General features: G+C 47.5%; 1 protein-coding gene and 1 pseudogene across 1 annotated transcript; one reads left to right on the forward strand and one right to left on the reverse strand.

The window, feature by feature from the left end:
* The first annotated feature begins 13,743 nt into the window (after positions 1-13,743).
* LOC8050525 (calcium-activated chloride channel regulator 2-like) lies at positions 13,744-73,390 on the forward strand. The gene is made up of 4 exons (XM_040212454.1): positions 13,744-13,835; positions 20,741-20,914; positions 50,786-50,901; positions 73,310-73,390. Exons 2-4 carry the CDS (start codon positions 20,741-20,743, stop codon positions 73,365-73,367), a joined length of 348 nt encoding a protein of 115 aa, XP_040068388.1. The 5' UTR covers positions 13,744-13,835; the 3' UTR covers positions 73,368-73,390.
* A 7,592-nt stretch (positions 73,391-80,982) lies between these two features.
* Positions 80,983-84,248, reverse strand: LOC115311495 (annotated as a pseudogene).
* Between the last annotated feature and the right edge of the window lie 59,931 nt (positions 84,249-144,179).

Genomic DNA, 144,179 nt, shown 5'->3' on the forward strand with positions numbered 1-144,179 from the left:
TATACAGTGTAAAAAATTCAGTTCCCTTTTACGGAGAAATTCTTTGGCGAAAGTGAACCCAGAAAATTCATCCGTAATTTAATTTAGTGAGGGGTCTGCTAAAATACATAGAGCTTATTCACATAATGTCAGACTGCCTTTGCATTTGAGTTACCACAGGCAAACATGGCCGCTAAAGGTACAAAAGGCAATGAGTAACTCTCCTTGTACAAGTGGCTATAGTTCACTTTGTCTTCCTTCAGTTATCACAAGGTTTCTGAGTAAATGTTTAGATTTACCTATTGGCACTTAGGTTTGTAGGTGATGAGTCAGCCTGTAGATCAGCGGCAATGCGGAATCCATGGATTAATTTGAAATCGCGATGTACTAAGAATGTATGGATAATGTAAAAGGTTTTCTGGGCAACATGCTGCAATGTTTTGGAGTATGAATATTTAACAATCTGCGTATAAAATATTACCCCCTTTCCCTTCCCTCTCCCCAAAAATAATGTCAGTTTTGCCCCCCTCCAAGAGAAAGTCGTGCTGACACTCACGGGCATGTCAGACCAGGCTTACTCTTACAGGCGTGATAAATATATTAGAACTGAAGCAATCACTTACCGCAAGTAAAACCAGTCCTGCCAACTATTTTTTTGATCCAACATATCAGAAAGTTGAGGCATTTCCCTAAATATTTGACTATAAAACATTGCTTAATGTTTTAAAGACAACAAAGACCAGTATGCCACACGCTCTACTAATGACCTAGAAAGACATAGTAAATATGAACACACCTAGTGAACAGATGAGAGTCGTAGTATCAATGGACATCCAGAAAGCGTTAGACACCGTACCACACCAAATTTGAATTTTTTTTACTGGCTACCAACGCTCAGAAGCCTACTAAATTCCGTGACCGAGCGTTGCTTTTTGGGCCCTGCGCGCGGCATTATCCCCCCCCCCCCCCGCCCCCCCCCCCCCCCCTCTTTAACAGTGCATCGTCCCGATGCAGCACAGACCGAAAAGACAGATCCAGAACAAAAGGACAGCAGAATCGCGAGCCACAGTTCACAGTTCACACTTTGACGAGAGTCCAAGGTTCTATCGTTCGTAATACGGCTTGAGGCGCACGACGTGGACTACTTCGTGTCGCGGCTGGCGTCGTCTTGATAGTCAAGTTCCGTCGGGAAGCACCTCGTAGTTTAAGTTTCCAAGACAGCACCTTGTAGGGTCCAAAGTTGCGCTTGAGAAGCTTCTTGCTGAGCCCACGTCGCCGAATCGGTGTCCACACCCATACTCTGTCCCCGGAATGAAAGTGGACGTCACGCCGGCGAAGATTGTTGCGGCCGTCGTCGACATGTTGCTGGTCTTGAATCCGTAGTCTGGCTAAGTGGCGGACCTCTTCTGCCCCGTTGAGCAACCACCTGGGCGTCGTCGCTCTCGTCGTCGACTGGCTCGTATGGCAACATGGAGTCTAGCATAGTCGTCACCGTCCTGCCATTGACCACCTGGAAGGGCGTCACTCCTGTCGTCTCTTGCACTGCCGTGTTGTATGCAAACGTGACGTAGGGCAGCACTTCCTCCCAGGCCTTGTGCTCCACGTCGACGTACATAGAGCCCATGTCGGCGATTGCTCTGTTGAACCGCTCCGTCAACGCGTTGGTCTGCGGATGGTATGCAGTTGTTGTACGGTGGTCCGTGTGGCTTAGACGAAGGATCTTTTGGGTCAACTGTGTCATAAACGATGACCCTCTGTCTGTGATCAGGACTTTAGGAGCGCCATGCCGGAGGACGATGGACTCGGTGAAAAACTTGGCGACTTCGACAGCAGTCCCCGACGGAAGGGTCTTCGTCTTGGCGTAACGAGTAAGATAATCTGTGGTGACGATTATCTAGCGGTTCCCCATCGTCGATAGTAGAAAAGGTCCCAGCAAATCCATTCCAATTTGCTGGAAAGGTACACCATTCATTTGTCCAGCAGAAGGTGCACCTTTTGCTGGACAAAGGAATGGTATATATTTCTGTGACGATTGGTAAGACGTTTGGCCAGCGACCTGCATTTTCGGTATTTCTCTCGTGCATTGCCTGCGTGAGACCCCCTAGACAACCTGTGTACATGCAGTTTCCTACGTAGGGCTCGTTTAAAGGGACACTGACACCCCCCAAAATTTTTTTTTAATTTTTTGCCAGGCGCTTCATTATGGTGTCGGAGGACTACCCAATTAATATTTTGAAACAGAGTAGCATATTTTTTAATAAAGTCAAAAGACGCAACTGCTCGAAACCGAAACCGAAACCCGACGGAGGTCGGAGAAGTGGAGAGAAGAGAGTGAGTGGCGGAAGTCACGTGGCTACACCCGACCATGTGTTTTTTTTTTTTTTTTTCCTTCCCGGTAGCAGACGACATGCGGCGTATGGGAACTGTTCGCCGTAGGATTCTTTTGCAGTTATGTATGTTCCGCTCGTTGTTCTGTACTCCAAGATGAGTTGTTTTGTACATTGAGGAGTTGGAGATGAGTAGTGAGTGCCCATGGTGAATTTTGATCGGCTCCGAAAAGAATACACCCAAGATGTTGCGTGAAGAGCTGGCTCACATGTCCCGCGTCCGAAACAGAAGTGGCATTGTGCGACAGAGTTTCCGAAAGATCAACGGGATCGGGACCAATGGCTGGCTGCGATTCCTGTAGAACATACACGGGCACCTCGGAAAGCGGACGCTACCTGATTTATATGCTCCTTGCATTTTGTGGAAAGTGATTACATTGAGTTCGCAGGTGTCAAAAAGGAAATCCCATACCATTTAATTCAGCGACGTGTCGTCCACAACATTTATTTCGTATATATTTTTTTATTTTTGTTTCATCAGTAATAATTTAAAAAAATGTAGACATCAGAAAATATTTGAGAAAAAAAGAAAAAAGGTTTCAAGGGGGATCGAACTCGGTCCTACCGCGCGTGAAGGGGACGTCTTTCCCACTGAGCTACTGGGGCATATCAAAACTGGGAGATCTCTTTCCTTAGTAATAATTCAGCCGATAAACTGTAAGTTGAAAAGTTTGCTGCCGATTTTCTTGTAGCAAAAGCACTCCCGGGTCGAAGTCGGGATGCACCACGCATTGGCGACATTCTCACCTAGTAAAGAAACCGTACGCGTGCATATTCAACTCGAAGTAGACACGTCGCGCTTGACGTTTGCGCGATCGAGCGATGTCTTCAGCCACAAGAAGGGAGCGACGGCTCGGCGACGTCTTCGTGCAAAGCGGCTTGGTGGTCGGGCGTGTCGTACGGGATGAATACCAATTCTTTTGACCAGTCTCAAATTTCTCTTTTAAAGGCAGACAAAATTCGCCGGTACCGCGAACGACAGTTCTGAAATAGAGGTCCCTCGCCCGTCGTCCGCTGCCATCGCCGTCCCTGCGAGTCCCACGATACGCGAAACGACGAACGCACAGAATGCTTCCGGTTGTCTGTGGAACGTTTTTTTCAATCAACGTATTTGCAGCTTTTTAGAAGCCACAAAAAATGGGTTTCATATTTTTTTTCTATTTTTAATATTGAGTGTGGGCTTTCAGTGACCCACGACTTTGATTAAATTTGGTGGTCGCATCGATACCTTAGAAAACGGCCCGTGACCGCGGAAAAGAGAGTGAGCGAGACTCGAACCGGCCAGTCCTTAATCGGCGGTTTTCGGGCGGAAAGAAACCGAATTTCGAGCCGCAAATTCTGTTCTGGGTAGTTGAGCTCTCATATGTCACGTGCAACTAAAAACCTCGGCGAGCATAAATACCCTGTCAGTGTCCCTTTAAGTTTAAAGGAAAACCATACATGATACTTACGACAGCGACAAACCTTCCTCGGTATGTAGCGTGTCACGTCTTCGATTACAATATCGGTTAATTGAGAAACTGCTATGTCAGCAGAGGCAGCGCAATAAACATTTTCCCACCTGCCAGTCTCAAGAAATCGATAAAGACCAAGATAATCGCCTTTGCAGTAATCGGATATGTCAACTGAATTATGCCACACATCAGTTTTAGAAATATATAGATTAACACTAGATGGGACGTGCCAAATATCTATGGGAACTGGCGATTCGGTGAGTGACGCAATTGAACGTTCGTCCATCTTGCTAAAAATACGTCTAATGCATTACCGCACGCATTTGCCGGTGAAAGAGATGAAGGAACAAGGCTTCACAGAAAAACGACCAGACTTCTTAAAATGTCTACCTGAAAGTAAGGAAATACCGAATCCAAGCTGGTTACGAAAAAGAAGCCAAAGAAGGCAAAACGATAGAAAACAACATAGGAGTACCGCAAGGAGCTGTACTATAACCGACATTATTTATCACCGTAATCGCGCCACTACTCTGGAAACTTCACGACATACACAAACTAAGAGCAACAGCGTATGCGGACAACTTAATAATCTGGACTTGTGTCGGTGAACTGAAGCAACAGAAATGAGCAATACAAGCGGGCTTGGACACTGTAGCCGAATTTCTCGAATAAGTAGGAATGCCCCTCTCACCGGATAATTTAAAGCACATGGTCCTCACAAAAGGTAATGAAAAAACAGACTTTCAGCTCATATTTGCGAGAGACCCGATACAAGCGGACTCCACATTCAAAATACTATGAGTTACCTTTTGACTCAAGGAAGACGAAGTATATATTTGACTATCAAAATCGGGAACCAAAAGGAAGCGAGGACCGAACCTATTAAGGCCACGGTCCCACTGAATGTGGCAGTTTAGGTACTTTTTGGCAGATCATTACTCATCTCCTTTTAAATACTGTTTTGTGGGATTGATGTCATTCGAAAGGCAATGCAATCCTCTTTCATTTGATATTATGTATGTGTTGGTTTTTACTGTACATGCGCATTTGTAGCGTTGCGAATATGATGGCGCGGACCCTCACTTGCTCCGCTAGTTCATGTTTTATGAATAATTCATTAAAGGTAACACGGTTCCAATATAGCAGTTTTGTAAAGATGATGTCGGAGCAGAATGTAACGATACACTTTTTTGGTATTTGCACTACTTTGTGTTTTTCATCCCTCCAAATATTGCCCTAAAATTGACATTTTACAGCACAAATATGTTTTTAATGACAACCGCTAGGGTAATGAAATCAGCTACAGATGTAGTGCTTATGATTGGTAATATGCAAAAAAAAAAAAATTTAATGTTGTGTAAAATTTTTTTGTTTAGATATTTTATATCAAACGTAGCGCTTTTTTGTGCTTCGAGTCATGGTAGTTCAAATGCCGCTGAGGAAATAATTAAACTATGATAAAATCTTTTATAACATTTAGAGCTACAATGGTTGCCCAAGAGGTGGGCGATGGCTTTTTTTTTCATTTTCAAAGTCATAACGCTCCAGGAGCGTTTCAAACTTACCTGTTTTGACGCATATCTTTTTTGGACATCAAACAGATTTATTGGCATCTAATAACATTTATTGGTTGGAATAGATATGCATTGCGATGTATTACATTTTGACAATGATCTTGCTTTGGTTTTTTAATAGGTGTAGAGCTTAGCTAAATTTAAAAACAATTATAAACTGTTTGGGTGTTTTGTGGCGCTACCTGGCGGATGGCAGACAAACTGCTGATTTCTAATGTTCAAAAAATTTCCGAGGGCGGCGTTGGCGTCTGTATCATCATCAATCTCCGTGTCTTTTTACCTTGACATTTAAAAAATATATTGAAAAATTTACTATCGATAAATGAATGGTTACTGGGTCAGGTTAATAAATCTCAGACAAATAATTACACAAGCGTGGAGTGATATAATGTGTTCATTATTGGATGTGGTTGAAATCAATAAACAATAAAGACGAAGAGGAAAAGAATGCACCCGAGTTCACTTCATGCCTAGAGTCACTAAATGCGCTTTAAAGTATCGGCACTCCGTTCCCCAAAATTGTTTTGGGCGCCGCCATTTTGGGTCTTGTTCAGAGCAAACGCAACTGCCGATCGTCATGATCCAAAAGTACGACTTCCTCTGCATTAGATGCGGTACTAGGAAGCTGATGCACCATTGCAATGCTCTGTCGCGGGTTGTTTAAAGGAGCTATGCAACAATTTTTGTACTTTGCGCAAATACCGCTTAAAACGGATCCCTATACGTTAATGACCTGTGAAACACCCGTTCGTTCTTCACCCCACGCAATAGGAGTCCCAGAAAGAAATTTAAGAAAAACGAGCAGCGTTCACCCCCTCAACTCACAGCCAGAACAAGCGGCCACGTGATCTGGAGCCGATTATATGCCGCCAGTGTTGATCATAGCCACGCGCTGGTGTTGGCAAAGCGCAGGACACGCGCTGAGTTCCAGACATTGTTATGGCTCGGCTGTTGTCGTCGCTGCAGCGATTGGACACGGGTCACAACCCGAATGCTTCTCGAGCTAGCTATTGTCACGAGCCCAAGTCGAGTGCCCACGCAATGCTCGGGCCCAATCTATGAACCGCATTCAAACATCGTCACTTGGGTGTACTGCGATCCCCGAGTTACGCCATAAATTTTGCAAAGGAGAGATTGAATGAAAATGATCGCTTTTGTCCTTGAAATTACACCGCAACAAAGGAGTTTCTTGGCCAATGGCGTTGCGTGTGAGTATCCTTGAGTCCCAGGTGTGCCAGTAAGCTCGTGTAGAGAGAAAAGCATTCCAATTGAATATCGTTGCACAGCTCCTTTAAAGGGATGGTGAACCGAAATTTGGATTTCAGAAAAAACAATGCAGGAAATGTAGGCGGGACGCTACAATCCCTACAACACGACTCGTAAGGCGATATCTCGAATGGATGGCCGTATTTTTGGAAAAAGAGTTCGAGATTGAACCAGGCCGACGAGGCGCGTGACGTCAATATACCAAGTTTCCTCCTTTTCACTTCGCTCCCTCAAGGCCGCGAGGCGGAGAAGACGCGAGGCCGTTCACTCTCCTTCTCGGAGAAACATGACGACATCATCTCTGTCAAATGCGCCTCCTTTTCTTGAAAAATCGGGTCATCCGTTCAAGATATCGCTGTATGAGTGATGTTTTGGTGTTTGTAGCATCCCGTTGCACGCTTTTGCCACGTGTTTTTGGGAATCCAGATTTCGGTTCAGCATCCCTTTAAACATTTGTGGAGAACGGAAAAGCGTTTCCTGTAATTTTAGATAAAGCTTCAGATAACTGGAAACCATGATTTTAAGCTACAATATGGCCAAGTGTCGTTACTCTGAACCGTAGTTAATTTACTGGCACAAGCGGGAACAATGAGGAAGAGGCAGGTGTCAAAAGGTAGTGGCTTGTGGAATCCACGGGGCTTACGTCACGGCCCCTAAGGGTATTACAAGCCTCTTGAACAAGAGCATGAATAGAGTCATTAAATAAGCTAAGCTTCAGAGTAGCAACACTTGGCCATATTGTGGCTTAAAATCATGATTGCCAGTTATTTGAAGCTTTATCTGAAATCACAAGAAACGCTTTTCCGTCCTCCGCTTTAAACAGTTTGGGACAAAGCAAAGCAACATTACATGAGCTTCCTAACACCGAATCTAATGCTGAGGATGCCGTACTATTGAATCCTGACGATCGGCAGTTGCGCCTGCTCTGCACAAGCACCAATATGGCGGCGTTCACAACACTGTCGGGGAAGAGAGCGCCGATACTCTAAGCGCAGCTCATTTATTGGCTCTAGTTCCCGCGAAACGCCTTTTCCCTGACTGAAACTGAAAGTAAATATGAATAATACACCATTATTATAGCTTATTTGGTTATAACCAACTACACATAATGAGAGGAGAAGCGGCCCGGTAGGAGAAACGCGGGTTTTATGCGCGACCGTTCTAACCGTCTCAAAAGAAAGAACGCGCGAGCTTGCGCTGGTTTAAAAGAAGGCATCCAAAGAAAAGAGGCGGCACGCTGTGCTCTTTGTTATTATGCGTCTAATTGCGAATTGTTGTGTGTATGTTTATACAGCCGGAAGTTAGTCCGCCTTAGTGGGCGTCTGACTCTCAGCTGTAGATGAGCAATTTAGCCAGTGCGGTACAACCGCAAACCTGGGGTCTTTATCGTGCACCCCGCAGCAGTGATACACGACCGCACGCCGGTACGATGCTCTTCCAGATCGAAACGGGCAGGGGCGGGGTGGGTTCTGCAGTGCGAGCTTTCGCTCCACGTGCTCGAAGCTGGTGTGCGCTAGACCATGCACGCGGCCACCGACCCCCCCCCCCCCCCCCCCCCCCCCCCCCTTGTGCGCCTAATTTATATACAGGTATAAGTATTTGAAGATCGACGATGGACGTCGATCGTCTCGAGGTAATGTAACGTAATAACATTATATAAATAATAAACTTGTTGAAGGACTGAACGACTCAATTTTTCAATTCTTGGATTGTAATATGGCGGTAGCCTATTGTACTTACTGTTGATGAAGAGCAATGTAAGGATTAAATGACGAGGCTCTATAAGGACGACGACATTAGTGGGTGTTGAACCACAACGTACAGTGCCAGACTTGTTATAAGTATCGTGAAACCAAAGACTTTTCTTACCCGCAACAGAATACGGTAGGATCAATGAGTATGCTGCTTTACAACTGTACGTGGAACAGGAACTTATAAATTCCCGAACGCTCATAACTTGCCGTCGCTAAACGCCGTCCATTCATAGCGTCTTCATTGCAAATAAACGTCTTCCTACTTCTTTGATGGTTTTCATCATATTCCTCCTAAGCTGTACTTACAACATTATGTGTGTCGGTACTTCCGAAAATATTGCAACGACGTTTTTTTTTTTTGTGGGAACTATACACTCCGTGCGACGCGACTGGCGCGCCGCCGCGCGGCCGGTAGCGAAGGTAGGCAGTGAGAACCCCGGAGAAAACGAAACCGAAACCACGCCGCGTACGTTGGTACGCATATTGAAGTCGGAGTGGTGCGTTTGCGCTGGGTTCACAGCATGAAGGGCTGCCTGTGCTGCGTCATTAAGTGCTTCAATAGTTATGCGTCGTGTCTCGTGGAGACAAAGTTTCACAGTTTTTCACCTCGCCGATGTTTTCTGGGACAGCGACAACGATGGAGCCGTGCCGTACGACGCGAGAAATTTGGTCTCCCGATCATGTCTGCCACTGTGTCATCACGACTGACATATTCTACACTGCTGCTTTGCGCTCTGCGTTTGTTTTCGTACCAGTAACGCCTACATGTGTAAGCGCCGATAGAACGAACTGAAATGCCATCCCACACTCGCGGTTATGAAATGCCAATTTCGTTGGAGGAATGCCCTCCAAAGAAGTTTCGTCCCCATCGTACGTGTCATTGATATTTCCGGACAAGTATGGCGTGCAATCTGTACTTCATGAAGAAAGATTTGAACGGTAAAAAAAGTGACAAATATAAATCTAAAGAAAACAACAATGAAACTCGGATTCACTGGAGAATCGACGATTGAGTATGGAAGTTTATGTGGTGTGCTTTCTTTCTGGATCAGCCTCCTTTTGGATGTGAAAACGCTGACACCCTGAGTTCTGTAGACAACAATTTTTTTCTCGACTTTGGAGCCACCTATCGCAAAGTGGTTCGAACTGGAAGTACTGTCCACTGGTCCCTTCCAACCTGTAAAGTGTGCACCTCCCACGATGAGTGGTATTATCTTGACAGCCTTTGACGGTCAAAACTTGTTCCCATTTAGTTACGCCGCCCAAACTAAATGTCCACCTGGTTTCGCTATTCCAACTCTTTTTGTTATAATAATGTTGTGCCAATTGACGGTCATGTCAAAGTACCCGTGCGCCGAAAATCAGCACCTCGTACAACAGGTTATTACACAACAGCTGACCGCAAAAGCCCTTGGCGGCCAAACCGTGTGTTGGCCGACAGATTTGCTTTCTCGGCTTTGGAAGCACCTTTCGTAAAGTTGTTTCAATTGGAAGTACAGTCCACCAGTCCCTTCCTACCTGTAAAGTCTCCACCTCCCACAATCAGTGGTGTTCTCTTGACAGCCTTTTCATGGTCAAAACCGGTTCCCATTGAGTTACGCCGCCCAAACCAAATTTTCACCTGGTTTCCCTATGCTACCTTTTTCTTTTTGTATAATAAGTGCTGTGTCATGTTACTGTCAAGTCCAAGCGCCTGTCTGCCCAAATCTGCACTTTGCACAGCCCGCTATAACACAACATTTTGGGTCCAATATTGGATATCCCTTACAGCTTTATTTCTTTATTCGTTAGAAACATAACTTTCATACCTGCTGTCTTAAAGAAACTTGGCACTCTTCGTGCACAAACTTAGTGAACATCTCACTCGCCTCCAAATATCATCGTTCCAGCAGTCCCAGGTTTACAGCGACGAGCGAAATAAATTTCCCACTCAGAGCAATTATGGTGGCGGCCGTCTTGTTTTTCGGAAAATTGCTCCAACTCCTTTTTCGGCCGCAACTAGAGAAATTACCCCTAATAACGACTCAAACTCAATATATAAGAAGTGGAGAAAAGCTAAATGCCCTTCTGCCCCAGCACTCATGCAACGTCACCCTCAACTTATCGGCTCAAAAAGCAAAAGTTTCGTCCGCGCGCGCTTCCGCCGCCACAGTTTGGCATGCGAAAAGGCGCCGCAGGCTGCTGAACGCGCCTCACAGTCGAACGCCAGCTCCTCCGCTAGCGGCGCTGCGCGCGTTTTTCAAAGCGCCCCCTATAGTTCCCGCACGGAGTGTATAGTGTAACAACCTTTACACATCTTCCGGACCCTGTGAAACACAATATTTCGTGACGTTATTTTAGTCGTCATTAAAATGGTGAGGTAAGTACCGTAAATCGCGAAGCAGTTTACTTGACGTCCGTTTCCACTGGTGTCTTGGAAGATAGAGTCTACTGAGCGTGCATTCCTGCAGAGGAAATTTTCATTGATAGATTATTGACACGTCAATCAACATTTGTTTCCTTCTTGGTAAGATTTATTGCGAAAGCCCGTTACAACCGCCGAACCGCATCTCCCTATAGCAGAGAACAATTTATACCCAGCCTGACATACATCCGTTTGCTGGGCCACGCTAGGCTGCCTTCATGTGGCCACGCTACTTGAGCTAGCTGAGCACAGCTGGCAGCGGCGCGAGCAAGGCCACGAGAAGAACGTGATGGTGCTCGAGCCATCCCACTGTGAACCAATGTTTCGGCCACCCCACTAAATACACCCCACGGGTGCGTGTCGCCATCTATTGGTTGAACTAACGCCTTGTTCAAGATGGCTGCCGTGGGACCGCAGCCTTAAAGGGAATCTCCAACAGGCTCCGAGGAGCCGGAAAAAAAACGACGAAGAAGCCGGTTAGCGCGCCGCTGGCCTTCTAAATCACGTGCGCAGCCCGTTTCTGGTGGAAAACCTCTTTATTTGTCCTGCGAAAACCCCTACCCCTCCGTCACCCCTTCACCAACACACCTACGCACAGTCTGCCGGTGAAGCAAGCGCCGGGTTCGCTGGACGAAACCCCTTTGTCCCTCCAAGTCCACACACATCACACCATCCTTGAAGTCCTCCGGCCAGTCCTGGGTCCCCGATGCCTCATGCCCCCGTTGTTCACAGTCCCACACAATATGCTGCAGCGTTGCCCGACTGTCCTTACATACCCTGCACCACACGAAGGAGACATTACACAAAATTCGAAACCATGCTCACCAAAACAAGAACCACACTACGACTAAAGAGACATAAAGAGGGCGGTATTAAAGAAATGTATCTTCCACTCCGAGATAGAAGACCTAATGACACAACAGGAGGAAACCCACAAGAGGAGACAGCAACACACCGGGAAAGGAAGACGGGTATCCATATGCCTAAGAATACTAACAGGCAAAGAACGCCTCATTCGTCGACAAAAAAATCCATGCGATCTAAGAGATCTCACGCACTATACCAAATGCTTTTTGAAAAACATAGACGCGTTAAGACACAAAAATTGAAGGAAAAACTAAGTAAGAAAACACAAAAAAGTGGCGAAACAAAAGAGTAGCGAAACAACATATAACACGCGAAATAATGAACCTTGGAAAATAGACACATGAAGAACAAAGTACGGTTTAAAAATGCTACAAAACAATCTGCCAAGATTATTAAACAACTTTTGACACAGGTGTTCTGCCAGAACATATTACTTTTAAGGAACTACGTAGCTTTTTCAGGATGCCTTAAACTTTTTTCTTTGTATAAAATCACGTATCTTCTCCTCTGAAACCTCTGTTTCAGAGGTTTAAGAGGAGAAACCTCCTTTGAAACCTCAGAATAAAAAGTTTGCGGTCGACCTCATATCGCTTCCTTATCCATAGTCTTTTTTTTTCATGTGTCCATGGGTTATAGTTTTCTTAGTCATCATGTGATTGTTCTTATGCAATATTTTTTACCGCCAATATCTTGACTATATTTGCTTGTTTTCGTTATTATGTGTCATTCATGCTGTGAATCTGTTAGTGTGAGGGCCTTCGGCTTTGTCAAGCTGTCAATGTTACAGCTTTTTTTCTGCAGGCTCCCAGCATCGTTATTTGTTTATGCAAATAAACCTAATATTATACACGGATGCTACAACCGGACCCAAAGGCTGGACAGCGTCGGCCGTCTTCTACATAAACTACCATAGGAAGCGAACAGAACCCTGCGATCTAGGCAGGATCGGGACACGAATCTAGAAACGCAGTAGATCTGGCAGAGAAAAGAGGACTATTTGTAGCTCTCCGAACATTTGAAAATATGGAAAAGAGGACGAAAAACCTAATGGTATATGCGGAGTAACAAACCACCTTAATTGAACTCAAACGGCACAAACCCACCGCGAGCCTTACTACGAAATACTAATACGAACGAAACCGTAGCGTTTAGGTTTCTGAATGTATGATGTATTTTATATAATCGAATGCCTTTGTCAAATCGACGAACACTTTAAAGGAGCTCTTCCAACGATATTCAGTTGGAATGTTTTTCACTATACACGAGCTTACTGGCACTAGTGAGACTCAAGGATACTCGCACGCAACTCCGCTGGCCAAGAAACTCCTTTGTTGCGGTGTAATTTCAAGGACAAAAGCGATCATTTTCATTCAATCTCTCCTTTGCAAAATTTCATGACGTAACGTGGGTATCACAGTACACCCATATGACGATATTTAAATGCTGTTCATAGATTGGACCCGAGCATTGCGTGGGCACTCGATTTGGGCTCGTGATAATTACTAGCTCGAGAAGCATTCGGGTGGTGGCCCGTGTCTAATCGCTGCAACGACGACAATAGCCGAGCCATAAAAATATCTGGAACTCAGCGCGTGCCCTGTGCTTTGCCAACCCCAGCGCGTGGATATGTGATCTACATTGGCGGCATATAATCGTCTCCAGGTCACGTGGCCACTTGTTCTGGCTGCGAGTTGAGGGAGTGAACGCTGCTCGTTTTTCCTTAATTTTTTGTGGGACTTCTTCTTGCGTGGGGTGAAAAACGAACGCGTGTTTCATAGGTCTTTAATGTCAGGGATCCGTTCTAAGCGGTATTTGTGCAAAGTACAAAAATTGTTGCATCGCCCCTTTAAGGACCAGTTTTTGTTTTTCGCCAGCATCAGTTCTATCTGCGTGACCAGAGCAGATATTGTGCCTAGTTCTCTAAGAAACCCGAATTGGAATTCACTTACTTCATGCCGAAATATAAGTTAATTAAAACACAACTTTTGCTGGTTGCGACGTTCATTCTTGTGTTATTTGAAAGTTATTTGCATTGCTTTCTTTTTACCTCAGAATACCACCTGATACACCACTGGGCCAACCACCGCTATGGGGTCTTCCCAGAGCACGCCTCTACTCCTGACAAAGAGGTTTACTGCAGTCGGGGCAAAGTGAGTACGCAACATACCGGAATCTTCTCAAGGCAACATACCGGATTCTTCATATACGCAGGACGCGTATATGAAGGAGGCTTAATATGCACGGGACGGGTTTTTGTACATAAAGTCATTTGTGGAGCCTCGATTTCAACTGCTGAGAGAATAACATTTGAAGGTGTTTAAGCGGACAAGTACCACTCTGGCTGTAGAGGTTTCTCATTAAAGTCAAACTAGCAGTGAGCTAATGATGTATAAGGAGCAAAAACTAACTAGAAAGACGCCTAACGCTATGGTCCCATGCGAGCCAATATGAGCATCGAATAGTAAGGAGGAGGTGACTGCTCCTTACTGGAAATCCCTCGTGTGGTGCTTCGTTGTGTGCCTCACTCCCCCGCTTGTGTTGGCTCAAATAGGACACGCAGCTTCTCACGTTTGGCATTTAGTTATGTTGAACGGTGATCAACGTGATTCGACGCCATGGCGCCCGCCAAGACAGGAACCGTGAGACCTCTGCAGTCAACTGGGGCCCTAATCTGGACACTTGGCAAAAACACCGGTGAGAAATCCGGCTGCTCCGATTGGCCGGCGCCAAGGTCAAGTGCGGCGTTGTCCAATCACGGCCGCCAGGTTTCTCGCGACTTTCTCGCCAACTGTCCAGATTAGGGCCCCTGGACATCACTCCGCGGCCACTCCGACCAATGCTCCCTGTGGGTCGGACGTCGGAACGGCGTGAACGATGTCTGATCGTGCGGAAATTCGCGTTTTAGGCGCTTCAAATTGTGGGAATTCGCATACCGCCGCCGATTCGCCGTTTCCCACGTGGTCCGTCAACAACCCGAGTCCAGCCTGGTTCTTTCATGGGAGCATAATTCCGCTCCCAGTTTATTGGTACAATAAAACACAACACTACAAAACACTCAATCTAAACTACAAATACAAGCTACATTACACAATTATTTACAAATGCACGTTAAGGCTAAAGCTAAACACAAAGGAGGCCCTTAGGCCTCGCGTCCCGCGATATCCTAGATCCGGTCGCCACCCACTTGCCTGCCAGTCCCTGCGTCTCGGTCGCGTCCGGAGTTCTTAGAGGCCTCTCGCCCCCTGCCCCACCGAGTATATCTATCGATGGGCGAGGAGGTTTCTCCTCGCCTGCCATGGATGGATGAATACGGCTGAGCCCTTTGGATCGGGCGGTAGCTTTCGCCACCTAGCTCCCGACGCGCCGCTTTCTCTCCTAGCCACGGGGGCGCCTGCAGCGCCCTCCAGTGGCTAGGAGAGAAAGCGGCGCGTCGGGAGCCGAATTCGAGATCCCGATCGACCCCGCGGCAACACGACCATGTGATCGTGTCGCGGCCAAGATTGGCCGAATGGTTTGATGGGCGCCCTCGTGAATAGACCCCTTTCGGAATTTTGGCAACACTGAAAAAAATTTAGCGGGAATAGTAAAACATCTAGCAACATTGGGTGATCGCCGCCATTACGCAGGGTTCGACCGGTCGGCGTGCAGCGTAGCCGCTGTAGCGTTTTGAGCTATGGCTTGTGCGGGTGTTTTCCCGATCACCTGTTGATCTAATGATCTATCGATACTGCCACATATAAGTGACAGAGAGGTGGAGCAGTCCTAAAGGAGCCGGTCAGGCACAAACCGGTGCATGGAAAGAAGCTACAACTTCTTCATCGAAGCATACGTGGTCCCCGCATCGATAAGGGCTAACTACTCACGGAACAGGCAAGTTCTTTTTTGTTTTGTAGTGATTTTTTTAGTAACATTCCATAATTTTAATACAGTTAATTATAGTGATCGCGCTTTTAGCGTGCCCACTCCGAACGACCCGGTACGCTGCCCCCGTCGTGAGCTTGTCGTTCGGTGACAGCCGAGAACTCGCTCGTTTTGTTTTTCATACTCCCCCAATAAACTTACGACCGCGTACCAGTAACTGCAAAAGGTGCCTCACGAGTCACAACCTTGAGTGTTGAAGAAATCGCAATCGAAAATCGTACAGAAGAGCAGAAAAGGCTGTATGGGTTGTTGGAGCAGCATTTTAAATTCCTTCCTCGGTCAACTTTCAAAGACTAAGAAATTAAGCGGTTTATGGCATTGCTCACAAAGCTACAGAGTAGACTTTCCAGAACCACTGATGTATTGGGTTTATTTCACGGCGTTTGTAAACGTACCATGTTTGCTTGAACCCACCCAAAATGCGAGATTGCAAAAAAAAAAAGTGTGCTGGAATTGATTTTTAATTGCACAGAAAATATGCACAGCTGTTTGAGTGTCAAACCGGTGTATAATTTTTTTTTTATCCCATTCAGTGCAGGAAGTTTCTTTATCAAGGGTTCCTGCTACCGAAGCAAGAAGAAGACCGAAGAACAAGATACAATGTGTTCAGGAATAAAAACCGTTGAACAGAATAACAATTGTTGAACATGCTCTAGACATCAACTCTTTGGCTGCATTCTCACAAATTTCCAAACTGATTAGTAGCGTAACGTCCCTAAACGTCTAGCGGTACGGCCTTGGCACTCTGTCCAGGCCACCACCCCAAAAGTTCCCACGATCGCAAGGCGGGTTCGAGTGATCTTCAGATTCGGTGTAGTACACTGCATTTAGTCTGTACACCCCCTCCACCCGACGTCTGTTTTCTGGAAAACTCTTTACCGGCGTGAGTAAAGGAAACGAACATGCGGAAGAAGTAATCATGCATCTACACGCCGAACAAGTACCTAAAATGACTTCGGTTGCAGTGAAGAAGCACTGAAGGAGGGAGCCGCTCGCGCGTGCGAGCCGCGCACTGAACCGCGGCCGTACCTCTCTTGTTAAAGACGGGGCGCGACACACGGCCACACTAATACAACATATAATCGTTTGCGATGCTTCCGCTTACGGATGATAAGAGCGTTTTCTTGTCTAACCCGCGAAAGTTTTGTAAACAACACGAGGACTCGGTTTTTCTTTTTGAACAATTAAGAACTTGTTTGACACGTACCTTTTTTCCGTCTCCGTCAACGTATCCATCCTGCGTACACAAAGGTACGCAGCAATGCGATGGCATATTGATGCGGCGCGCGCAGACTGGGACTCAAAGTGTAAGCAGCACCGTTGTAGGCGGTAAGATGCAGGCGGTTCTGGCGGGACCCCTGCGTGATGGCGGCGGACCTAGTTGCAGTTGCGTGCAACAGGTGGCGCTCTACTCCGAAAGGGGTCCCTCGACCCCTTTCGGAGTAGAGCGCCACCTCTCGACTGAGTTGCGGTGAGCGGACGTGTTTCCTGGTTCTCCTCGAGCATCCGAAGCTAAGTGCCAGTTTTTCTTCTTTTCTCTCTCTGTTTTTGAGAGTTGATTGGAAGTGACTATGCGGTAGCAGTATTAGGTTTGAACAGCAGCAGTTAACGTTAGTTTCGCAAAGTAGGCTCTGTTTGAATTTTTGGCGGGAAGGGACGGTTTGTTCCCGGTCTAGACATGGGTCTAGATTTGGGTCGGCATGACAAGGGTGGGGACGAGTTGGTGCAGTGCGAGGGGTGTGGGAGGTGGTTCGGGAGCCTGGAGGTGGCGGCGGAGGTGAGTTTCGAGTGTCGGCTTTGTGTGAAGCTTCAGCAGGTAACTGGGGAATGGGAGGGTAGAGTTCGGGAGATTGAGGCCCAGCTTAAGGCAGAAGGAGAGAAGCGGGTGGGTCTCGAGGCCCAGGTAGAGGAGCTGACTAGGCAGCTTAATCATGAGAGGGAGCAGCGGGTCGGCCTCGAGAAGCAGGCGGAAGAGCTGGGGGAAGTATGGAAGGCGGGTTTAGAGGAGCGTAAGAGGGAGTGTGACAGTAGGGTAGAGCGCCTGGAAGGGGTAATTCGAGCGAGTGAGAGTAGCGAGGGAAGAAAGGAGGAAGTGTCAGTTCTAGCGGGACGAACCACCAGTCTGCAGGCTGGGGTCCCTGGTGGTCGGGAGTCCGGCCTGTTGGCAGGCGGGCTCGACGACGCTGGAGAGCTGATTGAACCTCAGCTCAATGGCGCCTTCGAGCAGCAGACGTCGGGCAGTCAGGTGACAGGAGATAAGTCGCAGGACAAAGGCGCGCAGGCACCAGGGGGATCTAGGGTACTGGTAGTGGGGAGCTCTAACGTAGCACGGGTTAGGAGGGGTGTACATAACAGGGTGAAGGGAGACCAGAGGGTAACCGTAGAGGTCCAGCCAGGGAAGTGTATGGTGGATGCTATGACCGCAGCACGTGAGGGGGTGTGGGATAACCGGGAGGGAAGGAACCTAGTAATAGTTCATGCGGGGCTTAATGATGTGCTGAAGGGTAGGAGCCAGAACCTCGGAAAGCAGCTAAACGTGGGAATACGTAAGCTGAGGGACGTGTCTGAGAATGTGCATGTGGTTGTGTGCACCATTCCAGAAGTTCGGGGGCAGTCCGGGTTAACGGAGAGGAGGGTTGTCGAAGCCAACGGAGTAATTAAGGGTATGAGTCGACAGCTTCGGTACGACGTAATGGAAGTAAACAGAGAAGTGTACGAGGCTGGCTCCCGCCCTTTTGCAGATGGCATTCACTACAGTGAGGCCACGGGTTACAGGGTGGGGGATAGGATGGGCCGCACGGTGACTGCTTTTTTGGGGGGACCGAGGGCCCTGGGGGCACTGAAGTAACTAAAAACCCAACAAAGTCAGGAGAGGCACCCAGGGTTAAAAAGAGGAGAAAACGTAAGAACAGGTATAAAAAATCAGCACAATCAGACATTGGATATATTAACATGCAGGGTGGTAGAAATAGGTTAAAATGAGAAGAGGTAGAGGAGCAACTAAGAAAGGAGGATTTAATGGTGTATGGGTTTGTGGAAACACATCTCAGAGACATGGAGCAGCCACCTTGCAACCCTGACTATGTGTGGGAAGAATGCAACAGAACGGATGGATGGATGACCAGGCCGGTAGCTTGCGGTGGAAGAAACGCACTGACCATAAACGCTCTTCGTTTTCTTTTCCTTTTTCGCAACGCCTTGACCCCCTCCTATGTTCTAAAATTATCTAAAGAAGAAACACCCCAAGAACAGCGTGACTACGCTTGGCACAGACTGCAAGTGTCCCTCAGTTCCTGTTAGATAGCACTTCTAAAAACTTGTCACTCCCATACTAAACAGTTATTGCTCACGAAATACATTTTAGAATAAAATATTGACATAAAATTAAGTGACGCGTAAGAACAATAAGACTGGCTGTTTAGTTCACAGCTTGCTGAACTTGTAGAAAGTCTAAAAACCTGTCACCTTGCATAGTTTACTTTCAAGTATAAAATGAAATATACAGTTTTTATCGTGTCTAACGTTAAATATAAAGTAATGATTCAAACATTCTACTAAAATAAAAATCGAACGTTTAGGGTAAAATTGTTTTCAGTGCAAAGTTGGAACATTTTCTAACGTTCTAGCTGTTTACGAACAAGCCCCCGCGAGGCGTGGGCCGGCGGGCGCAGAACACCCAAACGAGGTGTGAATGTACTCCGCGTGCAGAGAAACCAGGGTTGTGTGAAGCGTACGCCTATGCGCCCTGCCACTGCGGAACGCAGGTTCGTCTTCTTGCACGGAGGTTGCGACGATGTCAGAACGCCGAGCTCTTATTGGCTGATCGAAAAAAATGAGTGTCGCTTACAACCCCCTATAACACCGAATTAGAGCGCAGCTCTTGAGGAGGAGGAAGGAAAGGTACTGAGGGAGCGTATACCCCTTCTCCCTCCTCCTCACCTCCTCATCCTGCCTGCTACTCCCCCCTCGAGCGGCGTCGGCGTGGGCGTCGCCGTCGGCGTAACGGTCAGGTCAAGTGACCCTCGGGACGTCACGTGACCCTCGTGACCTCACGGGGGTCACGTGGCGCCTGTGAGGTCACGTGACGTCATCGTGATGACGTCACGACGATGACGTCATTAGTGATGACGTCATCAGTGACGTTGTCGTGATGATGACGATGACAATGGGATGACGTCATCGCGATGGCGTCACTAATGACGTCATCAGTGACGTCACTGGTGATGACGTCATCAGTGACGTAATACTGATGTTGACGATGACGTCATCGTGATGACGTCACTGATGACATCATCAATGACGTCATCAGGGACGTCACGCGTCCCATAATGCACCGTGCGGTTACGCCGGCGCCGACGGCGACGGTGACACCGCTCCAGCCGGAAACGGGCGCCTAAGAGCTGCGCTCTAGAAGGGGGTAGATTCCTGAAGGTATCTAGCATTGATGTCTACTCACTATCCTTCCAATCAAATCCAATCAGAACCCAGCGCCGTTCTGACGTCACCGCAGCCCCTGTGCAAGAAGCAGACAACGTGCTCTCCACAAAGCGGCGCCACCACAGTCGTCTGACGTCATGGCCGCGTGTTGGTGTACACGCCACTTGCACCTGACGTCAGTTCGCCATCTTTTCTGGAGGCCGGAAGGCCTCATTAAGCGCAACAGAACCTACACTCTCGAGCACCTTTTTTTCTAGCTATTATGTCCAACAGAGTGACGTTGCAAGCTATGTATAAGTAATCAAGAGTACTTAAAAGCTCGTTTAACGACACCATACACAAATTACACAAAACAAAAATGTTGATTGCTTTTCGCTGATACAGTTCGCGAACGAAGTTGATTCAAATATGTCATCGACGACCACTATCGAAATCCTGCCGTCCCTCCCCGCTCTATCGTAATTAAACAAAAAGAAAAAAACAAACTATATGTCACTCTTAAACTTTTAAGAGAAGCGTTGATTTCCGTAAAGTGTTTGCACAAGATATCAATATAAAGGAGAGAAAAATATGCTAGCTTTTTTACTGTAGACGACAAAGCCGTCATTACAATCTAAGTCCGGCTGGATTTCTTTACATATTCGGTAGTCTTGAAAATAGATTTTTTTTTTTTTTTGTATTTCGCAATGCTTTTTAGATGCAAGCCACAAGATGCAGTGAGGAGATTGAGTTTAAGAGAAGCGAAATCCCTGACAGATTTTGTCCAAGCTTCGACACCTGCATGAACCAGGAGTACGAATGCAACATCACCTTCCACCGGGGCGATGGAGCAGCTAAAACATCCATCATGTTTCTACCGTACATTGCCGGGGTAAGTGCTACTCATTGAATGCTGTCTTCTTGGGCGACGGCTTCCATATCCCAGAGTGCCTTATTTTCGGTTTCTCGTTTCGAATAGGTCTTACCCTTCAAAAAGGACCCCCCAAATGTTTTCCCTTGTTCGCTTAAAGAAACAAAATAATAGTTGGTGTGTGGGTTTGTTCATACAGCCCCAACCTAGTCTACCTCAATGGCACGTGTCTCTCAGCTGTTGATGAGCAATTTAGTCAGTGCATGTAGTACAACCGCTAGCCGGGGGTCTTTAACGTGCTCCATGCTGTAGTGATACACGACCGCACGCCGGAACGATGCTCATCCAGATCGAAACGGGCAGGGGTAGGAATTGAACCCAGGATCCCTGGGTTTCTGTGCGAGCTTTCGCTCCACGCGCTCCGAGCAGGTGTGCGCTAACGCGCTCGGTCACCGATTACCGCTCATAATACGATAGGCTGACTGTCTCGTGTGTTTTGGGACATGTAATATTGTTCAATGGCGTGATTGTTTGATGCCTGTCCTACCGAAAAACCCAGTATAACTTTCGACCTTTGGAGAGGAGGGTTGTGGTGTATATATAAGAGCGGAGGTGTTCAAATAAACTAGAAGCTGTGTTTGAGACTTGTTGTTGTTTTGTCCGTTTTTTTATTTTTCCGTGTCTCCGGTTTACGATGGAAATAACTTTCCGCTTTCTGGTTTATGCAACTAAAAATCAATCTGGATTGTGTCTAGATTGCAGGTTTTCAGAAAGTATTTCCTTGCCTTCAATCTGGATTTCATGTTTCCAGATAGAATTCCAGTTTCGATTTCCAGTTTCATACTTCAGATAGTGAAAAGTTATTCTGGGTTTTTTGGTAGGGTGATGCTTTGTCGTATTTTTAAACATTCATGTTCCGATGGTTTGATGGTCTGCTTGTTTGATACCGTGATAGTTGTAACACTTCTTCGGTCCGTCGCCTTCAATAAAAACAACGGCCTTGTCTGGCACTAAAAGCCTGACGGCAGGCAAATTTATAAGATAACGTTTTGACATAAGAGAGGAGTCGGTCGCATCATTTATTCCATCCTCAACATCGCACGCGCTACAAATCGGTAACCAAGACTTGATGATGAACTCCGAGCACCTGCCACCCAGAGGAACGTTTTCCGCGGCCCAGATCACAGCAACGACTCGGGTTTGAGGACGAGTGCACAGAAAGCGAATCTGCAGCCTCCTCCACCACCCCTGCCCCGTCTGGTATACTTTTGGCATCTTTCACCTACGGTCTGCAACTGCCTCGCTCGCACCGCCGGTTCAACAAGTAAACTTGGCTCCTCTACCCCCCCCCCCCCCCCCCCCCCCCCCCTGTCTCTTTCCCTGGTGGTGCCACGATTGCCGTGTCGACCTGTGTAGTGTTTTGCTAACCTGGATCGATCGCATGCTGCCACAGCGTGTGGGGCGTGCTACACCGCACCACTCTGGGGCATGTGAAGTCCGCTCTTATCAACAAGACACGTCGGTGACCGTCCAAGGCCTTATCACTGCTACGTCAGGCTTCACATTGCCGCTAATCGCTCCGCACCTCCGGGGAGGACATCGGTCTCGCAGCTGATCGCTCCCATCGAGCCTGAGGTTATTCACTTTTGAGCTCCAATGGAGCCCGCTTCACTCCTAAGCCACGTGACAACCGGATTGGTATGCACTTTGTCTGCTCCCTCATGACTGCACTGCTCATAGCCTCAATGTCAACCGCCTTGAGTGGCTTCCGAGTGCTGCCTTTCACTGTTCACTGCCCTATCTTCTCTCAATGCCAGAGCACGGCAAAAACACCGCTCTTGGGAGCCGCCGCAACCACAGCTGCAACAAAACTGCTTTGTCCACCGCCGCCCGGAGACACGCAGGCGATGGCACTAGAGGAGAATCTTAGAAGTTCATCGGTCCGTCAGCTCCAAAAAAAAACACGGTCGTAACTAAAACCCGACAATACAAGTAAAACACAACACCTGAAGGACGTTTTTACTTACGCACTTTTGGAGTCGGTCGCATTATCTATTTCATCCGCAACATCAAATCCGCTACAATAGGTGGTTTGATTACGTGCCATATTGTGGGCTCCTCGGTACGGGCCTTTGGCCTTTCCAGCACACCCCAGCTTTCCTAAGTTGAAATAAAGTATTGTTATTGTTATTGCTTGAAGCCTTGATGGTCTGTTGAGCTTTTTAAAAAGGGAGTTGCCAAGTTTTTGTTGAATTTTCTTCAAAAGCCTGTAGATTCAAGTCTTGATGTCCCTGCTGACATGCTCACATTGAATGAAACACGAACAAGCATAGCCATTTCGTTTAAGGAAATCTCAATATTAGAATCCCGACTGCGAGAGACATATCAAGCATTATTATGGAATATAACGGCTATGGTTTCAGATCGCAACCATCCCGGCGAAGACAATTGTATCGAAGAATTCGCCCCGTAAGTAGAGCGGCCTGGAAAGGACTGTCGCCGCTGCTTTCCGTTTCAGACCTCCTTTTTTTGTTCGACGATGGTAAAACATACCTGATAAAGATGAGACCACGATTGTGGCTCGATCTCTGATACAAAAAATTGACTGCACCATTGATGGTTGTCTGAACTGCGATAGCATTCGTCATGTTTACCTCCTTCTTTTCTTCCGAGGCCACTGCAGACGTCAAGAACGGCGTCTGGAATGACGTTGAGGACGACATCCTAAAGGACGGCGTTAAGAACAACGTCTATGACGACCTCAAGATGGACGTCAAGGGCGACGTCTGGGACGACGTCAAGAACGACATCTAGGACAATCTTTAGGGCGTACTCAAGGACGACCTTTAAGATAACCTCTAGGACGGCGTCAAGGACGACGCCTAGGACAATGTCGAGGACGACGTCCTGGTGGACGATGTCAAATATGACATCTGGAACGACCTCTAAGACGACCGCTAGGCGACCTCGAGGACGGCCTTTAGGACAACCTCTAGGACAAGGTCGAGAACGACCTCTATAGCGATGTCGAGGACGACGTCAAGGTCGTCAGGTCCTTCGAAAATTGTGCGAATGTGAAGGAGTGAGTACTTTCGTTTCACATACGCGCGGCGCAATGGGGTGCAAGCACACTGCAAGTGAGCTGATATATTCTACTGCGCAAACCTGCTGCGCATTCGGAGGAAAGAAGGGTCTACGAAATCGGGGTGTGGGGAGGGGGCCGGGGGGGGGGGGGGGGGGGGCGGGGTTAGCTAAGAAATGCTATTGTATTATACAAATAACAGGAGGAGGCTTAAGTTTCGCTTTAAGAGTTGAACGCGATAGCTAAAATCTCTCGCTAGTTCCCAAGCCATGCTTGAGTGTCTGAGTGGCCTAGGCAGTGAATTCGGTTGCGTGCCTGGCTCGCAACCGAAGAGTTATGGGATCAAGTCCCGGCATAAAATTCTTCGAATTTTTTTCTTTAAGGGTGATGTCCTGTCGCGGAGTTGAGTGAGACGCAGACGTATCGGGTTCCAGTCGGCAAGTGAAGTGACTTATTCAGGCCGCCGATAATATAGGCTAGCAACGGAGGAGCAAAAAAGTGAGGGGGCGCCACTTGCGACCTCTACATCTCCCCTTCAGGGAAAAGACACAAACTTGTTGTCTTCATAAATTAAGTCTCTCGGGCGTCTTGATGCGTCGCCCGAAGCGAGAAACTCTGCCCTGTTGCTGAGGGCACACTGGTGACTGCGGCGAGGGCACTGACGCTGTGCCCAGCGCCGGGGATTCCGCCAGAGACCGCGGAGACCCAGTGGAGTATGTAGGGGTTGCGGGGGCGGCGAAGTAGCATGACGAGGCACTGGAGGTAGGGTCGATGCAACTGGAGTGTCGGAGACCGGCGAACTAGCAGACTCCACTGCAGGCTGAGATGGTGTAAATGGAACGAGATGACGACGGTTCCGCCCAAGTATGCCTGTGGGCGTCTGCACAACGTACGAGCGAGGTCGTCTTGCTGGCCCCAGGACAGGCACAGCTCCAGGTACATCTGCGAGCCAAACATCTTCGCCCGGAGACAGCGGACGGAGTGGACGAGCGGCGTGGCGCCTGTTGTAGTCCTGCGCCTGTCGGCGTCGAGCACACGTGTCTCGCTGGTGGAAGAGCGTCCTTGGAGGTGTTCGAGGGATCAGGGCCTCCTCAGGCTTCGGCACGGTGGTTTGCAGTCTTCTCCCCATCAAAGTTGCGCTGGGCTCTATCCACTTACTCCCGGGGTGTCGCGATAAACGAGCAGGGCCAGGTAGGGATACTTTTTCTTGGCCAGCAGGTCCTTCACTGTCCGCACCATGCGTTCAGCCTCTCCATTGGCCTGCGGGTACCGGGGGCTGCTGGTTAGGTGATGGAAGCCCTAACAAGCAGCGAAGGAGGCGAAGTTCCTTGAGGAGAATTGTGGCCCATTGTCGGAGACGACGACAGTGGGAATGCCAAAGCGTGCAAAAATGCTCTTCATTGCTGCAATAACAGCCGAGGAAGACGTCGATGACAGGGTAATTACCTCTGGGTAGCGCGAATAGTAATCTACCGTGAGGAGGTAGTGGCGTCCACCTTGTTCAAACAAATCGGCCCCCACCCGGAACCAGGCCTGCTCGGCGTCTGGGAGCCCATGAGTGGCTCGTGGCGCTGTACCCGTGTCTGAGCGCAGGTCTCACAGCCGGCCACCAGCTGTTCTAATTCAGAATTCAGTGTCGGCCACCACACGGACTTGCGCGCCCATGCCTTGCAACGGCCAATCCCCTGGTCAGCATGTCACGTCGGAGCACCGCAGGAACCAGGATCTGGTTGTTGTAGAGCAGCAGCCCCTCGCAGACTGTGATGTTGCTCCTCGTGCTCCAGAAGCAGCGTAGATGGGCAGGAACTTGCGACGCTCGCCGCGGCCACCCACGTTCGCAGAGACGAGCCAGATCCATGCAGGTTCCGTCTTCCTCCTGGTGTTTGCGCAGTTGCTCAAGACCCGAAGCAGTGAGGTCTTGCCATCCCCTCACAATGTTGTTTACGAAGCGCTCCAGATCGAGGGAGTCGACTTCCAGACTGGCAACCTGCGTAGTAGCTGGAGCCCGAGAGAGGGTATCGGCATAGCGATAAGCTTCCCAGGGATGTAGAGTGCCCGGAACTGGAAGCGAAGGAGCCTCATCCGCAGCCGATGAATTCTGGGAGGGACGAGGTCTAACTCGGCGTTGCCCAGAAGTGTGACTAGAGGCCTGTGTTCAGTCTGGACGTCGAACTGGATACCCCGCTCGAACTGTTCGAATCGTTCAACTGCCCAAGCCACGGCGAGTGCCTCCTTTTCGGTTTGGCTGTATCTGGACTCCGTCGGAGTAAGTGAACGACTTGCAAACGCCACTGCACGATGCCCTCCGGAAGGTTGCTGCTGCAGGAGAACTGCTCCGAGGCCGTAGGAGCTGGCGTCAGCGGACACAGTCGTGGGGTAGGTAGGGTCGTACCGGGCCATGCAGGCGTTTGAGCTGAGCAGCCCTTTCAGTTTCTGGAACGCTTGCTGCTGTGCAGGACCCCAAATCCATGTACACTGTTAGCAAGTGCCGTGTATTTGGTGAATATTTGGGGTGAAAAACACGCTATTTACACAAATTACCATAAATTTACACGATGAGTAACGGATAATACGTTCAGATATCATGCGAGGTTGTAAAAAACGTGTTTTGGTTCGGTCATACACGCATAACCGTGTAGCCGACCTCGATAACACGCATCGCCTCCGGCGACGACCGCGGCATTGCCGGCTATCGAAGCACCGGAATGCTTGGGGACACACTTAGAAAGGACCGTCGAGACAAATGCCGCGGAAAGAAACATGTCTCGGAAACAGATATGCACCAAAAGCAATTACGCCATGCCGCGGGACGTTGGCGAAACCCGCGCTTACCGTGGCTCGCCGCCATTTTCTGGTCGATGGCAATGCGGCTTCCCTCATGTCGCCCATGTTTGCATTTAGTTTAGGGCTCTTGATAATAGTTTCTTACACACCACAAATAAGGTCATGGGTCCAATTATTCGTTCAAAACAGTTAAAATGGATATAAAAAGCGTGTCTTCGATGTGAACACGTGACATTGCAGTTGGTTTCGTTTTTGCTTCAACCTTCAACTGCTTCAACTGCAAGCGATCTGGCCGATCTGGCCATGGCGCAAGCGCAACGTCGATGTACGGTGGAAGCAAGAGCCGGTTGGCTTTCGTTCTTTTTGTTTGACCGGAGAAATTTCTGGCAGCCGCTATTGTTTTGGTTTGACGGGACGCGAGAAGCTTCGCATAGAGCTTCGCAGTTTGCGAGCACATAGTGAAGACGTGACCGGAGAAGTGCCCCTGTGATGTTCCCGGAAGACGGAAAGTACCATTCGTCGTGTGTGCTTTGAAAGCGAGGGGAGTCACAGGGTCCACGAGTGCGCAACCACAAGCCAAGGTTCACGACAGCGCCGCGTTCTTCGGCGATCTCGTTCTGTTTGGGGCAACACGGCGATGCGAGAAAGGGCCGAAACGTTCGTGGTGTGTGGTGCGGTGCTTGTAGGTAGAAACCCGCACTAACGCGGAGCTCATATTGGTTGTTGTGGGGTTGCGTTTGACGGGTTTAGTCCCGTCGTCGTCAGCTGATCCGGTCCAGCTGGTCGGGGAGGACGCAGCGAGCGTTCTTAATAGTAAATCTTCCTTCGTTCCGTTTCAAAATGTGGAAGATTCCCGACGCATACCGTGAGTAAAATGCTGCGGACGTTTTCAACAAAATTACGTCGTTTTAATAGAACAAGGGACTTCGGATAGTTTCCCTAAATCTGCCGTTTCTATGCTTCGTGTCGTTAGACTGCATTTGCACAGCGACGTGTTCGCACAGCGACGCACACCGCTCGAGTAGATGATTCGGTCCCGCAAACGACCGGTTATACAGAATTTCAGGGAAACTTAAGTCACCACCGATGTTTTCCTGTAAATCTCTTGTGACTCGTGTGAGTTTGTTGCGCTCATCATGCGGTGTGAATAAACTAGGGCAAGATTTTCTACCTGCCCACAGATGCATGAACTGAGACCAATTTTTTACGTAGAGAACATAGTGGTTTTTCTTTACATTAGGAAGAGGCCCGAATTTGTCTCTTTTCCCTCTGGCACTGCCCCAAGTTTCAAGTTGCAGTTTCAGTAGACATACCTACTAACAGGCATACCTCGGCAAACCTCACTCATGAGGGCCCTCACTCCTCACTCACCCTCATCTTCACAGGTGAGGTGAGGGTGAGTGAGTTTCTGAACCAGGAAAATTCATGAATGTGAGGGTGAGTGAGGTCCGTGAGGGCTGTGAGGGCGGTGAGGGCCGTGAGGGCCGTGAGGGCGGTGAGGGCCGTGAGGGCCGTGAGGGCGGTGAGGGCCGTGAGGGCGGTGAGGGCCGTGAGGGCCGTGAGGGCCATGAGTGTGTGAGTGGTGTGAGGGCGGTGAATGCGTGAGGGGTGTGAGGGCCATGAGTGCGTGAGGGCAGTGAGTGGCATGAGAGGCGTGAGAGCCGTGAGGGCGGTGAGTGCATGAGGTGTGTGAGGGCCATGAGTGCGTGAGGCCACCTTCAGATCGAACATCTTTCTCAGCAATTTTGGTGTTAATGGCGGGTTGTTCTCTAGCTTTCCCTACATCGACATGAATCGCTGAGATCGGGTCCGGCTCGAAATAAGCAAGCAACTCGGAGCAATTCGAATACGTTTGAAGCGACTGCATCCAATCAGGGACGCAAAATTTTCACGTGATACCTCGTGCCGGTGATGATGACACCGAAAGACTTGGTTCTGGTTTGAAATCGATCGTTTTTTGGAAATAAACTGTTTCAGAAAGGTGCATTAGTATTCTTAACGAGATTTAAATGCATAAAAACACGTTTATAACGCGTAATTTTGTCTAAATAGTGCAAGAAAAATAAAATTTTATGATGACGATGGCAAATTGCAGCAATTGGTTGCTGCGTGTGATCGCGGGCGGCCCGTGTTGCTGGTGTTGCGACGTAAAGTTTCTGGGCGAAATTGCCCCATCTGAAGCTGACCTGAGTGGCGTGAGGGCCATCAGTGCGTGAGGGGCGTGAGGGGTGTGAGGGCCGCAAGGGGCGGTGAGGGGCGTGAGGGCGGTGAGTGGCGTGAGGGCGCTGAGTGGCGTGAGGGCGGTGAGTGGCGTGAGGGCCGTGAGGGCGGTGAGGGCCGTGAGGGCGGTGAGTGGCGTGAGGGCTATGAGTGCGTGAGGGCCGTGAGGGCGGTGAGGGCTGTGAGGGCCGTTAGGGCGGTGAGGGCGGTGAGGGCCGTGAGGGCGGTGAGTGGCGTGAGGGCAGTGAGTCGCGTGAGGGCCATGAGTCAGTGAGGGGCGTGAGGGCCGTGAGGGCGGTGAGGGGCGTGAGGGCCGTGAGGGGCATGAGGGCCGTGAGGGGCATGAGGGCCGTGAGGGCGGTCAGTGCGTGAGGGCCGTGAGGTTCAGTGAGGGTGAGTGAAGGGCTAAAGGTGAGTGTGACTGTGAGGGTGAGGGTGAGTGAGGGGCTTAGGTGAGTGTGGCTGTGAGGGTGAGGGTGAGTGAGGGCGACCTGAAATGCCGACCTCTGCTAACAGGTACAAACTGCTCTAAAGCGGGTAAAAGACTGGGAAGTCAGGACGGTGCGGACACCGTGTTTTGCGCTTCTCGCAAGGTGACTGATGCTTTTGCGAGGTATGCGGAATATGCAAACGATTTTGTTATGCCCTTCGTTTGCGTCTCCAGAAAAAAGAATAAGATTATTTACAAATTTAGGCGCAATCACAAGCCAAGATTTACGATAACAGTGCGTTCGCTTCGGTGGTCCGTGTAGTGGTATTATACGCTGCTTTCTGCAACACCGCGTCATGACGAAGAGCTGGAACGGTCACGGTCCGTGCTGGGCTAGCGGTTGACAGAAACCCGCATCGCCCGCATCGGCACCGAGTGCACCTGGGCTGTTGATGCTCGAGCCTTTCATACGCGGCTTGTCGCCAGCTGATCGTGCTGCTCGACGGTGAGGAAGCGGCGAGAGTGACCTCTGAAGTAAATGTAAATCCTCGTTCATACAGTTATCCAGTGTCAAAGTGTGGAAGATGTCCAACGTGTACTGAGGGCGGGAACTACGAGCGTTTTGCCTTGCTTTTATAACCGAAACCAGAGCAGCGAGATAATTGCCTTGCGTACTCCAAAATGACGCAAGCAATACGTTTCAACAGGTCGAGTACGTCACCGCGGATGTAGGCGAGACTGTGCGCTGTTTAAACGCTTGCAGTATCCACGAGTGCTACCAGAAAAACGACGTCAACAGAGAAGGAGCTCGCGATTTTAGCATAATGCAGTGCCACGGGCTCGTGAATTTTCAATGTGGCTATATAGAAATATTTAAAAAAAAAAAAAAAAAAAAAAAAACACATCAGCGCTACATTAATGATCACGAATAACACCGGTCACAAACTCCCAAGCCTCACCGCTTCGCTCGACACCAACACGACATACGACAACAATCTGCATCAAAACGCCCCAAAAGTGAAGGCGTCTGCTCCCGTACGCGTACTACAACTAGCGGAAGTGAAGTGTTGGGCGGATGTCCTTCACAATAATATATATAAAAAATGCCTTGCGCAAGTATAATTTCCATTGATTATTGAATACGTACTGATAAAATCCCAATCATTTGTTTTTCTATCTGATTCAAGCGAGTCGGACTGCTCATAACACTGGTCGAGCATGAAAATAACAAAAATTTGAACTTTTTCATGGCCGGTTTAAGACTTATTGTTAGTACATCGCTGTTTTTCGCAAAGGACTAATTTTACAGATTTTGCCTCCATACTTTTTAAATGCAGACAGTTCTTACATACGGCTGTCCATTGTGCCGTGTTTTGTGTCTTCTATAAATCGGTAACGATCAGCGACCAAAGAGCTCACCCGTACATGTCAAGCATATATACGCCGCGGGGAGAGTCCGTTGTTAGTAGGAAGTGTCGGGCGTAGTGTCGGTGTTGTGTTTGTGTATGTGTCGCTGCTGTGTCCTACGTGGTGCTCGTGTTGTCTGTGATGTATGTAGAGTAGCAGTCTACTCGTGATAGTTCCCAGCTTATTAACCGACTCCTGCTTTTTTTTTCTTTGGTTGCTAGAAATCGCACTAGGTGGCGCAAGTTACCGCCCAATTACAAGAGTTTGCTTGAGCTATTTATCCATGTAAGTTCAATATTCGTTCTTTTTTTTTTGTTTTTGTCTAGAGGTTTTGTCGTAGCTGCCGACGCCACCGACCGCCGACGATGCACGTAGCTACGTCCGCCGCTCGGAGGCTGTTTACTGTGCATAAAAGACATCGAACGAGAACGAACGCGTCCTGTATGCTTTCAGTTCGGCTGAAAGGCGCGGCTGGCTGGGCTCGTCCCTCGCCTGTTCTCGGCTGCTGGCCGCCATGTTTCGTAAGGAACACGTTGAACCGTGCTTCTCGGAAGGCAAACACGGAGTAGCGTGTTAACTTTACACAGCACCTCATATTTAGACGAAAAACACAGATGGCTCCGTGTAAAACGAACACGTTTCGACGTGTCCACTATGGGACAAGAGTTTACACGTCTGGGCGTGTTATTTTTGCTAACAGTGTACTAGACTTCTGAAGAACAGTCCGGAGGGGTGCTGCCGTGTCCGACGAGTGGGGTAGAAAACGTCCCAAGTGGTTGGCCATCCCCCGCAGTCGTCGCACTCCACTGACGTCGGAGGGAGCCTCGAGATCTGCGAGCGCTTTGATCTTCTCCGGATCGGGAGTGATGCCTCTGTCGCTGACCATGACGCCCAGGAACTTGACATCACGCGCCGAAAAGACGCACATGGAGCGGTTGAGCTTGACCCCGGCTGCCTGGAGACGCTGCAAGACGTTGTTCAGGCCAAGGTCGTGTTCAGCCTGAGTGCTGCCGAAGACCAAGATGTCGTCGATCATATTTACCACACCCTCGAGGCCTTCCAGAACGCGGCTCATCTGTCGCTGGAAGTATTTCGGCGCCGAGCAGATGCCGAAGGGGAGGCATCGGAAGCAGAATTGCCCGAAAGGGGAGATGAATGTAGTCAGTTCATGGCAGCTTTCAGCAAGTTTCACCTGATAAAAGCTCGCCGTTGCGTCGAGTTTGGAGAAGACCTGGGCTTGTCCAAGTTGTTCCAAAGTGTGCTCGACGGAGGTGAGGATGTGTCGCTCTCGTAGGACGACCTGGTTGAGGCGGGTCAGGTCGACGCCTATTCGGTAGTCGCCAGACTGCTTCGGAACGACGACGATGCCGGAGCACCACTCTGTGGGGCCGTCAACGCGGCGAATGACCCCGTCGGCTTCAAGTTTCGCGAGTTCGCGCCGGACAGCGTCATGGAGTGGAAGGGGAACCCTTCTTGGCGTGCTCAACGAAAAGGATGGCGTCCCGGGCTGGAGACGGATGACGTACTCCTCTCGCAGTTCGCCCAACCCGTCGAAGATGTCTCGGGAAAGAGGCGTGTGCTGCTGTGGCCCTTCGGAGCTTGAGACGGCATCTGCGAACTGGACGACTATCAGGGCCTGGATTGCGGGGATGGCAAGTAATGGGGTGGTCGATGCTGGCAGCACGTAGATACGCTAGACTGTGGTTGTTCCCTTCCACGTGAGAGTGGCGTCGAACGTGCCCAAAACGGTCAATACGTGGTTTGCAGGTCTCGTGAGCTGGCCTTCTGCCGGTTGAAGTTGTGGAGGGAGGCCTGGAAAAGTCTCGGGTACGGCAGTGACTTCGGCGCCGGTGTCGATCTTGAAGTTCACGGAGTGACCGTCGACGGAGACTTGCGTGAGCTTGGCTAAGGGGCGTGGCGTCACCGCGTGCAGCTGAAGAGAGCCAAGTCGGTCCCGCTGTTCGCAAACGGCTGCGTAGTGACCTCTACGCTTGCAGCGGCTGCATATGGCGTCCTGTGCCGGGCAGTTCGCACGGGGGTGAGGGGTGCGGCCGCAGTAATGGCAGGGGTTGTCGCCGTCGTGCTTGTCGCGGGCCGCGTGCTTGCCAGTACGTGTGTTTTTGCGCTGTTGGTTTTTCCCGGAGCGTTGTCGACCCTCGGAGTCGTGCTTGCGTGTCTCGGCGACCACGTGGCCGGGAACAGACTCTGCGAAGAGCGTGTCACGTGCACGCCCGGCGTCCTCGTGGACACGAGCCTGGAGGCGGGCTTCGTCCAGCGATAGCTTGGGACTTCGGCAGAGTTTGTCGACGAGTGCCTTGTCGCGAAGCCCCACGACGAAGCGCTCCCTTACGAGTCGGTCTTCAACTGCCGTCGACGCGCAACCGCATTTCTTGACGAGCGACCGGAGTCCCGTGAAAAACGCGTCCACGCTTTCGCCAGGTTCTTGGATGCGACGATGAAACACGACGCTTGCGTATACCTCGTTGGTAGGATGCACGAAGTGGCGTGTGAAGGCTTTTTTGACGGCGTCGAAGGACAGTGGTGCTTCCAAAGACAGGCCGAATGTCTCGAGTACGCGCCGAGCCTCGTGGGAGCCCATCAGGTAGAGAAGAGTCCGTACCTGAACCTCGTCGGCGGCGTGGTGTAGTCCCGAAGCGAAGCGGAAGTCTTCGAAGACTGTAATCCATTGTTCCCAAGTGCTGGGGTTGGCAAAGTCGAAAGTAGGCGGCGACGGGAGGGACGTGTGGGAACTGTCGAGCGGCTGTCCGCTAAGCCTTGTCCCCTGCTGCGTAGTTGGCGTAGCCATGCCGGGCGTGTCGAGCGAGCGGGCGGGCGAGCGTTACGCCGCTGCTGTCGTGACCGCTTCTGACACCATGTCGCGGAGTTGAGTGAGACGCAGACGTATCGGGTTCCAGTCGGCAAGTGAAGTGACTTTATTCAGACCGCCGATAATATAGGCTAGCAACGGAGGAGCAAAAAAGTGAGGGGGCGCCACTTGGGACCTGTACAATGTCCCACGGTGACCATCTTGAAGAAGCTTAAAATTTGAAGCCTAGATCGCAAAACCAATCCATGTGGCGAAGAAACTGGTACGGCTCGTGGCACCAATGTTCCTCTGTGCGCATTGCACGTCCCCCGACGTGCTCTCGCCCGCATCACGCGGTGCCAGCACTGCTTAGTTTGCTCGGCTGCTAAGTAAAAAAAGCTAGCCCAGCCAGCTCACCTGTCGGAGGACACCAAACTGGCTGGCTTTTATTTTCTGATATGGGCTTCTGACCCACAGTGCAGTAATTTATACACGCTTTTGTGCAAGGCATCACAAAGTGAGAAAAGGGTCTTGCGGCTTGATTTCTTACTTTTTTTTATCAATAAAAGCAAGAAAAGAATTGCTCGCATAAACGTTTAGCAGGCCCTCTCTTTTAAATATACAGGTTGACGAAGACGTCTGCTAGAAAGGTAGCGACGCTTGGTGAAACACTTATTTGATCAATACGGTAACAATTGAAAAGCGGCTGGATGGTAAAAAATACAGCTTCAATAAACGAAAACTAGAGCTCAAACTAGGTGAAGATGGTTGCACATATTTTAAAATATGATGTCCTATTGGTGCGCGCCCAAGTAGCATCAGCCGATAGCGTCTACGCAGCCCAGACGGCGGGACTGAGGAATGAATGAATGAATAAATCTTTATTTAGCGAGCATAAGGTGCAGATGTTAGGGTACCCGCCCGGTGGAGGGCATCCTTAGTCCGCGATACCCTGGCTGCGGCTGGTTATCCGGGCTCTTTTCCCCAGGTCTTGCTGGATCCCAGGATCCGGACTGGTCAGGCAGGCCATCCACTGCACGTAGGATGGGGTGGGTTTGGGATTGAGATCCGGGTCTTTTCGGCATTCCTATACGTCATGGTAAACGTTGCCGGGAAAAGGGCAGAAATTACAGGTGGCGGGGTATTGAGCGGGATAGATGGCGTGATGAAGGGTGTTGTGGGGATATGTGTTGGTCGGAGGGTGGTGGCTTCATTTCTAATTAGTTTTGGGTGTGGTGCCGGATATTTTGTTCGGTCGTGACGGTAGCGGGCTAGTATGCCGGCATACGTGATGAGCAGGTCGGTCATAGAAGCAATAAGTGAGATTGTTCGCTCTTGGGTAATGACCCGGTGTGTATGCGCGCGGGCAGCGGAATGTGCAGCCCCATTACCTTCGAGGTATTCGTGTCCGGGTACCCAGACGAGGTGTAGGGAGCCGGGGGATTGTCTTGAGGATGCGAAGCGCTGTTTTGGAGATGCGCCCCCGTGGGTAATTGCGGCAGGCTGCCTGGGAGTCTGTGAGCACTGTGATTGTTTCGTCGCCTGTCCTTGCGGTTAGGGCAATGGCAATTTCCTCGGCGGCTTCTGTAGATGTTGTGCGGTCTGCGAGGGTGGTCATTTTTTGCCCTGCTACATTGGTTACACTTACAGCATGGGCTGGCTGATGCGGATACAGGGACGCGTCGGTGTTTCTTGCAGTTGGACTATCGCCGTATTTAGTGCTCATGGATCGGGCTCTAGTGATGCGCCGAGCCTTATTGTAAACCAGATGCATGTTCTTCGGGATCTGGGCTACACGAATGGCTTTTTTTAGGTGCAGAGGTATTCGTTCTTTGTGTTCTTGCAAGGGGGGTGTCGCTGCAACGGAGAAAAACAAAGGTGTCTCGTTTCTATGGCAGCCGTCTGCGCGTTTTTTTCGCTCGGCGTCTGCTTTGACCTTAAAGAACGCTGGCTTAAACACCTCGCTAGAGAGTTTCACACTTTCACACTTAAACATGTTCATAAAACTGTTATTGCCGCCGTTGAAGCAAGAGGTGTGGCCGTAAAGTAGTGAAATTGATATTATTTTAACCATACAAATATTTTGGCAGATCAAGGTTATCCATTCAATGTAGTTTCCTTGGACAGCTACACACCGACGGAGGCGCTGTCTTAATTTTTCGGAGCAGTGCTGGAAGGCTTCTGCTGGAATTCCTTTCAGCTCGTAGGTTAGGTTCTTCTGGATATTATCCAAAGTACCGAAAGGATGCCAGTGGTCGTTGAGGCGGGGGAATAAGAAGAAGCCACAAGGACTGAGATCCGGCAAAGAGGGGGCTGGGAAACCACAGAAATGTCTTTTTCGCCCAAAAATGCAGTAATGGAGATTGCCGTATGACTTGGGGCGCTGTCGTGGTGGGTTATCCAAGTGCGTGCAGTGCTTGACACACGTGCCAGCCTCTTCTTGAGCCTTTCAATGACTTGCCGAGAAAAACTTCAAATGACAGTTTCTTTTGGAGGCACGAAGTCTTTGTTAACAGACCCCTGACTGTCAAAAAAAGAAAACAACAACGACAACCACAACAAAGGAATGAGCATTGTTTGATTTATAATTTGACGGCATAACACTGCCCAAAATTGTGCCGCCTCATTTTCGTAATGCACCTCAAAAGCACAACTTCACTTGACACACTCTCAACAATCGCGTAGTGAGTGTAGCAAGTTCAAAGTTATACTAACTCTAGGGCAGGAGTTAACCTAACTGCCACGTGAAAGCGAAAATAGCAAAGTTTTCGGTTCGTGCACAGCGTTGTCAGTCTTGTTACGTTTCTGCCGCACTTTAACTAGGGACAATGACAAAGGCGTGTCCAAGCAACACCCGTAGTGCAAGTGCCAAGATCAGCATAATGTGGCGCACCCAGAAAACGACTTTAGAAACAAGCTTGTCTCCCATAGAGAATCATGGGAATCCGGAAATTTGCGACAGGCTACCATTAGCCACGTATCCAGGAGACATCTGGCAGCGCCTCTTGCAACCAAGGCGAGGAGAGGACTTTATTTGGTAGCTGCTACGCGCGCTGAGCCTACAGCCATATAAACCTTATACAGTGGCCTGGCACTAAAAGCGCTAGTCTGGCAGCTGGTCGACGTTAGGTGTATCATTTGCTTGCTACTTTGCTCTTGTCCACTTTTTGTGGCAGGAGGGCTCTTGAAAAATTGATCAGAGGGGTCTCCCACCATATTGAACCTTGTCCTTGAATTACGACTGTCTATCAGGAGAGCAGATTTCTGTCAGTAGTTGCATGTGGTGTGCAGCGGTAGACCCAGAGTTACTTTGGGGATTGAGTCCTTGAGAGGACGCTGTTTCCGCATGCATACTTGAATGAACTCTGTTAGCGTACGGTTGAACTGTTCGACGTATCCTTCCGCTTGCGGATGATAAACAGGAGAAAATGTATGCTTTATACCTCAGTCAGAAACTTTTTGAGTTCGCTAGCAGTGAATTGGAGACCGTGGCCACTAACTAGCTTTTAGGTGTAGCCTTTCATGACTAAACGCGCTGCACAAGGGGCAGGCAACTTTACCAGCATTGACAGTTGGTGTGAAACAAATTTGAGGCATTTTACTGAAGCGATCTATCCGCGCGATGGCAAACGACAATTGAGAAGCGCATTGGCAACGGGGTCCACCACATTAAAACTTACTTTTTTCCAAGAACCAGCGGGGACGTCTACAGCTTGCAAGGGTGGTACGAACAGTTTAGCCGACTTGTCCACGCATTGGCAGACTACGTGAGACTGAATCAGCTGCTCCCCTTGCCTGCTCATGGCGAGCCACTAATACTGCTCACGGAGCCATTACTTCGTTTGGGTGTTACCTGGGGGCGACTTATAAGATGTTTCCAGGAGTCGGTCAGTCGGCGAGTCAGGCACCACGAACTACTCCCCACGCAGCAGCAAGTCTCCGGTGAGACACCATTCGTCCCGCACGTGGCGAGAAGAAACCGCTTCGGCCGGCAAGGTCTTGGCTGTTGGTCACGTTGGTGTAATCGTCTTTATAACCTGTTGAAGCGAAAGGGTCGCGCAGAGTCTGAATTACAAACTCTTGGTGGGTGACAGATAATGAAATGACACAGACAGTCTGTCCAACCTCTGTATAAACGACGTGTTGTTGCTGAGGCCTTCTTAACAGGGAATCTGCAACGACGTTGTTTTCGCACTTCTTGAACTGGATTATGTAGTTATATGCCAGCAACCAGGCGTGCCACCTCGTAATTATGAAGGGATAATGATCCATTCTTGACCAGTGAGTAATATGAAGTGATGTTCCCAAAGGTACATCCTCCAATGTTCACAACCTCACATGCATGCTAGGACCTCGCGCATGCCTACGGAATATCTCTGTTCCTGTGCTGTCAACTTTCTAGATGCAAAGGCCCGAGTAACAAAGTCCCGGCCCTTCGGTTGTTGATGTTCTGTCCCAAGGCCAACCATAGATGCTTCGGTAATGACGAAAAATATCCAGGACAGGGTCAAACAGCTACAGAAACTTACTTGACAACAAGCATTTTACCTTCTTGAAGCAGGCTTGTCCTCCCCAGGTTCAACGAAAAGAAGTGTTCCGTCGCAGTATTTCACGGATGGACTCAACCGCATCGGCATAACGGGGTATATACCTGAAGAGGGAAACCTAAAAATGGCGTTCCGACGTTTCACTAGGAGACCTAGATCCTTCACGTATAGGTCTCTAGTCTCTAGGAGACTTAGCTTCTAGGTAAAATAGTGAAACATCGGTACGCCGTTCTGATGTTTACCAGAAGCTCGCTTTTCACGTTCTTCTGCCATGTAGCTCCTCTTGGTGTTTTTTTTGGGGTATAATCCTGGCATAGTTGCACCATGCAGAGAAAGATCAGTGTGCCAATGTCTATTTGTGCCAGCGCAGTTTTCATAGCAGCTAAATTGCTCTAAAACGCGCGTACTTTCTGGTCACTGACTGTGTGCCAAGAAATGTCAGTTAGCATTGAAAACACACTTGTAGTTTAGCTTCAACCTAGCTTTTTCCACGCAGAGCAACATTTGCGACAAGTTCAAGCGATGCTGATAGAGGGTGCAACCAAACGCAGTGACATTGTCAATGTAGCATAGCAGTATTGTAGCCATCATCTTCTGAAATGCAGAAGCCGGCTTAGGCATGGTCAAACAGATGCACCTGCATCTGTAAAGGCGCTTCCGTCATAAGAGTTGTAAGGTAACGTCTTTCTAAGTTGAGAGCAGCCGGACGGTAAGTGGCTGCCAAATCAATTTTCGAAAATTACTTTGAACCGTGACGTTTGTGCAATAGTTCATCGGTGTGTGGCAGAGGAAGCTTGTCCACAACCACTGCTTTGTCTTGCGTTTGCAAGTCAACGCAGTGGCTAAACTTCTTTTTTTTTTTTCTTTTTTGGGGCGACAGAAATTGTGTAGACCTATTCAGAGCTGTCAATTTTCTCAATGACGTCTTCGTGTTTTAGACGCTGTAGCTCTTCCGCGACCTGATCCCTGGCCGAGAAGGGTAGTAGATGTAGCTGCGCGACAGGCTTAATGTCCTCGCGTACCCTGACTTTATGTACGAAGTGCTTTGTGAAGCCCAACTTGCGTTCAAAGAACTCAGAAAAATTCAAAATCGGCACTACAAATCAGGCGCTAGTCCCTCAGGCGTCCGCGTAGTTTGAAATCAGTGCAAGGACGTACCGTTGATTTGTAGGTGCACCGCAGCGACAGCATCTAGACCCAAGATATCTGTTCCTCCCGGAACAATGTAGGAGTATGTCAGCATGGTGGTCCCGGAAGAAAACAGGAGCGACGAAGCTACCCTGGACGGGAATCTTGCGCTGGAAGAAGTAGTAGAGCGACGTTGGTTAGCGGAGCCGAGGACTTGAGCTTCGAGTAGGGTAGCAACAGACATATAAAAACTGCCGACCCGGTACCTGTACTAGAACTGTTAAGCCGACGGACTTCACTTTTATTGAATCGCCACGAAAAATAGTGCAAATAATCAACTAGCGGTCCCACCAAAAAGTTGTCCTAAATATTTTAAATAGCACCAATTGTAAAACCTCTTGCATTAATAGCTGGTCTTACTTTCTACACCTACCTATATTAAAAAAATCATCAATTACTTGAACTCCACATTGGGACGATATTTAGTAAAAGTAACTTTTAAATGCGTAGTATTTATATGGCCAGCTCTTATTGTTTTTGCCCAGGAACCTGGAATTTGTCCTCAATAGACCCGGCACTGAACAATGTCTGGTCTCTAATTGCACTCACCGCGTGAAATCAGTGTCTTGGCCCAGAAAATTTCGTCAGTGTGAGCTCGACGGCAGCAAAGAAGACTAAGGAATTATAAAGGCTCTTGGTTACTTACTTTGGGAACCACTAAAGGGACACAGGAACGACAACGGCTGGCGCAGCAAGCTAAGAAAGGAGCGACCGGAACTCAGTCATTATTACGGAGCGGCCGACATGCAGTCAATCCACGAGTTGACGATAATCCGTTCGGTGCGGCGTGTAATGCGTGCGACATGTGGGTTTGGGGGGATGTGAACTAAAAGGAAATACCAAGTGTCAGGCACGGCGCCATTACCAACACGAGCAGCTTCAAACTTGTCATGTTTTTTATACAGACCCTTGTTCACCATTTGCAAGTGCCACTTCATCATGAAAGCAAAAGAGTAGTGGATGACAGTTAATTCCCAGTCACTAACTCCAACTGTCTGTCACGTGCCGACGCACTGCCCGGTCTACAGTACCTCAGCAATTTGTTCGGCCGCGCTGCAAGAACCACGAATTTGATTGAGCCTTCAGCATCGACAGCGCCATGTGGCATTCACTTTATAAAAGCGCACTCTGATACTCACCGCAGCATCGGGTACGCCAGCATTACCGACATGAGAAGCTTCAGACCTGTCGCCGTCTTTAAACAGATCCATCTTGGCCTTCTGGAAATGCCACTACATTATAGAAACCGCTACAGCAGCTCGACGACAGGAAGTGCACATTCACTATTCCCAACTGGCAGCCACATGCTGGCGCCACTACCTCAACAATCTGGGGAGCCGCACTGCGAGAAGCGCGGATTAAATCAAGCATATCGACGAAGTCATCTGGCATCCACCCTAAAGTAGTTTTACTCACGGGCCAGATTACACATGGCATAGCTGACCTTCTCTTTTCTTAACAAGATACCGAGGCACTAAAACGGGCTTTGACGAGCCTCCACAAAGGCCAGTGCTGGGGAGGACACAGAATATTCTAAAATGGAAATAACCTGGCCTGCTGTGGTAATGACGAAGTTGAGTAAACAAGAGGAAGCAAAACCTGAATGTCGGTTATGGCTGCTTCCATCCACAGTTGCTTCGAAGCGCCTACAAAAGCGGACACGCATCTTCACTCCGGCGTTGGGAACAGCGGCATTACCAGCATGAGCAGTTCAGACAGTTTGTCTTCTTTATGCAGATGAAAAGGAACTATGGTAAATCTATTCGGAGTGCCAATATTCGCCTGTTTGTGCTGCCGTGCGATCATGCTGTCCATTGCTTTGTGATGCATTTTCGTCTCTTGTGACTTTTGTTTGTGTTGGAAGGAGACGTTGAAACCAACCCCAAGCGTACTATGGATCTAATTCTAGATCACCTTAAACCAGTGTTGAGCTCAATATTCAACAAATGTATTTAAGAGGAGATAAGAGGAGAACCCATTCGAAAATGTATGAAGATTAGTATTTAAGGTATTTCACTACGAACTATTTCGAGTAAAGTACAAATACTTTGAAGAAGTAATTAATTTACATTCGAGGATACTTGGCAAGTATGTTGCAAAAAGGTAATGCAATATTAAAAAGTCAAAAGGGCCTCTCTAGTTGTGATGACTGCGCTGAAACTCAGATTCTGCTGTTATCTTTATGACTTTCCATAAACGACTTAGCTGCTGCGATCGAAGTTTATTTTGAAATAATTCAAGATAGGCAACATAATGGGTATCGAAAGATTTTAGGAACAAGGGAGACTGAACTAGCGTATTCAGGGCCACTGGCGTGCTTTAGTTTGCCGGTAGGCTCTGCTCATGACGCATTCCGCCATTAGTTCGTAATATACCTTGACGCGATTGGGCGGACTTGACACATAGTCTGTCATCTCATATCCCCCACAGGCGAACTAGAAGTTGATCAGGCAGCCAGACGGAATAATGATTACGCGAGTAAACGAGAAACATACACGCACATGAGAAACATCGGCTAGAGGACAGTAGCCTCTGTCACTGATCAACAACCAAGAGCGAGTAGGTTGCCTCCCCAGCCATGGCGAGGAGGATCGCCTGTTGCTTCAAACTGCGAAAAAAATATCTTAGGAAGGTCAAGAGGGAAACACAAGTAACTCAAGAGAGTGTCCACGAAACCACTTTTCATCCCTGGCTTCACCTGGTGAAAAACAGGGTTGGAGGATTCTGAGAATGAAACAACGTGCGCATTCGCAAGGAGATAAAAGAAACACTTTTGAACGAGCTTGGGATTCAAAGTTAAGCCACTGTAAGCACCCAATGGGCTTTGGGAAAGCCCTGTCTAAGTCACTGCAGCTCAATAAAACCAGCAGGATCTAGCGTCCTTAGCCGAGAGAGTGTTCGCTCTCACTTGAAAATGTGCCCGCGTATTTTCATACGAGAACCACCAGCGATTTCCGATAATGGTCCATTGTGACCGTAACAAGCGTCGGCGTCACAATCTTCCGCTGACGGAACCACTCTAGCTCCAGACAAAATGTGTAAATCCCGGTGACATCACCACCACTTTGCTAGCCCCAAGCGTGACGTGTCAGTCAAAGACAACTTGAAACAAAACAACAAAAACGGCGTACAGGGGGACACATAAAGGGCGTGCTTGGGGCTATCCATTCGGTCTTTTGTTGGCTTTGGGAGACGGCGTTTTGTTCATGCCGTGCTTCCTTTCCTGTGTTTGGTTTGCCTCCAAGTCTGCAATCAGTTGAGGTTTGCCCTGGAGTCTGACGATCCCTAGTACCGTAGATTGTTCCAGTGATGAATATTTTCGAAGGTTAAAAAATGTATTTGAGATACTGAGTACAATATGGTGATAAATGTAATTAGGATGAAGTGGCATATACTCTAGAGGAAATGTATTTGGAATATACCGAAAAAACTATCAACTGTATCTTAAATACAGTACCTTGAGTACAGAATTGAAGATAGGCACAAGTCTACCCAAAATGCATTTCGACCGTCCTCCAGAAAAAAAAAAAAACAGACAAGATTAAGACAAATAATAGGTCTTTGGCAATCGAACTAAAAATGGAATCCGTAACAGAACTTGACGGAAGATTCACTTCTTGCCAGCCGCCGTCCCCAGCGGCATCGCCGTCGCAGTCCCCGTCGGCGTAACCGCGCTTTGCATTATGGGATGTTTCCCATAATGGCGTCACACGTGACGTCACGTTCGACGTCACAAAGGTAAAATGTTCCCGCTAAATTTGGCGAGAAATTATTCCTTAAACATAACGGGGAAATTTTCCCGCTTAATTTAGCGGAAACATTTCTTGCCAGATTTAGCGGGAAAATTTTACCCTCGTGAGTCACACGTGACGCCACTCAACCAGGGAAAATTTGTACGCTAAATTCAAAGAAAAACAGTTAGCCGGAAATGTTTACTCTTGTGAAATCACGTGATTGATTGTAACGTTACATGAAATGTAGTGGTAAAACTTCACTAAATTTAGGAGAAAAAGTTCCCGGCTAAACTTAGCGGGGAAATCAACGCCATGTGACCTCAACACCAATTCAATATTCCCGCTAAATTTAGCGGGGAAAGTTTCGCTAAATTATCCGATAACTTTAGAAGAAAAATGATGGTAAATTTCCCACTAAATTTACCTGGAATATTTCCCCGCTATATTTATCGGGAAATGTTTGCTAAGTTTAGCGGGAAATTCAGCGAAAATTTTTCGCTAAATAGGAGGGGGGAAGGAGAGGAGGAGGCGAGGGTACAGAGGGGGAGGAGAGGCATAAACTCCCCTCCGTACCCTCCTCTCCTCCTCCTCAAGAGCTGCGCTCTAATTCGGCATTATAGAGAACTGTAAACGTCTTTCATTTCTTTAAGCTTTACAGATTTGTTTAAAACGAGCCGTGAAGGCTTCACTGACGCGGTTTGTGCAGGGCAGTTTTACGGTCAGGGGGCATAGTATACACCTTTCCAAAAAACGCTCCTAGGCTGCCGCCATGTAGCTGATGCTGATGTGGCTGTTGCGACTCTCGCGCCCTCTACCAGCTAGAAATTTTCTGCCACTCTCTTGGACTGTGAAAACACGCTCAGCGCGGTTTTCTACCTTAGTTTTTTGCGGTTTTGCATTCGACGTTTTATCGCCCCGCTTGAAAGTTTTCACTCAGTCTTTTATGCGTGCTGCGTACCCTTTCTCTGTTATATTCCATTGTGAGAAATAAGGCTGGTAAGTGCCTGCCATCCAAGCTTTTCTGCTCGACATTCACAGAAAACGAAGGAGGCGAAGGACGTCGAACGGCCCTCAACGCGATTTTGCAAAAATTTTTGTCCCCCCCCCCCCCCCCCCCCGCCCCCTCCCAGAGATAATCCGCGTAGAATCCTCACTCCTCTCCAAAAGTAGTTGTCTGGGTTGGGGTTGGGAAACGGGTCAGTCGCGTTCGTTCCTTTGCCTTGGTCCTGTTGTTAAAAAAAGGTCGTTCTCAAATAAATTATTTTCAGATAACGCTGCATCGTGTGGTACGTACAATATATTGTTCGAATGTTATCACTTGCTAAATTGCATGCATGTCCGTGTCCTGTCCATCGGTAAACACGTTATCTGTGAGCGGGAAGAACGCATGCCTCTCGGCTATCTTCTGTTGTAAATTATTTTCGACAGCTAGCGCTTTGTCGTTTGACATGCGGCGAATTTCGCGGCGCCGTCAAAACTTATTGTAAAAAAAGAGACTAGAACTGTACATTCCAGTCGCATTCATTTTGTCGCGCGCGTACCCAACAAAAATAGTTTATAGGTTTTTTTATTGTTTTTTTTTTAAAATGTGGTACAATGCTTTCTCAATGACCTGGGGAAAATACATGCACCATGAAACACAAAATACAACGGGAAAAGTCGAGAATTCAGCCGCCAACAGCGTTTGAAACTGCGGCTACGCAGGCTGCGCCTATCGAAATCGCAGTCCACTCGGTTAGGGTTAACAGGAACGCCGGTGAGAGTCTAGCCTCAAACCGATTAAATGGGCTCAAGAACGGTTTTTTGCCCCTGGGGTCGAGTGTTTCTTGGAAAGGTGTATAGGGGGCTAATCGTAACTAGTCGGCTAATTAAGTACAATTTGTTCAAAAGTTTTTTTTTAATTTGTGACAATAGACAAATGGTTCCAATTAGAAACTTGATAAGGATAATCGAAAACCACTAAATCAACTCTTTTTAAGAATATATAAAACAGCTGCTGCATTTTACGGCGTCCTGAAAAAACGCTCCACTTGGACGCGTTTCTAGGTTTTGGCTTTTTATCTGAGCGCATCTCTGCGCCCGAGGTCCTGCTCCCCAGTGGCTGAGACGCGCAACACACGTGCGCCCTACTTCCCTCTATCCAACGAAGGAGGCGAGGAGGTGGCTTCGAGCCGCGACCACGAGGGAGCAGGACCACGGGCGCAAAGACGCGCTGCGATAAGAAACCGAACCTTAGAAACGCGTCCAAATTTAGCGTTTTTTTTTTAGAACGCCGTAAAATGCTACTATATGTTATATCTTCCTGAAAAGTGTTAATTTAATGGTTTTCAATGATGTTTAGCAAGTTTCTAATTGAAACCATTTCTCTATTTTCTCTAACTACAAAGTTAATTAACAAAGTATACTTAATTAGCCGAATAATTGTTACGATTACACCCCTACACTATGTCCTCCTGGCCGGGTAACACATCTGGACAAACCGCGTAAGTGTAGCTTGCATGGCTTTTTTAAACGAATCTCTAAAGTTTAAAAAGAAACACCCTTTATACGTGGTGGCGTCGGGACCCTAAAAGCAGTTACAGCTGAGGTAGATTATACTAAGAAGTGCAGCAGAAGATCAAACTTGATTGACTATGGGACACCGGAAGAGGAAAACTAAAGCACACGAATAACTTGAAAATATAACCAAAGAAACACGCCAAGTTCGTTCTACTGGATTTGAAATGATATGTAGGCGTAGTAGAAAAAATGCAGACAATACAAGACCAGTCGGTTCGAAGTTAACTGACTTCAGAGACAAGGCGAATATAAAGTAAAATTGCAACAAGTTTAAAGGAATGAACCTTGCAATAAGTGAAGACCTTTCCCACCTGGTTGATGAAGTTAGAAAAAAAGTGTAATGGCTCCAGAAAAAATATATATAAATAGGCAAAGAAAAAGTGTAAGTGGTGACTGACAAAGTAAATATTAATGATGAAATTTTAGTCTGGAATAAGGTCCGGAATGACAAGCTTTCTATCTAAAATAAAAACAAAAAACTATCGAATCGTCACCAGGAAAAATCGCAACCAAACCTCTGCACAGATGTAACACTGATCCATCTAAATGCGAGAATTTTGCTGAATAAATCTGTTCAATTTAAATGTGCGCTTCTTGGTCATGGGCCTGATATCGTCACTGTCGGAGAAATCTGGCTGTCACTGCTTGTTTCGATCATGAAGTTGTATTGTCCAACTACGTTATCATAAGAAAAAAACATAAAGCCAGGCGAGGAAGGCGTAGCCATAATCATAAAAAATGCCATGTTCACTCGCTTGCCGGACGTACATTTCTAACGTAGAAGTAATTTTTTGCACGGTAATTTTCGATGCACATGCAATTTTCTTAGGTGCTTTTGATGGGAAACCTATATGCTGACCAGAACTGATGCTTTCTCTGCACGACTTCATGATACGTCATTTTAAACGCTGCAGACTTAATTTAATTGGAGATTTTAACCTAGCTGATATAAACTGGCTAAGTCTGCAGTATTACTCAGAGTGCTCGAAAGATCTTTTTGACGTTATACTTAGCCTTAACCTCACCCATATTGTTAATCTTTCCATACCACGCATCATCTTGATTTGGTGTTGCTTAGTAATTATCTTCCAGAACTTGAAGCTAAGTTAATGCTATTGAGGGAATTATTGGTAAAAAAAAATAACTATGTTCAACCCCTGTGCGAGATACCCTTCGCTACCTTTCTTCACAATCTACATTACTGAACTTCATTAAAGCATACAATGCAAGAAAATTATCTCATCTTTCCCAAAATTTTTTTTTCTTTGCCGATTATGCCTTAAATGACTATTCCTGTAAAGACGATCTGTGCAACAATTTTAAACAAATTGTTGGCTCTGTGTTTCTATATTTAATCCTACAAGACAACAGATTGGAAAAAAAATACAATACGTGGATTAATCGTAAAGCCATTAATGAAAACCGTAAGATAAGAAGAAAGCGCGAATCACTGAAAACCATTGGCACCCCACGGTGTAGACTTACCGCTCACCAGACATGGGTAAATTACTTTCAAAATGTAATTTAATTACAATTACAATTACTTAGCTCCCAAAGTAGTTTAACTACAATTACAATTACTACTACGCAAAAGTAGTTCATTGCAATTACAAATTACTTTTTAAAAGTAATGCAATTACTTTACAATTACTTATTTCTGCGAGTTACCCACCTTGGGCTATATAACTGTAAAGAAGTTATATGGCCGCTGTATAAATGTCACGCATTGTACTTTCTTTTTATGCAATTTTTTAAATGGATTATAGAACTTAATAGTTTGGAGTGATGAACTCCTGCGTTCTTATATTCTCAAAAATAAAAATAAATGGCGACAAAATTCACAGGTGCGAAGTGAATCTCCTTAGAGCTTATGCAAATGGTATCCAAGTCAAACCAACAAAAAAATTAACTTAAAAATAATACAAGGAAAAAAATATGCGACAGTACTGGTATCATAAAACTCACGTAAAATGGCTAATAAGAGAAACTTGTAAACGACGTCAAACATTTAAAGAATACGAGAACTTACGAAAGCATTTCAGCCACGATGATTCGCTGCCTCTCCCTATCTGTGGACTTTTAACATGCCGGATGTGGGTAACCGTAGCACGCAAACTGTGGTTACTTCCACAAAACTAGTGTCACAATAGCAGCAACTCTATTGCCAGGGATTCTGGGTTCATTCAGTGCACGGGAACACCCGAAAAGCTCCTGAGATAGATAATAAATTTAGGATCGTCATGTAGCTAATCATTAGGATAGCAATGATTGTATCGATGTTATGCGTCTCATAAAGAAAACTGATTTGAATTTAGCATGGCAAGAACAACCTCGAAAAATTCGGGATACGCTGTAAACAACTTTATTTTCGCGAATCGCCTACAATTCGCGAAAAATAAGTCCCGCGAGCAATTCCGGTAAAATGTAAACACATTGGAATCTATATTGCGTCGCAAAAATTAGAATCCGCGATTTATTCCAAAACTGCGGCCTCTTGGACACCTCGATTTCATGATTTACTTGAGCGTGTTTCAGCTGAAAGATATAGACGAGCCAGTATTATTTTTTTTTATAACTGTAAGTATTATTGAAAGTGACAAAAAAGTTGCCTACCTGCAAATGTTTCCGCAAACTGGAGGTCGCCTTTCGGTTTGTTGAATTTGTTTTCAGAGACGGTGCAGAGAATTTGCACCTCACGATTACATTTTTTTACGTTGCTGCTAACCTGTTTAAAGAATTTTTCGTAACAAGGCCCCGGCAGCCTTTCCTTTTCCATAATAGATAAGACTGTTGCAGGTTCTCAATGCAAAGCAGAACTGCGTGCCTCGGGACGGTTTCACAGGCCAGGACGAGAGGACAACGCGTGGGGGGTCACGATAGAGGTGTAAAAGCAAAGTACAAGCCAAGCCCTCTATATAAAAAAAAAAAAGCCTTCAACTAACAACAAATGTAAAAACAAGATCCCTACAGTCTAAAGCCGCGGTTTGTAGATTTTGGAATCTCATCCAATCAGGCTGACAAACGGTTGAAAGGGTTTGGTAGAGCGAGCACTAAATGATTAAGATTTATACAAAAAGGTAGACGAGGATTGGGAGAAGGAAGAGCAGTGTAGCAACAACAGTTGGAAGTAAGGCAGGGTGAGTCGTGTTAATGAGACCTGCTGTTTCTTTGCTTCTTCGCCTCGATGAAAGGGTAGCACGACTTACTGTTAGTGGTACCAACATACGAGATAGAGGAGAAGGACGTGAAAAACTCATAAAGAAAAGAGAATAATTTCATGAACAAAAAAATCCCCAAACTTGACTGAAATATGTAAGCGTATGTGCTAGCGGCGAAGGCACGCAAGGAGAGCCTCGAATCTCCCCGCCTCGACCGGATGATGTGATCGGAGCCAACCAGCTCGACTTCGACCCCCGATGCCCCCGTGTGGGAATGAGAAAAAAGAAAGACGTACCCCTAGAAACAGGAGCAACAGGAAGCGAACGAGACGAAGAGTCAGATTCAACTACGACAGGAACGAAAACGGACGCGAACGTAACCCTCATTTATTAAATTATTTCTCAAATTCTTCATTAAATTGTTTTACAGTCTACAAAATCCTTCATTCCGTTCTATCCCAGCCTCTCTTTCCCATCCTTCTTTTCCCTCTTTTTGAGCAGGTTGGGAGACACTGTCTCCCCTGTCGCTTTGGCTGTGCTGTCGTTTCCGTGGCCAGGGGCGAAAAGCGCCGCCGCCGCAAAATCTTACAAAAGTAATTGTAATTGTGCCTGAAATTTAGCAATTACTGACGATAGAAAGTAATTAAATTACAATTACAATTCCTTTTAGCCAAAAGTAATTATTACAATTACAAATTACCAGAAAAAGTAATTAAATTACAGTAATTTAATTACTGTAATTGAATTACTACCCAAGTATGCCGCTCACTCACACTGGAAGCGGATCCGCGTTCGCAAAGCGGTTGCGAACGCGGTTGTATAGAGATTCAGTACAATTGCACGCGCACTCGATGACATCAAGTGCGCGTGCAATTGTACTGGATCTTTACACAACCGAGCTCGCAACCGCTTTGCGAACGCAGATCCACTTCTAGTGTGAATGAGCGGTTAAAGTGGCCCTGCAATCATATTTAAGCGTCTACCTTTTTTGCGGTTTCCACGTCTCTTGGAGTTCGGGCAAGCCAGCGGGCAAGGAGAGAGTAACTAAATATCAGTGCATCATATTTTAACCGGACGGCGCGGAAACCACCTCCACCGACGGGGGCGACTCGCGGTACCGAAAGCACGCGATATGTGACGTCTTTGGTCCTGGCCTTACTACTGGTCAAAGCCGCTAAAAGCTTCTTTTTAGTCGAAATACAAAATAGAAGTGGCGCGAACCGTTTCAATTATTTATAAAAGTAGTTTTCGTTCAGTACTTTAGATCAGAAAAGAAACAAATGCAGTTTATAAACAGCGGAAAGAAGAAATGACCCGCCGACATACCCGCCACCAAGCGGTGGAAAAAGCGGCGCATACTAGAAAGGAGTAATGGCATCAGGTGCCGACACAGAAAAATCCCGGATGTACGCGGTGACGCTGCGGTCGAAGGAGATTAAATGTAGTAGGAGGGGGCCCGTTGGCAATATTGGTGAAGCCTATTCATAAAAAGTTTAAACGATGTTGTGGCCAACGTGACCGTAGAACTCTCTGGCACTTGGTGCGCGTGACATGTCACGTGTGAGATGGATGCTTGATTGTAGAAGGATTCCTTGCAGGCTTGCACGCTCCGTCCGGTAGGTTTTATCAGATCGAAGGCTAGACGAAGGCTAGCTACGGTCACGTGATGTGGTCACGTTGACCTGTAAGTGAGGAGAGCAAGGAGGAAAATGAGACAGCGGTGAGGCGTCAAGGGAGCATGGCTTGTGGAGGCTACGCGGCAGACGTCATGCCCTGTCCTAACCTTCTATCCTCCTTGCTGCGGTCGTATCGACTGCAGGATCCGACCGGCTCCGAGCGTTCCGAAGGCCTTCGGCGAGCAGCTTTGTCTTTCGGCTTGACGAGAATGAATGAATGAATAAATAAATAAATAAATAAATATAAAAATTTCCCCTCTGCTTCTTATTTTTCATTCTTCTTTTTTCTCTTCGTTATTAGGTATCCCAGTTCTGCGACAACGACACTCACAATTCTGAAGCTCTCAACATGCAAAACGAGCGCCACTTTAGACTCTCCACCTGGGATGTGATTATGCAACATGACGACTTTGTGCGGTGAGATCCGTTCAAGAAAGTCCGTAAAGTACGCAGACAAACCACAACGTGTAAGCACTAACCCTTGCTCATTAAGTGACACCCAGAGTCGGGATCTAGATTCTTAACAAACAATGTTTACCCTTGAAGAAAAAAAAAAACTTTTTCGCGCATGCCTAGGGCTCGCAGGTGCTGTGAGCGAACACGCTTGTCTGAAAATCGATTCACCTACTTTCAGCAGAGAAGTGTATTTGTCCACTGCGCGTGCGTAGATATACGTTTTCAAGGACCTAAGCTACTGCGCACGCTACATTCCACGGCCCTCGCCGCCATTTTGACGAGACGTCAGATATTTGAGCGGTAAGCGTTACTCTCTGTGGCACATGGCCGTCGATGATACAACTTTTACTGAAAAAAAAAAGAACCATGTGGCACTTGAAGGAGCCGCAAAAGAGACTTTGACAAATTATATAGCAATTTAAAACGTGAGATTACGTTTATCTCTCGGGGGGAAGCTTGTGAAAGAATGGTAATTGGCATATTCTACTTTTCGAATACTTGCCTGGAAATTCTGTTCATCGCCAAGAGGTTGCGTTACGCCGGGGTCACACTGTTCATGCATCATACAAAGACAGTCCGCAGACATTAGTCACCGCGATATCCGTGGTTCGAATGCCGCGTGCCAAGTTTCTCCTTGAAGTCGCCATGCGGCGTTCGAAGCCCGGATCTCCTGGTGACTTGCGTTCAGAGCTGCTTTAGAGACTGTTCTTTGTATGACGCATATAAGCAGAGTGACCCCGGTGTTAGATGCCCCCACCTTACGCTTGGTTAGCGTTCAGAAAAACTGTTCATCACGAGCTTCAGACACAAGAGGCCACAGCAACTGTCGATTACTCTCATATCGTTTTCTAATTATATCGATACTTATAAAACCCAATACCATATCATGTTGAAAGTAGTTATCTCCGCAACGCTTTATACTCTGTTGACATTCATATTAGGGCGCCACCCAAGTAATAACAAACTATTCTTTACCTCGGAATTAAAAACACCGCGAAAAGACGAGGACCAGACAAAGAAGTGACACGGAGTGTCTGGTCCTCACCTTTTCGCGCTCTTTTTACTTCCAAAGAATGTACCAACTCGCCCAAGCCTCAACTTTATTCTTTACCAAATTGAAGGATCCCCTGATCCAACGAGCACTCATATTTGAATCCAGTCGTCGAATTCATGTAAGATGACTGAGAAAGAAAGAATAAAGCGACAACACTATCCAAATGCTCGACGAATCTCGCCTAATTAGGCTGTTCGACTACAATCATTGTGACCGAACCATTCCTTTCCAAGAACTCGGGGACTCAGTTCGGGTATAGGCTCGCGTAGGCACACCTAAACAACCAGTTCAAGAATCTTAATGAGTATGATCCTCTTTCGCTGCCCAGAGCCAGGGTGGTTCACGAAGGACGTTCGCATGAAAGTCTCAGAATAAGATTTCTTTTGATGCCCACTGGTGCCGCATGTCTTATTACAGAGTGCCCGAACTACCAGTCACCCGGCCCATCAGCACAAGATTCCGGGAAGTCCAGCAGGCAGAAAAAAAAGGGAAGCGCTTCGTGTTTGTTTTAGACGCGTCGGTTAGCATGGACGTAAGTTACCGCACTAGGTTACCCATTATAACCATAATGACCGGGCAAAGAGTAAACCCAACCCAGCCCCAACCGGAATGAGGGTGCGAAGCACGTGACGGCTCTCCGCACTGCGATGATAGGTTGTCACTTACCTCGCTCGGATACTGTTATTAGCCCGCTGTCGCCTTCGCCCGCCATTTCTTAGTTACACTGAAAAGGAAAAATAGTCAATTCTAACTATACTCACTGGCAGATTGAGAATGACAGAGCGTTTCTTTCGGTTGCCCCCTGCCGGTCTCACCTTGTCAGTGACCATTTGCGAATACGGAGAAACGGACGACACCTAGCGAGAAGCTCTCCGGCGGCCCTTCTAAAAGCCCGTTGACCCGGCAGAAGAAGCGTTGAGCTTCGGAGCCAGCATCAGCTTCTAAAAGTTTGAGCGTGTGCACACGGCATGGAGCTCGTATTTTTGTTAACACCGCCAAGGCAGAGGCGTTCGAGCGCGTTGAGATGGGAGTCAATTGCCGCTTAGCTCGTGTGCTTGCTCTGGCAGTGCTTTTTTAGACCCAGTTATTGCTAAGCTTATTCTTGTAGCTAGCCCGTGTATTTATATTGCAGTGAATTTACTAGAACGTCTTGCCATCTAGAATTAAGATGTTTATTCACTAAAGACCAACAAACGACGTGCCACCAAAAACAAGCTTCTGCAGAGATCGCTTGAGTGCCCCTTGACCGTTACACGATCTTGAAGAACAGGACAATCGGTGCCTGGGATTGAACCTTGGTCACCGGCATGGAAGCCGAGTGCGCTGCTGGCTAAGCTACACGGGCCCAGCTCGCGGGAAATGCAGGGGCAAAGGCAGGTGGTGTGAGAGAGCGTGCGGGATGGAGAGGGGTGGAAAAAGAATGTGGAAGCCTTTTACAATTCCCTGTAACGCCGAATTATGGCGCAGTTCTTGAGGAGGGGTAGGGAAGGGTACTTGGGGGGGGGGGGGGGGGGGGTCACGTGCTTCCCTACGAGGTCACGTCGGGCCTCAGGGGGGTCACGTGACCTGGGGGTGTCACGTGACCTCGGGGGGTTGTCACGTGACTACGTGACCCCCAGAGAAATTTTTCCGCTAGATTAAGTGGAGAAATTTTTCCGCTAGATTAAGTGGAGAAATTTTTCCGCTAAATTTAGCGGAGAACTTTTTCCGCTAGATCTAGCGGGGAAATTTTTTCGTTAGATTTAGCGGGCAAATTTTTCTGCTAGATTTAGCGGGAAACTTTTTCCGCTAAATTTAGCGGAGAAATTTACCCATAATGCACTGCGCGGTTACGCCGACGCCGACGCCGCTCAAGCCGGAAACGGGCGCCTAAGAGCTGCGCTCTAAAACGAGGAGCGCAAACAGGTGATGTAGGAAGAGCGCGCGGAACGAGGAGTGGGAAGGCAGGAAAACACGCTTCCCCTTCCTTTGTGACATAGAAAATTTAACGAAAAGGCTTTCCATCCGGGTGGTGCTGGAGGGAAACACGCAAAACGTCACAAGCAAATAATGGTGTGACGTAATCTATTTTTATAGAAGACCCTGCCCCAGGAACCACCTGAACTAAAAACACCAACAACCTTAGGCGCTGAAAAACTAAGGGTCATCCCATAAACACCATTCGACCTAAGAACACTACCAACCCCATAAACCTATTGCCTCTAAACGCGCTTGGCAGAATGGCCAAATACGTAGCGGATTTATTTCTACATTTTCTCTCGTTTTAAAACCGGAGGCACCGCATGCGTTTTTCTTATCCCTTTCGGCTAGCAGAGCAGCACTCTGATTTTAACTAATGGCGTCCCCGAAAAAGCGATGCGAGGACTTTTGAGAAGGAACGAATATAATCTGTGCAGACTGTCGGATTATTACTATCCGGGCATGCGTACCTAAGCAAGCCCGATGATGAAGATAACGACTATGATTTGCGGCTAAAGCTCCAAACGTATAGCGCCGCCGCGCAGCGGAAAGAGACACTTGCGATTTGTTTTCTATGTCATGCATTTCCTTTCGGCGGATGGAACGGCTGGAGGAGAGCTTTGCGCGCTAAGGATTTAGGAGGTCGTGAACAGGCTCTGTCGCGATTTCTGCTCATCTCGCGTTGCTTTCATTGTTTTGTGTTGTCGGCGGTTGGCGCGATAGCTACCAGTGGGAAGGAAGGGAAGCTACATTGGGGAGGGTTGTGTCTACAATAACGGAAACCCCAGTAACGAGATGGCCAGAGGAAAAACCGCGACTTGTAATGGCCGAATGAGTGAGGTGAGCCTTTCATTGCTCTAATTGTGTAATGCGAGAAGCTGTCCCGTTGGCTGCCCTTTTTTGTATATCAGCGCGTTGCCTATAGGTCTGTATAGAGGGACTGTAGGTAGTCATTCCTAACTTTCCCGATGAAAGGTAAAGCTGGAGACGCATGTGAGCAAACCATAGTAGCCGCCGCCGGCGTCGGTGCCGGGGGGTGGAATGACGATGTCATGCCGCTCGGACAATTTTCCTGTTTACGCCTGCGGATTCGCGGGCGGAGCCTCACAGGAGGAAAGTAGATTTGGGAGGCGCGTGGCGAAATCGACTCGGTACGCTAAACGATATGCGATTAGTAGAATTCCAATTTATCCCGGCGGAAAATTCATTTCATGGTCCATTAAAGTGCTTGTACGATGGAGTTTCGTGCACACTTCTCAGTGCAGGCTGTAAGAAAGGTTGAAATAAAAAATGATCGCATCTCCACGTGGTGAATGATGTTGATTGGGGCGAAGCTCTGGTGGTGCTGATGATACTGATTTTATTGTTCATAGGTAGTGCTGATGGTGCTGATTTTTTTTTTATTGCTGAAGGGTAGTGCTGAGTTCCAGGTTGCGTTTCCGACTTCATTAGCCAATGCATGCAGAGTTTAACGCGATTTTATAGGCATTTGACCGCGGCGCCCTCTACTGTATAGACGTTGAGCGGCTATATGCAACGTTTAATCCATGACATCCCCAGCTCTTGAGTTACTACCACATCTCAGAGCCCCCTACTCGTCCCGCAGTCGTGGCCGAGTGGTTGAGGCGATGGACTAGAAATCCATTGGGGTCTCCCCGCACAGGTTCCAATCCCGTCGACTGCGCAAACATTTTTTTCTTTTTTTTTAAGAATACAGATGGGATGGCAATCGATGTGAGCACGGACGCCGGACAAGGCTAGACCCTAAGAAGCTTCGCCCCTAAAATAATTCGCTCCTTTGCCCAACTAGGAATCACAAGCATTTATTATACCTGCTTCATTTTACACTGTTAGCAAAAATAACACGCCCAGACGTGTAAACCGTTGTCCCATAGCGGACACGTCGAAACGTGTTCGTTTTACACGGAGCCATCTGTGTTTTTCGTCTACACATGAGGTGCTGTGTAAAGTTAACACGCTACACCGTGTTTGCCTTCCGAGAAGCACGGTTCAACGTGTTCCTTATGAAACATGGCGGCCAGCAGCCGAGAACAGGCGAGGGACGAGCCCAGCCAGCCGCGCCTTTCAGCCGAACTGAAAGCATACAGGACGCGTTCGTTCTCGTTCGATGTCTTTTATGCACAGTAAACAGTCTCCGAGCGGCGGACGTAGCTACGTGCAAAGGTACGTACGTGCATCGTCGGCGGTCGGTGGCGTCGGCAGCTACGACAAAACCGCTAGAAAAAAACAAAAACAAAAAAAAAAACAAAAACAAAAAAAAAGAATATTGAACTTACATGGATAAATTGCTCAAGCAAACTCTTGTAATCGGACGGTAACTTGCGCCACCTAGTGCGATTTCTAGCAACCAATGAAAAAAAAACAGGAGTCGGTTAATACGCTGGGAACTATCACGAGTAGACTGCTACTCTACATACATCACAGACAACACGAGCACCACGTAGGACACAGCAGCGACACATACACAAACACAACACCGACACTACACCCGACACTTCCTACTAACAACGGACTCTCCCCGCGGCGTATATATGCTTGACATGTACGGGTGAGCTCTTTGGTCGCTGACCGTTACCGATTTATAGAAGAAGACACAAAACACAGCGCAATGGACAGCCGTATGTAAGAACTGTTTGCATTTAAAAGTATGGAGGCAAAATCTGTAAAATTAGTCCTTTGCGAAAAACAACGATGTACTAACAATAAATCTTAAACCGGCCATGAAAAAGTTCAAATTTTTGTTATTTTCATGCTCGACCAGTGTTATGAGCAGTCCGACTCGCTTGAATCAGATAGAAAAACAAATGATTGGGATTTTATCAGTACGTATTCAATAATCAATCGAAATTATACTTGCGCAAGGCATTTTTTATATATATTATTGTGAAGGACATCCGCCCAACACTTCACTTCCGCTAGTTGTAGTACGCGTACGGGAGCAGACGCCTTCACTTTTGAGGCGTTTTGATGCAGATTGTTGTTGTATGTCGTGTTGGTGTCGAGCGAAGCGGTGAGGCTTGGGAGTTTGTGACCGGTGTTATTCGTGATCATTAATGTGGCGCTGATGCATTTTTTTTTTTTAATATTTCTATATAGCCACATTGAAAATTCACGAGCCCGTGGCACTGCATTATGCTAAAATCGCGAGCTCCTTCTCTGTTGACGTCGTTTTTCTGGTAGCACTCGTGGATACTGCAAGCGTTTAAACAGTGCACAGTCTCGCCTACATCCGCGGTGACGTACTCGACCTGTTGAAACATATTGCCGCGCCCAGGGCTGAGAAAGCAACGCTCGGTCACGGACCTCCAGAAAGTTCTCGTTTATTCATGTACCGCATGTAACTTCTATCATTTATTCCTGCTTTTCTTTTCTAGAAAGTGCGTGTTCATTCTCGCCCGATCACGCGACGCTCCAGCTGCTTTCGCCGAATCTTCGAGATAGCGACGCACTCTAGATAAGAGGCCGCCCGCGACCTTGTCGAGTCAGTCTCGCCCCAGCGCTCGATTCTGCTGACACGCCGACTTCGACGCCCGCGACGCTCTGCTTTCTTCTGTTTCCTTCTTTATTTTTGGCACAAGTTCGCCACATTAAACGTTTATTTATTTCTGTTTATTTCTTGTTTATTGGTCACGACTCACCACCCGTAACATTCTGGTGGAGGTGCGGGGTACCGCATGTCCGTGCAGCGCAGCCCTCCGAGTTCCCGCAGTACAAGTCCAAACCCCAGCTTCGGAGGACCCGACGAAGACCAGATCGAGACCCGGTCAAGTCGCCGCATCCGAGGTCTACCCCCGGAACACGGACTTCTGCCACCCACGACCAAGCCGAAGACGACGATGGCCAACCAGGCGCAGACCCCGGCCGCTTCTGCCGTTGTGTACCTGCCGATCGCACCCAGGACTCCAACGCCTTTCCACGGAGACGTCCACGAGGACGTTGAAGACTGGCTACAACACTACGAACGTGTAGCCCGCCACAACGGATGGACGACTGAACAATACCTTCACAATCTCTACTTCGCGCTTGAAGGAACTGCGAGGCATTGGTTTGAAAACCACCAAGCGTCCTTCACTACGTGGGAGTCCTGCGCCGCGGAGTTGAAGCGAACGTTCCTCAACCACCACCGTCGGCAGCGAGCGGAGGACCTTCTCCAAACAAGGGTGCAGGGCCCCAACGAAAGCGTGACCAGCTTCGTAGAGGATGTCATGCGCCTATGTGCCCGAGCCGATCCGGAGGCAGCCGATGAGAAGAAGCTCCGCGTCCTCATGCGTGGCGTGAAGGCTGAAATTTTTGGGGGCCTTGTCCGCCATCCCCCGACAACCGTCGACGGTTTTGTGGCTGAAGCCACTAACATCGAGCGAGCGCTGTCGGCCCGAGCAAGCCATTACCATCGACTCGCCGGCGTGCCTGCTCCTCGAACCGCCGCATCTTGCCGACTAGACCTGAACGCCACCGGTGTCGACGGCCTTCGGGAAATCGTCCGCGACATCGTCCGGGAGGAGCTCCGCAAGCTGCTGCCTGCAGCCAACCAGCCGGCTGAGCTGTCGATCGCCGAAGTGGTGCGCGAAGAAGTCCAGCGGGCAATTCAACCGGAGGCTCCTGCCTGCGTAGCACCACCCGAAGAGCCCGCCCTGACCTACGCCGCAGTGGCCCGACGGCCACCGCCTCCTCGCCGCACCTATGTCACGCCGCCCCGACGTCAGTCTCCTGCGCCGCAGCACGACCACCGCCGCGACGACCAGGTCCAGTACGCCTACCCGGAGCCTCGCGCACCCCGCAAGACCGACCTGTGGCGAACGCCCGACCGACGCCCTCTGTGCTTCCATTGCGGGGAAGCGGACCACACCTACCGCCGATGCCCATACCGACCACTCGGGCTACGCGGGTTCCACCCGAACGACCCGCGCCCCCGTCATGGTGAACGCCCTATCGAGATCGACGAGTATCTGCGACGACCTCAGTCCCCCGAGCCTGCGTCCCGCCGAGAGTTCCGGTCGCCGTCACCGCGACGTCCAGCTTCGCCGATGCACCGACCGCGACGTGAAAGCCTGTCCCCCCTCGCTCCTCGCCGGGGAAACTAGGCGCGGCAACCCCTGGAGGTGGAGTTGCCGAAGACGACCGACGCCAAGATCCTCCACGAACGTCGGGGGGCCCCCACTCGAACGCCACCAGAGACCAAAACGACGCCGCTGCAGTGGTGTCCAATACCCTAAACGTCGTCATCGACGGCCACGACGCATCCGCACTCGTGGACACCGGAGCAGACTACTCAGTCTTGAGTGGGAGGCTCTCCCGCCGCCTTCGAAAAGTCATGACGCCGTGGGATGGACCACAAATAAGAACCGCCGGAGGACACCTCATTACACCAGTCGGGAGATGCACCGCTCGCGTCGAGATTCACGGCGAAACATGCCCAGTGAAGTTCGTCGTTCTGCAAGACTGTTCGAGGGACGTCATTCTCGGAATGGACTTCCTGTGTGAATACGGCGCCATCATCGACCTTGCGGAGAACAAGCTGACGCTTCGGAAGCCTGCCCCATCGGTGGAAAATACCAAACCGACGTTAGCTGCAGTGCGAGTCCTCGCCAGCCACGTAAACCTGCCGCCGCTGTCGAGTGTCTTTGTGCCCGTCGGGACCGAAGGAGCCACCTGCGGTGTAGCACTGCTGGAAGGAAGCGTCCAACTTCTCCTCGGACGAGGGATTGGCATTGCAAGAGCCGTAACCGAGCTTCAGGACGGGCGTACAGTAGCCCTTGTCACCAATTTCCGGCAAGAGTCGCAGCACCTTACAAAGGGTACAACTGTGGGCTACGTCGAGGAAATTGAAGACTCAGCCGCGATCGCCGTGATCTCAGAAGACGCCTCTCCGACGCAGAACAAGAGAATCACGTCCTCAGAGCTCGACATCGACCCATCCCTCCCAGCCCCACAACGACGACAACTTCGTGACCTTCTCGCCGAGTTCAGTGAGTGCTTCTCCACGTCGTCGAAAGTGCGCCAAACGACGGTTGCGAAACATCGGATAATTACTGATGACGACGCACTCCCTGTGCATCGGCCGCCGTACAGGGTCTCCGTGAAAGAAAGGGAAGCCATCCAGCAGCAGGTACAAGAAATGCTTGACGACGACATTATCCAGCCCTCAAGCAGTCCGTGGGCTTCACCGGTAGTCCTGGTGAAAAAGAAAGACGGGACTCTTCGGTTCTGCGTGGACTATCGCCGACTGAACGCCGTAACAAAAAAAGACGTCTACCCACTGCCACGCATCGACGACACCCTGGACCGACTACGCCACGCCCGATACTTTTCGTCGATGGACTTGAAGAGCGGGTACTGGCAGATTGAGGTCGACGAACGAGATCGTGAGAAGACGGCCTTCGTCACGCCGGACGGACTGTATGAGTTTAAAGTAATGCCATTTGGGCTGTGCACAGCGCCGGCAACCTTCCAGCGCGTTATGGACACCGTCCTTGCCGGCTTGAAATGGCAAAGCTGTCTCGTCTACCTCGACGATGTTGTGGTCTTCGCAAGTGAATTCGACGAGCACCTGAGACGACTGCGAGCCGTTCTACAGGCCTTCAAAGCTGCTGGGCTGACCCTCAAGCCTTCCAAGTGTCGGTTCGCCTATGGTGAGCTCAAATTCTTGGGCCACGTCGTGAGTGCTCAGGGTGTAAGCCCTGATCCCGCCAAGACGTCCGCTGTCGCCGAGTTCCCGAAGCCATCGGACAAGAAGACCGTTCGAAGATTCCTTGGGCTGTGCGCCTATTACAGACGTTTCGTTCGTGATTTTGCGCAAATTTCTGCACCGCTGACGCATCTGACGAAAGACGACGTGCAGTTCCAGTGGGGAGAGGAGCAAGAGCAAGCGTTCGACGAACTCAAGCGAAGGCTCCAGTCGCCCCCTATCCTCGGACATTTTGACCAGTCGGCGGAGACTGAAATCCACACGGACGCCAGCAATACCGGTCTCGGTGCGGTACTCGTTCAGCGACAAGAAGGGGCAGAGAGAGTAATCGCTTACGCAAGCCGGGCGCTGTCTAAGGCAGAACAAAATTATTCAACGACCGACAAAGAATGTCTTGCTGTCGTCTGGGCGATAACCAAGTTCCGCCCGTACTTGTACGGGATCCCGTTTAGCGTGGTCACAGACCACCACGCCCTCTGCTGGCTCGCAAACCTCAAGGATCCGTCCGGACGCCTCGCCCGCTGGAGCCTTCGACTGCAGGAATTCGACGTAACCATTGTGCATAAGTCCGGCCGCAAGCATAATGACGCTGACTGTTTGTCTAGGGCTCCAGTCGAACCTCCAATCTCCGGCGCGGACGACGATGACGACGCCCGTTTTCTAGGCGCAGTTGACGCTACCGACATGAGGGCACTGCAACGCGACGACGCGGAACTTAGCTCCGTGATCGACAGCCTCGAAGGTCGAGGAGGCTCTGTCCCACGGGTCTTTTCTCGGGACCTACCGAGCTTTGTCCTGCGGCGAGGCGTGCTCTTCAGAAAGAATTTCGGAACCAGCGAAACCCCCTGGCTACTGGTTGTCCCCGCCAGCCTCCGAGAAGAAATTTTTCAAGCGTGCCACGACGACCCAACGGCCGGACATCTCGGCTACAGCAGGACCCTTGCCCGGATTCGCGACAAGTACTACTGGCCAAAGCTTCCGAAGACCGTCCATCTCTACACACGATCGTGCCATGATTGCCAGCGACGCAAGAAACCACCGTCAAAGCCAGCAGGTCTCCTACAGCCGATTACCCCGCCAACCAAGCCCTTCCAGCAAATTGGAATGGATTTGCTGGGTCCTTTTCCACCGTCGACGATGGGGAACCGCTGGATAATCGTCGCCACCGATTATCTTACTCGTTACGCCGAGACGAAAGCCCTTCCTTCGGGGACTGCTGTCGAAGTCGCCAAGTTCTTCATCGAGTCCATCGTCCTCCGCCATGGCGCCCCCGAAGTACTGATCACAGACCGAGGGTCATCGTTTATGGCACAGTTGACCCAAGAGATCCTGCGTCTAAGCCACACGGAACACCGTCGAACAACGGCATACCATCCGCAGACCAACGGGTTGACGGAGCGGCTCAACAAAACAATCGCCGACATGGTCTCTATGTACGTCGACGTGGAGCACAAGACCTGGGACGAAGTGCTGCCCTACGTCACGTTCGCCTACAACACAGCAGTGCAAGAGACCACAGGAGTGACGCCCTTCCAGCTGGTGTATGGCCGGGCGGTGACGACTATGCTAGACTCTATGTTGCCGCACGAGTCAGTCAACGACGGGAGCGATGACGCCCAGGTGGTTGCTCAACGGGCAGAAGAGGTCCGTCAGCTAGTCAGACTACGAATTCAAGACCAGCAACATGTCGACGCTCGCCGGTATAATCTTCGTCGCCGCGACGTCCACTTCCAGCCCGGAGACAGAGTTTGGGTGTGGACGCCGATTCGTCGTCGCGGTCTCAGCGAAAAACTCCTGAAGCGCTACTTTGGGCCCTACAAGATCATCCGACGCCTCGGCGATCTGAACTACGAAGTTCTACCCGACGGAACGCGCCCATCTGCAAGACGTCAGCCGCGACCCGAGGTGGTGCATGTCGTCCGGCTGAAGCCCTATTACGAACGATAGGACTCTCCACTCTCGTCGACGAGTGAACTGTGGACTGTGAACTCCGGCTAGCAATTCTGCTGTCCTTCTGTTTTTTGTTTTCCGTTTTTGTGCTGCATCGGGACGATGCACCTTTAAAGGGGGGGATAATGCCCCGCCCAGGGCTGAGAAAGCAACGCTCGGTCACGGACCTCCAGAAAGTTCTCGTTTATTCATGTACCGCATGTAACTTCTATCATTTATTCCTGCTTTTGTTTTCTAGAAAGTGCGTGTTCATTCTCGCCCGATCACGCGACGCTCGAGCTGCTTTCGCCGAATCTTCGAGATAGCGACGCACTCTAGATAAGAGGCCGCCCGCGACCTTGTCGAGTCAGTCTCGCCCCAGCGCTCGATTCTGCTGACACGCCGACTTCGACGCCCGCGACGCTCTGCTTTCTTCTGTTTCCTTCTTTATTTTTGGCACAAGTTCGCCACATTAAACGTTTATTTATTTCTGTTTATTTCTTGTTTATTGGTCACGACTCACCACCCGTGACAATATTGCTTGCGTCATTTTGGAGTACGCAAGGCAATTATCTCGCTGCTCTGGTTTCGGTTATAAAAGCAAGGCAAAGCGCTCGTAGTTCCCGCCCTCAGTACACGTTGGACATCTTCCACACTTTGACACTGGATAACTGGATGAACGAGGATTTACATTTACTTCAGAGGTCACACTCGCCGCTTCCTCACCGTCGAGCAGCAGGATCAGCTGGCGACAAGCCGCGTATGAAAGGCTCGAGCATCAACAGCCCAAGTGCACTCGGTGCCGATGCGGGCGATGCGGGTTTCTGTGAACCGCTAGCCCAGCACAGACCGTGACCGTTCCAGCTCTTCGTCATGACGCGGTGTTGCAGAAAGCAGCGTATAATACCACTACACGGACCACCGAAGCGAACGCACTGTTATCGTAAATCTTGGCTTGTGATTGCGCCTAAATTTGTAAATAATCTTATTCTTTTTTCTGGAGACGCAAACGAAGGGCATAACAAAATCGTTTGCATATTCCGCATACCTCGTAAAAGCGTCAGTCACCTTGCGAGAAGCGCAAAACACGGTGTCCGCACCGTCCTGACTTCCCAGTCTTTTACCTGTTTTAGAGCAGTTTGTACCTGTTAGTAGGTATGTCTACTGAAACTGCAACTTGAAACTTGGGGCAGTGCCAGAGGGAAAAGAGACAAATTCGGGCCTCTTCCCAATGTAAAGAAAAACCACTATGTTCTCTACGTAAAAAATTGGTCTCAGTTCATGCATCTGTGGGCAGGTAGAAAATCTTGCCCTAGTTTATTCACACCGCATGATGAGCGCAACAAACTCACACGAGTCACACGAGATTTACAGGAAAACATCGGAGGTGACTTAAGTTTCCCTGAAATTCTGTATAACCGGTCGTTTGCGGGACCGAATCATCTACTCGAGCGGTGTGCGTCGCTGTGCGAACACGTCGCTGTGCAAATGCAGTCTAACGACACGAAGCATAGAAACGGCAGATTTAGGGAAACTATCCGAAGTCCCTTGTTCAATTAAAACGACGTAATTTTGTTGAAAACGTCCGCAGCATTTTACTCACGGTATGCGTCGGGAATCTTCCAGATTTTGAAACGGAACGAAGGAAGATTTACTTTTAAGAACGCTCGCTGCGTCCTCCCCGACCAGCTGGACCGGATCAGCTGACGACGACGGGGCTAAACCCGTCAAACGCAACCCCACAACAACCAATATGAGCTCCGCGTTAGTGCGGGTTTCTATCTACAAGCACCGCACCACACACCACGAACGTTTCGGCCCTTTCTCGCATCGCCGTGTTGCCCCAAACAGAACGAGATCGCCGAAGAACGCAGCGCTGTCGTGAACCTTGGCTTGTGGTTGCGCACTCGTGGACCCGTGACTCCCCTCGCTTTCAAAGCACACACGACGAATGGTACTTTCCGTCTTCCGGGAACATCACAGGGGCACTTCTCCGGTCACGTCTTCACTATGTGCTCGCAAACTGCGAAGCTTCTCGCGTCCCGTCAAACCAAAACAATAGCGGCTGCCAGAAATTTCTCCGGTCAAACAAAAAGAACGAAAGCCAACCGGCTCTTGCTTCCACCGTACATCGACGTTGCGCTTGCCATGGCCAGATCGGCCAGATCGCTTGCAGTTGAAGCAGTTGAAGGTTGAAGCAAAAACGAAACCAACTGCAATGTCACGTGTTCACATCGAAGACACGCTTTTGATATCCATTTTAACTGTTTTGAACGAATAATTGGACCCATGACTTTATTTGTGGTGTGTAAGAAACTATTATCATGAGCCCTAAACTAAATGCAAACATGGGCGACATGAGGGAAGCCGCATTGCCATCGACCAGAAAATGGCGGCGAGCCACGGTAAGCGCGGGTTTCGCCAACGTCCCGCGACATGGCGTAATTGCTTTTGGTGCATATCTGTTTCCGAGACATGTTTCTTTCCGCGGCATTTATCTCGACGGTCCTTTCTAAGTGTGTCCCCAAGCATTCCGGTGCTTCGATAGCCGGCAATGCCGCGGTCGTCGCCGGAGGCGATGCGTGTTATCGAGGTCGGCTACACGGTTATGCGTGTATGACCGAACCAAAACACGTTTTTTACAACCTCGCATGATATCTGAACGTATTATCCGTTACTCATCGTGTAAATTTATGGTAATTTGTGTAAATAGCGTGTTTTTCACCCCAAATATTCACCAAATACACGGCACTTGCTAACAGTGTAGATGCATCTGCTGGATTATCTAGCTATCAAATTTGTTTTTTGTTTTTTTTTGCGGTCGATAGTCGGTTTGAAACTCAAAATAAACACTTGCGCGGCCTGCATGTGAACCTATCTATAATCGGGGTGTACACTGACACGCAGCCGCTCACCCGCCTTTTTCTTAGCCTTTCTATATGCCATATCCACTGACGCAATTTTGATCGTGCTTTGTTGCCATATGCCGTCTGGTGTGCGCCGAATGCGAGCATATCACGAATTCATATGACACCCTCAGACGCGTATTGCACGGACTGCTAGGTTACTCAAGCAACCAGCAGCTAAAGTTACACGGGCTGCTTGTGCTGGCGCAGTATATAAGTAATTGTTTTAAAGCAAACATTTAAAACATGCAATTTGCACGGGCGTTCGTCACGCCTTATTTTGGTACGAGTTTTAGAGCGCAGCTCTTTGGCACCCGCTTCCGGCTTGAGCGGCGTCGCCGTCGGCGTATGCACGCGTTGCTATATGGGACGTTTCCCATAATGACGTCACACGCAAAGTCACGAGTGACGTCACGAGCGACGTCACGAATGTCACTCATGAAGGTCAGGACCCTAACAGTGAAGGTCACGACATTCACGCTGGTCACGTGAAGGTCACGTGAAGGTCACCTTCACGAGACGTCAGGAGGGACACCAGGGTCACGTGTGACGTCAAGAGGGAGGAGGGAGGGAAGGGGAGGGAGGGAGGGGGAGAACGAGGGAAAGAGAGTGAGAGGAGGAGAAGGAGGAAAGGGTACGGAAGAGGAGGGGCATATCCTCCTCTCCGTACCATCTCCTCCTCCTCCTCAAGAGCTGCATTCTAATTCGGCATTACAGGGAGTTGTAAACGTCTTTAATTTTTTTTTAATGTTTAATACAATACTTATTCTTTCAACTTTGCTATACGTCGTATTCGGCTAGGTTTCAACTTCGAATCGCATTTTATTACGGCGTTCTTAGAAAACCATGTGCGCCACAATCGGTGACAAGCGGGGCGATGAACTGCATGTGTCTTGCACCGCGATTTCCCGCTTGCGGTACGTCGCTCGGCGGCGCGGCTTCGCTCGGTTGTTGCTCCCATGTGTCTCCCGTTTAAGCCTCTGGAAGCTCGGTTACGCCAACACATTACCCCAGATTTTCGAACCTCGAAATTTAAGTCGGGGAGAACAGTTTTAAAGCCAAAGACCGCATAAGTAAACCCGAGTGGGGTGAACAGCTGGCATATGGTGAAGAACGTATTGCCTTCGGCCGCCGTAGTTGTCGATAGTGGCGACCTCTGCAGGTCGCTGGAGTCGCGAATAGTGATGGCATTTGAGGAGGAAGGGCGTACGCCTTGTTTTCGATAGTGATTGACAGGTTAAGAAAAGCTGGACTTGGGGAGTCTTGAGCGTCTCATTAGGAAATGCCAGAATTAGGCTTTACCCCTGGTTTTTCGGTTTTAACCTGCAGCCGTAAGCCTAAACTGTCGAGCAAGTGCCAGAATTAGGCCACTGAAATTAGGCTTTATTTCTGAAATTTCGGTTTTCATTTGGCAACTTTGGACTTAAATTGCCGAGCAAGTGCCAAAATGAAACTTCTCTCCTGCTTTTCGGTGAAAACCGCAAACATCAGGAGAAAAGCCTATTTTTTTTAAATTTTCAAATATTGAAGGCGTAACAACACATAAAATTTCTTGTTGTTGTGTTCGAAGAAACCATAATTGGACTCCTCACATCAATAACATAAGATTTCCTATATCGAGAATGATTGGGTCACTAAATAAACTCAGGGGATTATTACCGAAAGGGTCAGAATTGCCACCGTATTACTCACTTGTTTATTCGCAGCTACAGTACTCCATATTGGTATGGGGAGCAACTGCACAAACTAATATTAATAATTTATTTTTACTGCAAAAAAGGCTGTTCGGTTTATTGGGAACCTAAAAAAATGATTACACAATGTCTTCATCCCAGATGTTAAAATATGAACTATATATCAAATTCTGCTCCTACAAATGTTCATTAATATTTTTCATCGAATTAGACAGGACCAATCACTTTTCTTTAGCATGTATCCAAAGATCCCAGGAAATTACAGTTCACGACATAGCCATTTCATAAAAAGCAAGGTCCGCACTAAATGTGCTTCCAGCAACTGTCATATCTCATTTAAGAAATCCTAAATTTGTATCCCACCATAATTTAAATGATGGAAATACTAGGTCATTCAATATATTTAAGAATAACCTTGTAACCTATATTTTAAACCCTTTGTGACCTGCAGCTCGCACTTCAATTTTTATTTGTCTAACTTTTTAAACCAAGTTGATATTTTACCAAATGTTGGTGTATGTGACACGTGTGAGAATGATCCTTGATCCCTTGTTTTTTTTAATATCTTCTATGCTGAGTGCTGCAGAAACCCGGGGTTGGGGTCCTGTCAGAAGGGAAGCATGTCCTCTTTTCCACTAGCCCCCAGACTTTTCGTCTGAAATAAAAACGCAATGCAATACAATACAACTTTGAACCTAAATTGCCAAGCAAGTGCCAAAATTAGGCGTTACTCCTGATTTTTCGGTTTCCACCTACCAACCTTAGAACTAAATAGTGTCAGAATGAGGCTTTACTCCTGATTGTTTGGTTTTCACCTTTCAACTTCGGACTTAAACTGCCAAACAAATATCCGCATTAGGCCACTGTAATTAGGCTTTACTTTTAAAATTTCGGTTTTCACCTGGCAAATATGGACCTAAATTGCCAAGCAAGTACAAAAATTAGGCTTCACTCCTGATCTTTCAGTTTTCACTTTGCAACTTTAGACCTAAATTGCCAAGCAAGTGTCAGAATTAGGCTTCACTCCTAATTTTTCGGCTTTCATCTAGCAACTTTGGACCTAAATTGCCAAGCAGGTGTTTAAATTAGGCTTCACTCCTGATATTTCGGCTTTCACTTAGCAACTTTGGACCTAAATTGCCAAGAAAGTGCAAGAATTAAACCACTGTAATAGGTTTTACTTCTTAAATTTCGGTTTTCACCTGGCATCTTTGGACCTAAATTGCCAAGCAACTGCAAAATTTAGGCTTCACTGATGGTTTTTCATTTATCACCCGGCAGCTTTGGACATAAATTGCCAAGCAAGTCTCAGAATTGGGTTTCACTCCTGATCTTTAGGTTTTCACTAGCAACTTTGAACCTAAATTGCCAAGCCTATCAGAATAAGGCTTCACTCCTGATTTTTTTTTGGTTTTAACCTGGCAACTTTGGACCTGAATTGCCAAGCAAGTGCCAGAATTAAGCTTTACTCCTGATTTTTCGGTTTTCGCCTGGCTACTTTAGACCTAAACTGCCAGGCAAGTGCTAGAATTGGGCCAATGTAACTAAGCTTTACTTAAATTTCGAATTTCACCTGTCAACTTTTGACCTAAATAGCCAAGCAAGTGTCAGAATCAGACTTCAGTCCTTATTTGTCGGTTCCCCTTGACAAACTTGGACCTAAGTTGCCGAGAAAGTTCCAGATTTGGGCCATTGCAATTATGTGGACCCAAGTTGCCAAGAAAGTGCAAGAATTAGGCCACTGTATAGGCTTTACTTGTTAGATTTCGGTTTTCACCTGGCATTTTTGGACCTATTTATATTTCGGTTTTCGCCTGTCCACGTTTGACTTAAATTTCAAGCAATAGTCAGAATTAAGCTTCACTCAAGATTTTTCGGTTTTCACCTGAAAAATGTCGACCTAAATTGCCGAGCAAATGCCAGAATTAGGCCACTGTAATTAGGCTTCACTTTTTATTTCTCGGTTTTCTCTTGTCAACTATGAACCTAAATTCCCCACCAAGTGCAAGAAATAGGCTTAATTTCTAATTGTTTAGTTTAACCTGGCAACATTTGACCTAAATTGCCAGCCAAGTGCAAGAATTAGGCTTCCATTCTGAGGCCAGATTCTAGAAGAGCTACAAATTAGCTAAGATTTGCTCGTAAGTTACGCACATCCTGAGAAGTGGAGAAATCTGTATTCAAGAAGGCATTCTTAAGTGAGAGGATGAGAGCGCAGCTTTCGTACGCAATATCGGGCTATTAATATGACGGCAGCGGCTTCGGCAACACAAGCTATCAATCAGAGGGCTCGGCATTGTTCGGAGCACATGGATTCTGAATAGCAAAGAACGCAGGCGGCCTTTCTGCCACGGCTTGTCTGGGGATCGTGTCCGCGCAGTGAACTGTCGACACTACCACAACATAAACGGGCCAGAATCCCGAGGCCGGGCTGACCGCCTTCGTCGACTAATACGAACTCGATCGTTACGAGGTCATCCCAACTATCATCGTCGCTAAAAGGAGACGGCCTGCGGCGCTCGTTTTTAAAGCAGCGCACATAGAAACAAATCGCCATGGTGTTTTTCGCGGCCTCGGGAGTGCAAGAGAGACCCGACGTCCAAGAAGATAAGTTTGAACTACGAGAACGCCTGAAAGAGCAACTCAGCACCTGTTCACACTGGGAGCGGACATGCGAGTGTTTGATCTAAGCGCTGGAACCGCGCTGTTAAAGCGCGTCTTGGTAAGCGCTTCGGGACCGATCGCTTTTAATTACAACTCGATGCTGCCGTAACACTCGGCAGAGGAAGGTTGAACTGGCATCGCGTAGCTTTCACGAGCTGCTCTAGCTCAACAGTGTTAACGTACCATCGTGCCCGAATAAAAATGGCATACTAATAACAAAGCGTACGTACCATATGTTGCGAAGGTAATTCAAACGACGTTTATTAGTGCTTTATATTGTCACGAATGACAAGTGATGAGGCGACAATAACTGAAGAAACTAAGCGTTTAATGGGGGCGAACTTGTGCCCAAAAAATAAAAAGGAAACAGAAGATAACAGCAGAGCGTCGCGGGCGTCGAAGTCGGCGAAAGAGCACGCTGGGGCGAGACTGACTCCGCTCTCCTTGCGGAGCCCCTTATGTACCCGCGTTGGTTTCTGGATTATTCGGCGTAGAACTTTCGGTGCGTATAGCAATCGGAACACGATCAGGCGAGAATGTTCTCGAACTTACGAGAGGCCCAAGTTGAAAGAATAAATAAGGACAGTCCGCTGACTGGAATCGAACCTATACCTTCCGCGTGAAAGTCAAGCTCGCCCACGCGCGTGGCAATATCACACAAAACAAGGATATAGAACCGATAAGAGCTGTCCCTTTCCGACTAGGGCGTTCGCCACCGCTGCCTCTGGAATCAAGGCGATGACAAGGGGAAGCGGCTGACCTCTTAAGCGAAAATTAAGGTCAGCGATGAATCTATTTTTACGGGAAAGGTTCCCAAGGGTTGTGTGGACATATTTCATTCGGCAAGCCAGTCGGTTGTGGGAAAACTGTCTTGGCCGCAGGGACCGTCCGAGCAACGCTGCGCCGGAGTGCCTTGCAAGGCCTAGTGCAGATCCAGCTCTTGGCGGTCGCTTGGTCGGTAGGATCTTTGCGTTCTAGCTTTTTCCTGATGCCTTTAGATCCAGCGTTCATCTCGGTCGTGGGCGGTTTCGAATACTTATTATTTCTTGCTGTTTGATGCTGGGGCGCGCGTTGCTATGAGTAACTGAGCGCCAATGTCGGCCACGTTCATTTCATTGTAAAAAAGTGCGCAAGACAGCTCTGGTGCTGCCGCAGGATTCAGGCGTAACCACGCAAAACTTACGAACATTTCGCTTCGTGAATATGAATTTGCTCGCTCGTTTTGTCGTACACACTTTTTTGGCGTAAGGTCATTTCGTGAATATGGTCCCTACTTGTTCTGTTTTCTCTTGGCAACGTTGGATCTAAATTGCCAAGCAAGTGTCCGAATTAGACTTCATTTGTGATTTTTCGATTTTCACCTGGCAACTTTGTACCTAGATTTCTAAGTAAGAGCCAGAATTATGCTCCACTTCTAATTGTGCGGTTTCCACTTGAAAATTTTGAACCTAAATTTCTAGGCCAGTGGCAGAATTAGGCTTCGGTCATGCTTATTGGGGTTTCACTTGGCAGCGTTGGACCTAAATTGTCAAGCAAGTGCCGCAAGTAAGCTTCACTGCTTGAGGTTTGGGTTTCTGCTTGCAACTTGGATTTAAATTGCCTAACAAGTGCCAGAATTAGGCTTCACTTCTGATTGTTTGATTTACACTTGGCAACTTTGTACATAAATATCCAAGCAACTGCCAGAAATAGCCTTCTCTTCTGGTCGTTCAGTTTTCACCTGGCAACGTTGGACCTACATAGCCAACCGACTGCCAAAATTAGGCTTCATTCATGATTGTTGAGTTTTCACTTGGCAACTTTGGACCTAAATTGTCAAGCAAGTGCCAGAATTAAGTTTGACTGCTTGTAGTTCGGGTTTCACCTGGCAACTTCGGGCCTAAATTGCCAAGCAAGTGCCAGAATTAGGTTTCACTTCTGATTGTTCGTCTTTCACTTTCAACTTTGAACCTAAATTTTTAAGCAACTCGCAGGTTTGGCCTCCACTTTTGATCACTTTTTACCTGGCAACTTTGAACCTAAATTGCCAAACAAGAGCCAGAATTAAGCCTTACTCCAGGTTGTTCAGTTTTCACCTCGCAACACTGTACCTAACTGTCAAGCAAGTGCAAGAATTGAGCTTCACTACTTGCAGTTCGTGTTTCACCTGGTAGCTTTGGGCCTAATTCGCTAAGCAAGTGCCAGAATTAGGCTTCACTTCTGATTGTTCGGTTTTCACTCGCCAACTTTGCACCTAGATGACCAAGCGTATGCCAGAATTGTCCTTGACTTCTGATCGTGCAGTTTTTACCTGGCAACTTTGGACATAAATTGCCAAGCACGTACCGAAATTATGTATCACTTCTTATTTTGGGTTTTTTTATGGCAACTTGGGACCTAAATTGTCAAGCAAGTGCAAGAATTAAGCTTCTTTGCTTGTAGTTTGCGTTGAACCTGGCAACTTTAGGCCTACATTGACAATCATTTGCTAGAATTAGGCTTCAGTTCTGATTGTTCGGTTTTCACTTGGCGACCTTGGACCTAAATATCCATGCAAGTGCGAAAATTGGCCCTCACTTTTGAGCGTTCAGTTTTCAGCTGAAAACTTCGGCACCAAGTTGCCAAGCAGGTGCCAGAACTAGGCTTCACTCATGATTGCTGGGTTTTCCTCTGGCAATTTGAGACCTAAACGGTCAAGCTAGTGCCAGAATTTAGCTTCACTGCTCGTAGTTGCGGTTTCACCTGGCAACTTTGGGCCTAAATTACCAAGCAAGTGCCTGAATAATGTTTCACTGCAGGTTATATGGTTGATACGTGATATATTTTACTCAAGTTTGTGAGTCATGACGTATTTGACTCATGTTGGACAATTATGTGGCAAACTAGATGAAAGCAAAAGAAACGCAAGTTGGCACTATCTAACGCATGGAAGAAAAATCTTATTTGGCCGAATTTAGGCCCTGCAAAAATACCAAACTTGGGCCAAGTTAGCGTATTCGGTTTTGCCACAGTTTGTCATATGTTGAAAAAAAATCAGAGCATCATGTTGTCTGGAGATTTGTAAATGGCCAGGATGCGAAGATAATTCGTCGCGTTAACGTTTTTCAGTCCTGTGTATGATGTCATTTGTTATCTGTTCAGAATGGCAATTAATGCTTAGGGCGCATTTTTTCTTGGAGAAACGTAAAATTAAAAAAATAATTTCAAAATTAAAATTCGGGGACCCCTAAACTTAAAGTTAAATTTTGTCTAAAAGACCGTATCTTAAGGAGGCAGGATCATGAATGAGCACAAGCTCCAAACTTGTGATCCAACATGAGCAATGAATATGAAAAGTGCAAACGCCTTTTCCGTTGGACTCTTCATAAACTTCTGTGTTTGCGAATTCTTTTCATCACTTGTTATTTTTGTGCCATGTCTGAGTCTGATTAACCTAGCTTTTCTGATTTTTATTTTAAATCTTCACAATCGATCCCAGGTCAACAATAGGATCGGATTCTTGCGACACTCCTTCGGTCACCTCATTCGCCACGTGATAAACGACGGCGAGATGGTGGGCATTGTTAGGTTTTACAAGCGATGTGACGTTCTACAGCCTCTCAAAGAGGTGAAAGATAAGGCTACACGGGAAGCTTTTGCTAAGAAGGTGGAACGATTTTCCCTCAAATTCTACACTTCCATCGGCTGCGGTCTTCGATTGGGCATCAAGGTAAGCTTGCCCCACTTGGCTCAACCTGTACAAAAAGGTCAGATAAATACCAGACAAAAAATACCTCCCCTCCGATTCTGAAGTTGGGCGTGAACAAATGTCAGGTTTAATCCGAGAGACTGGAAGTTTCTTTCTCCCTAATTTTGCATCCACTTTCAATCCGGCTCAACCCGCTTCCAGGGCTTCCGTTCAAATCCGGTTATACACCGGAGCTGAATCCCTCAGCTCCGGCGATGAAATAGAGTTGATCCTTCGTTGCTGTTAAAAGATACAATTTGATGGAGAAACCCCCGTCATTAGATTGCAAAGGCAATCAAATGACAAGTCGCCACTGTATTTTGGGCCAAAGAGAGGCCGACAAGTCTGGATTACACCGATAACGCCAAGAAAGCTCTTTGCACGCTGTAGATCAAAAATATGCTAAAAATTAGCAGAAAAAAACGAACACATTACACAAAGCCTCTGCCGCATATGCAAGTGCGAACTTGAAAACACTCCCCAGAACGTGATTCAAACTACGAAATACAATTAAAGGGGCTCCGATTGTTGTTGTTGTTTGCGGGTTTTATGGCGCAAGAGCTACGATGGCCATACTGCGCCAAACTACGTAAACTGAAATGAACTACAATCGATGTACCAAGAAAGTATTTCCACTATAGTTTGTGTAAAATCGCTATATTTTCTAGAAAAGCTAGGAGACGGTCAATCGATATTAGAAGCTGTTCCCCTAGGAACAGGGTAAGATGAAAAGGGATACAGTAGTTGAAAAGCTCAGGAAAGAAGAACTTGTGTTGTTGTAGAAGACCAGGGCCAAGAAAAATATGTAGAACGTTCAAAGTGTCTCCACAGTGGTCGCACACTGGTGGTTCCTCACCAACAAGTAGGTATTAATGGGTGAAGAAGGTGTGGCCGATCTTCAACCTGCAGAGAAAAACCTCACGGAAACGGCTCCGGTTATAGGAGCTTTCCCAGGTACCGATGTTTGGCTTCATGATATGAAGTTTGTTCTTATCGGCCAAATGCCACTCGGACTGCCAGAGTTTTAGAAGTGAACGCCGTATGGGCCTTGTTAGGTCTTGGTACGGTATGCGTGCGTGTGATGGTAAGAGCTTACGCGACGAGGCGGCCAGCCTATCTGCAGCCTCGTTGCCTGCAATGCCCACATGGCTCGGGATCCAACAAAACTTAATATCCTTCCCATCTCCGAGGCCCAGTTGAACTTTAGCACGCACCAGTTGAGTCAGCTTGTTCTTGGTTGGATTAAGTGAACATGCTGCAGTAACAACGCTCCGGGAGTCTACAAAAAGAACTGCTATCATCACTTTGCTCCGGATAATATAGTGAAGTGCTGACAGCACGCCATATAACTCGTCAGTAAAAATTGCTAGCAACATTATTTAGCCGTGTCACATGGGTAAACAAATTAGAATGAACAGCAGAGCCTACATACGTTTAGGACTTGGCTCCGTCGATGTAAAATTGATGATAATTCTTGTACTTTTATTGCAGTGCAAGAAATTCGTGTTGTAAAATGAGTGGGGAGACATTATGTTTATTAAATTTTGTGACGTACCTATCACAAACTATAGGCTTGATATTTCATGGGGCAGTATGACATGCACTTTCTATGAGGTTGACATTTTCACGAGGCAGGCCAAAGGAGAGATGAAGGCTCTCAAAACGAAGACTCAAAGGTCGACCAACAGTTGGCTTGTGGTCAACGGTACGACAAAATCTACTCTCGGATATAAGTGTGAGCTGGATGACTAGAGTCCGATAAAACTTTGTAAACATAGACTAGACTAAGGAGCTGCCGCCTTTCCTCGAGTGACATTTCATTAGAGTCAACATACAAGCTTGGGATAGGGGATGTTCGAAAAGCACCACTTGCTATACGCAACCCAGGATGGTGCACTGGATCAAGCATTTTCAATGCGGATGGCCGATCAGATGCATACACAATAGCACCATATTCAAGACATGATCGTACGAGAGAGGAATAGAGACGAAGCAGACACCTTTTATCGGAGCCCCAAGACTTGTAAGAAAGAACTTTTAAGATATTCATAGTCTGCATAAACTTTTGCTTCAGCCACTTGAGGTGAGGTACAAAGTTAAGTTTACGGTCAAAAATCATTCCCAGGAACTTATGCTCTGGTCTTACTGCATTGCTATTTCCATTTAAACACTGATTGTTTTGTCTGAAGAGAACTTAAAACCATTTTCATTTGCCCATTTAGTCATTTTATTTATGGTTAGCTGCAGCTGCCTTCCACAGCTAGACATATTACAAGATGCCACAGAAATCTGAATATCATCCACATAAGGGAGTACAACACGGAAGAGGGTATGACCTGACAGAGGGAATTAATTTTTACGGCGAAGAGAGTGACACTTGGGACTCCGCCCTGAGGAACAACGTTTTCTTGAACATACTAATCAGATAATGTAGTTCCTAGCCGGACACGGGAAGTGCGTCCACACAGGAAGTTGTCTATGCAGTGAAGCAATCGGCCACGTACTCCATACATAAAAAGGTCGCTCAGGATGCCATGTTTCCAAGTTGTATCATAAGCCTTTTCTAAGCTAAAAAAGACAGATACACAATGCTGCTTATTCACAAATGCCTCGCGTACAATTGTCTCCAGCCGAACTAAGTGGTCGGTCATGGAGCGTCCAGGTCGACAGCCGCACTGATTTATGTCCAAAATATTGTGTTGTTCGAGAAAATAAACAAGCCGTTTATTAACAAACCATTCACAAGTTTTCCCCAAGCAACTCGTCAGTGCTATTGGCCTGTAACTGGAAGGAAAGAAAAGGTCTTTTCCGGGCTTCAGCAGCGGAATAACCTCTGCCCGCTTCCATTCGGAAGGGAAGTGTCAGTCTTTCCACAGACCATTCAAGTAAATGAGAAGGGCAGCGAGTGATCAATTCGAGAAGTGTCAGATCAGCTCATAATGTATTCGGTCAGGACCAGGGGACGAGTTTTTCCGGTCATTAAGTCATTTGGAGCTCGACCATCGTAAATGGTAATTGTAGGGTGCTGAGCCGCCTCGCGCCAAGCTGACTTTAGTTCTTTCTGCATCTGTCTTAAACTTCAAAAACGCTGAAGAGTAATCGGAGGAGTTGGAAATGGCTGCAAAATGTTCGCCCAACACATTAGCCTGGTCGCGCAATGAATCCACTGAAGGTAAAATAGAAACTGTAAGCAGCGGCATTTGCCTTCGATTTTGTGAAGTCGTTCCCACAGTTCCTTCGCTAAGACGCAGCTGCTGATAGAGGTCAGATAACCTTTCCAAAACTTCCTCTTTGCCTGTTTCCTGGTTGAACGAGCTTGAGCTCTATTTCTTTGAAACCCTAACAAATTCAGAGATGTTGGATATCTCCAAAATATACCCCAAGCCTTATCCTGTTTTTTCTTAGTGGCGGAATATTCTTTATTCCACCATGGCTTACATTTTTTTTCTAATGTTACATGAAGTCGGAGAGGTGGAGCGAAAGGCAGCATTTATGATCTGAGCTGTAATGTATGTGGTGGCTTCATCATGTGTTAATGGTAAGAACATGCAAGGTTTGAGCTTCGAGTTTAGGCTAAAAGAACCCCAGTCTGTCTTTTCCAGTTTCCAACGTGGACTGCGTTCAGAGGCTTGGAACAGAAACCTGACTCTCCAAAACGGCTGAAAAGTGGTCGCTCCCAAAAGGGTTATTTAAAACCTTCCAAGTAAATGTAGAAAACACTGAGGGGGATGAAATTGAAAGGTCAATAGTTGTGAATGAGTTGTGAGCAGCGCTAAAAAAGGTTGGCTCTCTCGTATTCATAAAACACAGCCCCAAAAATAATAAAAATCGCTCAATTACCCCACCACGCGAATCCTGACGGGCGCTATCCCACAGGGGGTGGTGAGCATTAAAATCTAACAGTAAAAATGAATGAGGAAGCTGTGTAACCAGCCGTTGACGATCATGAAGATGCAGTGATGTGTTAGATGGAATATAAATAGAAACGACATAATAAGGCGGTCCAAAAGAAGTCGTACAGCCACAGCTTCAAGAGGCGTAGCCAGAGGAACGTGAGAGCAGGCGACTCCATTCTGGACAACCACAGCTACTCGACCAGATGAATTTGATGCAGGGCGATCTTTTCTAAAAACTTGATGGCGGCGCAATACTGACTTCTGACGATCATTGAGGTGTGTCTCTTGTAAAGAGAGAGCAATAGGACGTTAATTGTCCATAAAAAATTAACATCGTCCATATTACGTAAAAGACCGCGGCAGTTCCACTGTATAAAATGAAATTTAGTCATGCCTCTAAAAACAAACTATTGAAAAACAATTAAATTAAAACGTTTTAAACTTGTAAAGGCCCGTTCACACTCTTGCGACCGAGTACGACTGAGAGAGACGAGATCTCTTACAACTTCTTAAATGTTTCTAGAATGAGGGAACACACTTAACGTCCCTGGATATTTTTTCGTTTTTACAGGTAGCGACAACTTTCCTCCTTTCCACCTACGATTCCTCTTTCCCCCAAAAATTTTCTCCTCTCCCTCTCTAGCGCCGCCATTCGCTTCCTAACGTCAGACGGGAGGGCGGTTGCGTTGTGTTGTTATATGGTTAGCAGTAGTGTAGTCTTCCTTGTTTTGGTAAATTCCAGCGCGTGAAATTAATTTGGATATCATCGGGTTACTTACGTCAATCGAAGGTAAGCTGTTATTTCCGCAAAAGCACATAAATATATTAATATTTTGCCGCAATCCCTATCATACCGCAGCGAGAGCTTTCGCGAGCAATGCTCTCGGCGATGCTAGATATGTGCGCGCCTGCGTTACAATAAACTATTTATATTTTCATTTTCATATTTTCATATAAAATTTCATTCCGTCGTCGATAGAGCCGCATGGTTAAGCTATTCTGAGAACTCTATTTTGTTTGCAACCATTCTCCCTCGTGGCGAGCGTTGGTAATGCTACGCAAGCGTGTGCACGGTGTAGACGCAAACGCGTCTGGAACTCATTATTTTGGAGTGTATCTACATGACTTCAACACGCATTTTGTTATAAGTACTAGTAGCAGTGTTTGGATGGAAAACAAACGTCGTGCAAAGTAGTGACCTTGACGAGTTTGGACGGTGCGAGATCCGTGCGGATGAATTTACAGCACTTAACTCACCAGTCCCAAACAATATTTTGCGTGAAGTTACACCAATGCACGTGTTATCCCCACATGCGATAACGGGCAATCTCGTCCTCGAGCCTCGATTGCGGAGCCGTGTTTGGTCTTAAATAACTCTATCAAGGATTCTAGCTGGCAACTTTCGCTGTTTTTGATTGCTGGATAGCATACCTTCAGCGTGCAGTGAAGAAATGTGGCGTACAACTTTTATTATTTCGCCACCTTAAACGGTGAATCCAAGACCAATTTTATTAGATCGCGTTCAAGGAATTCGTTATGAACGTGTTTAATGTCTCTGTCTACTTTTTTCTGCCTAGCTTCCACTGTAACATCCACGTAGATATTTTTTTAGACAAAACCCCCGAAACTGGGGGAAGGAAGGACAACACAACACGAAGCACATGCATTGTGCAGACATTTTTGTTTATTTCAGCTCTTGTCGTGCGATTATATATACTGTATATCTCAAAAGACAAGTGTTGAAACTCATGAGCAGCGCAGTAAGATATAATTAATGTAATTGAGTTCATGCAAATGCAAAGCACATAAATAGTAAATATGGGTAGAGCCCAACTTTGTTGTAATTTAATTGAACTGCCACATGTTATATGAATACAGTTTGTGTATTCATGGTAGTGAAGATAAGAAAGTGTCTTGGATAAGACAACGCAGATTTTTTTTTTTATTTTTTATTCAAGATCTTTTTAGGAAGCAATCAATGTTGCAGTCGAACAAGTCATCCCACAGGAGATTAGGAGAATATGCTTAAAATAAAGGATAACACAAAAAGAAACAGCTACTAGGGTGAGCTAGAGGGGGATGTGTGCTCATAGCCTACTTCGCTCCATTTTAGTGATCCAGGATGGAAGTGTGAAGAAGAGCACCCACAGCATGACTTCCAGCCTACTATGCCAAAGCAGAAAATGAGCACACCATACCCCCCCAGCCCACTCACCAGCACTCTTACAGTAGAGAAGACGCCATGAATGTTTTTCTTGCATGTGATCAAGTCCTTGTCTTTCTCTTCATATAAGTGTGTCCTCCCTTTCTCCTATTAGCACTTCAAAAAGATAAAGATGTCCATGGTGGTTGTGTTTCCAATTTTGTGAGTGCCGAGATACTGGTTTTCTGGTGTTTATCGGAAGACCAACGACTGTGTCACTGCCAAACAGGGATGGAAACGCTAAATAAAAATTCTCCGAGCGTTGGAACTGAAAATTCCTCCGAAATCAACGACGTCTCGCGAGTGCAACGGCCACTGACGCACTCAGCACGAACCCCAGCATCCATTGCCGATGATAACAAAAGTGCCAACTCAACCGGCGATGACCAGCAACCGACCTGAATGGCGATGATGATGAGATTTTTCAGTGACAGAGAAGTGGCTTTTGCGGCGATTGTGAGGCGAGCCGACAGGGAAACGACAACACCAGAAAGATGGTTGACCCTGGTTATCAAGCGAAGTAAAGGACCACATGGACGGATGCCCAATGGTTGGTGGCCAGAAATAACAATCAAGTATAATCGGAAGCATAACCAGAATGTAACGTCGACAACGATGAAAAACAAGCATACCCAGTGCAAAAATCAACAACAGCCTACTCAATCGGGCAGTGGTCAGGCGGCCGAAGAAAGAGAATGGCCGTTGCCAGCGACCATAACAAACAGCAAACTGTACACCAATATAAAGAATCTGCTGGCCAGTAACATTGAGCTGTCCCTTAATCACCGAACTGACTGAAAGACAACAAGAAAGGTATACAGTCAGGAAGTAAACTATCAGGTCATCGGGATCGAGCTGGAAAAGAAGGTGAATATTCTAGCAGAGCTGAATGATTTGATCTGCGCTTGCCAGCTGTTATATGAGGAGGTGACAAAAGGAAGTTGAACTGAAAGGAGGCCATTAAAATAAAGATAAAGGAGCTCAGTCAACAACTGCAAATTGTCACCAGTCAAACAGAACAAGGCTCCCTCGAGAGCATTAAAACGAATTTACAAAGGCAACCAGTACCACTCTAACAACAAGGACCAGTTGAAGAAGCTTGAGGACCAGATCGAAGAGGAAAGGGCAGTCTTTCACAAAAAACCGGTCACTGCGGCAAACCAAATTGAGTATCGGAAAACGAACAAGCTGTTCGAGCTCAATCGGTCTGCCTTCTACCGGAAACTTGATGAAGACCAGAAGGAGATGGAGGAGAATACTGATGTTGATTAGGTGATTACTTTCTAGCGAGGAATCTGGGCAACCGATGACGAAGAAGGGGAGCACCAAGAATTGACCTATTGGACCCAGGGGAGGTGTACATGACTGCGGTGTACATGGCTGGACGGAGGAGCCTGCTGCCAGGAATGAGGGAACCGCACCTGAGTAGCAAGCAAAGAGCACAGCCAGCATCAGCCCTACCGTTCACTTCTACACACGACTGTCATTCGTTCAGGGAAATGCCTTACCCTTCGAGGCACTCGCCCCCTGCGGTGTACCTGGCTGGAAGAAGGAGCCTGCTGCCAGGGACGAGGGAACCGCACCTGAGTAGCGAGCAAAGAGCACAGCCAGCGTCAGTCCTGTCGTTCACTTCTACACACGGCTGTCATTTGTACTTTTATAAGGAATGCTCATAATAGTGGAGGGAGTTGCTCCCTGCAGCATTAATCGAGAATGGGCATAAAGTACTTATATGTTCTGTGTGTAATTTCATGCAAAAGCAATATTGCACCCTTTGGCATTGACTTACTTTGTTTAAGCACAGAGCGCTGACCAACAGTTCTTATTAGGATGGAGTTTAACATGTTCGATTTTTGTATCGAGACTTGCAGTGAACCTGAAAATTTTGAAGGCACCAAATGAAACCCCACAATATGGTGCATGCAGCAGACATTTGTATGGCAGAGTAGTCAATGGTCACAGAAATGCATTTGTTTTGAGAGGGACCAATAGAGACAAAAAGAAAGAAATTGTTGTCGTCCTGCCACCAATAGACCCACCTCACCAAGCGTTCTGCGCATGCATGAAGCCGCCATAACTTTAGTTCACAATAGGTAGACGGTGGTGCCCGAAACGGCTTGTGCTGTCTCACGCGCAGAGTTCCAGTGTTTCGGGCACGTGCAGAAGGACTGAAGTTCCCTCAATGCATTGCGACAGCGATGGCGCGTAGTCGAACTGGCTGGTGAGATTGGTCTATGGCATGAATTTTGTACGCCTCACCCCACTGGTGTTAAGGATGGTTCTGACCTAACATAGTGCGACACTGTTAATGCAAACAAGGGATGAAAAATGTTCATATGGGGCACAAAGTTGCACCCTATTATTTGGTGCCAGCATTTACTAATTCAAAGTAAAATGCAAAGAGTGCCGCAGTTGTACTCGCACTAACAATGTCATGCAGTATTTGTGTCTGGCCATCATGTTACTCAGCAACTGCAGCATCCGCATTGGGCACAAACTCCCAGTCGCAGCTTTGCATCTTGCTGGAGTGGGCGGCTGTGAGTATGGGCAAGGCTCGTGCTGAAGCCGGGAATTTTATCAGCAGGCAGTTAAATTCCACTCACGCTGTTCATTACAGCAGGGACCAGGGGCGGATTTAGATGGGGGGTCCGGATGTCCTGACCCCCCTCTTGATTTTTGCATGTGTAAAATTTAGGACGTGAAACGAGGGGGAGGGGGTTCCTAAACGTATGGTACGCTGACCAACACCTGACTCCCCCCCCTTTCAGGAAATGTTTGCACCCGCTCCTGGCAGGGACGCATGTATAATGCATATCAACACTTACCCAAAGCACAGAAGAGCATGCTGATATAAATTCCAATACTCTTTTTATGATGTCCTGGGTACATACTGCACATATACGCATGGCAGGATAGTCAATTGTTGCAGGAATGCCCAAGAAAGCACATAGCACATTTGAGATGGGCAAGTACAGACCGAAAAAGAAGGAACGGAAGAATTAGCCCAGAGTATGCCTGGCACACGCTCGAGTTAAGGATGATTGTGACTGCATGTCGCTGCGTGTGCCCGGCTACTAAATGCTGGAATTGCGTGTGACTCACCAACTGGAGGGCCCGCCTGAGGCACAGACTCCTGGTCGCAGTTTTGCACTTTGCTGGATTGTGCCTCTGTGTGCGTGGGCAAGGCTTGTGCTGAGATTGTAAACTTTGTCAGTATGCAGTTCAATGCTACTTGCATTAATTCATCACCTTGGACAAGCATATTCTCAATAATCTGTGAAGGAGGAAATACAACACCTGTGAGAGCAGCAGTTGAATTCAGAGATGGAACCGTCTGGATGCTGTCTTCCTCCTGCATTGGCTCCCCTGCTTAAAATAGGTAGCACTTTAATACCAAATCTAACAACCAAGTGACTGCAAATTCAATATCTCTGACTGTGTCAACTTACCTTGGATATTTCCCTTTCTCGCGGTGGTCTTCGAACTGGCTTTGGCAGCCTATGGCTAAACTTGGTGGGGACAGCGTCTGGTTTAAGTTTTTTGATGCCATGGCTCTGCCAGATCCAAGGTTCAAACTGATCCGGTGCAAAATGGTCCTGTCGAGAATCAACAGGGCTAACTCGCAATTCACGGGACAGTGCACTGAGAACACTAAAAAATTCAACTTTGTTTGGAGGTAGAGAGCGTCGCACTGTTAGTACAGAAGAGTGATCGCCGCTTTTTTCTCTAGCGGAATCAAAAATTCGGCATCAAAACTCCTAGTGCGGTGGGAAGGGCTCATTTGGGACGTTAACCTAAGCGGTAAAATTTGGTGCAAAGCAACACTCCATGGAAGTAAAATACGTAGAGACACCGGTGCTCTGTTCGCGCCAACAGTGTCGCGCATTGTACGCCCTCCCCGGGCGCGAACAGTACGAGCTGGAACACCCGATCCAACCTTTTTCTGCGACTCCCACAAGCTCCATTATTCCTCAACTTCGCTTTCTATTCTTAGTTCGGACCACAGCTCTCTCAAAAACAGGTGGTAAGCCAAAGAAGCATGAAAGGCGTTTTCGGCTCATATTGTCCTCGGTAGTAGCTTTTCGTGTTTCCTAGAGGTTCACTGCGAGACACAGCTGAAGCGGCCAATCGGCAGCTTCATCCATTCATATCGTGTCCCTTAAAAACTCAGACTACGCGAAAAACTTTGCCGGCGAACAACCGGGTTTTCTAGTGAAAAACAACAGGCTAGAACGGCAGAGCACCGAGGCCGCATTTCAGCTGAGACCGAGTTCGGCAGTCAGGCGCGTCAGGAAAAACGTTGCATGTGTACCTATGTGAACGTCTGTGGAAGAGGTAACTAGCCCAGAAATGCTCACCTCACAAAGCTTGCTTCTTCTGGTAGGGACGAAGTTTTTCCTCCCAATCATGTGGAGCCATGCCTTCTGCCTCTTCAGATCGGCTTTCCGAAGCGGAAAGGCGAACAACTTTTTTCCACTACCAGAACTCTGGCTGCACGCAAAAGCGCAACACCCCGTCATCTAACACAAACGCTTACTGCTTCACTTGCCTCATTACGGTCCAGAAACACCAGGAGGTCGAGCTAAAGTCGTCGGCGGGTATCACGAAACACGGGAGCGGACGGAGCAGCCGAGCACCTTGGAAGCAAATGGCGGACGGAAGTGGCGACAATTCCGGAAATCACGTGACATCGCTCTCCTCCAATAGAAACAGAGGTCGGCGCGGCAAAGAATGACGGTACTTGTAAAACGCAGTGAAAAAACATCGAGGAACTTTAAACATACTGACATTGTGGCGCCATCTATGCGGTGACCCTAGAACTGCATTTCAGAAAAGCGAAGGTTTTGCGGGATTTCCGAGGTCAAATGTGCGTAATACCCATAGAAAGGCTCGTTTATATAGCATTGACAAAAACTTTTCGAGCCAAAGAAGAAAGGATATTGCGCAAGAAATAAAAAAAAGTATGCCGGACCGCCGAGTTTACACTGCTTCCCAATAGATGGCGCCAGTGTGTTCTCTGGTTTAAGAAGTTTTAAGGAACCCAGGTTTAAGAGGTCGCAAGCAGTCGCAAGAGTGTGAACGGGCCTTAACACTAAAAGGGAATACATAAAAACTTACGAATCTGCCGCTCATGGCAACCATAGATCAACATCATCACTTTGGGGGGATGACAGGTTTTTTGTTCTTCTGTTTGCTCTTAAGAGTCTGCCAGTCCATGTCGTCTTGTTCAAACGCATGAATGGAGACTTCCGTGCCCTCATCTATTGCCTCTACTTCTTGAGGCGAGGCTTTTGCTGCGGGTTTGGGCACGCTCGGAGGATGGGGCGCTATGCTCCGTGCACGACCAACCCCAGCCAAATGGGCGGAGGAGGTGCTGGGCGGGGAATCGCCCAAGTGCACCCGTTCCTACCCCTTAGGTGCTGCAGGAGCCGCACGAGAGCCATGCCGTTCCCTCGATAATGCTTTCTCCAGGGAGTGTGGGCGAGAGTGTCGACCCTTTTCCCTGGAAGGAGATCGCGGAGGAGGGACGGTTGCCGTAGCCGCCGGCCCATCCTGAGCTTGGGAAGCAGCTTGCGTACACTCTAAGAAAAAAGGGAGGAAAAAAGTAGCAACGGCGCGCCTTCCTCCCTTCTACCGACGCGCCTCCAAGCGGACACGAGAAAAGGGGAGGAACGAAATGTTTTTCTCCTTCTCCAGGCAGACGGGAGAAAGCTTTCGCCCTCCCGACTCATCGTCTTTCGGTTTCGTTTTTCGAGCAGGTCGCGCACGTTGTTTAATAAATAGCTGTTGAGTTGATTGAGCTTCAGCAGCAGCGAAGGCCGCCTGTAATTACGTCTTCTAGTGTAAACGTCCAGAACATTTCGGTTGCATTGACATTTTTATCATTAATTTTATCAAACGAGCAAACGAAGCCGCTAGAAACAGCGAAGTTCCGGAGCAGTGCCAGCAGCGCCACGTACACTGGGCGATGGCCGTCTCCGGATTGCGGTACTCGCGCGCAAGGAGGTTAGAAGTACTAGGAGGGGGCACGTTGCAATATTGGTGAAGCCTAGTCATAAAAAGTTTAAACGATTTTGTGCCCAGCGTGACCGCAGATCTCTCTGGCGATTGGTGCGCGTGACATGTCACGTGTGAGATGGATGGTTGATTGTAGAAGGACTCCTTGCAGGCTTGCGCGCGCTCCGTCCGGTAGGTTTTTTCAGGTCGAAGTCTAGACTGTGGTGTATTCTAGTACCCCACAGCAAGACGAAGTCTAGCTACGGTCACGTGATGTGGTCACGTTGGCATGGTAAGTGAGGAGAGTAAGGAGGAAAATGAGAAAGAGGCGAGGCGTCAAGGGAGCATGGCTTGTGGAGGCTACGCGGCCGACGTCATGCCCTCCCTTCTATTCTCCATGCTCGCGCGGCACGGAACCAACGGAACTACAGCCACTGCAGGCTGCAGCACTACAGACTACTGTAGCGAAAGCACGCGGAACTGTGTCAACTGTGTCGACGTTTTCGACGTTATGGAAACCGCAGGAACTGCGTCCAAGACAGGCAGGTTTTGCTGCCGGCTACCTGGGTGCCTTCCCCCCTGAGTTTGGTTCTGTTTTCCGATGCCGAGTGCAACCGGCGTTCAACGTGGTTTTGTGTTTGTGCGTGTCAGCAACATAGCCGCAACATCGTGATGACAGTGTTGGGTTGTGAACAAAAGACTGGAATTATCGCCGATGTAACCGTGTGTTCGCGTATCAGTGGTGTAACAAGAAGATAAGATCGTAAACTGTTGGGCGTTGATGCCGCTGGTCGGGTTGTGATCGGAGGGGGCGGGGTGTCGCAGGTTGACATTCCGCTTTACATTAAAAAGTTTAATACCACTTGAGGGATTACGTGCAATCGATCAACGTGCGGATAGTCATGTTGAAACGCTGGTCTGAACAGTAGAAGCTCCTATCGTACAGTGGCCAATGTGACTGTCGGAATTGTCTCGTCCCCGACAGCGATTGCGCTCAAGGGCAAGGACTGAACAGTACGAAATCGTGACGTAAAGTACGTATATTTACAGTATGGAATTTCGGCATTAAAAACAATAGTAGGTAAAATCGAAAAAAAAAAAGCTACCCTTTATTTTGCTGTTTAATTATACGGTTGCTGGAGAAACTGCCCTCCGTGGTGCGCTGGGATGAGCGCTAGAAGTTTTCGGGCTCGCCACGGCGTAGTTCCGTACACTTAAACCTGCCGCAAGTCGCGGCTTTGACTGCATTCAAGTTGATCGAAAAGCAATTTCTCAGTCCGTGAAGCATCACTTCCAGCTGACTGAATATCCGCTCTACAGAGATTAATTGAAACGGCAATTGCAGCTTTGCGCGAACAGCACAAATAGAAAAACAAATAGAAATACAAGCTACGACGTGCCGTGTGGGGAAACAAACTCATGGCTTCGAACCGCATTGGAGCGGCTTGATTTATTGGCTTTCAAATAATTACGGCATGATTGAGCGTTTACTTTTTAATAAGAGATTCAACCCCTGAGCCATTCAAAATACTCTCAGAGGTATGACATTGCAGGGAAAAAATCAACATGCTGGGAATATTTTTTATTGCTTAGGGAGTCACCGAAAAGTTCCGCATGTTCAAAACGACCAGTATAAAAGACGGAAACGCAGAGCACGGGTGTAGTGTTCGGGTTAGTGTGGTGTTCCGTTGTATTGATATTTGTGTGAGCAGTGCATGTGCTTAATGTATGTTCACCTGATGCTTGTAATAATCTGTATGGGTGTCATGTGTGTATAGTGAGGGTCCTCAGGTGCAGTAGTGGCCTGAAAAAAGCCAATTATTTTTTGTAGAACATGAATTGGGCGGTACCTAGCGCCACCTAGCCTAGCTACTTGCAATTACTCTGCTTGACCCCGCCATCTGGTGGCTAGCGATTTAACCGTCTTTCACTCTACGCGATAAACAGCGGCTTCGAGTTCGTTCTTTCGAGAGCGGCTTTTAGTTTCGCGGAGTGGGTTTGCCCTTCTCCGTGATGTGCGGTTGACGAAGGAATTGTGACTCGAGGAACACCAAAGGTAAGACGCAAAGTGCGCGAAGTAACTGGGTATCGGTTGTCTCCGTTTAACATCGCAGTGCTGTTGACGAGAAGACTGAGTAACTGCTTTCGAAACGCAGGTTTCTGTACCTGTGGGGGGAATCTGGCTTCGGAAATAAACACAGTTTGCGGAAAGCTCGTGTTACGCTTTCATTTGCTGCTGCTCTCGTCCCGTACAAGAGACGTAGCGTCCTCGTTAAGCCTTATTGGGCTCGATTTGCTCGATTCGGGGCCGCCATATTGAGATGCAAGCGACGGAGGAACTTTGCTCCCCTGCTTCAGGGACGAAGGTTTCTCCCTTTCTAAAGGAACATAGGTTACAAGACCGTTCCTCCCGTAAGGGAGGACTATCCGTACCCTTTTTTCTAAGAGTGTACCCTCTAAGTGAGAGGGCTGAGGCTGTTTTCCCGCAGGAGCGCGAGTGTTTGCGCTCTGGCTGGGAGGGTCAGCAGACCCACCAGCCGAGAGTGCACGCCCTGGAAGCTGAATCTTCAGCTGGGGCGTGGGGGACTGCCATGGCTTCCCATAGTCCAAAAAGGACGTAGTGGTGCAGGTCCCCGCTGCACACCTTTGCATAGCCACCCTTGCGCAAAAACGCAAAGCGACGACGCGCTTCCGGGTAGGAGAGGTTTTCTTTGACCTTCCAAGGTAAGTACTTCTTTCTCTTCTTTCTATGTCTGGCAAGATCTAGAATACGCGGAGTGTGGATCACTACAGTTTACACACTGGGCTTCGTTATAGCATAAATCTGCAGAGTGGTCATTTTTCCCACACTTGGCACAAGTGACCTTACCACGGCGGTTCTGAGAGCCGTGGCCAAACCTCTGGCAGTTGAAACATCTCCGAGGGTTTGGAACATAGGGCCGAACCCTGCGGTGCAGGTACCCAGCCTTCACCGCGTCAGGAAGTGTGGTGGATTCGGAAGTTAAAACTATGTGCTTGGTTTTACGTTGTTGGCCATCACGACGCAAAGAGATGCGCCTTGTAGCAATAACTCCTTGCTCAGAAAGGCCCTCAACTACTTCGGTGTCAGTAGCCCCAAGAAGGTCATCCTCGGAGATAACTCATTGGATGGTGTTTAAGGTGCGGTGAGGTGTGATCGCTACTTCATCATCACCTACAGTCCTCAAGGCAAGGAGAGCAGCACTCTGCTCGTTTGATTCGATTTCGACGGGTAAGTCACCCGATGGAATTTTCTTGGTTTTAAATTCCTTTCCGACAACACCTTCGAGTGTTTTTGCAACAAGAAATGGAGATAATTTCGACAGCTGTTTCTCACTTTCAGAGTGAAGAACCAAAACCTTGGGGAATCTGGCAGGTGCAGGTGGTGTCTTTTTTGTGGCTTGGACTTCGGAGCGGACCCTTTTCAGGGGCCGATCGAGGGAGTTTTTTGCGCGAGAACCCATAACATGGGAAGGAATGTTCAGTGCCCGGGCGCACCGCCCACCACGGAGCCCAACAAGGGGGCAGGTAATGTGCCATAGCAAGATGGGCTTGGCTGACACAATTACTCTACCAGTGCTTCCCGAGCACTATACCCTAGTGTGGTTGCAGGGACAGGACCTGTTTCCACTCAAGCTTGGCCCTTGCCGCCTAGAAGGTGAAAAAGGAAGGAAGAGAGCGTAGAAGAAAAGAGAAAGAGATGGAAGTAAAAGTGAAAGAAGGAAGAAGAGGGTAGAAGAGGCGACTGACTCAATCATCCTGGTCGGGCCAAGACAGGACACCCGCCTACGAGAAGCAGGGGCCGAAGCAGTGTATCGCCTCGCCCGGGGGGCCCTGAAGGGTTCAAACAAACCCCGGGCTCAACTGAACCACCAGGGTCCCCTTTTCCCCGGACACGGGTTAAGCCACGCACAGCCAGACGTGGGTGGTTGAACCCACATGGCTCGGGGTTCGTAGTGACGCCACTCACCAAGCACCTAGTAAAGTAGGTGCCCCCTGCGTGTGGGTATGGTGGCCCACGTGGCCGGGGTCCGTGGGGACGCTACTCACCAAGCACCTAGCACCGAAGCTGCAGGCATCCCCTGCGGGGCTCGGGGCCCTTGGAGACGCCACTCTCCAAATACCTGCTTTCACAGGTGCCCCCTGTGGGATAAAAGGGCTCTGACACCCGAAGGTCGTATCTTTTGTTTTCTAAAGTGACAAAAATTGTAGTCACAGACACGCAAAAAAACAAAAAACAATCACAACGCGAAAAAAATTAAAAAAAAAAACATTTCCCCATGAGCACGCGCGTCTTTTTATCTCTGACGTTTTCTCCCTCTTATCACCTCCTTGCTTCGTTTTATTTGTGACGTAGTCGAATATAAATTTAGAAGTTTTGTAAGAGAAATATCTATAATATTGTCCCGGATGATAGACGACGAGGCAGGAGAAAACGGAATGAACTTACGATTTAATGTGGGGAACTTGTGCCAGAAACGAAAAACGGAACTCCCGTCGAGAAAGCGGCGGCAAGCAACAATGGCGGCTGCGGCAGGCAATGGTGCGTCTCCTGTTCGTCGTGCCTCGACGTAACAGCTGGCAATTGCGAGAGAAAACGGTGAATAAATCGGCAACACGGCGCTCGGCTCTTTGTCTACTGTGCTTGTCACCTCAAATAATCGACCTAAAATGTTCGGGAAAGAGCAAGGGCGAGACTAACTAGGCAAGGGCATTCTGGCTTTTTGATCGTTTACGATCGGGTTAAGAGTGTACGCGAATTTTTGTAGATAAACGGAGAATAATATCTTCTCGATCATACGCGCGGCATTACTCCCCCCTTTAAAATAAAATCGCCCAGATGCAGCACACAAAATAAAAATGGTAAGCTTAAAACATTCTCTGGAAAACGAAAAGTGCCCAGTGCTACCGAGCGTAGAACGGCTTGAGTCTAACGACGTAAACCACCTCGGGTTGTGTTCGGCGTCGTGATGATGTTTCCATTCCGTCGGGCACCACTTGAGGTGTGTTGAGCTCCCAGATGCGACGAAGTGCCTTGCATGGCCTGAAATACCGTTTCAACACTTTCGCGCTGATGCCGCGACGACGAATGGGTGTCCATACCCACACCTTGTCTTCGGGCTGGGAGTGAACGTCTCGACGACAAAAATTGTAGCGGCCAGCGTCAACACGCTGCTGATTTTGTATCCGGATTCCGGCGAGCAGGCGGACTTCGGCCCGCTGAGCAACCACCTGGGCGTCGTCGCTCGAATTGTCAGCTGGCTCGTGGCATAGCATCGCTTCCAGCATGTTCGTTTCTTTCCGACCATGTACCAGCTGGAAAGGTCTAACTCCGGTGGTCTCTTGACCTGCCGTGTTGTGGGCAAACGTGCTGTAGGGTAAGACCTCGTCACACTTCTTGCGCTCCACGTCAACGTACATGACGATCATGTCGGCGATGCTCTTCTTTAGCCGTTCCGTCAGTCCGTTCGTCTTCGGATGGTACGCCGTCGTTCGACGATGGCTGGTGTGACTGAGCTGGAGGATTTCCTGAGTTAGCTCTGGCAAAAACGACGACCCTCGGTCTAAAATCAGTTCTTCGGAAGCACCGTGCCTGAGGACGATGGCCTCGACGAAGAACTTGGCTATACTTCCACAGTGGTTGCTGACGGGATAGTTTTTGTCTCGGTGTACCTTGTGAGGTAATCGCTCGCGACGATGACCCACCAGTTTCTTTGCGTGGATTTTGGGAGTGGTCCAAGCCAGTCCATTCAGATCTGCTGGAACGGCGTAGTCGGGAGAGTTATCGGCTGCAGCAGTCCTGCCGCCTTCGTCGGTGGTTTCTTGCGTCGTTGGAATTCGCGGTTAATCGGACGTAAAGGTGGAGAGTCTTCAAGAGCTTGCGCCAGTAATATTTTTCTCCAATCCGTGCAAGTGTTCTGTTGTAGCCCAGGTGCCCCGGGGTTGGATTGTCGTGACACGCTTGGAAGACTTCCGCTCGAAGGCTCGCAGGGGTAACTAGCAGCCACGCTTAGTTGTCTCCGCCGAAGTTTTCTTTGTACAGTATACACTTTCTTGAACAGCGAAGGGCATCAGGGTTCGAACGAAAACACGTGGAACTGCACTCCCCCGTCCCTCCAGAGGTTCGATGGGTGCACGCACCTCAGGATTGTCTCGTTGAAGTGCTGCAATGTTGTTCACGGTCACGGCGGAAACAAAAACGTCGTCGTCGTCGCTGTCGTCGGTGAGCTCAGACGCCAACTCGACTGGTGCCCTCTACAAACAATCGGCGTCGCTGTGCTTGCGGCCAGACTCGTAGACCACACTCACGCAAAGACTCCACCATGCAAGGCGTCCTGAGAGATCCTTCAGGTTGGCAAACCAACAAAGCGAATGGGGGTCTGTGACCACTCAAAACGGGCTTCCGTACAGGTGCGCGCGGAATTTCGTGATGTTCAGACGACGGCAAGACATTCCTTCTCGGCCTACTTTGACGAGCGCTAGCGACGCCTTCGGGACGTTCTTCAAGCAACCAGGACCGCCGGACTCATCCTCAAACCGACGAAATGCCGGTAAGCCCACTGCGCACTGAAATTCCAAGTTCACGTTGTGAGCAACGAAGGTGCTCGTCCTAAGCCTGAGAAGAGTCGTTTCCACCGTCCACCGACAAGAAGGCCGTCCGAAGATTCTTGGGACTTTGCGCGTACTACAGGCGGTTCGTTCGGAATTTCGGCAAGCTTCCTGCGCCGCTCACGCACCTCACAAAGGCGTCGTGAACTTCGAATGCGAAGAAGAACAACAAGATTTGACAAGCTGAAGTGACGATTCCAGTCGCCACTGGCTTTTGGCCACTTCGACCAATTAGCCGAAACAGAAGTTCACATGGACGCAAGAAGTACAGGATTCGGGGCGGTACTGGTCCAACGACAAGGAGGTACAGAGCGCGTGAACAGTTTAAAGGACCCATGAAACGGATTTTGGGCTGGAGTAAATCAATTTATATTGGGATTTTACTAATAGCACATCGTTCAGTGGGCCAAAAGAACAAAGGTAGAAAGTCAGAAGCCTAACTTTCGCTACGAAAATTTGCAAAACATAGCGGACTATTTCGTACCTCCTTCCCTTCGTAAACTCTCCGCCTTTTCACTGTGATACATCCGCGGAACCCGCAGCGCGTCACCAGGGCCCAAACGCACGTCACACGACACCGGACCTCACTTAATCCCTTTACCCCTAAGCTGACATTGCGGCGGAAGCTACGCGCTTGCCGGACCAATCAGCCGTCTCCCTTTCATCACCTGACTTCATTCTCTGCGGGTCGGTATGCGCGAGAGAGCATGACCACGTGGAAAATGTGTGGCTGGCCCAACGAGCACGTTGCTTCCACAGCACTGTCAGCTTCGGGGTGAACGGGGTGGGGAAAGCAACTAGTCGGAATTTAGAGCGACGGGCTAATCTTCTAGGGGGACAATGGCTGTGTTCGGCTACACAAGCTAGATTCCGAGCAAGAGGGGACTCCCCCCTTTCCGACTTCTTGAACTGTTTGGTACAATGCGTGATTTATGAGTTGAGGAGGAAAGCTAAACAGAAAAAAGTTGAAAAAGCGTTTCATGACTCCTTTAAAGGGGGCGAACCTGTGCCAAAAAAAAAAAAAGAAAAAGAAAAAAAGAGCACACGTCAAAAAGGCGGCAGCGAGCGTCGACGGCAGCCGCCCCAAGAGCGATGGTGCGTCGGCCGTTCTCCGGGTCTCGGCGAAACAGCTGACTGTTGCGAGAGAGAATCAGTGAATGAATCGGCAATACGACGCTCGGCTCTTTATCTACTATGCTCGTAAACTCTAATATTCGAGAATGTTTGGGAAAGAGCTAGGGCGAGCCTGACTAGGAAAGGCCATTATGGTCTGCTTATCGTTTACGTTCGGGGTGAGAGTGTACGCGAATCACAGAGAAGCGTATCTTCTCCATCACACGCGGGGCAATATTTAATACCCGGATTTGTACAACGTTTTTTTTTTTATTTTTTTAGCGGAATTGCGAACGCACTGCATCGTTAAATGCCGAAAATCGAAGTCCGGAGTGATATCGCTCCGGACTCCGATGTTACATCGGAGTTCAATGTTACATTAGTGTTACATCGGCTGAGGGCAAACTGCGCAAACACAAGATCAACTCTGCACAAACTTCAACGAGTCAATAGTCCTGATTGTCTACACTGTGGAGCCCTAGAGGATATTGAACACGTGCTACTAGTGTGCACAGAGTACGAAGAAGAGCGTAAAACCTTGTTTCAACGCTACACTTTCAATGGACTTCCTTCCTCCACCACTCGGGAACTCCTCATCCCAGAAGCCCCACGTCGGCTAGTCCAGAGGGCTTACAAAGACCTCTTGGATTTCTTGAGTGAGACTGGTTTGGCAGACCGCCTATGACCTAATACCACACACCGCAAACAGCAAGGCTGTTAAATTGAAACCCACACTTGTGCCAAAGCCCCATCACATTATTGGACTGGTTTCCAAATTTCCACACTATCTCTTTTAGCCACCTACGGCCCCTCCCCCTTCCCCAAGCCGGGTAGCGACTCGCCCCGTACAGGAGGCCAACATCTCTCCCGGCTTTCCCTTTCCTTCTCTGGACCTCACAAAAAGAAGAAGAAGAAGAAGAAGAAGAAGAAGAAGAAGAAGAAGAAGATATCGCCTCCTGGATTTTTATCCTCCCTTGGAAAACATTGCGGCACCACGGAGTTGGGCACATGTAACACTGAGGATGTTTGGTGAGTCGGGGAATCAGACGAAGTTCTATTTTAAGATGCCCGACAACATCTTGGACCTCGAAAACAAAAACAATAAAAAAGTCAAAGTATTTGTGTACCGTTGTTTCGGTTGTGATTCCGCTCGGGCAGCCTTTCACGCAGAACCGGCACGACGTGCCCCCTCACGTCGCTCACATAAGTTAACTGCGCGTTCTCTTGGACCTCACACTGTTCCAAAGAATTTGAGATTGCTGAAAATGCCCTTAAAGAAATTCAAACTCGAAAGTGAAGCGCCGTCTGCCCACAGCGATAGACGACACCCACAGAAAAGAGAGGTTGATCGCGGGACGCGGGCGAACACGACACTTCGGGTCAGTAATGTTCGGAGGCGTGAGAGGAACTCGAGTTGCGAGACGACTCAATCTTTGACGTCACTGCATTGACGCGGATGGCGCGGGAACTTCAAATTCGGCTCTTGGAATTTTTTTTTTTTTTTTTTTTATTTTACAAATACTGGGTTTTTAAGTTTCGAATTTTGAGGGTAATGTCCGGGTATTGTTTTAAATAGTTTCAAATAATAAAAAAAAACTATGATTTTGACCGGTCAGTGCCTTTTTGAGACACAATTTGATAGGAAACACCAGAATACGCAATGCGAATATATCTCGCTTCCACACAGTAAGCACGATCGAACGACCAGCCGGCACCGCATATGGGGTCAACACTTCATTCGCACATAGTAGATTGACAGTTCGCTAAATCTACCGTATAAAGCGCAAAAAGTGAAGAAAAACGTACGCAAGTGATTACTTTTAAATTATTCACGTGCATATTACCCCACTCGATATACAGGGTGTTGTTTTATTTAATACAAAATTTTCTAAAGAAAGCCGTAAAATCTATACAAATATGTTTCTTTTCACTATTCCTCTTTTGATCAGCTTTGAATGGATCGAGTCATATTGTACATGTATTTTTTGGTTCTTGGTTTGTACATCGAACAGGTATGGGTGTTGTTGAAGTCAAGCTTTATGTCTAAAGAATATAAAGTACGATCAGTTGGTACTTCGTGCGTCAACTTGAAGTCCAGTTTACACATTTGAGACTTCTTAAATCCGAGTGCACAGAAACCTTTTAAAATCTCTTACGACGAGACTAACGTCCCTTGATACTAGTTTTACAAGTAACGACAACCCATACAAATGACAAAGCACATGCCGCTGGAAAAGGAAAATTGCGGCATTCAATTTAAACCTCTGCTGTGCGCCGCCATTTGCTTCCTAAAACCTGCACCGTCACAAGTCGGCGCTTCAAAGGATGTCGCTACTTGCAGGAAGTTCTTATCTGGGGACCTTGGACGAAACGACACACTGGCACCACCTATCGGGTAGCAGTGGGACATTGGGCGGTCCCGCATATTCTAAATTTCTTTCACGCATCATTCTTTTTTTCTTGGCTTGAAAAAAACTTTTGCCAATGTTATGAACAAACAATTATCATAAGTAGTTGTACATTTGACCATGCAAATACACCCAAACCTTCACTCTAGTGAAATGAAGTTCCAAGGTCACCGCATAGATGACGCAAGCGTGTCAATGTGTTCTTGAGTCGCAAGGGATTTTAATAAATTTTAAAGCGTTCGGTTCTAAGGAATCGCAAATGTGTGAACGGGCCCTTCGAGCTGGGGCTTGTTATTTGAATGAGGTACACATGTTGTTGATCAAGTCTGTGTCGCCTTTGTCAGGTAAATCATGAAGGAGTGCGAGCTAGTAATGAACATATCTAAAGATATGTGAGACCTGGCTGAGGATAGGCTCCAGGCAATGCCTCGGTCGAGTTTAGAGATGAACATGTCATAATATAGGTGCAACACAAAACCCTGTACATATTCCTTTTTCTTTGTAAATAAGAATTCACTGTAAACATGACCGCTGTGTAGAAGAGGTATAAAGCTTCGAGGGCTCTAAAAAGATTCATCTGTTATGTCAGATAGGTTTTTGAAAGGAAAGAGGACCGTTATTCTTTGTGCATTCGGTTACTGCAAAGAAAAGCCTTTTGTGTGGTACTGAATAAAACAAGTCTTCCACGTCGTGAGTAACTCCATACCAATCTGCCATGTCATTGTTTAGAGTTGGGATAACTGCATCCGAATTGTGTCTCAAGAAAGGGTCACCCAGGTGGAGTCTGCATGGACAAGTTACTTAATAGATACCTTGACGTGGCATCTTTCCACGATCCTTTGTCAGTAGCTACCACGGGAAAAGGGTAGCCTCTGGGTTTTAGAGCTGCAAAGCTCCATAATCAAAACCCTATTGAAATCCTACGATCCCATGGCAGGGAGAAGCTTTGAAGCACAAGTGGAACGGCAAAACGTCTGGATGGCCAATATCTAATATGTATAAAGTCGTAGAAACCTTGACTATAACTAACGGAGGACCGGAAAGAAGAGTTGACAAGAATCGCCGGCCAGCAGTTAAACCCTACGTCAACAAAACATCGCACTACTTGAAATACTACTCTCTGTACCGGAAAAGCTTAAAGGTCTTCACTCTAAAATCAACTCCAAGAACGAGTCAACTGACAAACACACGGTAAAACCTGCGAGCAAATATGTTAATTGCAGCGTAAGTGTCACATATGGGAAAACAGTTGCCCGCCGGAGAGTATATCTGTGCAAAACTGGCAGATGTGTTAATGTCAGACAACACCCTTTCACTCAAGTAATGCCGGCTGGACACATAGCTCTATACGTGAGAGACAGCGAATACTCTCTAATTTTAGTCAGTCTAAAGCACTGAAGCGATAGCATAACCGAACAAGAAAGAGATTTATGAGGCCCTCATTATCAAAGCTAAAAGGGGATGCGGGCATTATTAGTGCACCGTCCATAGGCCTGTCTGGCAAAGAAATTTGAACTACCTCAATTTATTTTCATTAGGCATTTTTTAAAGGTATTTAAAGAGTATCATGAGGCATTTATGTACTATTTAATTTACGTGATGCCCAAAGACGTCCTCATTCACACTTTGTTTTAAATTGTGTTTGAATTTCTGTCGTATTTAATTATCACATTCATCGCTTTCTCTTTGTCTTTATTACTATTAGCGGCGAGATGTTTAGGTGCCGTCCTCTTATGGTTACCTCTCGGTGACGTCATTACCTTGCGAAAACAAGTGCTATGGTGTTGGTAATAAGCATGGTGGAAGCTTAAAGTCATAGCGCCTAAAACCAACACTGCCAACACCGCCGAAACTGAAGTTCTTACATTTCCCTTATTTCTGTCGATGAAAAATCCTTCGCCGACGTCATAGTCAGCATTCGGCCATTCGTAGAAAGCCAACCACAGGGACGATTTCGACGTCGCACGTCGCCAATTGCATTAAGACGTCAGATGCCCATGACGTGCCTTGTTCTATCTCTTGTTATTGCCCTCTGCGCTTTCCGATTTGTATGATGTGTCGCCAACTAACCCAACCCTTAATTTTATCGCACCGAAGTCCAACACTAAAGTCCGACGCCACACTGGCAGCTTGTAACAATGCACAATTTCTGCGTTTAAAACGTTCATGCTAACATGGGAAGTTCTAATAAAGGGTGGAAAAGAGCAAGATTAAAATATGAATTTTTCATAGATCATTTCCGTTGTCCCACAATATTCTACGCAACCCGCTACCAAATTCGTGATTCTGCAGGCAAGGCTGGCGCCGCGCATGGGCAATAGTTGTGTCTTAGTTCCGGAGAGCGTAGAGGAGCTGGGAAAACCGTCTGCGAAAACTCCCTAATGGTCTTCCCAGGGTACTAACGTGCTGGTCACCCACTTTCTTGTTCCTAAACTGGACAATACGAAAGCATTCCGTTAGATCTCTTCTCTAAGTCGTAGGAAGGACGTTAGTAGACCTGTTTTTGTTGTTGTTCGCTCGTTCCTGCGCCGATCTGTCGCTGACCACCTGTTTTAACGCGATCTCGTGTCGAAGAAAAGCCAGCGTCGGCATCGGTGGCGTCTTGACGGGAAAATCCTGATTGGTCGATGGGATCATGACGTAACAGCCATATGACCTCGCGTGGGAATTAAAAAAAAAAAAAAACGCTCACGTGAAGTTACGCGTGGATTGAAAGTTGACATGTAATGCGATATAAAGAGCGCCGCATGTCTCAAATGATTTCACTTTATAGCGTAATTCATTTGCCTTAAAGAAATATTTGAAGAATTTTAGGCGGGATCCTTCCGTCGTGAGCCAGACACGCTACTGACTAGGCCACCGTGTTTTTTTTTTTCTTTATTGCCTGCTTAGACACATTTTTACACGAGGGACAAAAGAGAAAGGCTAAAACATGTTGGCCACAAAATGGTAGCCGTGGCGTGCTAGAATCTTTTTAAAATGGCCAAATCATCTAACAGTGGTAACCAATCCGGAGGTGCGGCCAGGGCGCGGTAAACCTCTCTTACGTACACAATGCTCTCAATAAAGTTTTCACGCACAGTGCGAACATTCACATCCGCGAGCCTTATACTCATTTTTATCTTCCAGATACTGTGGAGGCTCAAAAGTATGATCATGTCATAAGGAACTTGATTTTCATTTTCTACAGATAGATACCGAATACCGCGAGAGTTAATTGGAAGATCTTTCTGGAGGGGGGTGCGTTGAAGGATCTCCCAATGGAACACAGCGTCCCAACATTCAATAAACACATGCTCTACTGTTTCTGCTCGTTTACATAATAAGCAGTTTGTGGACCAGGGAACAAACAAACCTTTATCTTCCAGCCAGGTTTTCACTGGAAGAACTCCACAGTGTGATTGAAGTAAAAATATTTTGATACTCGACTTTACCGGAATTAATCTAAATCTTTTGAGCATCCAAATACCGATAAGGCACAGCATGCTGGAATTAAGGAGCGATAGTTTAAGCTTGTTTAGATTCCATTCGGAAATACACCTATCGTTTATCAATCTACCCTCTAAATATAACTGGTAAACCAGGTTGGCATTTAGTTAACGTGCCATTAAGTTATTTGTAAAATTTAGCGGCGAAACTGAATTAGTATTTTGGTCTTGTGACATTAAGTTCTTCATTGAATTCAGCGGAAGAACTAAAGTAGTGCTTAGTTAGCTTCATACCAAGTTCTTTCTAAACTTGGTCAGAAACTAAATTGTTGTATAGGCTATGTGATGGTCAGTTGCGTGATGTTGATTTCGCCGCTAAATTCAGCGGGGAAAGGTACGGACGGACCAACAACGTATAAATTCTTGGTATTGGGGGTTTCTTTTAAATAGGCATTTCACGCTGGAAAATAGTTGGGAAACGAATGACTGCGTCAGTGAAGTTGTAGAAACACGCATTTGAACGTAAAGGAAGCTTATTGACTTGTGATGGTTTGGTCGATGTGCGTGTTGCCGGAGGAAGTTTGTCGCTTGTTTCCACGAAAATTCGCTCCATGGCGTCCAATTTCGGATGTGCTATAACATGGCACAGTGCTTTTTTAATTATGCAAGGGCAATTTAAAATCAGCAACTGGCACTATAATATTATAGCGAAACAGTCAAATTTCAGAACATATACTCTTCTATTAACTAACTCAATAAACGGCCTTTCGAAAAATCAATGTGGGCGCTCTAAGGACCTGATTCTTCGGCTCTACTAACTCTATTGCAATTCAATGGTTGATAGCGATTTTCTAAAGACACTTGATGTCGTTTGTAATCAATTTTGGCTCTCCATTAACTGGGGAAGGACGCTTATGATGCCGTAAGGTTATACTGTTATTTATCGGCATATTTAAAACTCTGAAAAAAAAAAAGTTGATTTCTCGCTGCAGTACTTTTTTTAGACTTGTTAGGTATGGGTGACATTAGGGACGTCCTTTTACCTATACATTCTGCAAATATTACGCATAATCACTCTGGAGTGCTGTTGCTGATTCCGATGAGGTAAAACAAAGTGGCACCCACTGCCATCTGGGATCGTAAAAAAATCCCGTCTGAGTTCAGAATCAACTGCGATATTATCTTAAGTAATTTACGAAGTTAATTATGTTCAATCGTTTTGTATAAGTAGAAAATTAACACTCGTTCATTAACGTGTACAATGACAAAAGTGAAAATACAAAATTTGGCCTTGAGAATAAATTAAAATTCAACTCTTCCACAGAAAATTTTTGATATATATTGTTCAACTATACGCAAATTTCTAAATTCTTGACATCTTTAACGTAGACTAATTCACCATTTTTGTTTCCCTGTCGGTGGTTCATAAGGTGCCTGAGCATTCTATTCTTATTTTACCACCTGAATATCTCTGTCAAATTGTGTCTACGATTGTTCTAAGATATTCTTAGGGATTCCCTTATAGATAATTTTCCACTGATATTTAGTACTCTCGTAGATACACGTTATGGAATTTTCAATATGGACGTTCTAGAGTCTTCATAGGAAGTGACTAACCAAAAATCGACCGTGGATATTTATACTTATATAGCAGCAATCTTAGAGTTACCCTACACACAGCTTGCTTTTATCTAGAAACGGAGCTGTTATAGAACTATGGCTATCATGAGCTTCCTTCCCACAGCTGGCCCCTAGCACGTTGTTACATGGGTAGAAGACCTATGGTATCTACGGCCAATTTTTTGTAATGGACTCCGAGGAAAATGATAGGAGGAAGATGGTAGCGGTCATGGTATTCTTAGCTAGATGCTATGCACCTTCCAGATACAAGGGTACGATCTGCAATAGAACGACGCTATGGTCTAATTACACGTTTTATAGAAAGGCTACAAAGGGGAGCTGCGCAACGCTACGTTTTCCTCTCTTGAAACATGTTCTCCTTGGCAGGTGCTGGAGTCCAATGGCACGTTGGCAAGCGGTGGCACGCTTATTCTTATATCAGATGGGATCGAGAATGGGACACCATTGATCGCCAATGTACTCCCAATGGTGCTTGCTAAAGGTGTCATCGTCCACACCTTTGCTATTGGCCCAACGGCAGATGCAAAGCTACAAAATGTGGCGCTCCAAACGGGCGGAACGGCCTACTTCTTTGCAGACAACCAAAAGAACATCATCGCTTCGATGGGGATTTCCTTCGTCTTGTCCACCACGTCACACCTTGAAGACAGCCAGAAGCCCGTTTTTGTGAGTATCTCTGCTAAATCCTTTGGCCCGCTGGGCTCGTATCGTGACTCTTCATTGCCCGCGGTCACGTTTGTGGGTGTCATATCATTCCAGCAAAATGCCTCTAATACATTAATTACATCGAATATAAAAGGTTTAACTCATAACGATTTAATGAGCTAAAACTTATAAAAACTCAAAGTGAGCTCAGCCTACGTCCTTTGACGAATTATTGACTGCCACATTGGGATATCTAGAGGATTCCTTTTTACCGACTTCAAATACTCTCCGGAGACTATACATGGCCAGCTTTCTGGGACATGCCGGCTTAGTTCCTGACTTTCACGCCACGTGGCGTATCAACCTTGAAGGGACTCTGAAACGCCGGTGCGTCGGTCCACCGCTATCTTAACCTCCTCTCTTATAGCTCGTTCCCCCTCACACCCTTTCATCTTTTTACCCAGCGACCGCATTTTGGAAGAAAACGCTTCATCACGCGTCACAGGCGTAGAAGCTTATCGGTCAGAGAAAAGCGAGGTTTGGGGGGAAGTGTTACCTACTATTGAAGAGTCAGTGCTGTATTCACCTCAGCTGGTACTATACGCGAACCCACACTAGATTATTCTAGCGAAGAAGTGTCGGACGCTCGACCACGTGACAACGCGCCCACCAATCGCGGCACGAGGGCGCGTTGTCTCGTGGTACTTTTATATTTCGCGTGCGTTCTTTTTAGGCCGGAAAAAAATAAGCAAGCAAAGCCTACCTAGGAACCCTAAGCCTACCATGCTTCAAAAACCTCAGTCGTGTGTCTCAAGGCCGTCCACAAGTTGCAAATATATTTCGTATCGCCTTATGCGCGAGCGAAGTCAAAGCTAGAAGTGCGAGCCCAGCGCTCTGAGTGTTCCTGTTTCGCACGTGTGCCTGTGGATTGCAAGCATTATTCAAGGCAGCCTGCTTGTACTTGTACCTTTGGCTTCGCTCGCAGATAACGTGAAACGAAGTATAGATGTTTTTCGAAATTATCCAAGCCCAAGGAGCATGCTACAGTGTAATTTGACGCGACGTGCACCAGTGCGTTCTGACGTGCACACACTGATGGACGCGCGGGCAACGTGCGATTTGCTTAAAACTTTTGGTTTCAAAATTACCGCTCCAGACGGCAGCATGCAGAGCGCGTGTACCAACAAACGCAACATGCTTCTTGATGATTGGGTAATTTTTCGAAATGTCTGTTAACTCCTTGACCTTTCAATCAATATTAAAAAATAGCTTACTTGTGTTCAGCATCACGGTTGATGTTACATTGCTGAACCCATTTGATATGTTCTCCCGCTGTGACGACGAACTTGAGAATAGAAGTCCGTCTTAGACGCATGATTGAAATCAGTGCTTCTGGCAAGATGCTCACAAAAAATATCCATCGTCAACTGCAAACTAAGAATTCACTTTAGTGCCCCTTTAATCTGTGTTGGCGCTGGCTGTAAGTAACACTATTCAAAATGTTTTTTAAGAAAATTCGTCAATTCTATTTGTTTTACTAGTGGAACTTCCACGCACATGATTTAAAACGCCATTTTGAATATATTGGGAAATTGGACGAAGAGGGTTGTCAAGACGCACAGAACATCTTGGAATGGATGTCGAGAGTGTCAAACTGCCCTTTATATGATGTATAAGCATGTCGATGCACAGTGTAAAATTTGAATAGTTCAGTGGAAAAACTGAACGCCTGGCGGTCCGATTTGTATTGAGGGTCTTTCATGCGAACAAGGCTACGAATCGTTATTCGCACCTCAGACCAGGTACAAGACCGACACGCCGCTCTAGAAAGCCCGGCACAGCGTAAGAAGACTAGTTCATAAACACACGCCCCGTTGGGGCCTGGGACCTTGCTAGTTTGCAGATAACTCATTCCACCAAAACACAAAATTAATCTTTAACTTTTTCTTTTTAAAGCATGTAGAATGTCGCGTTCTGCTTAAGGTTGCACGGCAATGACGCAAAAAAGAGAAACTTGGAGGACGCTTAAGCTTCGCCTTTAAGAGTGGGACGCGATTGCGTTATCGGGCCCCGTTCGCATCGCCTTCTCATTCGCTTCTCATGCTCTTGAGTCACACAACGAACTAGTTCTCATGACACAACCCTCTCCGTTCCCAAACCGTGCACGCTGCCTTACGTGGCGTAGTGGGTAGCGTGCTGGCGCGCAACCGAAAGGACGTGGGTTCAAATCCCGCCTAAAATTCTTCAAATTTTTCTTCGTAGAAAATGATTTACTTCATAAAGTGAAACAATTTGAGACATGCGGCGATCTTTAATTCGCATTACATGTAATCTTTTTATCACTTTCATTCCACGCGTGACGTCACTTTTCACGTGAGCGTTGTGGGTTGTTTGAAATTTCCGCGCGAGGTCATGTGGCTGTGACGTCATCACCCTGTCGACCAATCCCGGGCTTTCGCGTCACGCCACCGACGTCAGCTTTTCTGCGACACGAGCTCATTAACGCTATCGCGTTAAAACACACTGGGAGCTGATTCTATTTACATGAAGACGCGCCGAAAGACGACAAGGTATTATTCCGCGGCAAGGAAGTGTTCTTTTAAGCCGTCGCAGCCCTTTTGCAATAAAGCAAAACAAACTGAGAAAGGGCATACATTTATCCTCTCCCCGCACGGTGGTGCCGGGTATCAGTTTGTTCACTCCGCTGGTTGCGTGATAGGAAAACAACACCCAGTTGATTGTGAGCGCGCATAAATGTCTATGACATTTTACCTACACTCGGGTTCCCCCCTAAGCTGACAATGCGATGCAAACTACATGTTCATCGGACGAATCAATCGACTGCCTGTTATCGCTTCACCCAGAGTGTGATCATGTGTGGCAAGAACGACAGGTGACTGGTCCAGCAAGTACGTAGCTTCCACCACACTGTCAGCTTAGGAGTGTTGGCGAGGAAAAACCAATAAATGTGCCTTGAAACATCAGGGCCGGCTTGCTCGAACCAGCGTCTGAGATGAGACCGTTTGAAGGAAAGAAAGCCTGCCAAACATGGGTCGCATGAGCATTTGAGACGCGACTTCACGCGCCACTCCGCTCATGCGCTAGCTTTGGCAGTGCTTTCTTTCAGACAGTCTCATCTCAGACAATGGTTCGAGCTAGGGTGCCTTAGTTCGAGCAAGCCGGCCCTGTTTTAAGGAACCTTATTCTTTTGTGTTTACATGCCAACCAACGCAGAGCATCTATACTTCGTTTCACCTTCAGTCCGAGCGCAGCGGACGCTACGAGCCATCCCAGCCAATCCAGCGCCGGGAGAGTATCACGTGACCTTGTGGTTGGGCGGAGCGACACGCGGAGCTCGAGATCACGCGATACTCCCCCATCGCTGGATTGGCTGGGACGGCGCGTAGCATCCACTGCGCTCGCACTGAAGGTGAAACTAAGTATAGCACACCCCAGCGAAGGATTGATGATTTATTCAGAAAACCTAGGGGTATTTTGACGTGTAACCAAAATGTCGTGGAGACAAGATCAAACAGCCCACGCTGCTTCATGCGAGAGGGCAACAAACAAAAATTGCTTGTTTATTATTGGTCCGAGAAGCCGAAGGCGATTATTCACGATGCGCGAAGCGTAGGAAATAAATTTGTGTCCAAGTTCTTGCGTGACCAAAATAGTGGTTGGAGCGACGACCTCGAGCCCACACAGTGGAATGTGGTTTTAATTTTTTTTGTTGTGTGTACCGCAACCATTGTTCTTATCCTGCGTAAAATTGAAAAGGACAATCGTGGTGACGCAACAGTCTCCATGGAAAACGAGGGACGTCTCTACAAGCAAGCCGATCTCCACGAACCAAGGCAAAGACCAGATAAAGGAGCGCCAATACAGTAGCGAGGATCACATAAAGAAGCTTCATCAAGTCAAAGATGGCACTGACGTCCCTTAAACCGACGCAAACACAAACGAGCCTGAACGTGCATCCCTTGAGAGTCGGGACCATCCTACCCGCGGTCAAACGAGGAGAGGAGAAACACACAAGGCGAGCATCCCGAAGACGGCAAAGCGGCTGGCTTCGCCGTCCGCTTTGCCAGGTGGCCAGGGAAGCCACAAACAGTCGCCAGCGACCCTAATCACTCATGTGCACCGATTCGCTAGAAGCCTTCAGAAAATGCACACTTTTCTATTGGCAGGGCGGCGTCACACTTCAAATTCGAAGCTTCGTGAAATAACCGAGTCGTCATAGACTGGATCTCGGGTGACGAAGGCAATCCGGGAAACAAAAAGGTTGAACAACACCGCGATTGCGCAGCAGTACGGATTTACCCACTCACTCGCTGTTCCTCGAACCGCGAGAAGATAGGCCCGGCATAGCGCGGTCTCAGACGAGGCATAGAGAGATGATCTGTTAGCCTGCAAACTCAGGCTAATGTCCCTCCTCCCACCAGATTCTATCCCAATTTCACCGGGCTAGAGCCGGTGGGAACAGGTGATTCTCAGGCGGCATCAGACCAAGACGGCTATCACCCATAATCACTCCTTTCTGGCAGACAAGGTTCTGCAGACCTACGGACCCAGACGACCTATGAATCGCCCCTAACATTGAACACTGTAGGGCCCTGGCGATATGTTCGCACTTCGTAAGGGACTGGGCCGGGGTCTCGCGATATCGCGAAGCGTGGCATAAGCTCTCCCGAAGAGGGAACGAGGCCCACATCATACGAAGGATGGGCCCTCCCGAATATGGGAAACTCTCTTAGAAAACACATAGTGGAATCTGTTAGAGTTTCACCATCTATGAGGGCTGGCGAAGCATATGTGGCTACCTTTTTCCCTCCCCCTTCCTTCCCTTTCACCCCAGATGGCGTTAACCAAGAAAAGATGACATGAATCGTTTTCTGAGAAGCGATACATATATATAGTACTACTACTACTAAAGGGAAACAGTAAATGCATTTTGTACTACGACTTATCTCAAAACAAACACCGATGGACAACAAACTCGAGAAAGCGCCCCATCTAGGTCGTTCTCCTTTCCATTAGATCTTATGTATCCCATCCAGCGTACTATGTTACATGCACGACTGTATTCATTCTTGCTTAATCTGTGCCTGGATTACTGCCAGCATGAAAGAATATGTGAATATTCGATGTCTGTCTTTTTAGGTGTTGCTACTCCGCAAATTTTAATATTGTACCACAAATACTGGAACCGCGGGCGACAACACAACGTAAAAGAATATACATATTTATGTTAATACGTTGGGCAAACATATATAACCTCAAAAAACATATCTCGAAAAAAAGGGCGCATGCCTAACCAATCTTCATTTGACATGTAACTACTGGAAGTAGCTATTTTTTTGGAATAGAAGATCAATACAGAGTTGTAAATTAGGCTTTTATTCATTAAAATTCAAGATATTTGACTATATAAATATCAAAGCAGTAGTAAAGTAACTACGCTGTAATCGCGAGCAATATAATGAAACTAAGCGAGTAACATTTTAGACAAAACCCCGAGACTGGGGAAAAAATGAGGGACGATACAAACACAGCGGGTACGTGGGATTAAAGGCGCCTATCGTGTCTAAACAGAAAAAACTCACAGCCGCAATAAGATTATGTCTATGCGAACGGCATTCCAGCGGCTCAACTACAATTTCGACGCTAGTTGGGGAGGCATTAATCAAAATGATAGTTACAAAGTTAAACCGATAGAGGTTGTCTCTATTCTGGAGTGTATTGACTGCGAATGCGCCAGCGTAATTTATGGATTAGGCATTTTCTCAAACATGACACAAAGAAAAAAAACAAAAAAAAAACGTCGGAATTGTCAATTTCTGTCAATGGAAATACAAACTGCTCGAACTCTTCGTTCTAAGGAAAGTAATATTTTTAGAATAGCTCATGGGCACAAACTGGTTATGCCATCATACCGCTTCATAAAAATTCACTGAAGTCCGGATCCTGTCCCGCGACCTTGTCTCCGAACGCACAAGCATTGAAGACCCGATTGTATTTGCCGCGATCGCTCCAGCCTTTTGTGCCGGAAAGCTGCCAGCGTAATCTAAACTCATCGTCGATAACAACGCCGACTCAGCAAAGATTGGTCAAGAGGGAAGCGACAAGAAATTAACGGCCACCAAAAATATCGCGCATGCGCTATCAGTTCCATAATTCAGCTGTTATATAACTGTACTCCGTCTCACTAAACCCGCGCAATACAGCCAAAGTTACAGCCCTCGTAAGTGAATCAGAAGATCGAACATCGTCTGCTTTTTGCTCATGTGACCAGACACCGCCAACGCGGATTCAAGCGCCGCAGAGTGATAGTGCAGAGTGCCGTTTGATTTTCTGGTTGGCATACGAGGCTGTAGCTTTGGAGCCACTGCACGGTTTTAGTGATACAGAGTATACACGTTTCCATCGCTCATCACCCGGGCGAAAAATGCCGAGTCACTGGGCTGTGGACGCAGGCGCAGCGTACGATGTTTCGCAAAGGGAGCTATTGCGCGTGCTCAGAAGGCGTTCTACAGCCCAGCAAATAAAAATGGCAGCTCGCAGACGGCGTTTATTGGAAAGGTATAGAGATAGCGCGTCGAGCAAACACCACCTAGGCTCTAATCAAAGCCTGTTAACTGTCCCCTCTTTGTTAATGGAAGTCACCACACTCCGACGTTATCAACTTAGCGACTGAGCCCGACCCTGACGTCCGCGCAGTGACTGACCACGAGTCTCAACCTAGCCATGCACAACGCTGAGCACTCCTGTTCAATCTGTGCGTTAGCCCGGTTGTAGTATGATGGTGTCAAAATTCAAATGTGCAAGCCCTGGTGTTTCCCTGCGCGTAGCATCCATTAAGGCTGCGGTCCCACCGCGGCCATCTTGAAAGGCAAGAGAACAGTTTTTAATTTATTAAAAGCAACGTATAAACAATGAATCAAAAGTTGCTACGCAAACATCTTTCCACTGTTTTTGGGCATTTGAGGAAGCAATGTACTAGTCATAGCTAGATTGTTTAATTCGATAATTAGCGACAAACTATTGCTACGGAGTTCAAAGTTTCCTCCTCTAATATTAACGTTAGGAGGGCGATCATTTTACATCGTGTAATCAACGCAACAGTGAAGAAACTACGCACCATGTCGGCCAGCTCCGCTAAAGGTTAATACAGCAACTTTGCTCTGTCTTATGGATTCTTGAGTTAAGGCTCCAGAGCACTGAACACCCCAAGATTCTGAAGTACAGTTACTTTTATGTACTGTTTACAGTTACGTAGACCGTGCGTCTCATATCTTGGCTATCTGTGTTTACCGCAGAACACGGCGTAAGTTACGTCAGCTTTGATCTTCGCATATGATGATTTACTGATATTTGATCCAACATTTGCAATTGTCCACGCCAGCAATTTAGTGCCATGCTACTATGCAGAGAGTAGTATGCACGCGGCATGAAAACCTCTTTTGTCAAGTTTGTAAATATGTGAATATATTAAACTTCAAGCTTTTAGTGAGTCTATCTTTGAAATTAATTCTTTGAACGCGTCGAAACTTTGAACTTACGTTTGTTTGTCAAAACCATATTCCTTAATTTGTCAATTTGTATATTTAATGTACAGCTAGGTATTGTGGTAGGTAATCAATCAGTGTAATCACAAACTGCGGTACATCGACGGCCTCTAATAAAGATGAAATATTTTGAAATTTGTTTGTCTTGCATATATTTGATACGGGCGGTTGTTTGTGTCACTTATTATTCTTGCAACCAGGTCGCATGCGTGATTACATGCATCCTTAACTTTAAACGCACTGAAGGTTTTTAACACCGAATGTGGTTTAGGGCTGGTTCACATGAAAAATCTAACGCTAGAATGTAATGGAAAATTGTAACGCAGGGTTGTAACGTTTGACCGTTACACAGCTCAGAGTCAAATAAAAATACATGAATAGTAATAAATTGAAAATAAATACTGGTTATTGGAGTCCGGCCCCAACGGGATTCGAACCCAGGAACAAGATATCGCTACCCAAGCACTTTACTAACTGAGCTATTGGCACAGCCATCGTCGGTCATTGCGCCAGACGTTTCAATAGATGGACGATGTAGGATGTCATGTGTATAGGGTCTATTCACGTGCTGAGTGATCGCCCACAAACATGGCCACCAAACGATAAAGCTAGCAGTGAGCTTTGAGAAAAATAAAAACGGCAAAGCAAACCCGCCAATCGGGTAACCGTTTTTGCCTTCGGCGGCCATGCTTGTGTGTAGTGACTGGACATTAAAAGACAGTCTGACGTCATATGAATACACTCTATACGTTAAAGCGTTGAATCAAGCCACATGTCGCCTGATATCACGTTATCACCATATTGTCGCGAAGGGCAAACGATGAGGCGGCGAAGGTCACGTTTAAACTGAAAGTTTAATGGGGCGAACTTGTGCCAACCAAAACGAAAGAAATAACAGGCGTCGGAACAGCAGTACGCGGTTACGCGGCGGCGAGTTGCGGCGTCAGAGCGAGCGAGAGCAAGACTGGCTCGACGAGGTCACGCGCGGCTCCTTATCAAGCGTGACAACGCCATTTCGAACATTCGGCGCGGAAGCTTGCAGCGTCGGGCGTGCGGGGTGAGAATGAGTTGGAACTTTCCAAAACCAGGAAAGGGAACGAAATGATAAACGCTACGCCCGGAGAAAGAATCGAGCCTATTCACATGACGTCAGACCGCCTTTTAATGTCGAGTCACTACACACAAGCATGGCCGCCGAAGGCCATAGCGGTTTGCCGATAGGCGAGTTTGCTTTGCCTTCTTTTATTTTTCACCAAGCTCACGAATAAAAGTTCCGCTTTATCGCTCGGCGGCCATGTTTGTGGGTGATGACTCAGCAAGTGAATAGACCCTATAGACGCGAATCTTCTAGAACCGAGTAACCGAGCGCGCGGCAATATAAGGCAAAATCGACTGCAGTGCTCCGACCTTTCAGCCTATATAAAGAGCACCTGGAGTCCAATACGTGGCACTGCTGGGGCTCCTACGAGGCAGACGAATGCCGAATGTATGTGGAAGTAGAGCAGAGGGAAGAAGCTTGAGAGGGAACAGCAGGAAGGCGGGCCTCCGCCAGTTACAGCACGTCAAACCAACGCGGAACGTGTACGAACATGCCGAGAGCGAAAGAAAAAAATTGAAAAGTCTTGGTCATGCTGGCAGAGCTGAACGGCATAAAATGTGCGCGCGCAAAGATTGACAAAGATTGACATTTTATTTGTGTATGCAGTTGCAGAGAAACATCGGACCTCCCACACTAGATTATAATACTAAACTTTAAAAGCATAAAGTACCAAATAAAGCATAACATTACACCACGCAATACTTAACGCCAACAACGCGAAGCATGACGTCCTACCACGCAAAGCTTACACAACAATGGACGCAGAAATATTGGTTCGAGAGTACATGGCTAGAAGACGAGCGTCCACTGGCCGCAGGCATGTCCACTGCGTCTTTTAATGTCGAGTCACTACACACAAGCATGACCGCTGAAGGCAAAAGCGGTTATCCGATTGGCGAGTTTGCTTTGCCTTCTTTTATTTTTTACAGAGCTCTCGAATAAAAGCGTTGCTTTATCGTGTGGCGGCCATGTTTGTGGGCGCTGACTCAGCAAGTGAATAGACTATTGTGTCGAGGTGACCTAGATCAAGCTCCCTCTAAACCACTTTTGTTTATCTTTACGATTATCTTTCGCCCTGAGGTAAATACAAAGAAGCCTTCGTCCGTCTCCTCACGGGCAGCACGAAGAGAGAAAGGGCGACAGATCCATTTACTCTCGAACCCGTATTTCTGCGTCCATTGACACATCATATGTCAATCTTCGCCAATCTTTGCGCACGAACATTCTGTGCCCTTCAGCTTTGTCACCATGACCGAGACTTTGCAATTTTTTCTACAGGTTCCCAGCTGAGCCGTACCTTGGCAAAACACGCAGCGGTTTGATCATTTCCATAAACGTAGGCAACTTCAGTGCCACGTACCTCAGCAACCAAGACGTATCTCGCAAAGTTCCCCGGGAATCATATTGAACAGTTACCAGGGTACATGTTTTAAGAATTTTCAGACGTCTGAGGCGTTCTCTGTAGGTTCCCAGCGGAGGCGCACTTCGCCAAAAAATGCGCGGTTCACTGCTTCGGGGAGAGATCTTGTCAAAGGAGCCTACCTCAGCGCTACGTATCTCGGCAACCAAGACGTATCTCGCAAAGTTCCCCGGGAATCATATTGAACAGTTACCAGGGTACATGTTTTAAGAATTTTCAGACGTCTGAGGCGTTCTCTGTAGGTTCCCAGCGGAGGCGCACTTCGCCAAAAAATGGGCGGTTCACTGCTTCGGGGAGAGATCTTGTCAAAGGAGCCTACTTCAGCGCTACGTATCTCGGCAACCAAGACGTATCTCGCAAAATTCCCCGGGAATCATATTGAACAGTTACCAGGGTACATGTTTTAAGAATTTTCAGACGTCTGAGGCGTTCTCTGTAGGTTCCCAGCGGAGGCGCACTTCGCCAAAAAATGCGCGGTTCACTGCTTCGGGGAGAGATCTTGTCAAAGGAGCCTACTTCAGCGCTACGTATCTCGGCAACCAAGACATATCTCGCAAAGTTCCCCGGGAATCATATTGAACAGTTACCAGGGTACATGTTTTAAGAATTTCCAGACGTCTGAGGCGTTCTTTGTAGGTTCCCAGCGGAGGCGCACTTCGCCAAAAAATGCGCGGTTCACTGCTTCGGGGAGAGATCTTGTCAAAGGAGCCTACTTCAGCGCTACGTATCTCGGCAACCAAGACGTATCTCGCAAAGTTCCCCGGGAATCATATTGAACAGTTACCAGGGTACATGTTTTAAGACTTTTCAGACGTCTGAGGTATTTTCTGTAGGTTCCCAGCAAAGGCGCACATCGCCAAAAAGTGCGCCTTTGCTGACGAGTGTAAAGTAGTCTTTCCCGTAGCACTCCTCTTCTTGTTGGAAAGATGCCTTTACGCGGCGGAAGCTACAGGTGTAATTAATTATCTCGCTGGGAACCTGGGATAATTAATATACATAAAAACTGCTTGAATATTTCGATAGCATAAATCTTCTAGAATATATACCTGCGGGAACTTTTTGAAATATTGAGGGGTTGTTTTATTAACTCACTGAACGTGAAAAATAAAGCGAGACTTCAATGGCAGTCTATGGGGGGAATCACTCTTATTTCCTGGGAACCTAGAGAAAGAGTGACGAAGTGGTGAAAATTTTTCTGAAGTTACCAATCACAATAATCTCAATAATTTCGGGGGAACTTTGCGTGATTTTATATGGATCGCTAGATTCGACTGTTTTTCAGCTATATTGCACACCTACCAAGAGAGGGCGCAAGTAGATCGTGTCCCAGAATCTTGGGGTTGATTTATCTATTTATTTATTTAAAATACCCTCAAGGCCATTGGTAGTACAAAGAAGAGTGGGGATTGGTGGCAGTAGTACACTTTGTAACTCAATTTGAGCAGTATAGATTATTTATGGCAGTTCTAAATAGGTGGTCAGGAACAGGGTGTTGCACAACCGCCTTTGAATAAGAGTACGAAACGTACACTTTAAATAAGGAATTGATTCCGTCAAGATAAAGCTGTCGGACCCGGTAAGCGTCAAGGTGATAACAAAATTAATAACCAAATATACGGTCGTTGCGTGGAGGAATTGGCCATGTTGCAACAAAGAAAAAAAAAAGACTGAGTTGGCAACCAATGTGGCTGCCATGCCGAGGTACGGGGTTCAACCTCCACGAGGCCTGGTTCCTTTTTTTCTTAATAATTAATGCTTACTTGTGAACATGCATCCAGTTTTTGTTTGGGAATCTTCGTCTAGCAAAGGCTTAAATGTTTCATAGATTTGAGCATTATTAAGTTGTCTGAATTCTGACAACGACTACATCACACGAAAAGACGACGAGTAGCAAATTTCTAGTTGGAATCTGCCAGCTAGGGTGAATATTTTAAAAAATAGTTAGTGCATTTTAGGAACTTAATTTGATAATTATCGATTTACATTTGTTAATTGACGTCCGCTGTGGTAAATAACTTTATCACGCAGGAATAATATTTTTATTTGTTTATTTTTAGTGGCCTTCTTATTAATTAAAGACGGGGGTAGAATACACTTTACAAGTGCTTCACCACCAAAGTTTAGGCGCACCCACGGCCAGCTTTCTGGGACAATCCGTGGAATAAAACGTTTTCAAGGATATCAAAATTCTAATCAATTTGCGTTTTGTATGATAACGAGGCGATTACAGTCCTCGGTTACATTACGATCTTTTCCAAGAAAAGCAGAAATTGATATTTTAATGAATGTGGGCTAGAGGACCCGATGCAAAGAAACTGTTGAGCCGTAGGAATATAAACGCGTCCAAACATTCAATTACTGCTTATTGATATTTTATTACTGTGATCTAAATTATTCTCGGCGAAAATTGCAGTGCTTGTTGTTGTTCTGTGTTGAAATGATCATTTTAGTGCACTTATGAAGGCGTTAATGTCCAAGAAAAGTGGGGATGTCTGCGAGCCATCGCATATACTGGGAAATTTTTTCACGGCTGGGTCATTGTATACAAGATAATGTTTTACCTGGCACAGAGGTCAATAAGTTATCAAAGTAAGAATGACACTAAGAAAATAATATTCATACGTGCACCAGAAAAACTAAAAAAAGGCACTTTTGCGAGTACTGCAGTTAACACGTTTTCCTAAAGGTTATTGTAAAAAGTCCGTGCCAAAAGCGGGAATGCAGCAGAACCCATCACGCGCCGCGGGCGTGACACGTGACCCTACAGTCAGGCACCGTGAATGTTGGAGAGGAAGCACACAACGGTACACCCAACGGCAATATGAAGATGAACGCCGGACTGTAGACCGCTCCGTGCTATCAGCGCGATGACGCGGCTGCCGTGACGCCTCGCTCTCTTATCGCGATATGAAGGTGAACGCCGGGCCGTCCACCGCGCCGTGCTATCAGCGCCATGACGTTGCTGCCACGGCAGCCGCGTCATGGCGCTGATAGCACGGAGCGGTCGACGGCCCGGCGTTCACCTTCATATTGCCGGCGGATGTACGACCCTGTTCGAATGGAGTTAAGAAAATTTAAATTACAAGCTTAATTGTCAGTTATGAATTAGCAGATGTTGGCGCCGCACTATTCAAGTGTCTATCCCTGGTTCCGGAGCATCCTTCTCTGGCCCGTATAGAGCCAGTGATAGAATCAAATGTGTGCTCCTAAAATGAGGACGTCGTAGCATGGGAAAGAAATCGTTAAACTAACCGCATTCTTGACATCGTGATGATCCCTTGCTCCTTGATTAATGGTGTACGACGAGCATGACATAAAATGCTTACACTTTTCTTTTTTTCTTTTCAAGAGGAACAGTTCATTGTGAATGTTTTACCTTTCAGAGGGTGTGTTAACCCTCTGGTCGCTCTCAATTTTCAGCTGGTGGAAACTACCGAAGACTTGGACAACAAAACGCCAGAAAAAAGAATCGCCTTCCCGATACCTGAAGAACTTGGCAAAGACACCAGGGTGACGGTTTCCACCACCAAAAAGCAAGCCTTTAACGTCTACGTTCTGGATCCGACAGGAAAGAAATGCAACCGAGAGTGTTCGACTACCCGTTTGGGAGACCTTATAGTTGAAGTGACGATTCCTGAAACCAAAAAGGTACCTTTCATTGGCGTTTAATACTCACCGTCAAAGCTTCGGGCGAGGCAGAACATGAAACCTTATGGTGCCATGTTCTGAGAATATGCCATCAGTCATAATTAGGGATCCGTGTTTTCGGAGTTTATTTCTCGTAAAATTCAGAGGGTGTTTTTCACGGTTTATTTTTCGCTGAAAATTCGGGGTTTATCGGAGTTTATTTCTGTGAGGTTAATCTCTGAAATTTGGAGTTTATTTTATTTTAAGGCCACCCCAAAAGTGGGCTTCTCTGTGGGGTGCCGTTCCCTGGAACTATCCGGCGCGTCGCAGCCATTTTAAGAGCCGTTCCGTGGAGGGAATTTCTCTGCCGTTTTTCGCGGTTACGGACAACGCCGGCTCCGCTCCATGGTTCAGTAAATGCTTTCGGATTAAAATGCACCCGAGGTGTTTTCCCGTCTTTTACCATCCGCCTTTCCGGGCCGCCAGCTTTGCGCCGGTTGTACGAGTGCTAGCTTTAGCAAGCTACAATGCTATCCACGCGCACCAAGACATTTAAAAGTTACTAATTTTGTGGTTTTCGAGAACGCTCAGCAAGTCTCTGAATGGTCTGCTATGTTTATTTTCACTAATTAATATTTTTAGAAACCACATGGGTGATTATTTATGAAGGCGATAGTATTTATCGTTGCACACAAGGGCAATGGTTGCGTTCCCCGCTAAAGTTAGTGGGGAACCTGAACTGGTGCATAGGTCACATAGCGTAAATTTATTGGGGACACTGAATTGGCCAGTCATTTTGCTAACTTTAGCAAGAAAACTAAATGGGTCAATTTTCCGCTTAACTTAGCGGAAAACCTAATTCCGTTAAATTTAGCGGGGAACTTGAATTGGTGCATAGGTAACGTAAATTCAGTTTTCTTCTAAATTTAGCGGAAAGGTTACTACATTAGAGGCGATATAAGTAGGCAGAAATCTGTGATGAGGTTAAAGCGCATCAGCAAATTGCCCTGCAATTGTGTGGGTGCGTGAAACGTTCTCAATTTAGAGCTAGTAATCTCCAGGCATTTCTTCTCGAGTTGCGGCTCCAGGTCTCTCCACTCCTCTCCGCCTCATTGACTCCACCCCAGAGCCGTATATATAGAGTTTTACCATGCAGTGGGAAGTATCAAAGGCCAACGAGGAGGCGCCATTGGTCGAAAGCAGACTGGACGTGTTAGAAGGAGTCTTCACAAATTCGAATATGGCCAGCCAGAAGCCGCGAATGATATAATACCCTTGCATTAGTCGCGAGGAACAAAATTAATAAGTGCGTCGGAGTAACTCTCCGTACCTGAAACTATATGGTGCACGTAATGTTTCCATCACGGTTATGCAAAATAAAAATCTAGCAGAACGATCTACATAATCTGTACGCCAGGCGCCTAAATCTGCCGCCCTAGCGGCCAGACTCCGTTCGAGCAAAACAGAGTTCGAGCGGCACATTTGATTCTCACATCTTTTTGCATGATCATAATCGAAACATCACGTGCACCATGTTTTTAAAGAATAAGAGTTACTACATTTAACTCTTACGCGCTTGTTAAAACCGTTTCTCGCTACCAGTGCTCGGGGATTATTTTCGGCTTCTTGTTGGCCAAGAAATCATGTCAAGCTCTCTTTCTGCGAGTGGGGCATGACCTGGCTCTGCCCTCGTGTCCCATTGACCAAACTCTCTCTATACACGGCTCTGCTCTAGCCCATTGACTCCACCCACCTCTCTCCACCCCATTGACTTTCCCCGTCGGGTCGGCCTGTGTCCACAGAGTATGGGGATTGACACGATGCGCCCATCACGCGTTCCGCACCAGAGCAGGCAAGCTTGTACACATGAGTGGTGGTGTGAGACGCTGAACTTTGTGCTACCCGAAAGAAGTCCTAACTAGGCCCTTTTTGCAGCGTCCCCTGAACTACGCAGGAAGCGTATAACACATTCTCCGTTTGAATGTCGTGCTGATGCAAGACTAAACGCTTTCCCAGTCAATCCATCACAAAAAAAAAAAAAAAAGAAATCTCTGATTGAAAAGCGCTGTCCTATTTCGGACGAGACGCGGATCGAAGGAATTGATGAATCGATGGTCGCGTGGTACACTGTCCACGGACGAAAACTGCGATTCGGTTAGTCGTGTGAAGCTTCGATTGTTATGCTGAGAGTGCAGCCGATGCGGCAAGCACGAGAGCTCGAGGGCGCTGCTTGGAAGAATTCTTCAGCAGAGCGAACGCTCGCGCTAGAGAGGAATGCCTCTCAGCCAGGAGCGTGGGCTAGCTTGCGCTTATAGACGCTTTGCAGCAGCTGTATATGGACGCCGCCATAACCGACCTTCAATTTTTGTTTCCTCCTATTACGTTTGCTCCACTTCTTCATGACCACAGCAGGGCAGGTTGTGGCCATTTTTAGTTTCTACTGTGTCCTTCTCCCCAGCATTGGCCTTCGTAGAAGCTCGTCAACGCCCGCTTCACTGACTTGACATCTGGGTAAGACAAGGGAAGGTCAGCAATGGCGGCTGTAATCTGGCGCGTGTGTAAAGCATCTATACCTTTGGCTGCAGTCTCAGCTGAAAGACCGACCGACCAGTTCGCGCTTTCCACTTTCCCCCCGCTTTCTTCTCTCCTCCCTTCTACCCTGTTCACCGCCCTATTGAAAACTCTAATTTGTATGAGAAATTTCTTCGTTCAATAAACACAAATGAATCATATAATATATATAGGAACATGTAAGAACCATATCAGGACTATAAGATATATTATAACATATAAGAGCCACATAAGAAACTTGTGAGAAGTTTCTTATAAGTTTCTTATATAGTTCTTATGTGTTCTGATATATCTTGTATATTTCCTATCCGTGTATTGGACACAAGAAATTTCTCATACAGATGTCTTTTTCACTAGGGCGTTGCCTGTTTCCTCCTCCCCCATGGCAAGGAGGATTTTCTGCCTTGCAGAATCCTGAGTCTGATCGTCGGCCTTTAAGGGTGAACAGGGTATTGTGAGTTTTAGTGCTGTGTATTCGATGAAAGTCAGGCATTGTGTGTTTGCGCTAGCGTTGCGTGTTTCACAATGCGCCTGCGCGCAGACCAAATTGCGTCTTGGATTGGCACATGACGGCGACGTGTATTCGCCACGTAAATCATACAACGCTAACACAAACGCACAGCGCTTCCGCTTTCTTGTACACGCAGTAGACAACTGCGAGCATGGCGTCTCACATGTGCCACATCCGTGCAAGCATGTGTAGCGTGCGCTTGAATGTAGCTTTGGCAAGCTTGTAATTGCCCGCACTTGCCTGCACGAGCGGAGACATGGCGGCGGCCGGATTCTGCTTGCAATCGTCTATGCATATTATCACTCTCTATTACCAGTAGACGTAAAACGAAGCCTTGTCACGCGTTGTAGCTGATACGTTTCGGTCGTATCGTTGACGGGCATAAACGTTGACGAACCTCTACCACTCTCACCTACGAATTTTGTGTCCGTTTTACCCGTTGTGATTTTCCTGCTCGTAGACTGAACAAAATAGTCACGCTTGCTCTGCTTACATTAGCGTGTACTAAAAAAAACCGAAAACACGGCGCGTTATTTTTACACAACCAACATAAGTTCAGTCAGGGGCACATTTATTCCAGACCGAAACGTGGACGGTAGTACTGGAGAAAAAGAGTGAGCCCGTTAAGGATCTAAGCGTCGTGGTGATGACAAAGCAGCGAGGTCACGAGGACGCCATCAGAACCGAGAGTTGCATCCGACACGTTGAAAGCACCAACATGATTGTGATCTACAGCAGAGTCACCAAGGGTGGCGCCCGAGTGTTGAAGGCCAATGTCACTGCCACCATCACTCTGCCCGAAAAGGATAAGACGGTATTTTTGCCACTACACGACAGCGGCAAAGGTAATCTCACGACGTGCATTGACCGACCAATTGTTAATCAAACAAACGCATTTCTTTTTCTGGGGACCTAAATTTTCGAAGAAACGTGTTTTAGAGTAAAATTTTGGTTTGAGTAGTTGGCTCATGATTTAAAAGAAATGCTAAACTTCTCGGACTAGAACTATTCAAAGACAAATTAAGGTATAGTGGGACATAATATGAGCTGACTTGACGGAATTCGGTTCGATGGACGTTAGTTGGTATACAGTTACAACTGGCGATGTCCACTACGATAAGGACAGAGGGGATGGAGGGACGTGGGCTGCGGGGGTCTTGGGGGAGAGTTTAAAGGCCTTTTCTGAGGCCGGTCTTCTTCAGCAAATCAAGGACGCTGTCCAGGATAGACATGCGTTGTTCTTTTTCGCCGTCTGGATCGATCCAGTTTTGAATTACGTTTGTCTTCTGCTGTGGGCTCAGTTGGGCTAAGGCATCTCTGCGTTCTTTTTCGTGGTGTCTGCAGTTCCATAGAAGGTGCTGTAGCTTAGCTAGAGTTCACTTTCCACGTTGCTTGTACTTATCGGGCTCCGGCGAGAAGTTTGGTTCTTTTTGCGTCCTTTTGGTATCGCTCCACTTTTTTTCGCCGGCCGGTGTGGTAAAAATCCCGTATCAACCGCCCCTGATACGATAAGCTGGTAGCAGGGAGGCTGTAACAGACCAATAGACTACCGCGATATCACGCAAGGGGGGAGGGGGATGTTACTACCAATTAGCCATGCTTCAGTGGTGAACTTCGTGCTTCGCCTTGAGTATCGACTGTGGATTTGATGAACCCTATTGGAATAATGCACGTAATGTTTTTTTTTTGTCTTTTTTTTAAAGTTCACTATTGATGCACGGCTTTTCGTTAGTAACATCTCCCCTTCTCCTTTGCACGAAATCACGGCAGTCGGTTCCAGCCTCGCTCCCAACAGCTTATCGCATCAGGGGCACCCCATGCGGGATTTTAACGGCTCCGGCCATCGTTCCCTCGAGCGAGCTCTATAGATGCCCACCGTACACGTACTTACAACACAGACACGCTCTTAAAGGAACGCTAGCACCACCCAAACGTTTTTTTTTTTTTTTTTTTTTTTTGCCATGCGAATTATTATGGTTTTAGAAGACTACCCTATTAATATTTTGCTACAGTGTCACGTATATTTTTTATGAAGTAAAAAAACTCAACTGCTCGAAACCAAAACTGGACTGGGGAGGAAGAAGAAACATAGAGGAGAATGATACCGGAAGTCATGTGGTTGGGAAACTTTCTTTTTCTAGTCAACGTATTTGCAGCTTTTTTGAAACTACAGAAAATGGGTATGCTATTTTTATCCAGTTCTAGTATTGAGTCTGTGCCTTCGATGACCCACGAATTTGATTATTTTTGGTCGTTTTGATAAAACCATAGAAACGGCACTTGACCACGAAGAAGAGAGTGAGCGCGACTCAAACTGGCCGGTTCTCGATTGGCGGTTTTCGGGCGGAAAGAAATACGAATTTCGAAACCCATTTTGTTTTCTGTGTAGAGTGGCTCTCATATGTCATGTACAAATAACAACCTTGGCAAGCATAATTACCATGTCAGTGTCCCTTTAAGGACAAATTTGTCGTTCAGACAGTGTTGGGTAAAGTACATAAAAAAGTATTTGAAATACAAAGTAAATGGTAGTTTCTATATGAACAGGGTGTCACAAAGAAAATTTACAGGGCTTTTTAACCGCAAAAATAAACTAGGCATCGCCGAACGCTCATTCTCCGCCCAACGGTAGCGCTAGGGGTCACAACCAGGTGCTCACCAGCTCACCAGAGTACCCCTTAAGCACCGGCGAGCGTGAAAAGCTTGGTCCTGTTGGCACCATTCATAGGGATGAGCTCCAAATGACCAAACCCGTGCGCAGCATACAGCGCTCGAAAGTGACGTTGTCTTTTCCGTCTTCTGTTTGCCCGTCGTTACGCAGGCGCGGACCTAAAAGGAGATGACGGCGAGTACGCGGCGTACTTCACCCAGTACCGTAGCAAAGGAAGGTACAGCGTAAGGACCGACGTCACGCTGGACACAAGCGCTGTACTGGCGACCTCGAAGACTGAGAAACATACGCCTCCTCTTGGCAGATGGAAAGCTGCGAAGTCGATAATTGGTAAGCGTTTTCCGACGTGTCCTGTTCAAAGCTATAACTCCGCTGAGACCTAAGCTCAGACAGCGGTGAAAGATACGTCCTCGTTGAACCAGTCGTATGTCTCTCTTTCGCCACGTGATCACGCTCGCGCCCATGCACACGCCCAGAGAGCCGGGTCAGGTGACAAAAAAGAGGCGGCTCATTGGTCCAGCGGGCACGTAGCATTTACGTGATCAGCCAGCATAACATACAACATGTTTTAACGGGAGATCAGCAGGATTGGCTCTGCCCACGAAAACCAAAGCTCCGTCCACGCGGAACAGGCCCGATGTATCGATGGCCATCTCCAGGTAAACCTTTCCCCGGTGAAAGGTGTTAAGCACCATCGAAGGGAGGACTCCATCGAACGTACAATCCTAATTTCCGTGTAACCGAATGAGGTTAAACAGACGCACATGGCGTGGTGTCCTACTCTGCGAAGGTGGAAAAGTGAGCGTTTTTATTGAGTATAGAGTATCTTTCGTCGCGAATCTTGGGTAGGAGCTTCTACTGCAGATCTCATGTCGACCACTGCTGGTGCCCCTCGCGTGCAAGCACGCTCAGTGATGGCATGCTTACAATTGCCCGTGCCGCTTACCCGAGCGTATGGCGGCTGCCACATGCCATGCTTGCAATGATTGACCCCCGGTCAACCCAAAGTAAAAAAACTCTGAATCTCCAATATAGAAAAGCCAAAGTGACAGACGCGTGCGTCTTGGCATGACCACATGCCAGCATTGCACCTCTGCCGTTGTCAACGTGTCAAGGATTTGCGGTGCAGCTTTGATGCTCTTTCTTACGCACGTCGTTTTGCCAGTATGGTTTCTTGTGGGTCAAAAAAATTCAGAACAGGCTCCTCTCACAAAGCCTTCTGCTCGCCGTAATTTATCTATTTATTTTATTTATTCGCCGATACTGCGAGCCATGACAGGAGTGAAGTCGATGGCAATTATACAGAAGAAATAAACATGAGCATAAAAGGGTTTAAGAAACTTTGTCGTTAAATGCCGCGGTGAAATGCTCGATGGAAGGCAGCGTTACAATATAATTTTCGACTGAATTCCAATCTTGCATTGCCCGAGGGGAAATGAATATTTGAAAGCATTGTTTTAAAATATGTTTTGTGAATGATCCTGGTCGATCCGGAGGTTAAAAAGGCGATAAATTTTTAGCGTTAATATTCAATTGGCCATGAAGGCGTGAATAGCAATAGTTTAATCCAGTTTTGTTGCCCTAGCTTCTAACGGTTGAATGGTGGCTTGTTTCATCACGTGCGATACAGATATGCGGTTACTAAATGCGTTGAGAATGAATCTCCTAGCCTTTTTTTCTAATTCCTTCGAGTTTGTTCAGTTTTTCCGCGGTGTGCGGAAAGCGAATAGTATTATCGTATTCCAGCACAGGTCTAATTTGAGCCTTTTAGGCTATTCCTCCTCTCCACTAACCTCCTCTCCAGCGTTCGCTTTGCTAAAGTGGTAGCAGTGAAGGGCTCTTGGGGAGGAGTTTGTCGTGCTTTTCTTCACCCGCAACAGACGAAAAATATCCCTCACGACTTTCTTTCAGACGTCCCAATTCAGAAAACCGAAAGTGTTTTTATTTCAACAGGGCCACTGTTCCAATGCTTAAACCATTTCTTTATCAGAGAACGACGAGGCAGATATTTCCTTAACCTTTTCCTTGCCCGTACGGGTCTGTCTCGAGAATGGTTGTCGAATAATTGGTAGCTATTGTGCGGTAACTGTTACGCAGATCTCACGCTGTTCGTCTTATGTTTTCTTTCCGGTGCGACACTGTACCTTTGCTGCAGTTGTCCACTTTGAAATGTGGCACACATTTCGTAGCGATATGTATGTCATTATATTTCTTATATTTACCGTTTAAAGGTCTCCGTGTTTATATATAAATGCACATGTTTATGTTATGTTTGTATTTTTAATATATTCGAGTGTTGCTGTATAGCAGCCGTATACGGCTGCTATACATAAGAAGACTACGCGCACACCAGTTGGTACATATATGTACCAACTGATGTGCGCGTAGTCTTGTTATGTAGTGTTTGTGAAAAAACATTTTCTTTTTAATTTCCTTATTGTTTCTTGAGAACAGAATACAAAGATTGAAGTTCGTATATTTCAGCTCCAAATTTATTTCTCTCTATCTGCAACTCCCTATACTCCGTACACATTTAAGCTGAGACTGCAGTGGAAGGTACGATATCGTTGGACAACTCATTGTCCCACAACCTCGTACCTTCCACTGCAGTCCAAGTACGCCAGCGCGTGGCAGCTGACCTACTTGAGCAGCTGCCACGCGCGCAGCTGACCAAGTAGGCAGCGTACCCGTGGCCTAACGGTCATCCCGCTTGCCTTCCACGCAGAAAGCCAAGGTTCGATGCCTGGCCGTGGGTACACGTGATGTTCTGGCAAATTCGAGAACCGCGTTGATGATTCGAGGTTAGAATGGTCTACGCGCCGAACCTTCTACGCCGATTGTTCCAGAAGCCCACGCGTGTACGTAAGGGGCTTCGCGTGGTGAGCCAAAGTCAGTCTCGGCCCAGCGTCCGATTCTGCTGTTACGCCGACTTCGACGCCCGCGACGCTCTGTTGTTATCTTCTGATCCCTTTTGTTTTGGCGCAAGTTCGCCCCATTAAACGTTTTAGTTTCCTCAGTTATTCTTTGTTTCCTCACCTCTTCATTCCTGACAATATGGCGATTTTTCGGCACGTGATCACATTCTCGCCCATGTCGTCGCACGGAGAGCTGGGTCAGGTGATGAAGACTGGTTTTGCGAGAGCGTAGCTTACTTCGAATTCTCAGTTTAGGCAAAAATAAAATATCGTACAGACAAAAAAAAAAGCGCGTTGAGATGTAATCATAGTTTTGTTCAGAGAAGCCATTGAAGAACCGGTTTCGACTGTGGTGCTTACTAAATCATTTTCGATTACCTCAATAATTTGCATGACTTAAAACGTCCACTCCAAATCACGAAATTATAGCGGAAAAAAAAGCTTAGGAACTGCTTGTTTCTGTTAACTGTGTCGCCTTCTGAAATGTACGGAGAGTTAAATATTATTACAAAGTATATAATTGTACATTTTTCTTTTTTTTTTCTGTCTACGAGTTGTTACCCATGAACGTGAAATAAAAAGACAGCACAAAGGAATGATCTTGAAATTTTAGCTAAGATAAAAAAAATGTAATCTAGGAATTACTCTCTTTGTCATCTTGAACAGAGCCTGGCAAGATATGCTCATCATCAGAAGCATCTACCGAGTGCAAGGAGCGAACTATCAGCAAAGTTATGAAATTTAGGCCTCTTTTTCGTGATCGTTCGAAGGTGAGCAAATCTCTAGTTATTTTGGATATTTGAAAGAAACACTTTATGGTTAAGAAAATTTTCTAAACGCGGACAGGTATAGTCGGTTACAAGTTAAGAAGGTAGTAGAAGACCCTCCCCATAAGCGTGATGCGCCCGCTTCAGACGCCTCCGCAGTCGAGAAAATAGTTCGCTGAAAACGCCCCTTCTGCTTCAATGGATGGATATTGACTACAGACAGACCTTGTAGCGGGCGGCAGCTTGCGCCACCTAGCCGAGGCAAATTACTCGCTCCGGAAGGTTGATGCAAAAAGACGGCTTCGGTGCAACGAAAATTTAACTTTTTTAAGTAATGCATATATGGTTGTTGGTTTTAGCTTGATAACCTTCCTACTCGAATTAGGTACATTCTGTGTATTTGCTGCGTTTGTTAAAAAAAGAAACCTGCGTTTCGGGTTTTGAAAGTTCCTGCGATTCGCGTTTTCACAATGCCCCCCCGAAGTCGTTCTTTTCCGTTATGAATGCCAACGTGGAGACAGCGGAATGCGATTCCTCCGATTCTTCTTCGTCAAGAGAGTCTGGTGCAGCCTCGCCGCCTACGCCAAGGCGCCTCTACAAGAAGCATAAGAGCGGCGATGTCCTCAACCGAGTTGCACGGCAGCTGATAATGAACACGTACGTTCAGGTGCGACACGAACCGCCCGCCAAGCCCGGCCAGCCTGGGCTCACTGTGGAGGAGTCCTGCATCAAAGTCAGCAAACTGCTTGGCGTTGGTGTACGCACTGTCCTCGAGATTAGAAAGCAGGCGAAAGAAACCGAGGGACAAGTTGTGACACCTTCTCGGAAGTGCCCAGCAAGTGAAGGGCTGAAGGCAAGAGGCGGCGCAAAGTGAGGTACGGCGAGTTCAGGTTGTGCGCGCTGAGATCGTGCGTCCACCGTTTCTTTCGACAGAACGAGGTCCCCACGGTCAAGAAGATAACGGCCGAATTCTGCGCGAGCACTGAACTTCCCTCGTTGAAGGCTTGAACTGTGCGTCGCCTTCTCCACGACATCGGATTCGAGCATGACAAGAGGGAACGAAACTCCCGGTTGATTGAACGAGGGGACATAGTCGCCTGGCAGCAGAAGTACCTGCATGATTCAGTAAGGAGGTTTTCTGCGCGACACAGGGGACAAGTACAAGCGAGTAGACACGTGACTACTCGCTTGTACTTGTCCCCTGTGTCGCGCAAAAAACCTCCTTACTGAACCATGAACCAACTAGGCCAACAACAAGTTTTAATTGTACCTGCATGAGATCGCACGTCACCGACAAGATGGTTGGCAGATCTTCTACTTGGACGGGACATGGGTGACGGCAGGGCACACTGTCTCAAGGGTGTGGGTAGACACGACAGTGGCCGCGTCTCACGACGCCTTCATGCGTGGTCTCTCGACTGGCCTCAAGCAGCCATCGGGGAAGGGCCAGCGTCTTATTGTCACCCACATCGGCAGCGATGAAGGCTTCGTCGACGACTGCCTGGACGTGTTCTGTGGACAAAAAACCGGTAATTACCACGAGGAGATGGATGGCGCCCGCTTCGAGAAGTGGTTTAACGGTGTCCTCTACAAACTGCCGACAGGAAGCGTTATCGTCATGGACAACGCTTCTTACCATTCACGGCGGTTGGAAGCAGTGCCGACGACGAGTTCCCGGAGGGACGACATCCGACAGTGGCTGACGTCAAAGAAAATTTCATGGGACCCCAAGATGGTGAAGAAGCAGCTGCTCGACATTGTGGCCTTGGTGAAGCCACAGCACCTAATGTATCGTGTGGACACTGCTGCCGAGACAGCTGGCTGCACTGTGGTCAGGCTCCCACCGTATCACTGCGAGTTCAGCCCCATTGAACTGATATGGGCGCAGATCAAGAACGGCGTTGCTACCCGAAACACGACGTTCAAGATTGTCGACGTAGGGAGACTCCTCAACGAAGAAGTTGACAAGATCACCACTGACAACTGGATTAATGCTGTCAGGCACGTTATTGACATTGAAGCAACGTTCCGACGAGGCGGTGCCACAAGTGCCCACATCCAGCCCATCATCATCCAGCTGGATGGAGAGGACACCTCATCTGAGAGTGACCTGTCTGGTGTCGAGCCCCTTTCACGAAGCTTAAGGCCACCATTATGGAGAAAGCGTGGAACACCTCGGAACACAAGACGGTCCTTTTAAGGACCACTCGTTTGCTTTAAGATCGGATTGTTGTTCTTGACCACCACTAACCTCCCGTGTCTCATGTTGTCATGCTTCTCTGCTCGCTGCCGTGTAGCATTTCGATATGCAGCCACCAGACAAAGTTTTTATTTTTGTTGCGATAATGTCTAAGCTGGTCTATACATTGCAATGTGCCATGAATCACCAGTATAGATTTCAACTTCACGAAAACAAAAGTTTGCAGCCCATCTACGGCAAAGACATCAGATGCTATATTGACCCTTCCCGCTGTCTAAACATCTTTGCTACGCAGCACATGGAATATTTGATTGCAAATAAGCTCTTTTTTGTCTAAGAAAAACGACACAACATATCACTGCCAGTGCTCTGCTTTAAAGCATAAATGGGACGTCTGTGGCCATTTACATGACTGAGGCTTCTGGGAATAACAAAGCCGTGTGTTAGCACAGCGGAGAGCGAAATCGCAGTACCAGTACTCTGTTTCGAAGTCTAAAGGGAACGCCTATGGTCATTTACATGACCGAGGCCCCTCTGAAAACAACAATAATGTGTGTCAGCACTGTGGGCAGCTAACCCTTAATGCCAATGACCTGTTTCGAAGCATAAACTGGACGTCAGTGGCCATTCACATGACCGAGGCCACTCTGAGAATAACAATAACATGCATCAGCGCTGCGGGCAGCTAACTCTAACTGCCAATGACCTGTTTCGAAGCATAAACTGGACGTCAGTGGCCATCCACACGACCGAGGCCACTCTGAGAATAACAATAACGTGCATCAGCGCTGCGGGCAGCTAACTCTAACTGCCAATGACCTGTTTCGAAGCATAAACTGGACGTCGGTGGCCATCCACACGACCGAGGCCACTCTGAGAATAACAATAACGTGCATCAGCGCTGCGGGCAGCTAACTCTAACTGCCAGTGACCTGTTTCGAAGCATAAACTGGACGTCAGTGGCCATCCACATGACCGAGGCCACTCTGAGAATAACAATAACGTGCATCAGCGCTGCGGGCAGCTAACTCTAACTGCCAATGACCTGTTTCGAAGCATGAACTGGACGTCAGTGGCCATTCTCACGACCGAGGCCACTCTGAGAATAACAATAACGTACATCAGCACTGTGGGCAGTTAACTCTAACTGCCAATGACCTGTTTCGAAGCATAAACTGGACGTCGGTGGCCATTCACACGACCGAAGCCACTCTGAGAATAACAATAACGAGCATCAGCGCTGCGGGCAGCTAACTCCAACTGCCAATGACCTGTTTCGAAGCATAAACTGGACGTCAGTGGCCATTCACACGACCGAGGCCACTTTGAGAATAACAATAACGTGCATCAGCGCTGCGGGCAGCTAACTCTAACTGCCAATGACCTGTTTTGAAGCATAAACTGGACGTCGGTGGCCATTTTCACGACCGAGGCCACTCTGAGAATAACAATAACGTCTGTGAGCACTGTGTGCAGCTGACTCTAACTGCTAATGATCTCGTTTCGAAACATAAACAGGACGTCTCCGGCCATTCACACGACTGAGGCCACCCTGGGAATAACAATACCTTGTGTTAGCACAGTGGAGAGGAAAATGCCAGTGCTAGTGCTTCGTTTCGAAGCATAATAGACGCGTCGAAAGTTCCCTTGAAGTCGACTGCCCTTATGACTCTTGGGTCGCACTTTGGCGAGTTGGCCAACACCTCGTGGTGGATGAGGAGCAGGCTGCCTTGTGCGCCGAAGCGCGGTCTGAAATAGTGCGGCATAGATTTCCTGAATTTAAGAGGCGTCATTGTACTCCCTTGAAATATATCGTAAAAACAGCACTAATTGCTTGACGAGAGAAAACGTCGGCTACAGCATTGATGAAGGATTGGTGAGAGGACGGAGAACTGGGGAATGCCAATGCCAGTAACTGATCCTATAGCTCAAGCTTGATATTGTCCGTCTTGCAGAAACGCTGTGATGAAGTGAAGCGGTCTTCCATAGAGACCTCAGTTTTGAGCCTCCCGGACTAGTCTAATGTACAGGATTAAATCTAACGTTTTCAAAGCCGATAAGAACCACAATGCACAGATTGCAGCCAGACTTGTTGCCAAGGGCAGAGTTGTGAAGTATCGAAAAGTTATTTTCGAGTGCTTGGGTGGCTTCTAAAGCTGCTTTAGAATGAATGGAGGTATTTCTGGGTTTTGTGATGCTATAGGCTGTAACAGGCCTAATCGCATTTTCCGCTGGTGCCCCTGTAGTGCCCCCATCAGCTGGCCCAGAGGTCAACTATATAGTGCACGTCACGATTTGGGGTCCCTTCATGCACCCGGATCAAGTGGGTCGCCTCCTGGAAGGCCTGAGGATGTACTGTCTGAGCGAAATTGTAGGATTAGTCTAATGGGCTGCTAAGAAGTTATCCCATACAACGAATCATGCAGAGCCCTTTGAAGGCTGAGGTCTAAGGCTTGCAACGAGATCAGATAGGTAGGTGGTCGCTTCCCACTGTCGGTGTGAACTCGCCATACCCCTCGGCTTGGGCAGCTCCACGTTAACGCTCAGCTCTCAGGCCCGAGCCCGCTGTACTCGTCATACTTCTGCACCAATAACGCCGATAATGAGTCCATCTTGTCCAGTCCAGAACCATTTCAAATTTGCCTCATGGCCCCTTATCCAATTCCAGGTCGTGAACTTTAACAGCAGAGGGACGTGAAATTAATTTTCTTCTTTGTTTAGGGTGCATTCGTTCTGGCAATGGGTATCTAAAAAGGATGCCTGCGATAGTGTTTAAGTAACGCGGCTCGGGAACAGGCTTTTTGTGCGGTGCCACTCATTTCATCAAATGACATTTCCCCAACAGTTTGTTTCAACGCTGCGACGTTTTATCAACAGATTGTTTCATCGACACTCGCTCATCGACATATCTTGCTATGTTTAGTCGACAAGATCTTTGTTTGGTTAGGGGTGTGCTGCTTTGTTGGTGAGCAAGTTACGGGTACATGCACGGGGGCAGGACCACCCTTACACGCTGCTGCGGAGCGGCATGTACAGGTGGGCTGGGTGGGTCCACATTTTTGTAATGAACTGCTGGAGACTGTCGCCGCAAAGCGTCGTGAAGTGGGTGGGTCGGATAGTTTAATATGTGCTTCAGTAATAAACGCACAACAAAATGTTCCTACAGCGTGCAATTTGTGTGTCGATGAAACTTCACAGCACAGTGTGGCAGTATCGATGAAACGAGAGTCGTAAAAAGTTAATGAAACGTGTCAATGAAACAACAGGGACCCTTATTTCCAAAGGTTCCATGTAGGCTCTGACAATGAGGACTGCAAGGTTGCCTCCAAGAAGCTCAATGTTTTTTTACACGAGCCTGTCTTTTCCAAGGTAGACCAGAAAGACGATGGCAGATTCTGAAGAGCTCGTTCGCGGCTACGACCTGGTATAATTCAGAGATAAACATACATCAGAAATGTAATTAGGCGGTTTGAGCTGTTGCTTCATTCAAACATTGTTGATTTTATTGTTATAAAGACAAATCATTCTGCCACTTGCATTCGGACCAAGATCAGGACATCATGAGCATTCGGTATGTTTTCAATTCTTGATTTAAACAAATATTTCGCATATAAGAAAGCCACAATTCATGAAGCGGGAAGCTGCCCTTACAATCAATTTTTATTGACATACTTTTCATGTTTTACAAATTATTAAACCAATGCTGCGATCCAATATTGTGGACACATTTTCCTTCTAAAGTAAATTGGAAAAATTGGAGCGTGTTTACCGGTAATACCTCAGGGCGCGACGCGACGTGAGTGGAGGTACGACGAAACATAAACATACGACTGACAGCGCCTCGAGAGCAAGCAGAATGTTCGGAAGCATATGAGAGAACCGAATTTGCTTCCCTCAAATTCTCTAGTATTTCTTTCAAAAGAAGACATCAGCTTCTTAACGTCCAAAACAATATCAAATAAATTTTTGTAACATACGCATCGCTGGCTTTATCATTTGTGTGGCACCTGTATGTAACAGCTCATTATTGCGAACGAGGGTGCACCCACGGGTACTATATATCGCAGTCATAGATTACCGTGCAGCTGATTGCGACGCGGAAACTTGACAAGGACGCCACGTTTCACAGATGAATGCATACTGCTTCGAAGGCGTCATTTCAGTAGACAGACTATTTATTAACGCCAGCAAAGATACGGTCGAAATTGGGCAAAGACACTTACTGTGTTCGCGGTTCACCTATGCCCCTCCCGCACAGCCCACTACACTTATAAAGAAGAGTTTGGTGACCGCTGCATTTTAACGTCGCTCCACGGAAACCACTGCGAAGAAAAGCCGATGCCTTCACGATGTTGAGACGCAACCTGAGGCAGAGAAGCAGTCGGCGTTCGACGTATGTACGATGCTAGGCCTTACTCCCGCATCGAAATTTTCGATGGCAATGCTATCGCTGGATTCGCACGCTGTCGCGCAGAACCTATTGCGAATAAAAGTGGACGCGGTTACGACTTAGCGACGTATGCTCGGGTAAGTGAAAAACCGCATTAAAAAAACCAGAATAATTGCTGCAAGATACTCCAGTCGTAGAAAATCTGCCCGGCAGCCATGTTGAAAATATTCATTTGCCAGAACAAGATTGGTTCGGGCAGGTCGTGACGTCACGGAAACAACGGGACGCGATAGGTGGCGGAGGAATACAAGATTCTCTTTGAGGGGCATTTGCCGCTACCTTCTTGACTTGTAACCGACTATAGATATATCGTTTATAGAAGTGTGATCGTTAAGTCAGAGTTTGGCTGGGGCTCGTGTTCAATCAATCAAGCCAAACGCGCACGCAGCACCTCGTAGATATTTTACTTCACCTTTCTCGACTGAGCGCGGGGAAAGAGATTGTACACGAGCCGTGCCCCATCCTTGCCCGGCGCGTAATCAAGAAAGATTAAGTAAATAAAGAATCCAGTGCACGGGCCTTGCGTTGGTAAACACAGAAATTCGGGGAAGACAAGCTGGACATAGCGCCCCCTATAGTTCGATCTCTTTGCAAAACATCAGTCACTTTTAAAAAAAATGTTCGACTGTAGAAATGTGCTTAAGCTTTATTTTTTAAAGAAGAAAAGTAATCTCCGAGCTGTTTGTTTGCATTTATTGTCTATTCCGTAATGTTCTCAAAGTGTAATCTTAACGTACAAAACGTTTCCGCCTCAGGACCAAAGTTCTCCGGATGACGCTAGGATAAAGATGGTAGCGTACGCTGGCGCTTTTCAAATGAGGACTCAAAGTGACCCCAAGGACCTGCCCCCCGATCGGGTTCGCGACTTGGCGGTTAAGGACGTCAACAGGACCTCCGGCGACGTCACCGTCACGATCTCTTGGACATCCACCGGCGCTAACCTGGACGCCGGCAAAGGTAGGCGTCGACGCTAGTTCTCGTTGCCGATCTTGAGATGGGTTTTCCTAAGGTCAGCGTACGTTCACCAGCTTCCGACGGTGTACACTCTTACTTTCGGTAACATGCTCACGGCGGCGTGAAAAAAGTGACGCTTTGTAGCACCTACTATAGACATTTGCATCGCTTATCACCCGGCTGAAAATTGATGAGTCACTGAGTTGTGGATGTACCGCTCAGCAGCTAAGAAGCGCTCTCAGAAGGCGTTCCACAGCCCAGCAGACAAAGATGGCACCGCGCAGGAGGCGATTTTAGCAGAAGTCGATACTTAGTTTTACATTAAGTCTAACCGCTGGCGACGGTATGGCTTGGCTGAGCCGGCCAGGCAACGCCAAAATTGCCTAGCCACGCGCTGTATGTCTTTCTGGGGTTTGTGATCCCCGGCTAAATAAATGCCAAAGAGAAAAAAATCATGAGCCATTCCACTCTGTGAAGGTGAATGACCAGCGAAGCTGTTCGGCAGATGACACAGACGTGACACAAAATTTTGAAAAAAAGTACGAACACATATATTGTCTTGATCGGTGGTCATCGTGACGAAACGTACGCACACACATGTCGAGGAATATCGACGCCCCGAGACACGCGTGACGGGACCACCACCCGGTGGAAAGTAGACACGCGCGACGGGACCGCCACCCCGGGGAAGAAAAGTAAACTAGGCACGCAAGCGCTTGGAACGATGACAAAGAGAGGGCGTTGCGAGCGTAGACATGGCCTGAGTTTCACACGAAAAATGTACGGAACCCGGTAGACACGCGCGACAGGACCGCCACTCCGGGGAAGGAATAGAAACTAGGCACGCAAGCGGGCTTTGAACGGCGGTGCGAGCGTGAACGTAACCTGAGCTTTTGTTGACGCAGGCGAAAAATGCACGTAACCCTAGCCATAAACAGCATCGCTGTAAAAAAGAAGGGGGGATTGCGGCACTTTTACACTGCGTTATTGATTTAGTCGGCGAGAGGGACAGCGCAAAAGCGACGAGCGCCGTGACTCAGCACTTTTGGCACTTCTTGATCCGTATCCATCGGAGCGTTGGTCTGCGGTCAGACTTAAAGTGAAACTGAGTACAGCTGTTACTCGGGGGGGGGGGGGGGGGGGGGGGGGGGGGGTGTCGAAAACCGGCGTTGCATTAGTCTGCTTCGGAATAAAAAAATAATATTTCATTTGCGTAAAAAAAAAAAACAACAACAATTGACGCGACTAAAATGATCTTTTTGCGATGCTTTCCACGGCAGGCCACACCGGAACTTGGTGTGTCATTCTCGGCCCGTTCATCAGCTCGTATGCAATAGCGATGAGGCGACGATTTTTAGATGTCACGTGCTGCTTACGGTACTTTATAAAGGGTCGATGCTTTACTCGGGCGTCTAAAGTCTAGGTTGTGTCACGACTCTTTCCAAGTCATTCCACTTGCCATTGTCAAAATAAAAACAGTCGTTAATCACATATTCAACCGTTACCGGATTTGGCATGTATGAAGGTATAAAGCTGAAACTTTTAATAGGAGCCTTACATCGAATGCGCAAAAGTAAAGCAGACAGAAAAAAAAAAGACTTAAAAAGCTTGTGTTTATGTTTTTTTCTAGGTTGCATTTGAGTGCACGAGGATCGTGAAGTACACTCTCTGCGGATAGGTGACCTCACTACGGAGTCGGTGGTAGTGCCACCACTGGATAGATTATGAGTCAAATACACGAGCGTGCAATAACGACATTCAAAAGTAGTCACAGACACAAGTTGTATTTTGGGTGACGCACTAAAGTGATAAGAAGCGTTGGGCCTTGTCCTTCCTTTAAATGGATACCTAAATGGAAGCTGAAATATACTTCTCACGTTCAGAAATGAGTTGAACGTGATAACGAAATCTGCTAAGGAAAATCGCACGATTTAGAACAGATGGCTAAGTTTGTCCTTCCAAAATGGCAGATTCCGGCGAACGCTCGAAGAGCAGACGTCGGAGAGAGCGACGCGTCTCGGGGAGATCCGGTGCCTCCAGCGCCTTCGGGGCGTCACGTTTCCCTTCGCGGCCAAGGCTACAGAAAGGCTGGGCTGGTTGTGAGCTTCGCCACATGGCGGCGTCAACGCGTTACAACCTGACCGTTTGAGATGCCCTCTCCCCTTGCCGCAGGGAGAGAGGAGAAATCCGGTTCGGTCAACTTCGACGGCGCTCGCGCGCTTACGCAGCTTGCCGCCGTACTACGCGGAGCGGCGCTGCTTTCATGGGCATTTTGACGCAACGACATTAAGATTATTCGTTTTAAAAACAATTTATGTGATTTTTGGAAAAAAAAAAAAAAATTGGCGTCTTAAGTGGTGTGTCCAGAACGTGGTTCGCATTTAGCAATAAAATAGTTGCTAGAATTTTGTTGCGGTATGGGGAGGAGGAGCGACCGTGACGCCCCAAGCGGTTTACTTTAGAACTACACGAATGGGGACAACAAATACAATGATTCAGCGCTCGGCCGACATAACCGAACGCGGCGTCAGCGTTCGGCTGGAGTTCGTGTTCTCCGGTGAGTGGGAGGAGGGGCTCTTTTGTTTACACACCGGCCTGCGTGAACTAGGGTGCCTACATGTTTCCGCCGCTCCGCTGTTTAGGGTGGCGACAACGTTTGTGATACCTGTTGCCGACAAACCAGTGTTGCCTACCTCGCTACCATGGCAGCCTCCGCTGTTTCGTCGACCATTTTGTCACACTCGCCAGTTGTGCGCTCGCGCTACTCCGCTAATCCTCGTTAGGGCTAAGGAGCGCCCACCACTCTCGTTCCGACGACGAGGTTTCGGCGTGCGATGCCGGTCTGTTGCGTTCCATTTTGTCGAGGGGACTTACGTTTCGATAAACGCAACGCATACTTCCTGTTCGCAACTTCAAAGTATGAAACACCCGAATAAAGAGAGCGACAGCCACGACGACCGCCATCCCGCTGAGCCTCCGACTCGTCCGACTCCTCTTATGAACGGAAACGGAAGTGGCCTCACAGTGTTGCCGGTGTGTCGAAACTACGAAAACTCAACGTTGTGTACGTTTAGCCAAATAAGAAGTGGGTCAAAATGGCGGTGGGAGAGGATCTGGGAAAGGGTAACAAGAAGTTGGCGCCACCCTAAAGCGGAGCGGAAACATGTAGGCGCCCTAGCGTGAACAATGCAGCATGCAGGGTCCCAGCTCTGCACAAAAGCCAAAGTGGGTCAAGCTCGCATTCTCTGAGGATAGATCCGGCACTTAACGTCGCTTCGTCGATTGTTAGTATTTTTTACATTAAACTGTGCCCCGCGCTCTATTGTAGATGATGACATGGACATTCCCATAAGGCCTGTTGGCATGTGCGCAGGCCTTGTGTTGACATGTGCGCAGGCCTTTGTTGTCCCCACCGAGGGTGGGGACAACAAAGGGGTCAGAGCGCCCCCTATAGTTCGATCTCCTGCCCAATAGGGCATATGTCGCAGATGATAGCCTTTCATGTGGTCAAACAGGAATATAATTAAATTTGTATAGCTACGACATTTACTTTAGCATATCCGTCTCCGGCAAGATCCAACAAAAAAGAAGAGCTTTTTTTTTTAAAAAAAAAGGACGTTGTACCTTAAAGACCGGATACGGTAAATAAAATTCTGCGATAACTCTATCAATTCGAACTTCCTTTTTTTTCTACATTACTTGTAGCGATAAATTGACTTCCGATTGCAAGTGTCCTTTTTTAAATTAAGCCTGGGATTTTTTTCTAACAGCGGTTTTTTGGTTTCTATGCTTTGCAGAACTTTCTTCGGGTTCTACAGTTCTAGAGATCGTATTTCAGTCCCTAACATTGTAGGCCACATGAAACAGTCTTTCTTGTAGTGAAACCAACTTGCCAGGATGACATTAAAAATGCAGCGCGTGCGTTATTTTACAGCAACTTCTCTGGACCTGAGATCAAGCTTGGATTTACGTGAGCTCATCTACAACTTCCAGGAGGCAAAGCAGTTAACAACAAATGACGTTCTGGAAGGCTCTCTGACCCCAGAGGACCCATACCGGTAAGGGGTAACCGGCTGCTTCGTGCCATTTTCGGCCCCGTAATATGTGCAAAAAGCGGAACAGCGAATTTCTCCCCTAAATTTAGCGAGCAAAGCCACATCAGGTGGCTTCCTGTCACGTTACCTACACGCAAATTCAGTTTACCCGCCAAATTTAACGGAGAAAGTGACGTCATATGATTAGGTATCACGTGACTTATACGCAAAATCAGTATCCCCACTTGATTTAGCGTAAAAATTGACGTCACGTGAACTCAACACCAGTTCAGTTCCCCGCTAAATTTAGCGGGAAAAATAATGTCACATGAAAAGGGGAGTTACCACCGCTAACTCTAAGACTATATCTGATTGTAATGAGCTCTAACTAACTCTCACTAATTATAATTCTAACTCTAACGAAAGCTATGTCTAACTAGCTGTAACTCTAACTCTAACTATAACCTACATTAACTAACTTTAACGCAAACTCTGACGAACACGTGCTCCTTCCGCTCGGAGCGTCTCCTCTGACCTTGATGGACACTGGCTTGAAAACCGCACGAGATCTCTCAGCTTTAACACGTTCATTAAGCTGTTATTGTCGTGGTTGGGGAATGAAAAATGACGAGGCAGTGTCTCTTCTCTGTTCACCTTTAAAGGGGCCATGAAACTTAGTTTGGGCTGGGATAAATGATTTTAGAGCGCAGCTCTTAGGTGCCCGTTTCCGGCTTGAGCAGCGTCGCCGTCGCCGTCGGCGTAACCGCGCCTTGCGATACGGGAAGCGTCTCATAATGACGTCACACGTGACGTCAGGAGTGGCGTCACGAGGTTACGAATGACGTCACGAGGTTCCCGCGCGTTGCATTATGGAAAACGTCCCTTGGGACGTTTCCCATAATGACGCCACATTTGACGTCACGCGTGACGTCACGGTCACTCGTGAAGGTCACGACGAAGTTCACGACCTTCACGTAACCTTCACTTCACAAGCTCTTCACGAGTGACGTCACGAGGGTCACGAGTGACGTCACGAGGAGAGGGACAGTGAGGTGGAGGAAAGGGGGGGGAGAACTAGAGGAGGAGGAAGGAGGAGGCTGCAGAAGGGGCGAGAGGAGGAGGGGGGAGGAGGAGACGAGGAGGAGGGGCATACCCTCCTCTTCGTACCCTCTCATCCTCCTCTTCAAGAGCTGTGCTCTAATTCATTTTTTTATTGTGACTGTACTAATCGCGTATCGTTTAGTGGACTAAAAGAAAGAGGTTAGAAAGTCAAAAGCCAGTGTTTCGGTACGAACGTTCGAAAATAACACGGACTATTTCGTACCTCCTTTCCGTCGAAACTTTCCGCCTTTCTACTACGATACATCCGCGGTACCCAAAACACGTAAGTCGACCCCAGCTGACGCCGAGTGCAGTATACTGGGCATGGTCGCGCTCTTGACAGCATAATAAGAGTTCACCGCCTACACCGGATGAATTGCGTTACTGCGTTGAACGTTTAAAAAAAACTTGAGAGTTTCTGCAAGTTCCCTGCTCAACGATGAGAGGATACTCCTAGGCTCCTCTAGACTTAAAGATCTGGATTCACGGGGTTATCCCTTCAAATATCACACTAAGAAACCTGCACTGGAACTCTAAATTTCTCGCTGCTTGCCACGCGATGAGATAAAATGACAGTTGTGATGCCGCGCTATAGAATCCAACTTAAGATAAAGAACACAAAATACAATAATTATAGCAACAACCCCTTTGCTCATTCTCTTCACTTTCATGTCGCCCGCCACCAAAGCCTCCAGACCGTCAAGCTCCGGCTTCCTAAAACATTAGTGTCGGCGTCCCAGGACAAGCCCGGCAGCATCTTCCTGGGACTGCGAACAAAGAACGACCGTGGAAAGATGTCCCAGGTCTCTAACATCGTGTCCGTGGTCTGGGTCAATGCACCACCCACGAGGACCACGACTACGACTACGACGACGACGACCACTACCACGACGAAAAAACCTAACCAACATACGTCACCGTCGCAGCTTTATACGCCCACTACCTCCAGCCCCGAGCCCTTCTCTGAGGCGGAAACAAAATGGCCTTACATGAATATGCTGGCGCTTCTCCTGGTAGCGATGGTCCTCGCGGTCGTCATTGTGGTTGCCTTCTATACTCTCAAGCGCTCAAGTGACAGGAACACTTCCGGGGAAGTGCAGTCGGCCGGAAAGGGCGACGCTAGTAACATTAACACTATCTAAGGGGTACCCTTTAAGGCGCGTTCACACTCTTGCAACCGAGTACGACCGAGAAAGACTTCTTGGGACCGGATGCAGTGAGCGGAGCTGGTCCTAAGAGATCGCAAGAGGCTTAAGAACCGGTTTGGTCTCTCTCGGTCGCACTCGGTTGCAAGAGTGTGAACGGGCCTTTACTACTAACCTAAGTCAGTAGCAAATTAAGAGTTCAGGGGAAGCTCCTTCCGCCTCTCCACTTTGGCAGAGCAAACGCTGGAGAGACGGCGACCTCTTCTCCAGCGTTCACTCTACTACAGTGGAAAGGGGGGGGGGGGGAGCTTTTCCTAAACTCTTAACCTGTCATTACGTATAGTTGGAAAATACAACGCATGGTAGAAAAATGAAAACATGAGAGAGGTGGAGCTGGGAAGAAATGTGATTTCATTGACGTCCCTGGGCGAAATAAAGTGGGAAAAAAAAAACTGGGTAAAGCTTAGACTGCAGCAGAAATTATTACGAATACAAGCTTTTCTGTGGCCATGTTTCGCTTACACTCGATTGCTAGAATGGGTGGTTGTAATAACGTTTGAAAGCTGAACTTGTTGGTAGTCGTGCATGGTGAACAAAAACACCTCAAAGGACAAAAATCTCGTAAAGCGCGGCCCAAACTGGACGCATAACGATGGCGTGCCGCGACACAGCATCGGAATATTGCGTACCGCGGCCTAGACTCGTACGGATCTTCTTTTTTTTTTTTTTTTTCTTTACGGAGAGAAATTTTTTTCCGCTTATATCCTTTATGGAGGGTTAAGCGTGCGCATCACAGGGGTCCGGTTAGACAGATTCACGCTATGTTTGCTATCAGTCAAGGCCTCTGCTGTTGTTCAGGTCTGACCCTTCCAAAAGAAATGGAATGGAAAGGATACGAGAGCGAAGGGGCGAAACTTCTCTGGCCTTCCTCCCGTGGCAAAGGCGGCCGCGGGCCGAGGCAGAACAGATTGATAGGCACATCACTGGCAGGTCACGTGGGACGTCAATTATGCCGAGCACAAGAAAGCCGAGAAGCCGAGCACGAGAATGCTACAAGAAGGCCGAGAAGGAAAGCCGTGTTGGCGCGCTTGATGTCCAAACTGAAAACGAATGAGCGCACAAACTTTGCCTGTGCTTTATCCCCGAACGTCAACTGCCGTGTCCTGTATGGACACTTTTTTAAAGGACCATGAATCCGATTTAGATCTTTTTTTACAAAGTGGAATCTCTAGGGATTATCTTTCTACACGGTTGTAGTAAGCTTATTCGCATAAAATAAATAAACCAACGAAATCAAAACTAGCGTTCGGCTTGCCTGCCTTGCAACAATTTTTTTTTTTTTAAGAGACTTGAAAGTAAACAGTAAACCGTATGTTAGTGGTTAAGAGCGCAGATGGTGCGGTGAGCTGTGGAGGCGCTCTTGGGTTTGAAGGCGTTGCACCGCGTTGCGACTGCGAGTAACCATGACAATCGTGCTTCGTTTGCCACTTGCCAAGCTCCTTAAATCGATCACCAGGCTTCACACGAAGCACGGATGACCCGTTGACTCGGGGCCGTTTGTCGATGAAACGCAGTCAAACGCACTCCATCGCAATTGCGTGTAAGGTCCTTATTTGTTGTCGACATCGTCTATTACCGATCGCGTTGCGAGCAGCGCCGTCGCCTTACGAAGAGCAATACTTGTTGTGTGCCACTGTTATGCACCAGATGGAAAAAGAGCACTGTTAAAGGCTTAACGCGGACGCCATCAGTCAATGTTGCCATCCGTTTTACTATGGACCCTTGCAGCGGATTGCAAGTAAGTCATCTTGCCACTGCCATGTGGCTTCTCGAGCTGGCAGTGTGTGCATTTACAAGCTTGCCAATGCTATAGTCACGCGCAAGCTGCACATGCACGCATGGGGCACCAGTGAGGAGCCATGCTTCCAATTGTGCTCCGACTGCAGCCTAAGCTACAAGCGCGATCTAGGCCGCGCTTCTGACTTTGAAACGTTCATTTCTAGCCCGAGCGTTTGTTCTGCGGAAGAACGTTTCAAAGCAGCGCCCGCGAGCTCTCGTGCTTGTGGTATTGATTGCAGTCTAGGCTAGAGCCACTAAATGAGCTGCGCTTAGAGCACGGTGGCTTAGAGTATCGGCACTCTGTTCTTCGACATTTTTGTGGGCGCCGCCATCTTTGTGCTTGTGCAGAGCAGACGCAACTGCCGATCGTCACGATTAACAGCAACTTGTCCTGGAAAACGCACATAGAGAGCACAATCGGAAATGCATCTAAGAAGCTCGGTTTCTTAAAACGTAACATTCATTCCGCTCCACAAACAACGAAGCTACTAGCTTATAAATCAATCATTCTTTCCAAACTAGAATAAGCCACTACTATATGGAGTCCTCGCCAAAGCTATTTAACTTTAAAACTAGAAGCTCTGCAGAATAAAGCTACGCGATTCATTTGTCACGAGTACTCCACCTTCACAAGTGTGGGGGGAATATTGGGCGCTGGGGGCGGCCTTTGCTCCGCGTATTGACCAAACTCTCCCAATACACGGTTCTGGGTAAAATCGAACTTACAGCGCACCGTAGATGGTGCAGTGAGCATAACATGGTCGCGTCTTGAGTAGAGTGCCTTCATACACACGCGCGCATTTTGCTTGAGTGGTGACATCTCGGCCATTTTACCGCCCAATCGTTTTTTTATGAATTTTGAAGCGCGCGCAATCTGGTGTCACTCAGCTCGAGCGCGTAGCTTTGGCTAATGCATACACGCCATTTTACCGCCCAAGTCATGCAGCGAGTGCGCGAGAGCGTCACGCGCTGGCACATTCAGGGCAACAATGGATTTCTTCACCCTGAGACAGACAGACATGTAGGCACCCTAGTCTTGAGTAGGGTGCCTACATGTCTGTCTGTCTCAGGGTAAAGACATCCATTGTTCCCCTGAATGTGCCAGTGCGTGACGCTCTCGCGCACTCGGTGCGTGACTTGGGCGGCAAAATGGCGCCTATGTATTAGCCAAAGCTAGACGCTCGAGCTGAGTGACACCGGATTGCGCGCACTTCAAAATGCATAAAAAAACGATTGGGCGGAAAAATGGCTGACATGTCACCACTCAAGCAAACGCGCGTGTGTATGAAGGCACTCTAGTCTTGAGGACGCGCTCGCTCCCCCTGCCCCAGATCAACGAGTCTATATGGCAGCGTAGCTGCCAGAGTAGCGCCACGCTTTTCCCTGTGCCACCTCTCACCGCGATTGGTCACATGCGGTACCATAGCAACGAGCCGAGCTTTCACCGTGCCCATAGCAACCGAGTGACTATCGCCATGTGACCTCGCAAGAGCCGTGATGTCACCGGTAAGATGGCAGCGACCAGTTAAGTTCAAAAAACGTTTATTGCCATTTAAAAGAAAAAAAAAACGGGTTGGGGAATGTGGATGTGTGTCGATGACGACTAGGCCTGAGCACTGGCAGGAGGGAGAGGTATTCGGGGGCTAAATAAAGACGTCCAGCTTGGCTTTATGGATAGAATCCAGAAGTCCACGCAGGATCCTTCGTTGGATGTTCTCTGGGCCGGGTGGATGGGTCCACACTCTTAGAAAAAAGGGTCAGTGTAGTCCTCCCTAAAGGGAGGAACGCTCTTGACACATATGTTCCTTCAGAAAGGGAGAAACTTTCGTCCCTTAAGCATGCAGGGGAGCAAAAGTTCCTCCGTCGACTGCATCTCATTATAGCGGCCACGAATCGAGCAAACCGAGCTCGATAAGGCTTAACGAGAACACTAAGTCTATTGTACGAAGCGAGAGGAGCAGCAAATAAAAACGTAACACGAGCGTTCCGCGAACTGTATTTATTTCCGAAGTTTCTTTACCCCTGCAGGTAAAGAAACTTACGTTTCGAAAGCATGCAGTCACTCAGTCTTCTCATCGTCAGCACTGCGATGTTCAACGGAGACAGCCGGCACCCAGTTCGCGCACTTTATGTCTTACCTTTGCTAATCCTCGAGCCACAATTCCTTCGTCAACCGTTGCGTCAACCGCACATCACGGACGAGTGAAAATCATTCGCCCGCAAAACCAAAAGCAGCTCTAAAAAAAAAAAAAAAAAGCAAATCCGAAGCAACCTCTGCTTTTCTCAGCACGGTAACACGAAATTATGGCTCAGCCGCGTAGCGTAAAAGGATGTTAAATCGCTTGCCACCAGATGGCAGGGTCAAGCAGAGTAATCGCAAGTAGCTGGGCTAGGTGGCGCTAGGTACCGCCCAATTCATGTTTTACGAAAAACTATTTTTATTTTCTTCCGCCACAATTGCGTTTCCTTTTCGTCGGAAATCTCTAACACATGTAGACACGTTACGCACCAAGGAGGTTAGAAGTACTAGGAGAGGGCACGTTGCAATATTGGTGAAGCCTAGTCATAAAAAGTTTAAACGATGTTGTGGCCAACGTGACCGTAGATCTCTCTGGCTATTGGTGCGCGTGACATGTTACGTGTGAGATGGATGGTTGATTGTAGAAGGACTCCTTGCAGCCTTGCGCGCGCTCCGTTTGGTAGGTTTTATCAGATCGAAGGCTAGCCTGTGGTGTATTCTAGTACCCCATGGCTAGGCGAAGGCTAGCTACAGTCACGTGATGTGGTCACGTTGGCGTGGTAAGTGAGGAGAGTAAGGAGGAAAATGAGAAAGAGGCGAGGCGTCAAGGGAGCATGGCTTGTGGAGGCTACACGGCTGGCGTCATGCCCTCTCCTACGCTTCTATCCTCCTCGTTACGCACACTACAAGCATCAGGTGAACATATATAGAGCGCATACACAGGCATCGCACATACAAACATCAATACAACAGCACACTACCCCGATCACTACTCCCGAGCCCTGCGTTTCTGTCTTTTATACTGGTCGTTTTGAACGTACGGAATTTTTCGGTGACTCCCTAAGCAATAAAAAATATTCCGAACATGTTCGTTTTTTTTCAGCAATGTCATACATCTGAGACGATTTTTAATGGCTCAGGGGATGAATCTCTTATTAGACAGTTTTAGTATAGCGTTGTTGGCTCTTACGTACGCAATACGCAATAGTATAGCGTACGCTAAAAACGACCCGCTCGGACCGATTTTAGTTGTGCGTTACGTTTCCGAGTGAACAGCTCGCATGATCTTGGTTAAATTTGCCAGAGTCGCAGAATTCCGCGTGCTTATAGCGCCACCATGCTCCTGAAAATGAATATCGCCAATGAAAACGTGTCCAATCATTTTATTCAAAGTCAAACCAAGCCGCAGCTGCCTCTTCCAGCGCGCTTCCCTGCGGGGTACAGAGGCTACGAGTCCGGGTGCGTAGCCAAATTCGATCACGGAGCCTCCGTCACTAGTCCCGTGGAAATGCCACCTTTCATCAATGCTATCGCGGAATGAAATCCATGACCTACTGAAGTCCAGTGCATAGCGAGAACTTCGGCGATTTCTTGAAGAGTCGTTCGTTCGTCGACGACGAACTGAGCGAATAGGGGGCATTCACTGGACGCCATATTTGAGGGCGCTGTTGAGAGCGCATGCTCAGAACGAGCTCACATTAAAGGGATACGGAATCGAAACTTGAAATATAGAGAAAACATCAAGAAATGAGTTCAATATGATCAGCTAAGCCTG

The sequence above is a fragment of the Ixodes scapularis genome, unplaced genomic scaffold, assembly GCF_016920785.2.
Source record: "Ixodes scapularis isolate PalLabHiFi unplaced genomic scaffold, ASM1692078v2 PGA_scaffold8__174_contigs__length_109621045, whole genome shotgun sequence".
In the NCBI taxonomy this organism is placed as follows: Eukaryota; Metazoa; Arthropoda; class Arachnida; order Ixodida; family Ixodidae; genus Ixodes; species Ixodes scapularis.

Excerpts from the sequence above, each read along its gene's own strand:
- LOC8050525 (XM_040212454.1), top strand. The coding sequence starts at position 20,741 with ATGCAAGCCACAAGATGCAGTGAGGAGATTGAGTTTAAGAGAAGCGAA. Across the intron at positions 20,915-50,785 it reads TTCTACCGTACATTGCCGGG|GTATCCCAGTTCTGCGACAA; the intron begins GTAAGTGCTACT and ends CTTCGTTATTAG. Across the intron at positions 50,902-73,309 it reads CAACATGACGACTTTGTGCG|GTCAACAATAGGATCGGATT; the intron begins GTGAGATCCGTT and ends AATCGATCCCAG.